Genomic DNA, 143063 nt, shown 5'->3' on the forward strand with positions numbered 1-143063 from the left:
CTTATGTTAAACAGATTAATTAAGGTTTAAGTTTTGTAATGATCTCTAATCCTGTTTAAGAAAATGCTTTAGAACCTTCTGAGGTTTTTAACAAACTTTCCCCCAAATACAAATTCTAAATGAAGTCTTTTTGACTAGTTAGGCTTATTTGGTTTGTTAAGTTACATGGGAAGTATTGTCAAACAAATGATGATAAACCGTCTTAGGTTATATCATGTGGGTAAATGCTGTTGCATTATATAAAATTCCTAAAGTTAAAAAAAATTTGTTTATGTTTTTATTTTATTTTTGAGAGAGAGACGGAGTGTGAGCTGGGGAGGGGCAGAGAGAGAGGGAAATGGAATCTGAAGCAGGCTCCAGGCTCTGAGCTGTCAGTGTAGAGCCGGATGCGGGGCTTGAACTCAGACTGAGCTCATGACCTGAGCTGAAGTTGGATGCCCAACCGACTAAGCCACCTAAAATTCCTAAAGTTTTACTATGTCCTGGTATAATGTCATCATTTGATATTTTACTGATTTAAATGTTGTGTGTCACAAAAATAACCACATTTCCTTGTCAACTACATTTTAGGGCACTGTTGTCAGACTTTTAACCATGGCCATTTTTTGAGTCTTTTGTCATTGCAGTTATGCTCTTGCAAATGTGTTTTAGCTTCAAGGAGATTCACAAAAAGGACTTTTGATGAGCACAGGATTCCGATATCTTTAAGATCATAAAACTAAACTGGGTAAGAATTTTCAGAACTAATGGAAAAACTGCATTCAGACAGAACAAGAATTAATAACATGAGACAAAGTGAATTGAAAAAGATGATTATAGTTTTTATGACTCTTGTTTAAAATACTCTCTAATGTTCTCTAATGTTTGCTCTTCCAGATTTAGGAAAACCTTTTCTCTTAAGATCTATGGCTTAATAGAATTTGATAAAATATTCCTTTGTAAGCAAATAGAAACATTTATCTTTTCTCCCTATCTGAACCCTCCAGAATTCAGAAACTCTAAATGAGTATTCTTTCTCACTTGGCAATTATAGTCATTTACATACATCCAATGAGAATCTGTTTTCCTTGTAACAGGACACCACTGAAAACATTGGCTACAGTACCAAGTCTTTAACTAGAATGTCATATTTGAGAGACACCTGCATAGATTCAGATATGACCAGACAGGTTTAAGGAACTAAGATTAACTTTATGAAGCCAGTAAAGTCCCTTGGAAATGTTAGCCTGATATCCTGGTTATAGAGTTCCCAAGAGCCTTACCAGGTAAGTAAAGAATATCACTTCAGGTGCAGGAACCTCAGGATATTTTGGGGACTGCAGGAGAAGAGAAATTCACCCAAATCTACAGGTATTGCAGGTGAGTCTGATGGCAAGTATTTGGCTGGGCTTCTGGCCTTAAGAGGCTATTAAAAGTTAAAAGTGCTGCAGCCGCTCTGGAAAACAGTGTGGAAGTTCCTCAAAAAATTAAAAATAGATCTACCCTGTGACCCAGCAATAGCACTGCTAGGAATTTACCCAAGGGATACAGGAGTGCTGATGCATAGGGGCACTTGCACCCCAATTTTATGGCAGCACTTTCAACAATAGCCAAATTATGGGAAGAGTCTAAATGTCCATCAATTGACGAATGGATAAAGAAGATGTGGTTTACATACACAATGGAATACTACTGGGCAATGAGAAAGAATGAAATCTGGCCCTTTGTAGCAATGTGGATGGAACTGGAGAGTGTCATGCTAAGTGAAATAAGTCATACCGAGAAAGACAGATACCATTTGTCTTCACTCTTATGTGGATCCTGAGAAACTTAACAGAAGACCATGGGGGAGGGGAAGGGGGAAAAAAGAAGTTACAGAGAGGGAGGGAGGCAAACCATAAGAGACTTAAATACTGAGAACAAACTGAGGGTGGATGGAGGGTGGGGGAGAGGGGAAAGTGGGTGATGGGCATTGAGGAGGGAACCTGTTGGGATGAGCACTGGGTGTTGTATGGAAACCAATCTGACAGTAAATTATATTTAATATAGAAAAGTAAAAGTTCAATGTGAAATTCCTTATAAAAACTTTGAGCAAAGCACATTTTTAAAAACAGATGGTCAATCACTATTCTTGCTATGTTTATGAAAATAAATAGGACAAATTTGTTAAAAAATGGACTTATTTTACAAATGAATTAATTTTAATTTTGCTACCTTCGACAGAAATGAGGGTGCTTTTAGGGACAAAAATTAAGTTTCAACAACACACCTTTCATAGATGTTAGATTCTAGTTCTGAATCTGAATGTTTGTTTGCCTATAAAATCAGGCTGGATCCTGAATTCTTCTGGTTTCCTCAAGTGCCTGGCTATGACTCTCCAAATGAAGGTTTCCAGTTTTCTCCCATTCTCTTGACCTGGAATCACTGAGAACTAAAACTGCCCCTTTTTCTGAAGCCCTGCAGACTGAAACTAGACAACTTGAGGTAAACTTCAGAGAAATTTCTTTCTTTCCTTTTTATTTTATACATTTTTTATTGTTTATTTATATTTGAGAGAGAGAGGGGGGAGCGGGAGCAGTAGAGAGAGACGGAGACAGAATCTGAAGCAGGCTCCAGGCTCCCAGCTGTCAGCACAGAGCCTGATGCAGGGCTTGAACCCATGAGCCGTGAGATCATGACCTGAGTGGAAGTTGGATGCTTAACCAACTGAGCCACCCAGGCGCCCCCAGAGAAATTTCTACAATAGCTCATGTGTAGATGCTCTTCATGCCTGTTGCTCTATGGGCCACTCAAAAGAATGAATTATTATTTTCTTGTTTTTTTTCCCCAATATATGAAATTTATTGTCAAATTGGTTTCCATACAACACCCAGTGCTCATCCCAAAAGGTGTTCTCCTCAATACCCATCACCCACCCTCCCCTTCCCCCCACCCCCCATCAACCCTCAGTTTGTTCTCAGTTTTTAAGTCTCTTATACTTTGGCTCTCTCCCACTCTAACCTCTTTTTTTTTTTTTTCCTTCCCCTCCCCCATGGGTTTCTGTTAAGTTTCTCAGTATCCACATAACAGTGAAACCATATGGTATCTGTCTTTCTCTGTATGACTTATTTCACTTAGCATAACACTCTCCAGTTCCATCCACGTTGCTACAAAGGGCCATATTTCATTCTTTCTCATCGCCACGTAGTACTCCATTGTGTATATAAACCATAATTTCTTTATCCATTCATCAGTTGATGGACATTTCGGCTCTTACCATAATTTGGCTATTGTTGAGAGTGCTGCTATAAACATTGGGGTACAAGTGCCCCTATGCATCAGTACTCCTGTATCCCTTGGATAAATTCCTAGCAGTGCTACTGCTGGGTCATAGGGTAGATCTATTTTTAATTTTTTGAGGAACCTCCACACTGTTTTCCAGAGTGGCTGCACCAATTTGCATTCCCACCAACAGTGTAAGAGGGTTCCCATTTCTCCACATCCTCTCCAGCATCTATAGTCTCCTGATTTGTTCATTTTGGCCACTCTGACTGGCGTGAGGTGATATCTGAGTGTGGTTTTGATTTGTATTTCCCTGATGAGGAGCGACATTGAGCATCTTTTCATGTGCCTGTTGGCCATCTGGATGTCTTCTTTAGAGAAGTGTCTATTCATGTTTTCTTCCCATTTCTTCACTGGATTATTTGTTTTTTGGGTGTGGAGTTTGGTGAACTCTTTATAGATTTTGGATACTAGCCCTTTGTCTGATATGTCATTTGCAAATATCTTTTCCCATTCCGTTGGTTGCCTTTTAGTTTTGTTGGTTGTTTCCTTTGCTGTGCAGAAGCTTTTTATCTTCATGAGGTCCCAGTAGTTCATTTTTGCTTTTAATTCCCTTGCCTTTGGGGATGCGTCAAGTAAGAAATTGCTACGGCTGAGGTCAGAGAGGTCTTTTCCTGCTTTCTCCTCTAAGGTTTTGATGGTTTCCTGTCCCACATTCAGGTCCTTTATCCATTTTGAGTTTATTTTTGTGAATGGTGTGAGAAAGTGGTCTAGTTTCAACCTTCTGCATGTTGCTGTCCAGTTCTCCCAGCACCATTTGTTAAAGAGACTGTCTTTTTTCCATTGGATATTCTTTCCTGCTTTGTCAAAGATTAGTTGGCCATACTTTTGTGAGTCTAGTTCTGGGGTTTCTATTCTATTCCATTGGTCTATGTGTCTATTTTTGTGCCAATACCATGCTGTCTTGATGATCATAGCTTTGTAGTGGAGGCTAAAGTCTGGGATTGTGATGCCTCCTGCTTTGGTCTTCTTCTTCAAAATTACTTTGGCTATTCGGGGCCTTTTGTGGTTCCATATGAATTTTAGGATTGCTTGTTCTAGTTTCGAGAAGAATGCTGGTGCAATTTTGATTGGGATTGCATTGAATGTGTAGATAGCTTTGGGTAGTATTGATATTTTGACAATATTTATTCTTCCGATCCATGAGCATGGAATGTTTTTCCATTCCTTATATCTTCTTCAATTTCCTTCATAAGCTTTCTATAGTTTTCAACATACAGATCTTTTACATCTTTGGTTAGATTTATCCCTAGGGATTTTATGCTTCTTGGTGCAATTGTGAATGGGATCAGTTTCTTTATTTGTCTTTCTGTTGCTTCATTATTAGTGTATAAGAATGCAACTGATTTCTGTACATTGATTTTGTATCCTGCAACTTTGCTAAATTCATGCATCAGTTGTAGCAGACTTTTGGTGGAGTCTATCAGATTTTCCATGTATAATATCATCTGCAAAAGTGTCATCTGCAAAAAGTGAAAGCTTAACTTCATCTTTGCCGATTTTGATGCCTTTGATTTCCTTTTGTTGTCTGATTGTTGATGCTAGCACTTCCCACACTATGTTAAACAACAGCGGTGAGAGTGGACATCCCTGTCGTGTTCCTGATCTCAGGGAAAAAGCTCTCAGTTTTTCCCCATTGAGGATGATGTTAGCTGTGGGCTTTTCATAAATGGCTTTTATGATGTTTAAGTATGTTCCTTCTATCCCGACTTTCTCGAGGGTTTTTATTAAGAAAGATGCTGAATTTTGTCAAATGCTTTTTCTGCATCGATTGACAGGATCATATGGTTCTTATCTTTTCTTTTATTAATGTGATGTATCACGTTGATGGATTTGTGAATGTTGAGCCAGCCCTGCAGCCCAGGAATGAATCCCACTTGATCATGGTGAATAATTCTTTTTATATGCTGTTGAATTCGATTTGCTAGTATCTTATTGAGAATTTTTGCATCCATATTCATCAGGGATATTGGCCTTTTTTTACTGGGTCTCTGTCTGGTTTAGGAAGCAAAGTAATGCTGGCTTTATAGAATGAGTCTGGAAGTTTTCCTTCCCTTTCTATTTTTTGGAATAGCTTGAGAAGGATAGGTATTATCTCTGCTTTAAACGTCTGGTAGAACTCCCCTGGGAAGCCATCTGGTCTTGGACTTTTATTTGTTGGGAGATTTTTGATAACTGACTCAATTTCTTCACTGGTTATGGGTCTGTTCAAGCTTCCTATTTCCTCCTGATTGAGTTTTGGATGTGTGTGGTTGTTTAGGAATTTGTCCATTTCTTCCAGGTTGTCCAGTTTGTTGGCATATAATTGTTCATAATATTCCCTGATAATTGCTTGTATCTCTGAGGGATTGGTTGTAATAATTCCATTTTCATTCATGATTTTATCTATTTGGGTCATCTCCCTTTTCTTTTTGAGAAGCCTGGCTAGAGGTTTGTCAATTTTGTTTATTTTTTCAAAAAACCAACTCTTGGTTTCATTGATCTGCTCTACAGTTTTTTTAGATTCTATATTGTTTATTTCTGGTCTGATCTTTATTATTTCTCTTCTTCTGCTGGGTTTAGGCTGTCTTTGCTGTTCTGCTTCTATTTCCTTTAGGTGTGCTGTTAGATCTTGTATTTGGGATTTTTCTTGTTTCTTGAGATAGGCCTAGATTGCAATGTATTTTCCTCTCAGGACTGCCTTCGCTGCATCCCAAAGCGTTTGGATTGTTGTATTTTCATTTTCGTTTGTTTCCATATATTTTTAAATTTCTTCTCTAATTGCCTGGTTGACCCATTCATTCTTTAGTAGGGTGTTCCTTAACCTCCATGCTTTTGGAGGTTTTCCAGACTTTTTCCTATGGTTGATTTCAAGCTTCATAGCATTGTGGTCTGAAAGTATGCATGGTATTATCTCAATTTTTGTATACTTATGAAGGGCTGTTTTGTGACCCAGTATGTGATCTATCTTGGAGAATGTTCCATGTGCACTCGAGAAGAAAGTATATTCTGTTGCTTTGGGATGCAGAGTTCTAAATATATCTGTCAAGTCCATCTGATCCAATGTATCATTCAGGGCCCTTGTTTCTTTATTGACCGTGTGTCTAGATGATCTATCCATTTCTGTAAGTGGAGTGTTAAAGTTCTCTGCAATTACCACATTCTTATCAATAAGGTTGCTTATGTCTGTGAGTAATTGTTTTCTATATTTGGGGGCTCCCGTATTCAGCGCATAGACATTTATAATTGTTAGCTCTTCCTGATGGATAGACCCTGTAATTATTATATAATGCCCTTCCTCATCTCTTGTTACAATCTTTAATTTAAAGTCTAGTTTGTCTGATACAAGTATGGCTACTCTAGCTTTCTTTTGACTTCCAGTAGCATGATAAATAGTACTCCATCCCCTCAATTTCAATCTGAAGGTGTCCTCAGGTCTAAAATGAATCTATTGTAGACAGCAAATAGATGGGTCTTGTTTTTTTATCCATTCTGATACTCTATGTCTTTTGGTTGGCACATTTAGTCCATTTACATTCAGTGTTATTATAGAAAGATATGGGTTTAGAGTCACTGTGATGTCCGTAGGTTTCATGCTTGTAGCGATGTCTCTGGTACTTTGTCTCACAGGATCCCCCTTAGGATCTCTTGTAGGGCTGGTTTAGTGGTGACGAATTCCTTCAGTTTTTGTTTGTTTGGGAAGACCTTTATCTCTCCTTCTATTCGAAATGACAGACTTGTTGGATAAAGGATTCTCGGCTGCATATTTTTTCTGTTCATCACATTGAAGATTTCCTGCCATTGCTTTCTGGCCTGCCAAGTTTCAGTAGAGAGATTGGTCACGAGTCTTATCGGTCTCCCTTCATATGTTAGAGCACGTTTATCCCTAGCTGCTTGCAGAATTTTCTCTTTATCCTTGTATTTTTCCAGTTTCACTATGATATGTCGTGCAGAAGATCGATTCAAGTTACGTCTGAAGGGAGTTCTCTGTGCCTCTTGGATTTCAGTGCCCTTTTCCTTCCCCAGATCAGGGAAGTTCTCAGCTATTATTTCTTCAAGTATACCTTCAGCACCTTTCCCTCTCTCTTCCTCCTCTGGAATACCAATTATGCGTAGATTATTTCTCTTTAGTGCATCACTTAGTTCTCTAATTTTCCCCTCATACTCCTGGATTTTTTTTATCTCTCTTTTTCTCAGCTTCCTCTTTTTCCATAATTTTATCTTCTAGTTCACCTATTCTCTCCTCTGCATCTTCAATCCGAGCCGTGGTTGTCTCCATTTTATTTTGCAGTTCATTTATAGCATTTTTTAACTCCTCCTGACTGTTCCTTAGTCCCTTGATCTCTGTAGCAATAGATTCTCTCCTGTCTTCTATACTGTTTTCAAGCCCAGCGATTAATTCTATGACTATTATTCTAAATTCACTTTCTGTTATATTGTTTAAATCCTTTTTGATCAGTTCGTTAGCTGTCGTTATTTCCTGGAAGTTTTTTTGAGGGGAATTCTTCCGTTTGGTCATTTTGGATAGTCCTTGGAGTGGTGCGGAACTGCAAGGCACTTCCCCTGTGCTGTCTTGAATAACTTGCATTGGTGGGCGGGGCTGCAGTCAGACCTCATGTCTGCCCCCAGCCTACCGCTGGGGCCACAGTCAGACTGGTGTGTACCTTCTCTTCCCCTCTCCTAGGGGCGGGTTTCACTGTGGGGTGGCGTGGCCCGTCTGGGCTACTTGCACACTGCCAGGCTCGTGGTGCTGGGATCTGGCATATTAGCTGGGGTGAATTGGCAAAGTGCACAGGGGCGGGAGGGGCAGGCTCAGCTCGCTTTTCCTTCGGTGATCCACTTTGGGAGGGGCCCTGCAGCACCGGGAGGGAGTCAGACCCGCCGCCGGAGGGATGGATCCGCAGAAGCACAGTGCTGGGTGTTTGCGTGGTGCAAGCAAGTTCCTTGGCAGGAACTGGTTCCCTGTGGGATTTTGGCTGGGGGATGGGCGAGGGAGATGGCGCTGGCGAGCACCTTTGTTCCCCGCCAAGCTGAGCTCTGTCGTCTAGGCCTCAACAACTCTCTCTCCCGTTGCCCTCCAGCCTTCCCACTCTCCGAGCAGAGCTGTTAACTTATAACCTTCCAGATGTTAAGTCCTGCTTGCTGTCAGAACACACTCCGTCCGGCCCCTCTGCTTTTGCCAGCCAGACTCGGGGGCTCTGCTTGGCTGGCGGGCTGCCCCTCCCCCCCCCCCCCCCCCCCCCCCCCCGCTGGTCTGTGTAGCACGCACCGCCTCTCCGTCCTTCCTACCCTCTTCTGTGGACCTCTCGTCTACGCTTGGCTCCAGAGAATCTGTTCTGCTAGTCTTCTGGCGGTTTTCTGGGTTATTTAGGCAGGTGTAAGTGGAATGTAAGTGATCAGCAGGGCGGTGAGCTCAGCGTCCTCCTACGCCGCCATCTTCCCACCTGTATCTACCTTATTTTCCTGTTCGAATCGTCCTCAAATTCCTCCAATAAACCCTAGTGACTGCATTTTTCTCGTTAATATTATTGTACCTGATTTGATCATATTTCATTGAGGATTTAAACAATCAAAACTTAGAAGTGATATTCATGCATCATTTTCTTATGTGCTCTCTTGATCAGGTTTGGAGAATGTATTTTTGTAATTAGCCGTGTTGATTTAAAGGAGCAGGTGGGAGAGAGGAGTAGACATGCTGAAGGAGCTCCAGTTCTTCCTGTCGGCCATCCTGCTGCTTGCCTGTGTCTTCTTCTACCAGCTCAGCCTGAAGTCCAGCTGTCTCTTCTCTTGCCTTCCTCCTCAAAAGGCCCAGCAAGACCTGGAAGCCCTCCTGGGCCATGGGCATGGCATTGTGTTCATAGAGACCTCAGAGAGAATGGAGCCAACGCCTCTGGTCTCTTGTGCTGTGGAATCTGCTGCCAAGACTTACCCAGAGAAGCCCGTGGTGTTCTTCATGAAGGGTCTCAACACCACCACACGGCTGCCCTCAAACTCCACTTATCCAGCCTTTTCCCTCCTCTCAGCCATAGACAATGTTTTCCTCTTCCCTTTGGATATGAAAAGGCTGTTTGAAGACACACCATTGCGTTCATGGTACACTCATGTAAGTGTTCAGAGAATCTTAGAATGTCAGTGTTGGGAGGTACCACAAAAAATGAGTCCAATCTCCTCATATTTTGAATAGGTAAACTGAGCATAAGGACTCAGTGTCAGAGATGGGACCAGAACCCAGACCCTGGTCTTCTTTGTACAGGGTTGAGTCCTGATTCAAACAAGCAGGAGAGACTTCAGTTAGCTTTATCTCTAGCCTGGTGTCTTTTGCTTCCAGCCTTATTTCTTAGGAACTATGCTTCTCTTGAGACCATTCTTAATGAATGAGTTTTGGTAACTTTTATGGGAGTATAATCACTTATTTTTCACTTATTTAAACCCATCTGTGTTAAACTATTTTTTTGCATTTGAATGGGAAATGAGGCAATATTTAAGTTGAAGATGATGTAAATAGTGAACTCATGAAAAATCAGATGGGGTGCTGCTATATGAGATTGGGTTATATTGAGATACAACCAAGACATGCCAGGAGCTCTTGGGAATTTTGTAATCTTCATCTTAGCAACATAGTATAATAAGGAAATAACATTCCAATTAAATATTTCTCTCACAGAGGACCCACAATCAGATAATGCTTAAGGAAATTATAGTACAACCACTCAATGATTCCACTATGCAGGCTTTAGCCGTGACATCTTATGAAGACTACAACACAATATGGAATAAATACACTTGTATTAGAATGTAATTGTAATGATTTACCTATGTACCACCGTTCCCCCCAACCACATGGAAGAAAAAATCCTGAAGAAAATACACAACACACAGTAATAATAGGTGTGTTAGTGTGATTGGATTGGGGGAGTGCATTTAGTGATGAGAATAAGTTAATTTTATAAATACAATTATTATTATTATTATTTTTTAATATATGAAATTTACTGTCAAATTGGTTTCCATACAACACCCAATGCTCATCCCAACAGGTGCCCTCCTCAAAGCCCATCACCCACCCTCCCCTCCCTCCCACCCCCCATCAGCCCTCAGTTTGTTCTCAGTTTTTAAGAGTCTCTTATGCTTTGGCTCTCTCCCGCTCTAACCTCTCTCTCTCTTTTTTTTTTTTTCCTTCCCCTCCCCCATGGGTTCCTGTTAAGTTTCTCAGGATCCACATAAGAGTGAACACATATGGTATCTGTCTTTCTCTGTATAGCTTTAATTATTTTAAAAACAAAAAAGTAATTTAAAAGTTGGCATCAAAATTATACCATTTGCTTATCCTGTAAAGTCCTTTCTAAGTTCTAATCATAGGCTAGACCAAATGTCAGATGGTAAATACTTTGTAAAGGGGACAGACGGTGAATACTTAAGGCTTTGCAGGCCAAGAGGCAATATTGAGGCCATTATGGCGGTACTTGTGTTAGTTTCCTATGGCTGCTGTATCAAATGACCACAAACTTGGTGACCTAAACCAACAGAGATTTGTTCTTTTTTGGTGATGGAGGCCAAAAGTGCCAAATCCATTTCACCGAATGGAAATCAGGTGCTGGCAGGGCCCCAGTTCCCAAGGAAGCTCTTAGGAAAAACCCTTCCAGTGGAGATCTGCACATGTCCTTTTCCTCTGTGTGTGTGAACTTTCCCTCTACATTTTCTTTCTTTCTTTCTTTCTTTCTTTCTTTCTTTCTTTCTTTCTTTCTTTCTTTCTTTCTTCCTTTCACCACTTTAGTGACGAATGACTGACATATAAAAGCTGGACATATGTAATGTGCACAACTTGGTGAGTTTAAGATGTGGCTGTTTTTTTGTTTTGTTTTGTTTTCTTAATTTTTTTATTTTTACATCTGTCTTTAAAGGATACTTGTGATAGCATTTAGGGCCCAAATCAGGACAACCCAGGATAATCTCCCCATCTCAAGATCCTTTATGTGATCACATCTGCAAAGACCCTTTTCTCAAATGCGTTAACATTTACAGGTTCTGGGATGTAGGACCTGGGGTCTTTGAGTGGCCATTATTCAGTCCACTACAGTATTTATATATAAAAAATGAAAACTCCTGTCATGCCCTGCCTCATTCACCTGGGGACTGAGTGTGTGCTTTCCTGGGTGGAGGACACATTTGAGCCTACTTACTGTCATCTGGAGACATTTACTGGACTAAGCAACAGGCATGTGGGGGAAGTGGCCAGTTTTACTTTTGGCTCCATGTGACTTCCATAACCAGGGTGCCCATCTCTTGTCCTGAAGAGCCTGCAAGTCTCAAATTAAGACTCATCAGGAGGCGATGAATCAGCTCATCAGACTGAGATTTTACCGGCAGCTGCCAGCACAGGGGTCCCAACAAATAGTTGATGACAAGCGCAGGCCCCTCGGAAGAAGCAGGACAGGCCACAGGCTGGGAAGGCAGGCCGTGGCAGCAGAGAGGGTCCCTGGAGGGGACATGCTGGCTAGGTCCCTGTCGCTCTCAGGGCTAGCCTGCTAGAGGGTGTTCCAGGAGATCTAAACAAGAACAGCAGTCTGTTGGCCTACTTTCCCCACAGCTGGGCTAGACTAACATTACCTAAACTGTGTTACGCTCCTTACACAAATAAATTTCTACTCAAATTGTTTTGGAAGGTGAGATGCTGCATTATACACTGTAAAAAAATTTTTCCCTCACGGACTAATCACGTACATGAAGAGATTAAAGCCTCTGTACTTCTGAACTAAAGAAACAGTAATTTGATTCAACCAGAATCTTCCAAACTTATTTGAGCATGAACACCTCTTTCAGTAGGACATAAATGTTTTCTTAGAGCTGATGTTTCATAGAGCACAGCCTGGGTCTTCTGAGCTGTACCTCAATTTTACAAGGTTGAATTTTAGGAACAAGGTGGGCCCTGGGACACAGAACCCTTAAGAGTCTGCCCCATCTGAGCCCGCAGGGTACTGCACTAAGCCATGCATCTGCAGTGATCACACCATGATAATTTTGGGGTGCTGGTCTGTGGCATGTTCTGCTCCATTGGGGATGACCTAATGTGCCATCACTTGCTGGTTTGCTGCACTGATTTGGCAACTGTAGCCTTTAAAGATGTCTGGGGTTGCGTACTGTGGGGTAGGAAGGGGATGAGCAGTCAGAATCCTAATCCCCTTCCTGGAGCTCACCCCTGTGGGAGCTTTTGTGTTTTAGGTAGATTTAGTCCAATGCCCACAAAAAGGCAGGCTTCTTCCTCCTGTGATTTCGTGTGGCTTTTGATATCCTATGTATCTGTTCACTAACACTCACCAATTTACCAAATGATCAATTTTACTTATTTTTACCAAAACCTTATTTTTTTTTTTTTGAATGAGTGGATCTCTGGAGCCAGACTGGCTGGGTTCAAATTCAGCCTCTGCCTCTCTCACCTTGGACAAATTACTGAATTTCTTGTTTCTTTTATCTCTTAACTTGAAAAATGGGAATAATCATAATATCAGTCTTTGAGCATTTGTGTAGATTATAAAGAGCTTGGAACAGTTTTTGATAAATTTTGGCTGTTATTATTTATGAGGTTTTCAGCAATTGTATACAATTTTGTGATGTTAACAATTTGTGTAAAGATTCCTGCAAAGTATTAATTATCTTGCCTTCATTTGGCTTTATAGCAATGATTTTTTTTAAATAAAAAATTTTTTTTGTTTAATGTTTATTTTTGAGAGAGAGAGAGAGAGGGAGACAGAGTGTGAGTGGGGAAGGGACAGAGACAGAGAGGGAGACACAGAATCTGAAGCAGGCTCCAGGCTCTGAGCTGTCAGCACAGAGCTGGATGTGGGGCTCAAACTCATGAACTGTGAGATCATGACCTGAGCCAAAGTCAGATGCTTAACCAAATGAGCCACCCATAGCAAAGTTTTTTTTTTAAGTGTTTTTTTTTTAAATGTTTATTTATTTTTGAGAGAGAGAGAGAGAGATAGAGTATGAGTGGGGTGGGGCAGACACACACACACACACACACACACACACACACACACAGAATCTGAAGCAGGCTCTAGGCCCTGAGCTGTCAGCACAGAGCCTGACTCGGGGCTCAAACTCACCAACTGTGAGATCATGACCTGAGTCGAAGTTGGATGCTTAACCAATGAGCAATCCAGGTGCCTCCCTTTAGCAGAGTTTTAAAGAATGTTTATTAAAAAATAAATAAGTAGATAAATAAATAAATAAATAATAAATAAATAAATAAATAAATAATGTTTATTTTGTCAGGGCACCTGGGTGACTCAGTTAAGCGTCTGACTCCTGTTTTCGGCTCAGGTCATAATCTCCTGGTTCATGCCCACGTTGGGCTCTGTCCTGACAGTGTAGTGCGAAGCCTGCTTGAGATTCTCTCTCTTTCCCTCTCTCTATGCCCCTTACCCAGGCACACTCTCTCCTTCTCTTTCTAAATAAATAAATAAACTTAAAAAAAATGAATGTTTACCTTGTCAAATGCCAAATGTTTATGTTCAATCTTTCTTTACTTTTAATTCATTTATTGGGGCGCCTGGGTGGCTTAGTCAGTTGAGCGTCTGACTTCAGCTTAGGTCATGATCTGATGGTTCATTGGTTTGAGCCCCACATGGTGCTCACTGCTGTCAGCATGGAGCCCACTTTAGATCCTCTGTCCCCCTCTCTCCCTGCCCTTCCCTTGCTAGTGTTTCTCTTTCTCTCTCAAAATTCATTTAAAAAAATTATTTATTTATTTATTTATTTATTTATTTATTTATTTAAGTAGGCTCCATGCCCTGTGTGGAGCCCAGCGTGGGGCTTGAACTCACAACCCTGAGATGAAGACTTGAGCTGAGATCAAGTGTTAGGGTCATCCAGTTGTCTCTATTTCAATCTTTTAATCAATATGTTTCAATCCAGAAAAATCTATTTTGTTTTCTCTATTCAAACTTTTAGCATTCCATTTGAGAAGGTTGCTGTCTATAGTGATTAGTTTTTATTGCCATTTATAATGATTGTTTTTTATTCTTTTTAGAGTCACTTTCTGCTTTGCTCCCTTTTTTAGCATTTGCAGTCATCCTCGACTCCTCTCTCCCCCTCCACATCCAATCCATCCACACCCTGACCCTCTTCATCTTTACCGTGTGCCTAGGATCTGACCATTTCATCTGCCCCCCTAACCTGCCTCTGTGTTTCTGCCCTTGCTGCCTCCCAAGCCCTGCCCCTGTCTGTTTTCCACAGAGGACCCTTTCAAGACTGAGTCAGGTCACATCACTCCTTTCTTCTAAACCTTCAAGTAATTTCAGTCTTCAGATAACTCCAGTCTACGTGATCCATCCTCCCTCTCCACCCACCCCTCTCTGCTCTCATCTCCTACCCGTCCTTCACTGCCCTGCTTTGGCCACACTACTCTGCTCTCTGTTTCTGCACACAGTGATTGTATTCCTACCTCAGGGCCCTTGAGCTTGCTGAAACCCAAGGTAAGATAGTGTTCCACCCTGCTCCTTTCATATCCTCTTCACCCAGCTGTTTTTCCTTCATAGTCCTTGTGAACACCTAAGATATTATATATTGATTTATTTATCGTCTATCTCCTCCAGGTAGGGATTTTTTGTCTGTCTGTTCATTGCTCTCTCCCTAGCAGCTATAACAGAGCTTGGCACATTGAAAGTAGGCCCTCAATGGGGTGCCTGGGTGGCTCAATGGGTTAAGTGTCTGACTTCGGCCCAGGTCATGATCTCACACTTCGTGGGCCTGAGCCCCACGTCGGGCTCTGTGCTGACAGCTCAGAGCCTGGAGCCTGCTTCCAATTTTGGCTCTCTCTCTCTCTCTGCCCCTCCCCCACTTGTGCTCTCTCTCTGGCTCTCAAAAATAACTAAATGTTAAAAAAAAATTTTTTTTAAAGGAAATAAGGGCCTCAATGAATATCATTAAAGGAAATAATTAGTGAAAGAAGGCATGCATGCATTTTAAGATTCTTTTACCAATTTCTCAAGAAGCATACATATTGATCTATTCTATAGTTTCCTAGTTTACTTTTTCTTTATTAGTTTTTAGCATTTCTAGGACTCAAAAAATTCCTGCTTCACAGTTTCATATTTGTGGTTAAACTACACCCTGCTGAAAATGGCTCATATGGTTTATTGTGAAATCCCTTCAGGGTTTCTTCTTTACCATTCTACTGCTTTAATTAAAAACAAACAAAAACCAAATTCATGAATTCTTTAAAAGCTTGCAAAGTCTTCCCATTGACACTGGTTGCTGTAAACTTTTCACTTACAGGCAAATTTTGGGGTGGAGGTAAGTTTGGTCAATTTGTAAAATTGGGCTTTTGTAAGCAGATTTTCGAGAAGCTGGCTTGCTTCCTTGTCCTCAGCTACCGTGGGCTGGCCTCACGTTGTGACACCCTTCCTTTTTCTCCTGCTGCTGTGGCTGATTTGCACGTGTTCCTGCAGATCAATGCCAGTGTGGAGAGCAACTGGCTCCACGTCAGCTCAGATGCGTCCCGCCTGGCCATCATCTGGAAATATGGCGGCATCTACATGGACACCGATGTCATCTCCATCCGGCCCATCCCTGAGGAGAACTTTCTGGCTGCACAGTCTTCTCAGTACTCTAGTAACGGGGTGTTTGGATTCCTCCCCCACCACCCCTTCCTGTGGGAGTGCATGGAAAACTTTGTCGAACACTACAATTCAGACATTTGGGGCAACCAGGGTCCCAGTTTGATGACGAGGATGTTGAGACTGTGGTGCAAACTTAGAGACTTCCAGGAGGTGAGTGATTTCAGGTGTTTGAACCTGTCCTTCCTACACCCTCAGAGATTTTACCCCATCTCCTATCCAGAGTGGAGGCGCTACTATGAAGTCTGGGACAAAGACCTGAGCTTCAATGACTCCTACGCCCTGCATCTGTGGAACTACATGAACAACGAAGGAAGGACTGTGGTTAGAGGGAGCAACACGCTGGTGGAAAATCTCTGCCGTAAGCACTGTCCCAGGACTTACAGGGACCTGATTCAAAGCCCAGAGGGATCAGTGACTGGGGAGGTGGGTCCAGGTAACAAATAGAGCCCACACTGGCTCTATGTTATAGAACTGGTTCCTGGAGTGCCAGCGTGCAGCTCATGTCCACGTTCCCCAGGGGTGGGGGGGTTTACTCACGTATCGCTTAAGCTCAGCTTTCTCTGTCTATAATACAAAAATCCCAAAGACCATTGGTGTATAAAATATAAAAGCTTAGGGGCGCCTGGGTGGCGCAGTCGGTTGGGCGTCCGACTTCAGCCAGGTCTCGATCTCGCGGTCTGTGGGTTCGAGCCCCGCGTCAGGCTCTGGGCTGATGGCTCGGAGCCTGGAGCCTGTTTCCGATTCTGTGTCTCCCTCTCTCTCTGCCCCTCCCCCGTTCATGCTCTGTCTCTCTCTGTCCCCCCCCCAAAAAAAAAAAAAAAAAAATATATATATATATATATATATATATATATATATATAAGCTTATTTCTCTCTCATGTAAAAGAAGTCTGAAGGCAGGCAATTCAGAGGCAGGGGTGTGGTCACTGTGGTCACTGGGGACCCAGGTTTCTTGCATCTCTCTTGTTTGTTATCCTTAGCGTCCATAGCCCCTGGTCTATATGGCTGCTTGGTATCCAGCCCATTATGTCTGCATTTCAGGCAGCAGGATGAAGGAAGGAGGAACGTACCCCTCCTTTATTTTATGAAAACTTCCTATAAGTACTGTGTAACACTTGCCTTTACATCTCACTCACTCACTGCAAGAGATGCTGAAAGATTTAAGGAGGAAGAGAAGAAAATGGGTGTTAGGAGAGGCAGCTAACAGTTTTGCTACCTGTTAAATTTACTTCTGTTAGATTAATTTCAGCAGAATGGACCAGGGACAAAGAGTCTTGATTTCTGATCTTGGGCCAAAGAGTCTTGATATCCTGACTTTGATATTCATTAGTGAATTCAGTCAATGAATATTAACCAAGCCCCTTCTGTGTGCCAAGCACTGATTTAGTTGCTGAAAATACTGCTGGATCAAGCAGACATGGTTCTGTCTTAGTCAGTTTGGGCTGCAGTAACAAAGTACCACTGACTGGGTGGTTTATAAACGACAGAAATTTATTTTTCACAGTTCTGGAGGCTGGTAGTCCAAGATTAGGGTGCCAGCACAGTCAGGTTCTAGTAAGGATCTTCTTCTGGTGGCAGAGGGCACTTTAATTGTAGAATTCTCGTATAGGGGAAGAGGTCAAGGGAGCTCTCTGGGGTCCTTTTTATAGAGAAACTAATCCCACTCATGAGGGCTTCACCCTCATGACCTAATTACCTCCCAAAGGCCCCACTTTCTACTATTATCACATTGAGGGTTAGGATTTCAACATATGAATGTTTTTTAACATTTATTCATTTTTGAGAGAGAGAGAGAGAGAGAGAGAGACAGAGAGAGAGAGACAGAGAAAGAGACAGAGAGAGAATGAGTGGGGGAGGGAGACACATAATCTGAAGCAAGCTCCAGGCTTTGAGCTGTCAGCACAGAGCCCAACATTGGGCTCAAACCCACGAAGCGGAAGATCAGGACCTGAGCTGAAGTCGGATGCTTAACCAACTGAACCATCCAGGCGCCCCAATCTATTTATTTTTGAGAGAGAGAGAGAGGTGGGGGAGGAGCAGAGAGAGAGGGAGACACAGAATCTGAAGCAGACTCCAGACTCTGAGCTGTCAGCACAGAGTCCGACCTGGGGCTCAAACCCACGAACTGTGAGATCATGATCTGAGCCAAAGTTGGACGCTTAACCTACTGAGCCACCCAGGCACCCCTTTCTATTTCTTATTGATTTATAACCACCCTTTGTATATTAAGGACACAAACATTTTATTATTTTAGTGTAATTTTTTTCAGTTTCTCCCAGCTTGCCATGCCTTGGGTTTGTTTCTAGACGCACAGAGGGTCCTGGTTAGACTGATGCTGCATTTTTCATTTTGCAGGAAAGAACAATTTTTTTTTTCCTGAGAAAGGAGATCTCTTTTGTAAGTGCATCTATGGCCTTTAAGGTGATTTTTTCAGGGAATGTGCTAGAGTATAGTTTGTGCCCAAGGAAGAGGTTTGAAGCCCGAGCTTCAGCCAGTTCTTGACATGTCAGAGTGCAGGCCACTTGTTGCAAGGTCCTCAGATTTTTCAAGAGAAATCAGCAAACCAGATTTTTATGTAAAATCTCATTTTGACTATATACCTGTCAATCCATCCATCACCACTGTGAAAACCCAACAACATATTTTTGACCTACAATTACCTCAGTTACCATTTGCGGCCAGCATCCGGGCATTGGGAGATCTGTCCCATACACCTCAGATGCCCTTCTGGAAGCTAGAGCTGGCTCTGGAGCTGGCTTCTGAGGTGTGATGCCAACAGTTGACAGCAGAGAGCACTCCCATGGTGGGCTGCCTAGGGTCTAAAGTCCACCTTCAGTCAGCAGTCGGTCCCACTGCCTCCTGTCACATCCCTAAGTGTAGGAAGGAGACCAGTTGTGATGGTGTCTGCACTGAGTCAGAGAGCGGGTGTCTGTCACTGGCCTGAGGAAGGGGTGAGAGGCTATGGGGCCAGATGAGAACCGCAGGTATTCAGAACCCACCCTCTTGGTATTCTTCGGAACCTAAAATAGAGCACATAGGAGGCACTCACTAATTCTTGGCTGTATCGAATGTTGAAATGTGGCCCAGTAGGGGAAGGATGTGAAGGTTCCATGCATGGGAAGTCTTGGTCAGCCGAAGACAGTTTTAGCTTTTGGAATTACTGACAAGGTAGATGAGGCTGTATGTCAAGTTCACTTTCTCACAACAACCCTGCAAAGGAGGGTACCCCAGTTACACAAAGGGGAATTGAGGCTGGTGTAAATGACACATACAAATACACAGGGTACTGCCAGAGCTCCTTTCTGCATACTTCAGGGATCCAGTGGGAACAGAACTGAGAAACAAATTTTCCAAGCCCCCACAGATTTCACATTTGTATGAACTCTAGAGGGCACATCACTGACTGCAAGGCCCTGGGCTAAGCCTAGAGATGGCTTAGCTAATTTGGTTCTCATAATGACTCTGCTAGACAGAGTTTATTTTTCCCATTTTACAGAAGGGTAAAGTGACTTTTCCAGGGTTACATAGTTTGGGAATGTGGAAATGTAAATGCATCATTTAAAATGTTTAATTCCAGTATAGTTAACACACAATGTTATATTAGTTTCAGGTGTACAATATAGTGATCCAAAAATTCCATACATCGCCCAGTGCTCATCACAAGTGCATTCCCTAATCCCCATCACCTATTTCACCCATCCCCCATCCTCTCCTCTCTGGTAACCATCAGTTTGTTCTATATAGTTAACAGCCTGTTTCTGGGTTTGCCTTTCTCTCTCTCTCTCTTTTTTCCTTTGCTTATTTGTTTTGTTTCTCATTTTTTACAGGGTGTCCTATGCTTATCTTTTTAATATTTCTTTCTTTTTTTTGAGAAAGAGAGAGAGAGAGAGAGAGCATGAGCAGGAGGAAGGGCAGAGAGAGGGGGGGACAGAGGATCCAAAGCAGGCTCCATGCTGATAGCAGCGAGCCTGACATGGGGCTCGAACTCACGAACTGTGAGATCATGACCTGAGATGAAGTTAGAAGTATGACGCTTAACCAAGAGACACCCAGGTGCCCCAGTTTGTTTTGTTTCTTAAATTCCACATATGAGTGAAATCATATGGTATTTTTCTTTTTCTGACTTATTTTGCTTGTCATTATTCTCCCTAGCTCCATCCTTGTTGTTGTAAAAGGCAAGATTTCATTCTTTTTTAATGGCTGAGTGATATTCCATTGCGTGTGTGTGTGTGTGTGTGTATTTGTGTGTGTCCGCCACCTCTTCTTTATCCATTCATCTGTTGATGGCATTTGGGCTGCTTCCATAATTTGGCTATTGTAAATAATGCTGCAATAAACACAGAGGTGCATAAATCCCTTTGAATTAGTGTTTGTGTATTTTTTGGGGGTAAATACCCAGTAGTGTGATTACTGGATCATAGGGTATTTCTACTTTTAACTTTTTGAAGAAACTCCATACGGTTTTCCAGAGTGGCTGTACCAGTTTGCATTCCCACCAACAGTGCACAAGGGTTCCTTTTTTCTCCATTTCCTCGCCAACACTTGTTTCTTGTGTGTTTGATTTTAGCCATTTGGACAGGTGTGAAATGGTATCTCTTTGTAGTTTTGCTTTGCATTTCCCTGATGGTAAGTGACATTGAGCATCTTTTGATATGTCTGTTGGCTATCTGTATGTCTTCTTTGGAGAAATGTCTGCTGATATTTTTGCCCATTTTTTAAAAGAATTGTTATGCCACCTGTTGGTTTTTATATTTTTATGATTTTTAAAAAATTTTTAAACGTTTATTTATTTTTGAGAGAGAGAGACAACGCGGGCAAGGGGCAGAGAGAGAGGGAGACAGAGGATCTAAAGTGGGCTGTGCACTGGCAGCGGAGAGCTGGATGCAGGGCTTGAACTCACGAACCGTGAGATCATGACCTGAGCCAAAGTTGGACACTCAACAGACTGAGCCACCCAGTTGTCCCCTGCCCATTTTTTAATTGGATGATTTACTTGTGTGTTGAGTTTTATCAGTTCTTTATATATTGTGGATACTAACTCTTTATTGAATACATCATTTGCAAATATCTTCTATTCGGTAGGTTGCCTTTTAGTTTTGTTGATTGTTTCTCTCACTGTGAAGATTTTTATTTTGACATAGTCCCAATAGTTTATTTTTTCTTTTGTTTCCCTTGCCACAGGAGACATACCTAGAAAATGCTGCTACAGCTGATGTCAGAGAAATTATTGCCTGTGCTTTCTTCTAGGATGTTGTTGTGTTTTTGACCCTAAAGCCTGTGTCTTTGTCTCACCTCTAGTAGGTGGCAGGAACTCCTGGAGTGAAAAGTGTGCCCTGGCCAAGAGGAAGAGGAGGAACAAGACTCCCCATCAGAGTAGATGGCTTACAGACATCCCTACTTGGCCTTGGTCCTGGCCAGCCAGTTCTTTTTTTTCCATTTAAAAAATTGTGGTAAAATATATATATGCCATAAAATCTACCCTTTTAACCATTTTCAAATGTACAATTCAGTGGCATTAAGTACATTCAACCAACCCCACTATCCATCTCTAGAACTTCTCCATCATTCCAAATTGAAACTGTACCCATTAAACAACAACTCCCTATTCCCTACAACCCCCGCCCCAGCCCCTGGTAACCACTATTCTACTTTCTGGAATAGCTCCATGAATTTGACTATTCTAGTTATCTTGTGTAAGTGGAATTATATAACATTTCTCCTTTTGCATCTGGTTTATCTCACCTAGCGTAGTATTTACAAGGTTTATTCAGAGTGGGGCATGTATCAGTCCTTCATTATGTTTTAAGACTGAATAACAGTTCATCGTATGTATGTACTACATTTTGTTTATCCATTTATATGTTAACGGACCCTTGAGTTGTTTACACCTTTCGGCTGTTGTGAATAATGCTGTTATGAACAGGAACGTACAAGTATCTGTTTTAGTCCCTGTTTTAATTCTTTTGAGTATTTACCCAGAAATGGAATCGTCAGATCATATGCTAATTTTATTTTCAATTCTTTGAGGACTCACCATTCTCTTTTTCACAGCAGCTGTACCATTTTATATTCCCACCAGCAATGAAAGGAGGGGTAGGGGCTCCAATTTCTCACATCCTTGCCAACACTTGTTGCCATACACGTTTGCAGATTGAGACTGGAACGGGAGGAAGACCTTTAAAAAAAAAAAGCCAGAAATCTGAGTCTCAGTAAAGCAATGACTGGCTAGGGATGGGGGACCATATCAGGGGAGAAAGAGTTCTTGGGTCCTGGGTTTCAGAGGCAGATCCACAGGACAAGCTAGAAGGTTGGGGGTTGTGGGTTGCTCGCCATATGGACTAGCTCTGCAACTGCTCCGGCTTTTCAGCAGAACAGCCTTTGTTGTTGTTGTTGTTGTTGTTGTTCGTGGTGGTGGTGGTGGTGGTGGTGGCGTGGGTGGGTGGCTGTGTAGACCGGAGCACGTCCAGCCTCCCTGGGCTCCACGCGGCCGCCCTCTCAGTAAGGCCTGGGAGCCATTCTCTTGGATCCTGGATTTTCGCAACGGATTAAACGTGGCATTCCCTCCTTCCCTTCTCCGTAACAACCTAAAAATAGCTCGTCCCGGGGGGAGGGGGATGGGAGAAGCTCCACCCCCGTCTGGGTGGGGTGGGGAGGCAGTCTCGAGAGCGCGAGGCGTCGGAGACCCGGGGGCCTCCGGCTGCTGGTACAGAAGGCTCTGTCGCCCGCGGGCCCGCAGGTCGGCTGCACGGGGGTGGGCGGCCGGTTCTGTGCCCGCCGGGGAGGGCGTCCGGGCTCCACGACGCTGGGGGAGCATCCCCGGCCGCGCGGCGGCGAGCGTTCCGGGAACGGCCCCCGGGAGGTCGGGGCGGTGGAGCGAGCCGGGAGGCGGGGCCGGGGCTGGGGCCGAGCTGGGGAGCCCGCACCTCCGGAGCTCTGCCGGCTCCGGCGGCCCCCAGGAGAGCGGGGCCGCGTGGGAAAACTATGGCAGGAATTCGGCTCGGGAGGGGTGCGGGTGGGGAGCGCCCTCGCCGTCCGAGCTGTGGATGCCGCGGGCTGCCGGAGGTTAAACATTAGCGACGCCCCGCAGGGGACCAGCCGGCGGAGCTGGGGCTCTGGACCGCCGCTTCCTGCGCCCCGCGTGGGCCCCCAAATCCAGCTCTCTCGGCCTGCCCTGGACCGAGGTACCCCGGGAGGGAAGCAGGAGTGACTGCACCCCCAGGACTGGGCTTCCCTGGGTGGACAGACTTGGATGCTTACTTTTTGAAAAAAGTAAAATGGTTTGGGGGGGCTTGATGCTCTGAGTTCTGCAGGTAAAGGGGGATCTTTTGATAATGAGGTGATTTAAAAACAAACACATTGGCATCTTGGTTTGTCCCTCTTGTGCTCTGGAGCTGGAGTTTAGCAGGAGGCAGCACAATGGTATTTTCCTTTTGAAGTCGATGCAGGTAAAGTCCAGGGGAGACTTGCTTTGTACAGGACGGAGCGAGGATCCAGAAGGGGGTCTGGAGGGCTTGGACAGGGGCTAGCCTTCACCCAGCACCCCTAAGGGCCCGGCCCCTACCTGCCCCTCCATTGTTCATGGAATTTGATTTCTAACAGCACAGCACTTGGAAGAGAAGCCTGGTGAGTGAGGTGCTTTCACTGTGGCCTCTCACACTTTTCATCTGCAGACAGAGTGGGTGGTCTCCCTCCTCTGTCAGGGTCCCTCATCACTTCCTTCTGTCCCCCTGGAGCTGAGGACTGGCCAGTGAGAACAACCCCACTTACAGAAGGCCAGTCCTACAGTCAAGTGGTTGATAAACAGTCTTTTTTTTTCCTGTCTCTGTCAGCACCAGGGGTCTAGAGACATCTTCCTCATGTGGAGATACTTTTGGATACTGTCCAACTTGATAAAATGGTCCCACAGAGGTGTATATGCTTCAGGTTGGGAACAGAAGCCTGAATTCCTTTGTGGAATGTAACTGGCTTCTGCCACAGAGCTGGGGTTTGGTCAAAAGGCCTGTGGCTCAGTGGACACTGACAGGAGCAGGGAAGGGGGCAACTTGGTGGGCTGTTCCGAACCCTCTGGCAGGCCCCTTTTGTAAAGGGCCAGTCCTGGTTAGCAGGGTTGACTACCTGCAATGCCAGCTGTACCTAGGCCTTGCGCCTCTAGGGGGGTTTCTGTGGGGGCTCCATGGGAAAGAAAGCGTCAGTATATTCTGAACTGGTATTCTTTTAGATGTGAAAAGCAGTAGTGAGTTTTGACAATTCTGTACCTAGGAAGATAGGTCATGTCGGTTTGTAGTCTTCCTCCCTAAAATACTCCTAAGCAAGGCCAGTCAAAGCCCTTCCCCCAATTTTCATTTTATTAAAATTTTTTTCATGTTTATTTATTTGAGAGAGAGAGAGCGAGAGAGCGGGGTAGAGGCAGAGAGAAAGGGAGACACGGAGTCCAAAGCAGGCTCCAGGCTCTGAGCTGTCAGCAGAGAGCCTGATGCGGGGCTGGAACTCATGAACCTCGAGATCATGACCTGAGCCTAAGTCTGACAATTAAGTGACTGAGCCACCCAGGCGCCCCTCCCAATTTTTGTTTTAAAGAAAATGCTGCTGTGGTAAAAACCTAAGAGAGGTTTTTGACAAAACTATTGGTGCCGTTTTTAAAAAATGCCTCCTTAGAGGGAAATACAGGCTTCCAGTTACGGAGTAAGTCAACAGAATAAAAAGCAGAGCATAAGGGATACAGTCAGTGATACTGTAGTAGCGATGGAATGGGACAGGTAGTAGCTACTATGTTTGTATGTAGCTACTGTGTATGCTATGTTTGTGAACATAGCATAATGGATAAACTTGTCAAATCGCTAGGTTGTACACCTGAAACTAATGTAACATTGTGTGTCAACTACACTAAAGAATAAAGATAGAAAACTACCTCCTTAAAGTTCCTGGGAATGGAAGCCAGCTGTAAGGGAGAGAGCGGTTCGCTACTTGCTGGTTCTGGGAGTGGGTGCAGACCCCAGGAAGGGCAAGAGGGAGTGGGAAAGGTACACCTTTCTTTAGAAAACAACAGAATCAGGGAATAAGGCTAAGATCTGTAATGATAGTGTTCCAGAAGAGCTCTTGAGTCACTCTCATCTCCTTTGGGATCCCCAGGGCTCTCTCGTCTTTGGTGTGAGCATAGCTTGTTTGCAAACTGTGTGAGGGTTTCCTTGGCAGCCATAACAGTGAGCGCTAATGACATGTCTGGGCTTCCCAGGGCGTGTACTGCTGAAGGTGGCTCAGGAGCCAGGGCACCTTGACTCTAACAGCTGCTCTTGGCTGTGTTCTTGAAGGAGCAGAAGAGACAGTAAGGTGGCAGCAGCAGTGGTATAGTCTAGCTGTCAATTTGTATTAGAATCAGCCATTTGATTGATTTTGTGCAAGTTATCTTTGACAGATTATAGGTGGGCAGGTTTCAGAAGAACCGTAAAGTCTTCAGGAGTTGTTCCTCCGTGGGATGGCTGCCTCGTGAAGTGGTGAGCACCTCATCACGGTGGGTGTGCAAGGCAAGAAAGCTTTCTTTCTTGGCTGTGGGATTGCCCCAGGTAGAAACCATCTCTTCAGTAATGAAGCAACCTTGGAATGTTAGCATAAATAGCATTCTTTGGGGTCCACTAATGCATGGCATTGATCTAGGATTGGAAGTTTCCTGGGATCCCATCAAAACATCTAGAGACGGTTAACATGGCTTCAGATTTCGTAATGACAGCAAGTCATTTCTGCCTTGTGTTTCTATTTCCAGATGTGGGGAAAGCTGTCTGCTGATAACTCAGTCTGGAGAAAGGACTGTGTTCCTGCCTGTCAGGGGTGTGTGGTTTCCAGGTAACCCACAGCACTCTTATTTGGCTTTGTCTCCTGCCATCCCAATCTGGATGCAAGCTGTGGAGTTGAGTCGTGTTCAGCTACTCTCGGTGGAGATACAGAGAAAATTTCGAGCCTCCGGCACTGATCCTCTTGTGATTTCCTGTAAAATCTTTCTGTTCTCGGAGATTGGACAAGAGATCTCAGGTACTGTCATTTCCATGATGGGAAGTAATCTATGTGCCATCATCATCATCGTCATTGGGAGGTAGTTTGGCATAACTCCAAAGCTTTGGAGTCAGAATCTGATTCAAATTTTGGCTTCAAATTTAACAGTTGAGTGAGTTGGGGCAGGTCTCTTAGCTTTTCTGAGCCTCAGTTTCTACATTTGTCAGATGAGGCAGATCAGAGCTACGTACAAGGTTGTATGATGGGTAGAAATAGCAAGGCTGGCACAGTGCCTGGTACACAGAAACTTTGACAGTTCTGTTCAGGTGAATAGCAAGCTGGAGTACAAGTAATATGCTAGGGGTTAGAATACAACAGATATGAATAAGCCCTGGGGGACCTTATAGCTGGGGGAGAAGGGGGGGAGAAGGGAGACAGGAATGTCCTGGTATGGCCTCTCCTTGGTACACCCACTGCACCCTGTCCTAGCTCCTACCCTGACACTTACCAGTCTGTAGGGTAATTTTTGTGTATTTTTCTGTCATTCTAGAGAACTCTGGAGGCAGACACTGTCATTTTCTAGTTGTATGAGTGTGGGAAAGTCGTTTGCCCTCTTGGGTCACCTCTAAGTTTCTTCATTTGTACCCTGGGTTGTAGTGAGAACTAAGTGGGATAGTGCATGGCGAGCCTTATAACTGTGTGGAGCACACACTTCCAGAACTGCTAACTGGTTTCATTAACAACGGAGGGACTGTTGCCTGGGTCGCCATCAATTCTGAGTGCCAGTCATGGTGCCTGGCACTTAATAGGGGCTCAGGAGTCATTTGTTGATGACAGATTTGCACAGCCACACCAGTACAGACCGGAGCATGGCCAGGTGCCCAAAGGAGTGTACACCCTGCTCTGGGAGCCCAGGGGAGGGGCAGGGAGTTCTGACTGTGAGCCTGGGAGGGATTTATGGTGGCTGTCAGGTGTGAGGAAAGCCTTGAAGCATGCGTTCATTCACGGGCAGTGGGAGCAGGAGGATGTGGTGCAGGTCCATCTCTACCAATAGGCAGCATGATAGTGGCTAAGAGGTCAGACTCCGTAACCAGGCTGCATAGGTCTGGATCTTGCCTCTTGCGTCTGGGGCAAACTTCTTTACTTCTTTGTGGTTTGGATAATATTAGTACCCCCTTGAGGGCTTGTCCTGAGGATTACAGGGGTTATTCTTTTATATTTTCTTTTATTTTTTTAATGTTTATTTATTTTTGAGACAGAGAGAGACAGAGCATGAATGGGGAAGGGTCAGAGAGAGAGGGAGACACAGAATCTGAAACAGGATCCAGGCTCTGAGGCGTCAGCACAGAGCCCGACGCGGGGCTCGAACTCACGGACCGTGAGATCATGACCTGAGGCGAAGTCGGACGCTTAACCGACTGAGCCACCCAGGCACCCCTACAGGGGTTATCCTTTTTTAAATGCTTGTTTATTTATTTTGAGAGAGTGAGAGCGCACATATGCAAGCACAGGCAGGGGAGGGGCAGGGAGAGAGGGAGAGAGAATGCCAAGCAGGCTCTGCGTTGTTAGCACAGAGCCTGTCGTGGGGCTCGATCTCACGAACTGTGAAATCATGACCTGAGCCAAAATTAAGAGCCGGATGCTTAACCAGCTGAGCCACCCAGGCACCCCTACATGAGTTATTCTTTATAAAGCGCTTAAAAACAGGGCCTATAAATAAATATGCCAGAGATATGAATGTGTGCACAGTAAGTAATATTGTAAGTGGGAGATGCAGCTAGAAAGCTGGTTTGAAAACAGTTCATAAAGGTCTTTGAATATCTTTTTAGGTACTAGAATTTAGAATTAGCCAATGAGGGACACATAAAATCCATTCCCATATGGCTGAAGCCCAGTGATGACTGCCCCTTTTAAGATTTTATTTTATTATTATTTTTTATTTTAGAGAGAGAGAGAGCACAAGTGGGGATGGGGGGTAGAGAGACAGAGAGAGAGAGAGAGAGAGAGAGAGAGAGAATCTCAAACAGGCTCCATGCTCAGCATAGAGCTTGATGTGGGGCTCAATCCGATGACCTTGGGATCATGGCCTGAGCTGAAATCAAGAGTTGGTCGCTCACCCCACTGAACCACCAGGCGAGCTGCCCCTTTTAAACAGGGTGTGCACTCCCCATTTTGCCACAGTCCCCAACACTTCCTAGTACAGTTGTTCTGAATCAATAAATCTGGGGGTTTGCATTTCTAACAAGTTCCCAGCTGCTGCTGCTGTTGCTAGTAGGGACCAGTTTGAGAACCACTGCCTAATTGTATCTTGGACACTTGAGTAGGGAATCATTTGTCATATTTCCTGCATTTAATGCTACCTTCCTGGCCCTAGGGGAGTTTGGATTTGCAATTTCTGGTATATCAGTATTAGAAGGCTGGATCTAAAGGTCCCAAGAGAGAGATGGGCCAGCGAGAAAGAGATTTGGGAGTGGCTGAGGCTCAGCCTAAAGCAGGCCTTCGGTAGCTGACGCTGTGGGTATGTGTGAGCTCATCTTCTGGGTGAGTGTGCAAGAAAGGATGGGTTGTGAATGAACCACTGAGTATCACAAGGGCATTGCCCACCCACAACTCTTCCCCACGTTAAAGGAAGGGGAAAAAGATAGCAGCTGTTCCAGGAAGAGGCTGGAAGAAACATTCAAAAAGGTGGGAGAAGTGAGAGAGTTGCTGGTGGAGCATTCTTGGCCTTAATCTTAGAGAGAGGACTGTGGGCAAACCTCTGAGGCTAAAGCTTAAATAGTTAAATGGTGAGCTCTAGGTGAGCTCTCAGTCTGGGGAAGGATAGGAAGCAGGTGTCCAGTTACCCCACGGCATGCCTGGTAACCTGCTGTTGCTCTGAGGCATAGCTTGTTGTGGTAATTGTCTCTGGGGCTGCAGTGACACAGTGGCAGCTTGGAGCTGAGCATGGTAAGTATCATGTCTCCTGTCTCCCTTTTTTTTTTTTTTAATTTTAAGTAGTGCAACATGTGAAGTAGAAATGAGCTGATCTTCTTCTCATGGCCATGATGGGGGTGCACGTAGCTGGATAGTTTTGGTTTTGGAGTATATTTGGGGGAGGGGTATCTGAGAAAGGGAAGCATGGGAGTTAAAGTGGAAAAGGTGGGTGAGTGGCAGCCTGTGAGCAGTCTTCAAGGCTGGGCTGAGGGGTTTGGACATTGTACTGTGGCAACATGGGGCCATGCTGAGATCCTGTGTGGAGGGCGGATGTGTAGTTAATATGCCTCGGTAACCCCAGTGCTGGGCACCAGGCCTGGCACCACTAGGCATGCTGTGCATGAGGGAGGGTGGTGAGTGAATGAATGAAGGAGTTTGAGGCATAAGGGGTCATGATCTGATCAAAGCGAAGTTTTAGGACAAACAGCTTTAAGAATCAGTGTTCAGAGTCCACTTTGGAGCCAGATGCACCTCCAACCGTACTTCAGCTCTGGCCCCCTAACCTGGGACAACACTCGTAACTTCTCCAGACGTCAGTTTCCTGTCTGTAAAATGGGAACAGTGATACCTGTTTGTAAATTTGTAGGTAGAGGTTGTGTGTGGCACAGAGGCTGGCACTCGATACTCCGGGGCCGGAACATTACTGAGTGCCTTCGCCTTGCACCTTCTCCAGTTCTCAAGGACCCTATGGGGAGGTAGGGCAGGCCATTACGCCTGTCCCTGTCTTTCTCAGATGAAGGCTCAGGAGGCCAGGGGTCTTTCCTGGAGGCCTTCCCCACCTTGCAAGCCTAGCCCCACCATTCCTTCAAGGCCTTCCTCCTTCGTGAGGTCAGTGACCTCTCTTCTGACTTTCTCTTGTGCTGAAAAGTCTCATCTAGAAAGAACTTGATTAAATAGGGTCACCTGTACTTCTTGTTGCCCCTGTCAGATTCAAAGTTCAAGGGCAGAAATTGTATTTTTTTAAGTTTTTTTTTTTATGGTTTATTTATTTTTGAGGAAGAGAGAGAGAGAGAGAGACAGAATGTGAGCAGGGGAGGGGCAGAGAGAGAGGGAGACACAGAATCCGAAGCAGGCTCCAGGCTCTGAGCTGTCAGCACAGAGCCCGATGCGGGGCTTGAACTCACAAACGGTGAGATCCTGACCTGAGCCGAAGTCAGACGCCCAACCAACTGAGCCACCCAGGCGACCCAGAAATTGTATTTTCTAAATAAAAATTATAAAAGTAATAGATGATGATAGTAAAGAACTTTGAATAGTATGGAAAGGTGGAAAGTGGAAAATCAGTCTTCAGCTTCCATTCCCACTCCCACAGGCAACCGTTGCTCACAGCTTGTTTATTTTTACAGAAATACCATAGTCTATGCTTACAAAATGTTGGAGATAATGAATCATATATAGGAATCATAAATTAGTATATTTTATTTAATTATTATTATATATGAGTAACAACTTTGAATCATTCATATATGTGTATGTACATGCATATATATTATTTATGTACCATTGCCATTATTGGTCTGTATAAGGCTTCCCTGTCTATCCATTTCCTATTGTTGCATTTTCCATCTATTTATTTATTTATCCCTGTTTCACACCCCATTTCCTTCCTCCTTTATAGGCAACCACTCTAATGTGGGATATATCTATACCTGTATATTCTATGTATAGAATATATATATAGAATATACATATTAGAATACATATATAGAATATACATATCTTTATTTTTGCATATTATTATTAGATATGATTATATTAATTATCATTCAAGCAGATAGGGATATATCTCTGTGTGTGTATACATACACACACACTCATTCTGTATCAGTGCATGAATAGTAGCCTTATTCTTTTTTTTTTTAAATGTTTATTTATTTATTTTGAGAGAGAGAATGTGCATGTGAGCAGGGGAGGGGCAGAAAGAGAGGGAGACAGAATTCCAAACAGGCTCTGCACTGTCAGTGCAGAACCCAACATGGGCCTTGATTTCACGAGCTGTGAGATCACAATCTGAGCCGACATCAAGAGTCCGATGCTTAACCGACTGAGCCACCCAATAGTTGCCTTATTCTTATCAATACCTGCATAGTATTTCATTGTATAGAGATACCATTTGTATCCCCTCTTGTACTTTGTGCTTCACTTTCTTATATTTTTTCTTGTACTTTGCTGTTACAAACAACACAACAATGATGGTTTTTGCACAGGCACCATTGCACACTTGTATAAGTTTATCTTATACAAGTATAATTCTTAGTAGTGGAATTTTCCTTTTAAAACCCCCTTGCTACTGTCAGTTTACTCCTTAAAGAGAGAGAACAGTTTCTGTGACTACCTAGAGAGTGCAGAGGAGAATCTGAGTCTTTTGACAACAAATTGGGCCTCTTTTCTCAACCAGTAGGTTTGAAAAAAAGACCATGATGGATTGAGCACAATCTGTGTGCAGAGACATGGCTGCCACATCAAGCATCCCCATCATTTTGCTCATATCCCACCAGAGAGCATAGTTGTAAGGGTCACCCTTTGCAGCTGGGGCCACTGGGAGACGTAATGCACTCCTGTTCCGCTACAATCTTGCAGTTACAGGAGGGAGGATGGGATGTGGGGGAAGTTAGGCGGCTCTGTCTCTCACGGCAAGTTATTGAACTTTATCCTGAAATCACTTTGGGTTGTAGAAGGACCACTTAGACATTTGATGGCTCCCTTTGACAAAGACCTCCGGCAGGCACTCTTGCAGTGGACTTGGGTATGGGGCACGGCGGAGGGGGCACTCCATGCCTCATTCCTAACCACAAGCCTGCAAAGTAGGCCCCCTGCTCCCCAGTGGACACAGAAGGCTTCAGGATGTGAACCTGTGATCTGAATCCACATCTGTGTGATTATAAGGCCCACACCCTGGCCTTACACCTCTCTCGCCATGCCCGAGCATGCAGGCATACTACAGCTGTTGCACACGTCCCTCACCTCACCCCACTTAGGCTCTTGCTGGCCACGTGTGTAGCACGCGCGGCCACATGCATCTTGCCTAACTTGGACTCTTTTCTCATTTTCCAGGCCCTCTCTCAGCTCCTCTGCCTGCTGCCGTGGCCTTGGTGGCACCCTCCCTCAGTGGTCAGCCCGGGGCTTCCTCAGCCCATGCAGTCCCCTGCTACCACTGCTGAGGGCCTCAGTGGCCCTCCCTTTGGGGCCTACCCACTCCCTACCTTCAAGTTCCAGCCTCGCTCTGAGAGTGTGGACTGGAGGCGCATCAGCGCCCTGGATGTGGACCGCGTGGCACGGGAGCTGGATGTGGCCACCCTGCAGGAGAACATCACAGGTGTCACCTTCTGCAATTTGGACCGGGAGGCGTGCAGCCGCTGCGGGCAGCCCGTGGACCCGGTGCTGCTCAAGGTGCTGCGCTTGGCTCAGCTCACCATTGAGTACCTGCTGCACTGCCAGGATTGCCTGAGCGCCGGCGTTGCCCAGCTCGAGGCCCGGCTGCAGGCCAGCCTGGGGCAGCAGCAGCGAGGCCAGCAGGAGCTGGGTCGCCAGGCCGACGAGCTCAAGGGCGTGCGGGAGGAGAGCCGCCGGCGTCGCAAGATGATCGGCACCTTGCAGCAGCTGCTCCTGCAGACAGGGGCCCATGGCTACCACACGGTGAGGAGTCTTTTCAGGGTGGGAGATAGGAGGTCGCCCGGCCACTTGGGCAGTACCGCCGCCCTGGGCCCCGGGGTTGCTGGGGGCCATGCTTACTGAGGTTAGAAGCAGATGTTAGAGATGTCTCATCAAGTTCTACACAGTGTGTGTGTGTGTGTGTGTGTGTGTGTGTGTGTAGATTGCATATGTGTGGCAGGTGTGTATATGAAGGATGTGTGTGCATATGTGTGCTTGTGGAGAGGGTGCATGTGCAGGATGTGCATGTGTGAATGTATATGTAGGATGTGTGAGTGAATATGTGTGTCTTAACGTGTGAATGTTTGGAGCATACATCTGTGCATGATATGTGTGTGTATGTATATAGAGTATGTGGTGTGTAACGTGCTTGTGTGTGAAAGTGTGTGTATAAAGATGTATTTATGGTGTGTGTGAATGAATGAAAGATGTATATGTGTGCAAAGGTGTATGTATTTATGGAGGGCAGGAGCGTATGTTTGAAGGGTTTGTGTGTGCATGTAGCAGTGTGATATGAAAGGTGTGTGTAAGAGGGGTGTGTGTGTGTGTGTGTGTGTGTGTGTGTAGAATTGGTGTGTAGCAAGGGACTGGTATTGCCAGGCCCATTCCGACATGTTCAGCCAAGTGACAGTTCATTACCCAGAGTGGCATTTGAACATTTGCAGCTGCATGGAAAGTGTAGACTGGGGACAGTTGCAGTTTGGTGAATTGTCATGGTGGCCAGGCCCTGTGCCGAGTTCTGAGAGTGCAGGCACAAGTCATGTTCATTCAGGTTTTCAAGAAATTCATAGTTTAGGGGTGGGTGGTGGGATAGAAGGAATATATGGTACAATATTAATTGATTGAATGGTAATTGATATAACTGATATAATGTCAATTATGATAAAGAGGGTCAGAATCTTTTAGTAGTAAGTGACAAAACAGCAGTCTAAGTTGGCTTAGGTCAATAAGGAATTTATTGGTTAATTTAACTGAAAAATCCAGAGCCATGGTGGGACTCAGGTATGGCTTGTCCTTGGAATCAGACAGTGGCACTAGAATTTAGTTTGTCTGTGGCTCTTGGTGACTCTTCCTCAGTGTGGGTTCCGTTCTTAGAAAGCTGCTGTCTGTGTGGTAGCAAGTTGGGCCACCACAATGCTAGCATCTGATTTTCCCAGATTCAAGGCTGGCATGATAGAGGGCCTACTTTGGTCCCAGAAACCTGACTAGTATTTCACTGTCTCCTGTATCTGGCTGTGTTTGGGTCTCCTACCCATCTCGGTTGGTGAGCTCAGGGTTGGGAATTCAGGGCTGTAACTGGCTGGTCTAAGTCACATGTCCCACCATGGAGCTGGGGATTGACCAAAGTCCATGGCTGGAGAGTAAAGGACAGGGTAATTCCCCAGAAGAAAACGGGGGTTCTGTTGTCAGAGGAAGAAGGAGTGGCTAGTGTCCTATCATGACTTTTTGACGACACCTTCTAGAAGTTGCATCTGTCACTTCTGCTTACATGTCATTGGCCAGAATGTAGTCACATGGCCATACCTGGTTGCAAGGGAGGCTGGAACTTATAGTGTTTATTCTCATTAACCTCATGACCAGCTAAAAATCAGGGTTTCTAAAACTAAGAAAAAGGGGGCAATAGGTATCAGGGGACAGCTGACAGTTTCCGTCACATTTGTGTAAAGATAGACCCTCTTAGTCTGATTGAGTAGGATTGGCCGCCTGCAAAGTTGTGTTGGAAAAATTTTGAAGTTTTACAGTGAAAAGATGATGTGAAAGATTGGTAGGGTCTGAAATGCTTGAGGAGAGTGAAGCAGAATTAGAGATACTGTTATTTGCTGTCCTATGCTCTGGTGGTTCTCAGCCCTGGGGTGGGACCTGGATATTGTTTTTGTTTTTTCTTAACTTTTTACTGTGAAAAAATGTAAACATGTACAAAAGAGGGAGTATGGTAATGAGCCTTTATTTGTGCACTACCCAGCCCACTCATTATCAACCCTGGCCAATGCTTTTTCGTATGCTCCCCTACCCACTTCCCCCGGCCCTGCATTACATTTGGCTGTATTAGGCATATGGTGTTATCTCTAACTATTTCAGTATGGATCTTTAAAAGGTGAGGACTCCCACTTTTAAACATAGACATAAGACCATCATCACGCCTTTGAAAAACCAACAAAAACTCCTCAGTATCATCAAATACCCAGTCAGCACTCACAGCTCCCCAGGGTACTGGTCGTGTTCAAATCGGATCCTTCATTTCTGAAGCAGCCCACGGGTCCCAAAGAGATGGGAATTTTGATCTCGGGAGAGCCCCAGGCTGAGCTAGGTAATCTGATACCACACTTCCCACTCTTTGCCTTCCATGCAGTGCCACCTGTGTGACAAGACGTTCATGAATGCCACCTTTCTCCGGGGCCATATCCAGCGCAGGCATGCGGGCGTGGCAGAAGGTGGTGAGTCCAGGTGGCCCTCCTGGGACCGTGGAAGGGCCTGGGCTGGTCTTCAGTGGGTGTGGGGCACATACACCACCACAGCTGCTCTCAGGCCTCATCTTCCAGTAGAGGAGGATGTGATCCCATCGTCCACACTGGGGAGATCCATCCAACATGGGCCTGGGAGGGTTTCTGACAATGTGTGTAGAGAAAAAGGGAGTCAGACAGTGGGTTCCAGTGTTAGCTTTATCCCTTTCTACCATGTGACCACGGTCATTGCCCCTCCCTCTGAGTCTCAGTGGCCTTTGCTGTGAATTGGGCAGTCAGATGGGGTGACTTGGAAGGGTCCTTACCTCCCAACCTTCTGTGAATCTGCTCTTCTTTGATGCTAACTATGAATGAGCTTAAAAGGGGTTAATAAGCAGTTAGACTGGTTCTTTAACTCTGTCTGTACATGAGCTTATTATGACTTAATCGCTTTAATTTCATCATTTCAAATTCCAAAAGGAGTAGCAAGGCTGTATGTTTCCCCATCGAGAGATTTGCATACTTTATATCCATTTTTAATGGATGTTAATATTTTAATATGTGACATAACAAATAGCTGCTAACAAATAAAATAAATACAGATATGAAAATATAAATCATACAATATAAATCTAAAAATTCCATTAAGTAAAACCTTTTTCTTATTTTTCTTCATTTTAATTTCCTTTCCAAAGAGCAGACTTAGAGTTTTTTTTTTTTTTTAACATTTATTTATTTTTTGAGAGACAGAGAGTGAGTGGGGGAGGGGCAGGAAGAGAGGGAGACACAGAATCCGAGCAGGCTCCAGGCTCTGAGCTGTCAGCACAGAGCCCGACACGGGGCTTGAACTCACAAACCACGAGATCATGACCTGTGCCGAAGTCGGACGCTTAACCAACTGAGCTGCCCAGGCGCCCCATAGAGTTTTAAAACAGCACCATTTATCTAGTTGTGATGCATTTATTAGATATCTAATTATTTTTGATTCTACTTTGGAGGCTGCTAAAGGAAAACAGATTTTCTACTTCTTAAATGAATTTTTCTGATGAGATCTTTGAAGTTCTTTGAAGAGATATCTGTATACTGAGGTACATGGCAGCATTATTCACAGTAGCTAAGATGTGGAAGCACCTAACTGTCCACAGACAGATGAATAGAGAAGGAAAATGTGGTCTATGCAAGCAACGGAATATTATTCAGCCTTGAGAGGAAAGGAAATTCTGTAACATGTTACAACAGGAATGAACCTTGAGGATATTATGCTAAGTGAAGTAAGTCAGCCACAAAAGGACAAATACTGTATGATTCTACTTATGTGATATCTAGAGTAGTCAAATTTGTACAAACAGACAGTAGAATGGTGGTTGCCAGGGGCTGCGGGGAGGGAGACCATGGGAAGTTATTTAAAGCATACAGAATTTTTGTTTTACAAGAAGAAAAGAGTTATGGAAGTGGATGGTCGTGATGGTTACACAACATTATGAATGTACTAATACCTCTGAGCTGTACCTTTAAAAAGGGTTAAGATGTGGGGCTCCTGGGTGGCTCAGTTGTTGAGTTTCCAACTCTTGATTTCAGCTCGGGATGATCCCAGGGCCGTGTGCTGAGCATGGAGCCTGCTTGAGATTCTATCTCTCTGTCCTTCTGCCTCTCTCCCCTGCTCGTGCATGTTCTCTCTCTCTCTCTAAATAAAATTTTAAAAATGGCTAAGATGCTACATTTTATGTTATGTGTATTTTACCACAATAAAAAAATTGGAAAAATGCCTTTGACCTGGAAAATTTAAATACAGAAAAGTAGAAAAGAGAAAATAAAAACCATCGACAATATCACCTACTTAATATTTTGGTGTGTTTTCTGTTATTATTTTCCTGTGTACATATGTAATCATACAGCATGTGGTTGTGACTATTGCTTTTAAAAAAAATTTTTTTTTAACGTTTATTTATTTTTGAGAAGAGAGAGACAGAGCATGAGCGGGGGAGGAGAGAGAAAGAGGGAGACACAGAATCTGAAACAGGCTCCAGGCTCTGAGCTGTCAGCACAGAGCCTGACTCGGGGCTCAAACTCACAGACCACAAGATCATGACCTGAGCTAAAGTCAGATGCTTAACCGACTGAGCCACCCAGTCTCCCCTATTGCTTATTTTTAATTAAAAATATATCACATTTTCCAGTGTCATTCAGGCATCTTGGAAAACATGATTTTTAATGGCTGAATAATATCCCATCATGCAGCTATCATAATTTATTTCATGATTAAATTATTACATACTTTATAGGGGTTACTCATAAATTTCCTTCTTATAAATCACTTAATCAACATTCTTATACGTAAGTCTTTGGGCATATTCCTTATTATTTTCTTAAGGTTAAGCGCTGAAGGAGAGGGAAAATATGTTCTTAAGGCAACTTTTGCTAAATTAATATTCATGACCTTTTTATTCTCAGGCAGATATGGCTCTTCAGATATCTCCACTCTCCTATTTCATATCATCCTAAATCATTCTGTTAACCCAAATTAATTTCTACTGTGTCTAAAATTGCTTCTTTCCAAAAAGTACAGTCTGAGAAAAACCATCTCTCTTTTCAAAGAAAGACTTAGAGTTTTAGTAACAGTACCATCTATCTAATAGTCACTAAAGGTACTTTGAAAAGTAACACATGTGGGTGCCTGGGTGCCTCAGTCCCTTAGGCATCTGACTTCAGCTCAGGTCATGATCTCATGGTTGGTGAGCTCGAGCCCACATCCTGTGAACACGAGCCCTGCTTCTCTGTCTCCCTCTCTCTCTCTCTTTCCCCATCCTTGCTCACTTGTGCCCTCTCTCTCTCAAAAAAAAAAAAAAAAAATTATAACAATTGTGCAAGTACAATTGTCTTTTTCATTGGTTTATCTGTATGTGGTTTAGTTAGAATGTTCTTTTATAATTCATTCTTTTTTAAAAAAATTTTTTTAATGTTTATTTATTTCTGAGACAGAGAGAGACAGAGCATAAGTGGGGGAGGGGCAAAGAGAGAGAGGGAACAGAATCCGAAGCAGGCTCCAGGCCCCGACATGGGGCTCGAACTCACAGACCGCGAGATCATGACTTGAGCCGAAGCCGGACGCTCAGCCGACTGAGCCACCCAGGCGCCCCAATAATTCATTCTTTTATTATTTAATCTCAGAAAGTTTGAAGTATACACTTAAAAAACTTTGGCTGAAAGTTTCCTTCATAATGCATACTGGTTTTTTTTTTCACTTGAAACTTACTACTATACGTATTTCTGAAAAAAAGGGAACTTAAAACTACAATTATTTTCACTACTTTAAACTCCTCTCTGATGGCTGTGAGGATGCATAGATATGTTCTTTGTATTGATAATCACCGTGTACATGCTATTTGGTATTCTGCTTCTGTTACTCTATCAATTTTGCTTTTACATTTGCATGTGTTAGTACTGTCAAAATAGTTACTTTAAATGACAATAATAGTTCACATTTATTGAGCGGTCATGCCAAGCACTTTGCACTGTCACATTTCATCCTCATGACAACCCTCTGAGTTAGGTGCTGTTATTATCTCCTCTTTCCAATTTGGGGAAACTGAGAGTCAGGGAGGTTATGTCAATTTGCCTGTGGTCAGTATCCAATGGGAGTGGCAAACTGGTCTCAGACTGAGGTGTGACTGATTGCATAGGCGACGAACTGCACTCCACTAACTTTTTGACTTAACCTGGTCACCCTGTCTTTGCGTGGAGCCCACAGGGAAGCAGAAGCAGCAGGAACAGCCAGTGGAGGAGATACTGGAGGAGCTTCGGGCCAAACTAAAATGGACCCAAGGGGAACTGGAAGCCCAGAGAGAGGCCGAAAGGCACCGGCAGCTCCAGGTGGGCACGGAGAGGAAACACCAGGGAGACTTGCTCGAGTCTCATGCAGGAGACCCATGATGCACGGGTGTCCCACAGGACCAGAAGTCTCGCTGATTTCCTGGAGCTGGGAGTCAGAGCTAGGATGGCATCTTCTTGGTTGTGGCAAATGATCTTAGGTTATCTGCAAAGGAAAATCCATTTGTTTTCCCAGATCTGTATGGCCAAAAGTAGGAGAGAGAATTGCTGTTTTCTGCCCTATTCAGCATCCTCTGAAGGCATTTGAACCTGAATGTTAACTTCTTACACTACAATGCTACTTGGCTTTTTGAAAGCCAAGACTGGATAAACTCCAAAGTCCAGTCTCGAGGACATACTTAGTAGATACTTGTAGAATGAAAATATGTAATCTTGCCTTACTCATTCCTTCATTTCTTTATTCTTCATTCATTTCTTCAGCATCCATTTATTGAGCACCAACTATGCCAGGAACATAAAGAGAGAGAAAAAGATCTCTATTGTCAAGGGACTTTACAGTTCAGAGAAGACTTGTCTCACTCCATGTCCAAACAATAGGAACAGTAGGACGAATCTTCTTTGGTCTCTAGAGTGACTTGCACAGACAAGGGGCCCTAGCAGTTTCTCAGTAAATATTTGCCATGATGTAGAATTAGTGATTCTGTTGTTCCTGTTTTTCTTTCCAGGAAGCAGAGATTGCTCGTCAGAAGGAGATAGAAGCTAAGAAAGAATTTGATGAATGGAAAGAAAAAGAGCGGGCCACGCTATATGAGGAAATAGACAAGCTAAAAAAATTATTTTGGGATGAATTTAAAAGTGTTGCCAACCATAACTCAACTCTAGAAGAGGTACCCAACACAAAGTCTTTCAGTGTTCTTTTGCTGAAAATATGTTTATTTGTTCTCAAAATTCATTTCTTCATTTGTACTCGTTTTATTTCATCTGCCATTGGGAGCTAATATACTGTGAGGCTGGATATCAGAGGCCAGTGCCAGGGATTGAATCCCTGCTCTATCACATATTGGCTGTGTGACCTTAGGCGAGTTACTTAACTTTCCTGTGCCTCAGTTTCTCTTCTGTACGACAGGTTGCTGAAATGGTTAAATTAACACAGCACTTAACATTGTCTGGTATATAGTAGAAACTCCCTAGACATTATCTTTATTTTTGCAAAGGGCTTTCTTTTGTCACTGGATGAGCTATGAGGCAAAGTTTGAATGAATGCATTTTTCTCTTAACGGGTATTTGCTGAGTACTGGCTATATGCTAGGCACCCTGTTGGGGTCTGTGGAGATCAAGCATAATAGTAAGATTTACTGAGTGTATTAACTGGTTTCTAGCCCCTGTACAGTACATTTTATATACATTAACTTTTAATTCTCATAACAACAAAACAACCATAACATTCTCAAAGTAGGCACATTATTAGTTCATAATTTCTTTTCTATTTTCTTTTAATGTTTATTTCTTTTTGAGAGACAGAGACAGAGTGCAAGTGGTGGAGGGGCAGGGAGAGAGGGAGACGCAGAATCCAAAGCAGGCTCCAGGCTCTGAGCTGTCAGCACAGAGCCCGACGTGGGGCTCGAACCCACGAAGCGTGAGATCATGATCTGAGCCGAAGTTGGATGATCAACCGACTGAGCCACCCGGGTGCCCCTGGTTTATAATTTATTTTTAAAAGTTTTTTTTTTTTTTTTTTTTTTAAAACAACACTATTATCATTCCTCCTTTACAGGTGAAGACACTGGGGTTCACATAACGTGCTCAAGGTCACACAGCTACTAAGAGGTAGACCTGGGATTTGAACTTAACTTTTTAAACTTGTAAGCCTCTGCTCTTCTAATGGATATGCTGTTAAGTTCATTCAGGAAAACATTCTTAAAGATTATCCCTAGACTGTATCTTCCTATATAAACCCGTATGACTAAAACCATATCAGGGAAAAAGTTTTGAGGAGAAATATTTTCAGAATGTATTGAGCTCTTATTGGTCCTTCTAACATCAAGGAGAATCATTTCTTGTTTTTGAAAATGAACTATGCATTTCTCACAGTCATTCCATGTTTTGCTAAAGGAATACCTTGACAACTTTTCCAGAAGGGGCTTGTCATAGGATATGCTTGGAGTCTTGGGTGGTCCATCATCTCAATCTGAGATGGGAAGCCAAGGATAGGGATGGCTGTGGGGTTGAGATGAGAGCTGTGTGTGTGTGTGTCTGTTGTGGCTTAAGCCCTTCCTGCAGTGTGGTCAGGAATGATTTGTGGGAGATAAGATGCTCCCCCACCTTATGGACCTCATGGTCCTACCCCCCCAGCTCCACACCCATCTTCCCTGAGCTGGCATGCGCCCTGCTGACTCTCATCCCCTGACACGGCACTAGCTGACTGGATGTTTGATAGATAGGTATTGATTTGAATTTGGAGTTACTGTTCAGAAACCACCCCATCAAAGGTCAGAGGGTTACTTTTGGCTAGGAAATTCTAAGCTTTGTTGAGTGAGGACATAATTACCATCCATGGTTTCTTTTTAACTTGGATCACATTTCCCTAAACTGGAACATCATTTTTCTGTTTTTTATTTTTTATTTGTCTTTTCTCTGTAGGATTGCATATGCTTTGTTTTTGTGTTTGTGTGTCTCTCCCTGTCCCCTCTCATGTGAAATTTCATTATTTTACTTTTATTATGGGAACAAAACTGGAGACCCAAATTCTCACTGTATTTGGATAATTACTTTGTTATTTTTTTTTCTAATTCTGGGGAGAAAAAGAGAAGATTTCGGTTAGAGTGAGTGTGAATAACACTGTAAGACAGTCTACCTCATAACACAACAAAAGATTTCCCTTGCTGTCCGGAGGGCCAATGAGAGGGAAATACTTAAAAAAAATTTTTTTTTAATCTTTATTTATTTTTGAGAGAGAGACAGAGTGTGAGCAGGGGAGGAGCAGAGAGAGGGAGACACAGAATCCGAAGCAGGCTCCAGGTCCTGAGCTGTCAGCACAGAGCCTGATGTGGGGCTCGAACCCACGAACCGTGAGATAATGACCTGAGCTGAAGTCGGACGCTCAACTGACTGAGCCACCCAGGAGCCCCATTGGGTAGAGGGAAATACTTTTTGAAGATGTTTCTCCTCAAAATATCCCCCCTGGTACAGAAGTCTGTGAGCTTACTTTGGCTGAGTTACCTGACTGAAGAGAGATAAGATGAAGGGTAAATCCAATGGCCAAAGGAGTACCCATTTGAATGGAAATCACCATGCCGGTTTGTCATATGCCGAGAGAGCCAGCTCTCTGGGCATCATAAATATTGGGGTGAAGGCAGAGATGACACGCGAGAAGCCGAGGGTTGTGCATACACTTGATAAAGCATTTGACTCTATGAAAATACTCAAGGGGTTTAGAAATGGTTAACATTTGGACCAGATATTGCTTTAGCAGTAGAGAAGAGTTAAAGATTATCGAGAATGGTATCAGGTTAAACTCAGGGACTTGCAGTTCTTGAAAGCTTTAATGGGTCTTACGAGTTTTGTATGTAATAATAGAGATGGAGATAATTTAATTTTGTGAATACAGCAGTGATATATTTAAAAATATAGCCATAGGTGGAAAGGCCTCTTCTCTCGGATCCACTTTCCTGTGTCTTTTCCTTCAGATTACATGCAGCTAGCTGAGGAATCATTAGGTATGGGTGATACCACTCCAAGCCACACAAAACCAGGTCTGGTTGGTGACAACCAGGATTTTTTTGTGGGAGGTGGGACAGGAGTCCTCAGGGAATGGTCCAGAGTACCTGAGACCCTCCCAAAGGCCATAGGAGTCTGATTCTCTTCAGCCTGTTTGAGACTGAAGAGGAAAGGGGGCATCTGTCTAGTGAGCTCCGGATTTTGAATGCAGCAGAATGCTAGTGCTATTGAAATTATGTTCTCAAATTCTGTTCTTCCACGGGAACTTGCTTCTCCTGTGTAAGCACTGAGCTCTCAACCCTGGGCAAGGGGAATGCTCACTTGTGGGTGTGTTTGCAGGCATGTAGATATCTGGTGAGGACAGCTTGGACTTTGTGGTTGGGAAAGGTGTGCCTTTTTGACATTGTTCAAGGTGTAAAAGACAACATCAAGACTAGATCTTCATCTAAATAAAACTGTGTCCCGGCCTTTTCAGAAACTGCAGGCATTGCAGTCCCACAATATGATGGAGTCCAACCTCGGGTCACTACGGGACGAGGAGTCTGAGGAGCGACTCAGGCAGACTCAGGAACTCCGGGCCCTGAAGGAGATGATGGAAATGCAGGTGAGCTAACGTCTCATGCTTTTCCTCCGCCGCCAGCCAGGTTGTCTTCCAACAAAGTTTCTTAGTTTTGCCCTATGGTGTTACGGAAGCTGAAAGACATCAAATTCTACATTTTCAGACCTTCTGCCAATACATGGAATCATGGAATAGGATTCTTAGGCTTGGGGCTGGGGCTTAAGGTGGGGCTGGTGATACAGATGAGTACAGTATCAGGTTTGCTTGGGATCTTTTCAAAACACATACAGTTATGTCTCTTATTGGGCACCTTTACTCTCATTTTGATTCCAACCCAGTTGGAAACAAATCTTCTGGATTTGAAGGTATTTGGGATGGATCTAGTGATGTGATGATAAATATTTAACAATGGCTGTCTGCTTTAATAGGTAGCAGTTGCCATTTTCCATGGTGTAGAATTTCCCGTCATCTCTGATTTCATGCTACCACCGTGAGGTCCCTGGGTATGGCATTGGAGAGGCTGGTGCACAGTCTGCTCTCATGAGCTGGCAGGAGGTGGCTCTGGCCACCCCTGGATGAATCGTGCAAGGATGCAGCGAGATAGGGTCTAAATCACTGATAATCCCACGGCAAGGAAGGGCAATGGGGATCGTTACTAAATCAGGTTGTGCTTCTGTTTCTGCTTCTCTAAGATTGTGAAGAAAGAGCTTAAAGTCTAACTAACAGCAGTAAAATATTTCTACTGCTTGATGTTTCCTTTCACAAGTTTCCTGGTAAGGGAAGCTAATTTTTTTCTATGACCTCTGTTCACATCCTTTTGCCTAATTTTCCTTCCCGGTTTGTGAGTTTGTATAACATATGGAAGTGAACCCAGCCCTCTGTTATTCTTATACTTATTTTTCCCAAAACACTGGTCTTTCAATTTTCTTTATTGTGGTTTGGGTCATACGAAATTAATAATGTTTATGTGGTCAAAATGATCAAATCATCAATTTGTTTATGGCCACTCTGACGTTTAAAAAGAAAATATTTTTGTGTTTTCTTGTAGTGCTTTTATGGCCTTATTTATTCATTCATACATACCACTTTACTGAGATATGATTGGCATGTGAAAAATTGTACATGCTTGATGTATACAACTCAGTGAGTTTGGGGATAATAACTCACCCTTGAAACCCTCACCACCATCAGGCCACAGTCATATCCATCACCTCCCAAAGTTTCCTTCCACTCTTTATTTTATTTTCTTTGTGTGTATGGCAGTAACACTTAACATCAGATCTACTTTCTTAGCAAAGTATACAATACAGTATATATATCTTGCATAACAAACTTTGTACCCTTCGACCATAACTTCCCCATTTTCTCCCTGTTTTAACTTCTAGTGATCACCATTCTCTCTCTGTTTCTGTAAGTTTGACTATTTCGGATTCCACACGTAACTGAGATCATACAGTATTTGTCTTTCTTGCCTGACTTATTTCACTTAGCATGATACCTTCTAGGTTCATTCATGTTGATGCAGGATTTCCTTCTTTTTTAAGGTTGAATAGTATTCCACTGTATGTATGTTCCACGTTTGCTTTATCCACTCATCTACCAATGGATTATTAGGTTTCCCTATTTTGGCTACTGTTCATAATGCTGCATTGAACATGGGAGTGTATCTCTTTGAGATCCTGATTTCAGTTTTTTTGGATCAATATCAAGAAGTGGGATTGTTGGATTATATGGTAGTCCTATTTTTAATTTTTTTCTTTTAACAACAGGAAAAGCAATCAAGTTTATTAACAAGTATACCTCATGTACACCTGGAGATAACCCGGGGGAAATGAGTAACTCTATTTTTAATTTTTTGAGGCACTTCCAATCTGTTTTTCATAATAACTGTGTCAATATACATTCCCACCAACAGTGTATGAGGGTTCCCTTTTCTTCACATCCTCACCAACGCTTATCTTTTTTTTTTTTTTAATAACAGCCATCTTGACAGGTGTGAGGTGATATCTCATTGTGGTTTTATTTACATTTCTCTGCTGATTAATGATGTTATAGGCCTTTTGGGGGGAAATGTCTATTCGGGTCTTTTGTCCATTTAATTTTTTTCCCTGCTATTGAGTTAAGTTCCTTATATTTTGGATATTAACCCCTTAGCAGATAATATGGTTTGCAGAATATTTTATCCCATTCTATAGGTTGTTCTCCTTTTGGGTAGAATGTTCTTTTTTTTTTTTTTTTTTAATTTTTTTTTTTTAACGTTTATTTATTTTTGAGACAGAGAGAGACAGAGCATGAACAGGGGAGGGTCACAGAGAGAGGGAGACACAGGATCTGAAGCAGGCTCCAGGCTCTGAGCTGTCAGCACAGATCCCGACGCGGGGCTCGAACCCACGGACCGTGAGATCATGACCTGAGCCGAAGTCGGACGCTTAACCGACCGAGCCACCCAGGCGCCCCTAGAATGTTCTGTATATGTCTGTTTGGTCCATTTGGTCTGGCGTGCAGTTCAAGTCTAGTGTTCCCTTATTGATTTTCTGTCTGGATCTCTCCATTTTTGAAAGTGGGCTATTGAGGCCCAATGCTCTTGCTGTACTGCCATTTTTCCCTTTGGTTGTATTAATATTCACTTTATATATTTAGGTGCTCTGACGTTGAATGCATATATATTTACATTGTTATATTCTGTTGATGAATGGACCCCTTTATCATTATGTGATGATCTTCTTTGTCTCTTGTAATCGTTTTTTACTTAAAGTCTTTTTTGCCTGACAGCAGTGAAGCTACCCCTATTCTCTTGGTTACCGTTTGTGTGAAATATCTTTTTCCATCCATTCGGTTGCAAGTGTGCCCTTAACGTAAGTCTCTTGTAGGCAGCACACAGCTGGATCTTATTTTTTTAGTCCATTCAGTCACTCTTTGTCTTTTGACTGGTGAATTTAATCCATTTAAATTTAAAGTAATTATTCATAAGTAAGGACTAACTATTGCCATTTTATTAATTGTTTTCAGATTTTTGTAGTTACTTTGTTCCTTTCCTCCTCTCTTGCTGCCATTCTTTTTTTTTTTTTTTTGAATTTTTTTTAACATTTATTTTTGAGACAGAGACAGAGCACGAAGAGGCAGAGAGAGAGGGAGACACAGAGAGAGAGCACGAAGAGGCAGAGAGAGAGGGGAAGAGGCAGAGAGAGAGGGAGACACAGAATCTGAAGTAGGCTTCAGGCTCTGAACTGGCAGCACAGAGCTCGACGTGGGGCTCGAACTCACGAACTGCGAGATTGGGACCTGAGCCGAAGTCGGACACTCAACCCACTGAACCACCCAGAGGCCCCAGCTGCCATCCTTTTTGATTTGATGGTTTTATTTTGTAGTGGTATGCTCTGACTGCTTTATCTTTTGCATATCTGCTGTAGGTTTTTTGTGATTAGTATGAAACTTACATAAAACATCTAGGACAGCGGTCTGTTTTAAGCTGATAACAACTTAATATCAATCGCATATAACTACTCTGTACATTTACTTCTCACTTACACCAGCTGGTGTCCAGTTGGATCTGTGGCTGGTTGTTGAGATCTGTGTGCCAGCGCCACAAGCTGAGTCAGCTGTGCTCTTTCCCTCAGTTCTGACAGGGGTGGGACAGAAGCGGGCCTCCCGGGCAGCATCCTGCAAGGCTGGGGCAGTGGGTGCTCACTCTCTGTCCCCTTCCCCCGTGGGAAAAATTGTGGGCTGAGGAGGTCTCCCTTGGCACTGAGCTGTGCCACCTTGAGGGAGAGCTGATGCAGGTAAAGTGAAACTTCTCTGGAATGCATCTATTCTCAGGTGTTTTTGCTCCATTGAGGTGCTGGAAGCTCTCAGCTGGGTTTGTGGGCTCCCATAAAGGAATTCTCATCTGTGGAGGGTTTGAGAGCTGGAACTTCTTATTGTACGGTCTTGCTGATGTAACTTCCATTTTTTAAGTTTAAATCTTTGACCCACCTAAAATTTATTTTGGTTTAAGATATGAAATAAAGATTCAAGTTCATTTTTTTTTTTTCTAGGCAGTTTAACTACCTCTTGAACTCCATTTGTCAATAATCTATCTTTCTCCAGACTAAGCTTCCATTTTTCTCCCCCATCTTTGTCTGGGCTTTCTATTCTTTTCACTACTCTGCCTAATATGAGCCAGTACTTTTTAATTCCTGTAGCTTTATACTATATTTTATTTAATTAATTTATTTTTTAAAGTTTATTTATTTGAGAGAGAGTGAGCATGAGCAGGGTAGGGGCAGAGACAGAGGGAGAGAGAGAATCCCAAGCAGGCTCAGCACTGTCAGCATGGAGCCCGATGCAGGGCTCGAACCCACGAACCGTGAGATCGTGACCTGAGCTGAAGTCAGATGCTTAACTAACTGAGCCACCCAGGTGCCCCCCGTACTATATTTTAACATCTAGGGGCCCATTTGACAAACTTTTATCTTTTCCAGAAAACAGAATGGAAGAGAAAAATGAAGGAACTGCAGGGAGAGCACGCAGCTCAGAAGCGAGAGGTAGCCCTCCTTGGGTGGTCTGGGGGAGCTTGGTTTCCTGTGACCTCCTCTCATCCTATGGCACCCCCATTCTTCACCCCTACTCCTCTCGAACTGGTTGGCAGGTATTTTGTTGCTGACACGGTTCCTGGCAGCTGACTCCCCTCCATACAGAGAAGACCTTGGTCCGCTGCCTAGACAGCAGCCTCCCAGGCCAGGAGTAGGGCCCCCTGGCCTTTTCTTCTGAACCCAACACCTGCTTTACACTGTGGTCCTCTCTGCAGGGACCCCTTCAGGCTCTGCGAGGAGGGTTGTGCTGATAACCTCTGATGAATTGCCTGGTCCTTTCATGTTTGGGCCCTTCTTTGAAACCCCACCCAGGAGAGAAGCAGGTGGCTGTGGACCTCAGCTGTAGTTCAGAGGGAGCCTAAATGGAAGGGCTCAGGTACTGAGACCAGGGAACAGAGAGCAGCAGGCCTCAGGCCGAGAAAACAACTTCTATGAAAACGCCCCTGAGAAGAAAGCAAATTGAGGAGGAAGCCAATTAACAAGAGCCCTATGTTCTGCTTGTAGAAAGCTCGGAAGTTAAAAGTCTCAGATCAGAGGCTGGCACGTGATAGACACCCCCAATTCCTGTAATTTCCATCTTGGTGGTTTTATTTTATTTAAAATGTTTTAAAATGGGCAATACACTTAAATTTATTTAAAAAGCAAAAGAAATATGTTAAGGTACCCTCAGTAAAGTGTGCTGAGATATATTAAGGTTCACTTCCTCCCCATCTCCGTCTACCTGCCCCCAAAACCCACCCCACAGCTGACTTTTATTGCTTTCTAGTGTAGTTTTCTAAAGTTTCTTTATGCAAACATAAGTAATATCATCTTCTGTCTGCTCTTACAACAGCATGTGACCATATTTCCTTCACCTTTTGTTTTTACCTAAAAACACAATTTGAGGACTTTTGAATGGCCTCAGGTTATCTGACTGTGCTTCAGTGGGCAGTCACACTGGACAGAGAGCCTTTTTGCCCTGATCTTAGGGGCCTGAGTTCAATTCTTATTTTCCCTTGAGTGAAGCGTGGACTGTAGTCAATCTTGTTAGAAAGCCACCTGTCCAGGTCTGGCAGCCCCCTCCCCTGCTTCAGGTGAAACTCAATAATTTAAGTAGTTCACATGTCTCCATGGGGCCGGCAGCAAATGTCTTTCTCCAGGCCTGCTCCTCCCTTTCTCCTTCCACCCAAGTCCTCAGGGGAGGCTTCCCTGTATATCTGAGGTTTCAGTGGTGCACAGAGGTATGTTCTGCACACAGGGAAGCACAGCTGTGGTTTCCTTACCAAGTCTATTGTCGAGCTGTAGCTTTCCTCTCCTGGGGCAATAAAACTTGAGGCTTAGTCTCAGATGTGGAGGACTGTGGGGACCTGTTCTAAGGGGTTAATTAAATGCACCAGTTTAATATTTGTGAAAATAGTGTGCCTGTTATTCCTTGACAGGAATATCTCAGCGTGGCCAAGGTCGCCGCTCATTCAGGTATACACAGATATCTGAAAGCTTTGAGAAATGTACCATATGATAATTATAGCATTAATTTCAGAGAGCCATCTCATGTTCCTGAGAAGCTATTTGTCTAGCCAGTATTTGCCTACAGGTGCAGGCCCTGCAGATCCTGGGCAGCCATAGGTCCCTGCAGACATGTGACTGACTCTCCTGTGCCCACCAGCTGCAGGAGCAGAATGAGAGGCTCCAGGCCTCCCTGTCTCAGGATCAGAGGAAAGCAGCCGCCCAGGCCCAGCGCCAGATCAGTGCTCTCCGTGCCCAGCTCCAGGAACAAGCCAGGCTCATCACCTCCCAGGAAGAGATGGTAGGTCTGTCCCCCTTCCCAGCCAGGTCTCAGTGCCCCTCGACCTCTGCGAGGATCTCCTTCCCTTCTCTGGGACTCACTACTGGCACTGGTCTCATTAGTCAGGCTCATTAAGGAGAGAGAAAGGTCCTCAGGCTTCAGGGGTACAGAATGGTGAGGATGCAGCCTGTCTTTTTCCAGGCCGAAGATGTGCCTGCTGTCCTTAGGGGCTGTGTTACTGGGTTCACACTAACATCAGAGACCATCTAAGGACAGGCACCTGGTGGATACTTGGCTTAGTACTTCATTTAAACCTCACTCTTCAAGGCAGATATTGCTGCCTCCTCATTGTCACTTGACAGATGATGCAACCGGCTGGAGAAGTCAAGTGCCTGTCTTGCATCCACATCGGACACCCTGTAAGAGCCAGGGGAGGATTCAGCCCTGGCCAGGCAGTGGAATACACAGCCTGTGTTCTTTTCACTGTGTCCACAGACATAATTTCCTACCCAATACCCTTTTCATAAGTGAACACCCTCTGGTGAGGTCGTCAGATAAACTGGTATGATGAGAAGTCACTTACTCACGAATGCCTCTCTCTTAAAACTGGCCCCAAGACTCTGCACCTGTTGCTCAGGCTCAGCTCCCCCTTCTGAGTTCCAGGTCAGCAGAGAAGTGTATCTGTCCTCAGAGGGGCCCCTCTGTGGCCTCAGGTCCTTGCCATGGTTCTGATACCCCCCTCCACACAGATTCTCTAGGCACAGCACTTCCTGTCACTATCTAGTTCAGTGTTCTTGTTCCTGCACGCTGGCTATTTGTGCTCTTCTGTTTTCCCAGCCATATTTCAGCCAGGTGTCTAACCCCGTCCCTTGCTGCTTTTCTTTTTACTGCACAGCCCCTCCTCCCACCTCTGCAAACACTTAGCTTCACTGCTGTGGCCACCTCAGGACCAGTCTGGACATCTCTTCCTTCTGTTATCCAGAACTCTTGTTTGCAAATATTTCACTTAGGAGCTCATTGGTTAAACATGGATTTAGAATAGGTTAATAGGGGGTTATTTTTATTGTAAAAGAGGTGACAGTTGATGGCCTTGGTTTAGCAGCAAAATTATGCCATTGGAAATCCAGGCTGTTTTTCTTTTTACCATCTTCAGTGTGTTGACTTCTGTTCTCATGCTTGACTCTCACAATTGCAAGATGGCTGCCATAGCTCCAACCATCACAACCATATTCAATAGAAGAAGTGGATGAAAAGGCCCCTTTATAAGACTTTTGCTTATGTTTTATCAATCAAAGCTGAATTACATGGGCAACTACAGCTGCAAAGAAGGTTAGAAAGCAAGTAATTAGTTTTACAGTCTCTAGAATAGAGGTAGACAAGGGAGGAAACATTTGGAAATGGACATTGGATGTGTCATTCATTGGTAGATAATAAAAAACAACTCAAGCTTAAGCAGAAGAGGGAATTTGTCATTAGGGTAGACAGGGTGTCTCACAGAGTTCATGGCAGGAGAGCAGCTGAGCCTGGGAATAAACTGGAACCAGATACATGAATGTGGTCAGGGGTTTTCCTTTGCTGTGTACCTCTGTTCTGTATATCTGCTTCAATTTTTTTCTTTTATTCTGAAGATCACCTTTCACTTCATATCTGTCCCATGTGGCAAAACAAACAAGCAAACAAGTAAACAAAACCCAAACCAAAACCAGTTGGCTGCCACTGGCTCTTGACTTCACATGTTATCAGTTCAGAGTTCTCCTCCCAAACCTAGACAGTCAGCTCTGTGGGGGGTGGGGGGGGGTCACATACTCATAAGCAGCTGTCCCATGTGCAGCTATGTGGAAGGAGGATGAAGAGGAGGGGGGCCGTGCAGACAGTTTAGTGACCGTCCACATCACTCCTCCTTCCTCCCAGGAGGCACTCAGCTCAGATGCCCCCATCGTGGGAGGGAGCCTACCTTGCCCTGGTCGTCCACCAATTGTACCAAAAGTATTGATTGTGTCCCTGTCCCCCTCAGCTTGCATGGGGCTCCTGCCCTTCAAATCACAGTCCCTCTCTGAAGGAGGGGTCTTTCCCACCAGGGGAAAAGGCAGCACGATGCCATGCTGGTTGCTGCCATCCAGCCTTGGTGCCACCCCCCTCCCCCCACTTATGGAGATGCTGTTGGGCAGTGTACTTTGAGCTCCTCGCTCCCAGGGGGAGGCACAGAAACAGTGGCTGTCCCTTCTTTATGGTGCTAGGCAGAGGCACTGCTCAGAGTAGAGTCCCCTGCTGGCTGTAACCTGCTCTCTTCCATATCTTTGTAGATCCAGACCATGTCTCTGAGGAAGGAGGAGGGTAAGCCTGCATGGGGTATTTTGTCTTGTCCTCTTCTCTCTCCTGTTCCCCACCAGTCAATTTGGAGAATGAGGGTGGTGGTGGTGGTGACAGCAGCTCAGGGGACATGTGCTGTCAGGCTCTTTGGCTGGGTGAGGGAGGGCAGGAAGATATTTTCTTCTGGGACATATAGGGCTCCAGCCTGCAGTGGATTCTTACCTGGCCTGCTCTTCTCTGTAGGGTGGTGGAGATATGGGGAAGGGTGAGGATCCTGGGGGCAGTGATGGATGGAGCAGGGTTTGGGAAAAGGTTCTTTCTAACTCATCACGTCTGCGGTTTGGACCATCAACTTTTACCTTGCTCCCAGGGGGTAGCACGTTGTCCCCAAATCAGTGTGAATGTGGCCGGTTTAGGGAGTATGCTGTCTTCCTCTGCTGTGCTTGTGTGCAGGAGTGCACGTGCTGGCCTCTAAAGGGAGACAGTAACCGGCAGGGCACTGCCCCTGCCTGGACGGCCCTGGTCAGCCCCTTATGAAACCTGGCCCTTCCTGCTCCATCCCACTTCTTCTGTCCTAGCTCTTTAGCCTCCCTTCTGCCTTTTCTTGAAAATCCACACATCTCTTCCCATCCCTGCCTCTAGGTCAGACGTTTCTTTCCCAGCTTTGCAAGCAGTTCAGAGAAGCACTGTCCCTGCAGCCCCAACCTTCCCAAGGGCTTCGCTGAGCACTTTGGATTCATGGTCTCATTACACTGTCCCCACAATTTAATGTGGGCTGGGAATTATCATCCTCATTTTCTAGATGAGGAGACTGAGGCTTGGCGAGGTTCTGGGACTCCCTGTGTTGTGCACAGCTGGTTGGGCAGGGCTGGACTGTGTGAACTCTGGTCTTTCTGGCTCCCGGTGTCAGTGTTTGTGACCATGGCTCCATCCCGGGTAAAGAAACAACTGGAGGGCTTACCCCTTCTTGCCGACACTCACGTGTCCCATGCTTTCCTCTGGGTCAGGGATGGGGTCCAGGGCATTGAGGCCACACTAACTGTTCCTGCTCTTCTCAGGGATCCACAAGGGCCCGAAGGCTACGGACACAGAGGAGGACTCTTCCGAGGAAGGTGAGGTCTTAGTTTCCTTCCCTGGTGTCTAATGCAGGACACAGATTTGTCCTCTTCATTGTTTAGTTTGTGTCTACTTCACTATATCTGGCTACTGAAGCTGGGGGGGAGGAGAAGTAGGGACAAGGAAATAAGTATTTCTGAAGCCCCTTGTGTGTGCCGGGCACGTTACACACAGGCACTAACATGCGATCTAAATGGTCCACCGATGGGTCAGCGACTTGCCCAGAGTCACAGAGCCAGCAGGTGTGTGGAGGCAGGATTTGGAATGGCGTCTGATGCGTAGCCTGACCCGTGTGCCTGTCTCACCTCCTCTCACCTTGGTCATTGTCTTGCGCTGCAGAGTTAGAGGACTCCGGAGACGGACAGCAGAAGGTGCTGGCAGCGCTGAGGCGAAACCCCACCCTGCTGATGCAGTTCAGGCCAATCCTGGAGGACACCTTGGAAGAGAAGCTGGAAAGCATGGGGATAAAGAGAGTAAGCTCCCGGGCTACTGATGTGAGGGCTGCTGTCTATCATTTAGACACACGATGTTCTTAACCTGACAGATGCTTGATTGCTCTTTACAGTGTAGGCTTATTCGTCTTATTTGTTCCAACTGGGGTGCCTTTCATACCCAGGAACATGAGCCCACACAGCTTCCCCTCACCGCACGGCAGCAATGTGGTCTCTCTTCTCTGTTTCCAGTGGTTTCTTGGGGTGTCGCCCTGCATCCTGACCTTTCTGTGCTCTCCGCTCATCTGTGTCTATTTCTGACAGAGGGAATTTAATTGGTTCAGTCTGCCCTCTGAAAGGGTCCCTTGGGTGAAGTGTCCATCATCAGTGGCACACGTGGCCACGACACTCAGCAAGTGGCTGTGGGTGAGGCAGGCAGTGAAAGCTATGTCTGGGACCCTCATGCCCGTGTTTAACCAGAGCATGCATTTTATCATTAAAGGCATCAATGACATATTTTATTAAATAAAAACACTAACCTTTGACTGTTTTCAACTACTGTTCCATCTAACTTTGGCCCTATGATCAGATTTGATTAAAACATTTCTTTCTGGGGTGCCTGGGTGGCTCAGTCGGTTAAGCACCCGACTTCGGCTCAGGTCATGATCTCACGGCTCATGGGTTCGAGCCCCGCGTTGGACTCTGGGCTGACAGCTCAGAGCCTGGAGCCTGTTTCAGATTCTGTGTCTCCTTCTCTTTCTGCCCCTCCCCTGCTTGTACTCTGTCTCCCTCTGTCTCAAAAGTAAACAAACATTTAAAAAAAATTTTTAAAAACCCATTTATTTCTTTTTTTAAACTTTTTTTAAATGTTTATTTTTGAGAGAGAGAGATAGAGAGAGAGAGAGTGCAAGCAGGGGAAAGAGAGAGAAAGACATGGAATCCAAAGCAGGCTCTAGGTTCTGAGCTGTCAGCACAGAGCCCAATGTGGCGCTCGAACTCACGAACTGTGAGATCATGACCTGAGCCGAAGTCAGATTCTTAACTGACTGAGCCACCCAGGTGCCCCCTAAAACATTTCTTTCTAACCTTGAATGAATCCTTATGGACTCTGGGTGGGTGTCAAAAGCCCAAGCAACTTCCAGTAGGTCTTGGAAGAAAAATGTTTATTCATTTTTAAGACAGAGAGAGAGAGAGAGAGAGAGAGAGAGAGAGAGAGAGAGAGAGAGAATGAGTGGGGGAGGGGCAGACAGAGAGGGAGACACAGAATCTGAAGCAGGCTCTGGGCTCTGACCTATCAGCACAGAGCCTGATGCAGGGCTTGAACCCACGAATCATGAGATCCTGACCTGAGCCGAAGTCAGATGCTTAACCGACTGAGCCACCAGGCGTCCCTGCAGTTCATTTTTCACACATTGTTAGGCACAGAGGACAACCTATCTGGCATAATGATGGTTATGAGGTACAAATGAAGTACAAAAGGAGCAAGCTCTGGTCTCTGTCCTCAGATGAGTGGGGTGGCAGAAGGGCATGTCCCACCTGAGCCCCAGAAGCTGTGATGACGATGGAGTTGTGCGTAGCCCCATTGCATCATCTTGCCATGCATGTTTGGATGCAGCTCCCAGACCCTAAACCATTACACTTCCTGCAGCGTGTGCAACCGCTGCCCACCCTGCTCTGACGCTCACCCCATCCTCTTCCAGAAAGCACTGGGTGCTGGGCACAGCGACTCCCAGGCCAGCAGCAGGTGCGAGAGGCTTAGGGGAAGGAGTAGGGGAACTTCTGTCTCCAAAGGGGGAACTTCTGTCTCTTCTAGGATGCAAAGGGAATCCCCTTGCAAACTCTCAGACACCTCGAGTCCCTCCTGAGAGCCCACCGGGAGCAGAAGGCACGGAGGTTTTCTGAATTTCTGAGTCTGAGGGAAAAGCTTGTCAAGGAAGTCACCAGCAGAGTGAAGCAGAGACAGAGACACATGGCCCCGGCATCCCAGTTGGACAGCGGGGCTCCAGGTGAACTGGTCAGAGGGCTTGCTTGGGGGCTGGGGCTGACAGGGTCCAGGCTTGTTTGCACACGAGGAGGGTGTACTTTCTGCCTCCAGCAGGGCATTGCTTGAAAGAGTGAGATGGCCGCGTCTTTGCAGGTGACTGAGTCCAAAAGTCCTCTTTTGGGGGAAACAGGGTCAAGGAGTGGGCCCCAGGGTCACCCAGGGAAGCTGGAGGAGAGCCGGCATTAGAGCCTGTGGTTAGCCCTGAGCTTGCTGCCCCTACTTTGCGGGTTTACTTGCTTTGACCGCAAGTTGAACTTTGCTCCAACAGAGAAGAACACACACAGTTTCTGGCTCTGAAGCCAGGGATGTCAGTGCTGGGAGAGGGCCCAAGGCCTGAGAGCACTGGGGCTGCAGGCAGGGGCAAAAGGGATCAAATGCAAAGTCTGCATGGGAGCTGTGGGAGGCTGGGTGAGCTCTGCCTGCTGACACACCCTCAGAGCTCAGACTTGGTTCCCTGGGCTGGGTCACAGCCACTGCTTCGCCCCTGGGGGTTGTGACAAGGAAAGGCCGGGACGGGGTGGGGGGGGAGGGGGGAGGTTCTTGGGGAGGATTCAAGTGTGTGAGTGGTGGCCCTCCAGTCTCTGTCCTTGGGGAACTGAGGAAGCAAGGGAACTTGTGTTCCTAGGTTCGAGAGCCCCCTGTTTCTAGAGGATTTCCAGATCCACCGAGCTGCTGAAATTAGGGGCCCAGGGGAGGGCTTCAGGGGGTCTGAGGCTGTTTGTGCAGTGTGGTGCTGCAGCTCCTTTTCCTCATGAGTATATACCAGGGGGCTATTGATTGTCTTATCGCCTTGTGTCCAGGCAGACCCAGCCTGAACTCGTCATCCTAAGGAATTTCCCAGAGTGTGGACCACATTCTCTGGGGACGTGAGAGATGATTTTAGTTGGTACGTGGACCAATAATTGTAGAATTTACTAAGGCCGATCCGTGCCAAGCACAAATCCTCTGCTGGGAAACCGGCCCAGACTTGGTGATGATGGGGCCAAGCACAGGGGTGGTGGGTGTGCGGCAGAGAGAGGGGACCGGGAGGCACGGCAGAAGAAGGAAAGCATCCTCTTAGGACAGGCTTCCAGAAGAGGAAAGGTATCTTGCTCCTCCAGGCACCCCCTCCCCTCCAGCCCTTGCTCCTGTGGTCAGAAAACCAGAGTGAGAACCACCCCCTTGCCTATCTCCCCTTCCCTGGTCCTGGGGCCCTGCCATCTCCAGGGTATGTCACAGAGGTGTGACGTGAGCACTGTGTTTCCACAGCATTTTGCAGACCTCTCTTTCCAGCTGGATGCCCACATGCTCGTTTTCTAGGTCCCACGAGTGCTGCATAAATGCTCACCTCTGATCTCCACTTAGATTGTGCCTCTTTGGTTTTGGGGCAGAGCTGTGGGATGTAGCAAGGCTGTGAGTGGCAAGAGCCCTGGATTTGGGGTGGCTGATGACCTGGGTTTGCAGGTACCGCTGACTTGCGTGGAGCTGTGGGCCCTGAGTCCCTGGATCTCTTGCAGCCCCTGTAAAGTAGGGAAAACGACACTCTCCTAAGGCATCTGGGGCCAGGTGGGTGCTGTGGGTAAAGTGCTTATCTTGGTGTCTGTGTGCAGTAACTGTAGCTATTCTTGTTACTTTCCGTCAGCGAGTCTGTCTGCTTTCCCCTTCTCTCCAGTCTGTTCTTAGAAGGTCCACTTCTGTGTAAATGCATTCTCTGAGAGCGGTGTATTTCCAGCGTTTTTGATCTTGAACTGCAGTAAGAAACACAGTTTACCTATGACAGTCCACACACGTAAGAGTTTTGTGGGAAAGTACTCTGATACTCTGCGATGCCCTTCTCTTCGCTTTCCATAAAAAAAAAAAAAAAAAAAAAAATGCTGATCCTGGTTACCCCGCTGGGGAATTCGGAAAAGGGAGGGGCTGGGTCTGAGTGCTTGCCTTTATTTTTTTTATATTTTTATTTTTTATTTTTATTTTTTATTTATTTTTTCAATATATGAAATTTATCGTCAAATTGGTTTCCATACAACACCCAGTGCTCATCCCAAAAGGTGCCCTCCTCAACACCCATCACTCACCCTCCCCTCCCTCCCACCCCCCATCAACCCTCAGTTTGTTCTCAGTTTTTAAGAGTCTCTTATGCTTTGGCTCTCTTCCACTCTAACCTCTTTTTTTTTTTCCTTCCCCTCCCCCATGGGTTTCTGTTAAGTTTCTCAGGATCCACATAAGAGTGAAAACATATGGTATCTGTCTTTCTCTGTATGGCTTCTTTCACTTAGCATCACACTCTCCAGTTCCATCCATGTTGCTACAAAGGGCCATATTTCGTTCTTTCTCATTGCCATGTAGTACTCCACTGTGTATATAAACCACAATTTCTTTATCCATTCATCAGTTGATGGACATTTAGGCTCTTTCCATAATTTGGCTATTGTTGAGAGTGCTGCTATAAACATTGGGGTACAAGTGCCCCTATGCATCAGTACTCCTGTATCCCTTGGGTAAATTCCTAGCAGTGCTATTGCTGGGTCATAGGGTAGGTCTATTTTTAATTTTCTAAGGAACCTGAGTGCTTGCCTTTAAAGGACTGAGTTCCGGGAGGATTTAGTGGGTCTGGGTGGCCCATGTGGTCCTGTTGCGACCTCTGGTGGCAGCACGGTCTCCCTGCAATGTTGTCTGCACTCCAGCGGCTGCAGCCTGGGTGGGTAGAGAGGATGTGTGCTCTTGGCGAGGTCAGCCCCTAGCACTACACGGGGAGGGTTAAGCTGCTGACAAGCTGGGCCCCTCTTCATTTTTTTGGTTAAGTTTCTTTATTTGTTTTGAGACAGAGAAAGAGAGTGCAAGAGCAGGGGAGGGGCAGAGAGAGAGAGGAGAGAGTGAGAATCCCAAGGAGGCTCTGTGCTGCCAGCACGGAGCCCGATGTGGGGCTTGAACCCACGAACCATTAGATCATGACCTGACTGAAGTTGGATGCTCAACTCACTGAGCCACCCAGGTACCCCACGGGCCCCACTTCAGACCTGCCAACTCCTGTGGGACTCGTGGAATGATGGCATGACCCTGGAAGACCAGCTGCTCTCCCGGTCTGTGCTAGAACTGTGGGTCCCAGCCCTGAGTCTGGCCAGCAGCAGGACTCCTGCGGTGGGGGCAGTGGTCATATTTGCGCTGGTTATCATGGTACGCTGCGACAGACTGATTTGTCCATTTCTAGTGTGCTGGAGCCTGTCTCTACGTCCTCTTCGGGCTTGAAGCCCCAGATGCTCATGCCTTGGAACTTATTCCTATCTGTGTTTCTAGTCAAAAGCCAGCAGAACCCACTGGCCATCAAAGAGGCCCAGCCAAAGTCCAGGACGCTGCATGTGGCATTGCCATCTAAGCCAGCAGAGCCACCCATGACAACTCTTCAGAGCCGCAGCAGCCACGGTCCTGGCCTGGCTCCCATGCCTACCCCTACTCCGCGCCCCAGAGCACGTGGACCCTCCGGCACCTCTGCTTCCTCAGGGCCTGGGCCGAGGTGAGCCCCGGACTCCGCACTCCCCCTGGGTCTTGGCAGTGGCTCCCAGCCTCAGGCAGCCCTGATCTGGGCTTCCCGCAGGCTTCTGCAGACAGGTGAGGGGCAGAGACAGATGTGAACAGGAGAAGCCTCAGTTGGGATCCATCCTGAGACCTCACGAAGAGACTGGGGTCCTTTGCTCCTGGCCAGGACAAATCCACCCCTACCTTCCCCATCTCTTCCTTAAAAGCCTTAGTTGCCACGCCGGAAAGGCTGGGTCCTCATCTTCTAACAGAGTTGCTGGTGTGTCTGCTATGCTCCAGAGTGACTCCTGGCTATCATCTGGGCCCAAGGAAGGAGGAGGGCTGACTTGGGGCAAATCAGACATGCTTGCAAGTGGTGAGGTTTGGCTTCCAAAGCTTTTCTGGCCCACGTAGCCCTCATTTCTTCTTGTCCATGACAGTACACCCCCATTCAGTTCTGAAGAGGACTCAGAGGGAAATTCCGTGCAGCGGACATCTCTCCAGCCCCCACGAGGTCCTTCCAGGATGGGGCCCCGGCCAGAGGACAACTGGGACTGGTCTGACACAGAGACGTCGGAGGGGAGTGCCCAGCCCCCTGAAAAAGGCTCAGGTGGGCTGGCTTCCTCAGGTGAGTGATCTGGGACCACTGAGGTAGCCCTTCTCCAGCCCAGATTTCTCTAGTCCCGGAAACACTCTTTTTCTTTGGGTTCTCTGATTTGGCAACTCATTGTGACTTGGAGAGAATGACTGTCCCTCCCATCAGGTATTTTCCTGTGGTCGCAGAAACAGTAGAAGAAGGATAGAATCTGAGTGAGTTTTATTTTGCCCCTTGTTTTGTCATTGAATTGCCTAACTGTTGGAGGTTGGAGGAGCTCACTCCTTTTGTCCTCCACATCCTTACCGTTAGAGAATGAACGTGGTGGCCAGACAAATGGAGATTAAAGTGTTGTTCTATTACTGGAGACAGTGCCTAGTAATGCTAAGGCATAGGCTTCCTCTCAGAGCCTGATTGGCTCCTGAGGCCAATGTGGGGACCCCCTCCAGCCTCCCCAACCCAGATTCTCACCGTACTTGTGGCTATATGGGGTGGGGTCAGCAAAACCGCAGAGAGGGCTGAAGTATGCCGCTGTGGGGACAGTCCAGCTGGCCTCCAAACGTAGTCACAGGTGCAGGGAGCATATCAGAAAAAGAAAGATGGCCCAGGGGATGTTGCAGTCCCTCTGCTTGGCTACTCCAGTGGATAGGAGAGGTAAGAAAGTGTGGGGGGCGCTGAGAGGGTGTCCATGCTCTGCTTGCCCAACCTGGTAGAGGAGGAACACCTTCATACCACGCATGAGGTGACGTGTGCCACACACATTGTCACTGATGTCCAAACTAAGTCTCTGACACCTTATGTTACTTGTTCAAGGTCCCAGAACTAATAACGTGAAAAACAGATTCTGTATTATGTTTTTGATGTTAATGTGTTGGTGGCATTTTTTTTTTTTACTTGAAAAATAAATTTTTCCCAGAAAGAACTGCCTTTAGCCATTCTCCTAATTTTGAGAATATCCACACAGTCTTTTATGCTTCTTGAGTTCATTAGTACCAGATCAAGGGGTTGTGGTTACCCAGTCAACTATCACTGCAGTAAAAGTAGCCTCCAGGGCAAACCAAGGTTACAATGAACATTTTGAGAGATATAGTTGGTTGTAACACATGCAGTCTCACACAAAGAAAGTTTTTGTAACAAAAGAGTAATGAAAAGTGTGGTTTTCCAGCTAACCTTAAGATGGAGGGTGACAGCTTCAGAAGGTCACAGTGAACCTTCACAGCAGGCTGACTCGTTGCCACCAATGGTCTTAGGGACATAGTGGCATTTTTACAGGAAAGTTCTTTGTCCTTTTCAGCAAAGAGATTTAGCAATTTCACTTGATGAAAAGACATCATAGAAATTTGAGTTAAATGTTATGATTAACTGGAATGAATATATCCATTAAACTTGTCACTTTAAGATTTTTTTTTAAATATTTTTTAATGTTTATTTATTTTGACAGAGAGAGAGAGAGAGACAGAGCATGAGTGGGGGAGGGGCAGAGAGAGGGAGACACAGAATCTGAAGCAGGCTCCAGGCTCCAAGCTGTCAGCACAGAGCCCGATGCGGGGCTCGAACCCATGGACCGCAAGATCATGACCTGAGCCAAAGTCAGACGCTCAACCGACTGAGCTACCCAGGCACCCCGTCACTTTAAGATTTTAAAAAAATATTTATTTATTTTTGAGAGAGAGAGAGAGAGAGAGAGAGAGAGAGAGAGAGAGAGAGAATGTGAGCAGGGGAGGGGCAGAGAGAGAGGGAGACACAGAATCTGAAGCAGACTCCAGGCTCTGAGCTGTCAGCACAGAGCCCCGCGACATGGGGCTTGAACTCACGAACCGTGAGATCATGACCTGAGCCGAAGTCAATTGCTTTAACTGACTGAGCCACCCAGGCGTCCCGAAACCTGTCACTTTCTATCTAACAGTGTACTACAATAACTAATTGAGCATTTTTCTTCTGAAACAACTAAGTCAACTCCCATTCTTTCAAGATTTTCTTTTATTTTTTTCTTTTTATGTTTTTTAAATTTATTTTTGAGAGAGAGAGAGAGAGAGAGACAGAGGATCCGAAGTGGGCTTTGCATTGACAGCAACGAGCCCAATGTGGGGTTTGAACTCATGAATCGTGAGATCATGACCTGATCCAAAGTCGGATGGTCAACTGACTGAGCCACCAGGCACCCCTCTTTTAAGATTTTCTTATAAAACTGTTAATGGAAAGGCCTGCAGCTTCTGGCTTCAGTTGAATTTTCTTTTTCTTAATTTTTTTTTTAATGTTTATTCATTTTTGGGAGAGAGAGAGACAGAGTGTGAGCAGGTGAGGGGCAGAGAGAGGGAGACGCAGAATCCCGGAGCAGGCTCCAGGTTCTGAGCTGTCGGCACAGACCGTGATGTGGGGCTCGAACTTGTGAACCACAAGATCATGACCTGAGCCAAAGTCGGATGTTTAACCGACTGAGCCACCCAGGCACCCCTTCAGGTGCATTTTCTAGCCAAGGCTTAAAGAACATGGAAATGAAGAGTTTTGTCTTTTCAAAGTCATCAAGTGGAAACTTTGGAATATAAACCCATATCTGAACAACCTGTAAATTCCATGCTCTTAATGGATTCTACAGAACTTTATCTTGTCCATAGCATATTCCAAGCCTGCCAGTCCATCAGAATCCACCAGAAGTAAATCTTTGGAGAAGCACCGATGGCCACCAGGTGGGGCAATAAGATGGAAAGGTGTTAGAAGTGGGAGTCAGGAGTCCTCTGATAGTTTGGGTGCTGTCACTTGTTACCCGCTTGTGTGAGGGGTTTTGGTTTCTTTTCTATAAAATGAGGTATCAAGACAAGACAATGAGAAGTGAGGAACACAGTGCCTCGTACATAGTGGCCCTTAACAAACATTTCTTGAGGGGCGCCTGGGTGGCTCAGTCTGTTAAGCGTCCAGCTTCAGCTCAGGTCATGATCTCACCACTCGTGGATTCAAGCCCCGCATTGGTCTCTGTCCTGATGACAGCTCAGAACCTGGAGTCTGCTTTGGGTTTTGTCTCTCTCTCTCTCTCTGCCCCTCCCCTGCTTTTGTTCCATCTCTTTTTCTCTCTCTCAAACATAAATAAACATAAAGGAATTTAGAAAACAAACATTTCTCCAATGAGTCATTGAACCAAGGGCTGTTGGAGCCCCAGACGGCTGCTCAGAGCCTCAGACGGTTGAATCCTACAAGGCCATGGTTAGCTCCCTGCTTCCTGGCCATTCTTGAGATCTGGCCATCCGCCATGGTTTACCATGTCACCAGGAGTCTGTTGATAGTCTTTGTGCCTTGCTTAGCCCCCCTTCCTGCATGGACTTTGCAGAAAGCCTGTCTGGCCCTCAGTCCTTCTGTGATGATTTATATTTATGATATTTCTTCTCATCTCAGTGCAGATGTTGAAGGAAGCTGTGTCTGCACGTTAGTCTTGCTTTTCATGTACCAAGTGAGCAGAGGTTCTGCCTCTGCCTCCCATTTGGAGAGAAGAACAGCTTTCTAAGCCTCTGTCTGCAGCCATGTTGTTAAGTGCAGTTATATTTTTAGGATGGTCAAAGCCTTCTTTTTCTGGCACCCATTGGCCTGGGCCTTCTCTCTATCTTCGCCCCTCTTCTTTGTGGTTACCCTTTCTTCTTCCTCCTGACCCTTCTCTACACTCCCTCTGTCCACTCCAGAGCCTGGTTATGACCTACAAGGATGAGGCATTCATTCTCTGGAGTTTTCCCTCTGGTTGCCTTCCAGGAACCCTGGTGCAGTCGCTGGTCAAAAACCTTGAGAAACAGCTGGAGGCTCCAGTGAAGAAGCCTGCTGGAGGGGTCAATCTGTTCTTAATGCCCAGTGCCAGCCCACAGAAGGCTGCCGTGCCAGGAAGGAAGCCCCAGGTAGGGTGCAGGACTCTTGGAGGTTGCCCTGCCATTTCCCACAGAGCCAGCTCTGAGTTTGGGGGCCTGAGGTGGGGTCTAGTGAGTGTCAGCCTTGGCCCTAGTGGGACATCACAGGTGACCTCACTGTCTCCTCTGTCCCTGCCCAGGTGGAGGGGTGGCCACTTTCAAATGCTTTTTTTTTTTTTTTTTTGTATCTCTGTTGACGTTAAAAAGCCTTTTGGTTCATTATACAAGCAACTGCTTATATAGGTCACTTCTCCTGGTCACTCACGCTCCCATTTCCTGCCTCTGACACAGCCTGGACCTGACTCTGTGCCCAGCTGCTGGTAGTAGCTGCTCTCCTGGCTCTGGTTCACCCCACCACGGGCTTCGCCCCCTTCCTTCACTCAGCCGAGGCCCCCAACACCAGGCTGAGTGCGGAGCAGACTTCTCCTCAAGGGCAGGCATTGGAGTGGGCGACAACATATAATGGGAATATTTAGATATTTCATTCTCAATATTCCAGGCCATTCCTCATCACTAAGAATGCCTTGGTGGCCTTGCCTCTCTGAGGCTCTAGCTGCTGTCAGACTTAGAGCTCAGATGCTCAGACTCCCCAACATTACCGTTCAGACGCCCTCCTCACTGCCTCCGGTCAGGGAGTAACTCCCATGTGCCAGTTACTTTCTGGGGCAGAAACATTTAGAGCTCTCGCTACTTCACATTCCTGTATCACCTTTTTCAGTCAAAAAGGTGCCTCCTGGGATGACCAGAGCTATTGCCCTAACGGTCTGAAGTAGTGGGCAATCACTTTCTTAGGAGACCATGTTCTTATTACATAATGTGCTTGGTTTATTATGCAGCCCATGTGCATTGGTGAGTATCTAGTCCAGGTGATTAAAATAAATTTGCCCCTTTTCCCCTGGGGAAAGAGGGTCAATATCCAACAGCAGGCTTAGCCTGCTGCCCTGGGCCCGGGGTGGTTCTGATTGCTTGGCTTTACGTTCTGGGAGAAAATGCACAGGATGTTCCTATCAAAACCCAGGTAGCCCTCAGTGCCAGGGGGTGGGGCACTGAGAGCTCTGAGGGGTGACTGTGGCTCAGGGGTATCCCCGGGCTCTTGCGTTGGCTGCAGCCCAGACCCTTTCCAGGCTGACGGTTCCTGGTCCCCAAGAGCTATCCTCCTGCTCCTTTGGTCAGGGTATTAACCAGCCCCGCAGAAGCCATCTGAGGGCAGGTGGGGAGGGACTTTAGCCCCTGCTGCATTCAGGAAAGTCAAGGCTCTGGGCGTTCAGCTCCATCTATGTGGGGGATTGAAAAATCTAGACAAAGTTTAGATGATAAGAGCAGCCTGGTTTGCTGTAAGCCTTTCCAAGGAGCTTGCCTTGGTTTGGCCAGTGGAACTTCAGGAGCGTTTGAAATCACTCTGACCCCAGGTCTCTGAAGCAGGTTTTCAGACAGGGAAACATGAAAAAGCAGGAGAAGGAATGTCTCCCAACTGCTTCTTCCAAACCTGCATTTTGTCCCTGTGTCTGTCCAGCATTTTCATCCTCCCTTGTCAGAATGCATTTTCTTCTCCCCCCTTACTTCCCTGCAGCTTTCAGATGATGAGACTGACTTGGAGATCTCTTCCTTGGAAGATCTCCCCCAGGACCTGGGCCAGAGAGAAGAACTGAAGCCCCTGTCTTGCTCAAAGCCGCCGGAGAAGTTTGGCACCAGCCCTTGGAGCCCTGGCCGACCCAGGGTCCCTGGCTGGTGATCCCACCCCAGAACCTGGCTGGGGCCAGCTCAGGGTGCCCTCCACCCTCCCCCCCCCCCCCAACACAAGAGGCTACTAGGCCGCTCTTGTCTTCACCAGTAACTGAGAGGTCTTCTCTGGAAGAGAAGGTCTCTCTGGAGATAAACAGAGCAGAAGGGGGATATAATTTCTCCTCTCTTGCCTGTGAGGAGGGGTCCTGTTTCAGAGCTCCAGGGGCACCTGGCTGGGTGCTCCCAGTCCTATGGTTTGAGAAAGGGTTATAATGAGCCCTTTCCTCCCCCCACCTCCATGTTCACTCCAGACTGAAGGAGCCACTTGATCTTTGTGACGTATTGTCAGTCTGTGGGAATGCTGTGGAGAGGAGCCTTACTTGGTGTCCTTCTAGGGACACATATGTCTCAGTCAGTCATTCAGTGATTGATCCAAAGTCATTTACTGAGTGCTTGCTCTGGGCCAGGTCCTCCAGGCTCTCCCTACCTTGCTGGGGTGCTGGCAGAGGTGAGTGGGGCAGAAGTACTGGGTAGTAGTCTAGTGACAGAGATTAGGGTGTCATGGGAGCATAGTGAGGGCCACCCAGTGCAGGCTTGGGAGATCTTGGAGAGACTCCCAGAGCTGAAGTCTGGCTGTGCTTGCTTATGGGTGGGAGAGAGGGAGGGAGAGAGGGAGGGAGGGAGGGCGGGCCGCCTGGCTGGGGCCTCATGCCCAAAGGACCACAAATTTAATCTTTGACATTATTTCTAAAATTAGGTTATATATGTAACCACTGTATTTTTTTTTTATGTAAAAGGTGTTAATTTATCATATGGAAACATTTAAATATAGTACAATGGTTATAACTTGCTTGCAATCATTATTTTTGGAGCTTCAGCAGGGGCACAGGGGGGCGAAGGCACCTGCACCTGTGTTGTGGCAGGTGAGGTCCATTGGGATGTGGTTGCCAACGTGGGGTAAGGAGGGCCAGAGCTTTGCTGGGCTGAAGTGGGAGGAAGCAGGATTGGCAGGGAGAGCCCTCCGAAAGCAATGCAGGTCCCATCACCGTGAGAGCAGAGGGAGCAGGAGGCAGGAGCAGGCGGGGAGTGGGGGGCGCCCAGACTGCCGCTTGGGGCTGACATCTCCACCAGCCCAGTGGGAGCTGCCGAGCAGGGAGTCCCTGTTGGGCAGAAACGGCCAGGCCCTGGAGTCCTCACCCTCTCGGCCTACTTCATTGCTCGTAGTTGAACAGCAGTGTTTTGCCTGAAGGGAGACCCATACCTGTACCTCCAAGAGGACTCCAAGTTCATCCGCCCACCTAGCAGAGATGATGATCAAGACTTCGAGCATGCAGCAAAGGAAGGGTTTAGCGAGCGGCAGCCAAACAGGGAGACGGAAGGACAAGCCAGAAACCCCTCTCTGAAGGAGGAGAGTCAGGGCAATTTAAAGACAGACTATAATGGGGCGCCTGGGTGGCTCAGTCGGTTAAGCGTCCGACTTCGGCTCAGGTCATGATCTTGTGGTTTGTGGGTTCGAGCCCCGTGTTGGGCTCCGTGCTGACAGCTTGGAGCCTGGAACCTGCTTCGAATTCTGTGTCTGCCTCTCCCCTGCTCATGCTCTGTCTCTGTCTCTCAGTAATAAATGTTAAAAAAATAAATAAAGACAAACTACAAGAGGGCTGGGTAAAAAGTTGCAGCTGTACTTACTAGTCTACAGCTGTGATGGGTCGCCTAGGGTTACAGGTTTCAGGAATAGTGTCCCCAAAGTCCACGTCCCCAACACCCAGCCTCGACCGCTATCAGCTCAACTCATGGGCAGTCTTGCTCCATCCATCTCTTCCCCTGCCTTGGGTCCCTTGCCCTTCCCTGCCCTCCATCCAGTCTATGTTTAGCCTCTGGGTAGAGGTGCTGCTACCTGGCCAGGCCTGAAGTTCTGGTGGGAGGAACCAGGGGAAACGAAGGAGGAAAGGCTTTGCAGAGGGCAAAGGGCATCTGGGGGCGGGGTGGGCTTGGGGGCTTGTGGTACCAGGCTGCTCAGCGAGGCCAGAGCACAGCTTGTGAAGGGCCTTATGTGGGACTCGGGGCCAGTGCAGCCCTGGCCAGCTGGAGGGTGAACTCCCTTTGTGTAACTCACACCTTTGAGCAGCTGAGGACGTGTGCAGTGGATGATCCCAGTGAGTGCGTGAGGGGGAAAGGGGCACTGAGTGGGAAGTGCGGTGGGTTCACCCCCCTCCCAGGATTCTCCCAACAAAGTCGTGTTTTCCTAGTCACTGGGTTTGGGCAAGGGACGTGTAAAATTATGGTGCTCCCCACCACCTCCTGGTTTCCCCCCACCACCTCCTGGTCTCCCTCCCCACCAAGTCTTGGTCTCCTGCAGCCCCGACATATGTCTGATGTCAGCCCCTACATCACACATGCACCTTGGGGGGTCTCTGCTTTTTGGCCTCAGGGTGGTCTCTGATGCTGTGGGAGGTCGCATAGTCTTTGCAGGTGCAACCCTGAAGTGCGGGAAAGCTGACACCAGGGCAGCCCACGACCAAGGTGGGAGGGTAGTTGTTGAGTAATCGTTCCAGCCTTCCCATGCAGGGGTGGGACAATTCCAAGGTTTCTTCCATGGTTTCTCAGCCCCGATGGGACTGAATCCCAGTTGCTTGTAGCCGTTACTACTTATTAGTGCACCTTTTATTGGCCTTTCTCCCTGCCGTCTCATTTTTTTTTCACTCTCTCACTTCTTCGTCTTCAGAGCACCTCTGAAATAAATTAACCTGTTCCCAAGTCCTTGCCTCAGGCTCTGCTTTCAGGGGCAAGTCCCAGTGAAATAGATGTATGTGCATATGTGTTTGCATGTGCACATGCACACTAGTGATAATTACCAATGGGAATGACTTTGTTCCTGAATGTTCACTATTAAGTTCTCTGTTTCCAAATGTGTTTTTCTATCTACTTTGGAGGGTAACATATTGGTTTTGTATTTCTATGCTGTTTATTCCTCCCCACTTGCAGATACATTTTAGAATGTTTGGCAAGATTTATAAGAACTTTAGAACATATGTGTATTAACCAGTGTTCTCCAGAGAAACAGAGGCAATAGGGTATGGGTATAGATACAGATATAAAAAGGGGATTTATGATAGTAATTGGCTCCTGTGGTTATGGAGCCCGAGGAGTCCCATGGTCTGCCATCTCAGGCTGGAGAACAACGAAAGCTGCTGGTGTCAGTCCTGGAGTCCGAAGGCCCCCAAACCAGAAGCTCTGATGTTCAAGGGCAGGAGAAGATAGATGTTCCAGCTCAAGAAGAGAGAGCTGACTCATCCTTCCTCTGCCATTTTGTTCTCTTTGAGTCCTTAGTGGTTTGGAAGATGCCCACCCATATTGGTGAGGATGGGTGTTCTTTACCCAGTCTATTGATTTAAATGCTAATCTTTTCCAGAAACATCCTGAGAGACACACCCAGAAAGACTATTTTATCAGCTATTCGAGCATCCTTTAGCTCAGTCAAATTGACTGAGATTAACCATCACGATATGTAACATATTAAATTATTTTAAAATTATGCAAACAATAAGATTGATCTAGAAAAATGGGAAGACACAGATAATCAAAAAAAGAAAAATAAATTTGAATAACCCCCAAATCCAGAGGCAACCACCGTTGACATCTAGATATATATGCACTGATTAAAAAAATACATATGTCTGCTTCCTAGGGTTCCACTATATTTATTCTTCTTTAGCTTGATTTCCCTTCTCGAAAATAGATTATAAATGTCCTCACATCAGTACGTACATATCAACATAATTATAATAATGGTCACATAGTATTATAAGGTAAAGATGGCAAAAATTTATTTAACCAGCCATTTCCACTTTTGGCCTTTGATAAATCATGAAATGATAAGCAAATGTGTATATACATCTTTGTGCACTTAATTAAGATTTCCTTAGGATAAATACTTCGAAGTGAGGTTGCTGGACCAACATAATAATGAAAGCTGTGTTATATGCCAGGCACTGGTCCAAGGTGCTTATGAATATTCACTGGTCGAGCCTCACAGCAGTCAGGTGCAACTATTACAGTCATTGTACAATGAGTACATTGTAGAGCAGGTCTTCACAGAACTTTAAGTCCTGTTGCCAGCAAGGGTACGCTAGGGATCTGACCCAGGCCGGCTAGCCTTGGACCCCGGCTTCTGACCGTGTGTTTTTGGGGATTTTTGTTACCAGTGGTCAAATGCTCTCCAGAAAACCTGAGCCAGTGTAGCTTAATGTTTGCAGGGTTTGCTCATTTGCACATTCCCTTGCCACCAGGGGGAATCGTTCCTCTTTAAATGTTGTGGACAATGGAATGAGTGAGAAATGAAAGCTCACTTCATAGAAATTGACATTTCTTAATGTCCTATTAGGATTCTTTTTCATTTTCACATCAGTTATTTCTATTTCTGTTTTTACAAATGGCCTGATCCTGGGACAACTGGGTGGCTCAGTCTGTTAAACATCCTACTTCGGCTCAGGTCATGATCTCACGGTTCATGGATTCTGTGCTGACAGCTCAGAGTCTGGAGGCTGCTTCAGATTCTGTGTCTCCCTCTCTCTCCCCCTCTTCTACTTGCACTCTGTCTCTCTCTTGCTCAAAAATAAAATAAACTTAAAAAAAAAACTCCAACCCCCCCCCCCCATTTTCTGATCCTATTCTTAGCCCTCCCCCCACTCCAGGTGATGTGATTAACTTGTTGATGTATAACCACAGAAACTAAGAAACTACTTGGACCTTAATTGGGGTATGTTATGAATACTTCTAAGCAGAATGTCTCATTCCTCACAATTCTTCCTGTTCTGGATTCTCATCAGGCTTTTTTTTTTTTTTTTTTTTTTTTTAATAAAGTGGGAGTATAAACCCCTGGTAGTGATCCAAGGTTCCCAACTTATATTTTGCCAAGTAAGAACATGAAAGTATGCAACAGTTGGCATGCACTAGCACACTATTATTTTATAAAAGACATCTTAAATACTACAAGAGTCAGATTTGAGTTAATCTTAGAGTAAAAGACAGAACTTCCCAAGAACAGATCATTGGCCTCTCACAAAGACACCCCCCCCCCTCATTTTTCTCATTTCACCTTGGACAAACGAAAACCTGGTTGTGGACTGAAACTGGTCCACAGCCTGGCACTTGGGAATCCCTGCACTGATTTGTATCTGCGGACTACACCAGCTTGTACATTCTATGATTGCATGATTCAATATGAAAAAATTAAATTTAATTTGTCGTATCTTCTAAAGTAACTTCAAAAATGAGTTTAACTTAGGGGCGCCTGGCTGGCTCAGTTGGAAGAGCATGTGACTTTTGATCTCGAGGTCATGATGTGGTGCCCCATGTTGGGCGTTGAGCTTACTTAAAAAAAAATGAGTCCACTTAAACATATAGGGATGACATTGATTGGAAGTTAGTAATAAGTTTACGGTTACAACATGAAACCAATAAAAATATAAACCCACAGTTTAGGGAGTAGAAGACGCTTTGGTCTCATGGCTGGAACCTGGTAGTAGTATATAGCTGAGATGAAAATTAAGACCATTTTTCAACTTTGGAAAATCTAATATGAAATAACATATCATAAGTTGATCTACAAACTATAATCAAACTCTAAGTTGATAGGGAATTCAAATAAACCAACCTCTAAAGCCAACAGAACCTCCAGTGGGATCCTAGCCTTCCTCCCAACCCCCACCCCCGCCCCGCCCCACTTCTCAGCCGGTTTCTGAGGGGTATTTCAAAGACGCATCAAGTGTGCTCTAGATTTAGGAGGAAGAATGTGGAAGGAATCCTCCTGCACCCACATGGCCTGCTCTCCATCTGTTTTCATGCCTGTGGCTGTTACAAATGGCTACAAGTCTGCCTTCCTGCAGGAGACAATGCTGCAGGCTCTACCTTTAGAAGAACAGGCAGAAAAGGGAGCTGCCAGGCGCTAATATTTGCTAAGTGCTGGAGGGAGGAGGGTGCGTTGCTGACCCTTGTATCACTCGAATGTGCACAGAGCAGACACTTGCCATCCCATACGCTGAACTGGGCCGGTTCCAAGTCAGTTTCTGTGCCAGGAGTGTCTTCATACATTGTTCTACCTAATGACAAGACAGTAGAACTAAGCAAGGAACCAGAAAGAAAAATATTTCCAAGGGGTAGAGGGGACTTAAAATAAAGATGAAAGCGTGGCGAGTGGAAAGACCTGATCCAGAGCGAGATAATGATCTGGACTGTCCTGCCACTTCCAATAGCTGGTCATCGCTAGGCTCTTGTGAAAGCTGAAGGTGCATTTCATTTCATCAGCGGACTGGATAAGATGGGTGATCTGAAGGAGCAGAGAGCTACCGCCCACTGCTCATTGATTTCACGATTCTGATCAGTCACACCTTACAGAGGAGATGGGTGAGAACTTGAGCCCGAGAGCTGGTCACTTAGTTCTTTTGCACCCTAAGACTCAACAGCCTTTTTTCGGCATTGGTTCAGCTCAGCAGCCATACAGAGGAAACTGCTTAGGGTTCCCTGATCAGAAGTGACAAGCTGGGTAAGGCTGCTACTGCTTTGGTTAGATTTTATGCAGGATCAGCCAACCAGCGCCCACCACACGGTGGCGCTGTGGGCCACAAAGCGGATGGCCACACACAGACTAAGGATGTGTGGATTTTGCAAGAGATACCCAGGGTTCTAGCCTGTACCACCTGTCCAGGACAGGTGGGCAGGACTTGGCAAACTGTCTCATTCAGCCAGGCAACTCCCCTGTGATTAAAACACAAAAACCAAAAAGCAAAACCTTTAAAGATAGGGTGTAGAGCAGGGACTTTTCTTGCTTTCCTGCTTACCGTTATGTTGGCAAAGCCTACCCGAGAGACTTGCATGGAAAGAATAGTCAACAGATAATTAATGGGTTTCCACACTGTGTGCTCTCAAGGAGTCTCACTGTTAGGAGGCGTTGCTCGTCCTGGGAACAGCCAATGCGCATGGCGATCCCACACTGCAAAACCCTCATGACCTTGTTGCTTCCTCAGTGGCTGTACTATTTCTCTCATTTTGTTTATGGATACATCGAATTGATTTGTCTATACCTGCTTCATCCTGTTCCTCAGTCCATCAATTTCTTAGGTGCACCCCATTGTGACTGTTTCTCAGCTTTGGCCCACATGCCCTTGGGTTGCCCTTGAACTGTCCCCTACTCCTCAGCACATATACATACTGCCAGCACCATTGGCTCCTCCACCACCATCACCTCCACTCCCATCCACAAGCAACACCACCATGTATTTGTTCATATAATTCTGGGGATTGCTGCCCCTTTGTGAACACACCTACCATACGCTTGAGGGGAAAGAACCTGAAGAAGGGAGTCAGGAGCCCCGATTAGAATCCCGACAGCCACAAACATGTTTGGGGGCCTTGGGAAAGTCATGGCACCTTTTGTTTTCTCACCTGTGAAGTCAGGAGGTTGGCAGAGGCGATCTCCCACACTTACAGTGTTGTAGAATTCCATGAACGCCTTAGGCTTTAGAAATTCACTTTTACCTTTAAAAAGGTTAGTCAATTTACTAATTATAACCTGAAAGTCCTTTTGATATTTAAAAAATCCTCTTGCTTTCTCTTTGTTCTTTGAAAATTTAGAGCTGCCTCATTTCATAATGCCTAAAGCCTATATTTATAATCAGCATCTATTTCATGGTTCTGAGCCGTTTTTCACATAATTGTCTTTTTTTTTTTTTTTTTTTTTTTGCTTTAGAATTAGTTCTCTTGTGGTTAATGTATAGCAGAAACAAAATGACTTTTGAAAAAGCCCTTTAGGAATTATGGGTTCAGGGCTGCATCACTAGGGGCCCACACAGCTCTGGGAAAGAACTGGGTCTCAGGAGGGAAGACAGCCCCGTTCTGGGGAGAAAGAGGCTGCCCAGGTCAGAGGCAGTTCTGCACTGGTGAGACAGTTTCAGGGTAGCTTGGAGGAAGCCAGAAAATGGTAGTCTGGGCTCCGTAGGGAAGGGGATGAGGCTCACCTGTGAGACTGGCAGGGATGGCAGGGCACAGGGAGGGTATGAGCTGAGGGAGGGTACAGGTAGAAGTGCTGTTTTCATGTGGGGCCTTCTGGCCACCCCAGGAAGGAGCATGACCTTACTTAGGACCCACAGGTGAGCAGATCTAGGTTCATTTGCATTTTGCATATAAATTCTGAGAGATCTGAAAAGGTTAGGGAGGGTACTGTGACAAAAGATGGAATTTTTATTAAATTAGAAGTTTTATTTATTTATTTATTTTGAGAAAGAGAGCACAAGCAGGGGAAGAGCAGAGAGAGAGAGGGAGAGAGAGAACCCCAAGCAGGCTCTGCACTGTCAGTGCAGAGCCCGATGTGGGGCTTGAACTCACAAACCGTGAGATCATGACCTGAGCCAAAACCAGAAGTCGGGCACTTAACTGAATGAGCCACCCAGGTGTCCCCAAAGATGGAACTTTCTATTACTCAAAGTTATAGGGGCTTGGAGCCTCAATAGTTGGAATGTGGCTGTATATGAATGATCACATAATTTCTACTCATCAGCCACTACAGCCTAGGTGGCAAATATACTTGGGTTTAATACCCCATTAACTTGTATGTTTTCCTCTTTTTGGAGTGTGGATTCAGGCATTCTCAATACATTCTTTACTCACATAGGTGGTTGCCAGTTTCCATATTGAAGGGGTTTCGTGGTGACAGTCTGACTAGAGGATAAGGCACGTGAAAAACTGTCTTATAGTTGCACACATTTAGGGATGCTGTATGCTTTTACTTGAATTGTGTGCCATTAGACTAAGTGAAAATAGAAAATAAGACGATTTCACTCTCATTTTTTAAAAGATAGACTATTTAGGTATGGAATACTAGGATGATAATTGCTTTCCATCTTTACATTAAGACATGATTCCTCTGTGTTCTGGAAAAGTCTGTCATTACTCCAAATGCTGTTGCTTTGTAGTCAATCTTTACCTTGATTAAGTTTAAGGTATTCTTTTTATCTCTGTAGTTTTACAAAAAACACAGTGTTTGTAGGTATGAATTGATTTTTGTCTATCCTTACTAGGATAGAGTGTGATTTTAAAATGGAGAATTCATATCCTTTTAAAAACACCTTTAAAAAATTGAAGTTCGCTAAATATAAACATAAATGGGATAATTATCTGGATTTTATAGAAGCAGATCTGGGATATTTTTTTTTCTGTATATGGTTGACGTGTTCCCTCTACAAACAAATAATAGTAGTTTACACTGAGCATTTATTGTATGAATAGTATATAACTGAGAGGTACTTATTATACAAATGGCATGTCAGTGGGAGTTACTATTATTCCCCCATTTTGGAGAGCAGAGTACTGAGGCTCAGACAGGTTCAAGGTCACATGACTATAAATGATAGAGGTGGGATTTGAATCCAGGGAAATTGGCTTTGGAAGCAACTGTTTGTTTGTTTGTTTATTTACTTATTTTTATTTTTTTAAACTTACATCCAAATTAGTTAGCGTAGAGTGCAACAATGATTTCAAGGGTAGATTCCTTAATGCTCCTTACCCATTTAGCCCATCCCCCCTCCCACAACCCCTCCAGTAACCCTCTGTTTGTTCTCCATACTTAAGAGTTCCTTATGTTTTGTCCCCCTCCCTGTTTTTATATTATTTTTGTTTCCCTTCCCTTGTGTTCATCTGTTCTGTGTCTTAAAGTCGTCCTATGAGTGAAGTCATATGATATTTGTCTTTCTCTGACTGACTAATTTCACTTAGCATAATACCTTCCAGTTCCATCCATGTAGTTGCAAATGGCAAGATTTCATTCTTTTTGATTGCCGAGTAATACTCCATTGTATATACATACCACATCTTTATCCATTCATCCATTGATGGACATTTGGGCTCTTTCCATACTTTGGCTATTGTTGATAGTGCTGCTATAAACATGGGGGTGCATGTGTCCCTTTGAAACAGCACACCTGTATCCTTTGGATAAATGCCTAGTACTGCAATTGCTGGGTCGTAGGGTAGTTCTATTTTTAATTTTTGAGGAACCTCTATACTGTTTTCCAGAGTGCCTATACCATTTTGCATTCCCACCAGCAGTGCAAAAGGGATCTTCTTTCTCCTCATCCTCACCAACATCTGTAGTTGCCTGAGTTGTTAATGTTAGGCATTCTGACAGGTATCTCGTGGTGGTTTTGATCTGTATTTCCCTGATGATGAGTGATGTTAAGCATTTTTTCATGTGTTGATTGGCCATCTGGATGTCTTCTTTGGAGAAGTGTCTATTCATGTCTTTTGCCCATTTCTTCACTGGATTATTTGTTTTTTGGGTGTTGAGTTTGATAAGTTCTATATAGCTTTTGGATACTAACCTTTTATCTGAGATGTCATTTGCAAATATCTTCTCCCATTCTGTCGGTTGCCTTTTAGTTTTGCTGACTGTTTCCTTTGCTGTGCAGAAGTTTTTATTTTGATGAGGTCCCAATAGTTCATTTTTGCTTTTGTTTCCCTTGCCTCCAGAGACGTGCTGAGTAAGAAGTTGCTGTGGCCAAGATCAAAGAGGTTATTGCCTGCTTTCTCCTTGAGGATTTTGATGGCTTCCTGTCTTACATTTAGGTCTTTCATCCATTTTGAGTTTGTTTTTGTGTGTGGTGTGAGAAAGTGGTCCAGATGCATTCTTCTGCATGTCACTATCCAGTTTTCCCAGCACCACTTGCTGAAGAGACTGTCTATTCCATTGGATATTCCTTTCCTGCTTTGTCAAAGATTAGTTGGCCATAGGTTTGTGGGTCCATTTCTGGGTTCTCTATTCTGTGCCATTGGTCTGAGTGTGTGTTCTTGTGCCAGTACCATAAGTCTTGATGATTACAGCTTTGTAGTATAACTTGAAGTCCGGGATTGTGATGCCTCCTGCTTTGGTTTTCTTTTTCAAGATTGCTTTGGCTATTCGGGATCTTTTCTGGTTCCATACAAATTTTAGGATTATTTGTTCTAGCTCTGTGAAGAATGCTGGTGTTATTTTGATAGGGATTGCATTGAATATGTAGATTGCTTTGGGTAGTATCAACATTTTAACAATATTTGTTCTTCCTATCCAGGAGCATGGAATCTTTTTCCATTTTTTTTGTGTCTTCTTCAATTTCTTTCATAAGCTTTCTATAGTTTTCAGTGTATAGATTTTTCACCTCTTTGGTTAGATTTATTCCTAGGTATTTTATCGTTTTTGTGCAACCCTAAATGGGATCAATTCCTTTATTTCTCTTTCTGCTGCTTTATTGTTGGTGTATAGGAATGCAACCTATTTCTGTGCGTTGATTTTATATCCTGCAACTTTGCTGAATTCATGAATCAGTTCTAGCAGTTTTTTGGTGGAATCTTTAGGGTTTTCCATATAGAATATCATGTCATCTGTGAAGAGTGAAAGTTTGACCTCCTCCTGGCCGATTTGGATGCCTTTTATTCCTTTGTGTTGTCTGATTGCAGAGGCTAAGACTTCCAATACTATGTTGAATAACAGTGACGAGAGTGGACATCCCTGTCTTGTTCCTGACCTTAGGGGGAAAGCTCTCAGTTTTTCCCCATTGAGGATGATATTAGCGCTGGGTCATTCATATATGGCTTTTATGATCTCGAGGTATGATTCCTTCTATCCCTACTTTCTTGAGGGTTTTTTTTTTTTATCAAGAAAGGATACTGTATTTTGTCACATGGTTTCTCTGCATCTATTGAGAGGATCATATGGTTCCTGTCCTTTCTTTTACTGATGTGATGAATCACACTGATTGTTTTGCGGGTATTGAACCACCCCTGCATCCCATGTATAAATCCCACTTGGTTGTGGTGAATAATTTTTTTAATGTATTGTTGGATCTGGTTGGCTAATATCTTGTTGAGGATTTTTGCATCCATGTTCATCAGGGAAATTGGTCTATAGTTCTCCTTTTTAGTGGGGTCTCTGTCTGGTTTTGGAATCAAGGTAATGTTAACTTCATAGAATGAGTTTGGAAGTTTTCCTCCATTTCTATTTTTTGGAATAGCTTCAAGAGAATAGGTATTAAGTCTTCCTTAAATGTTTGGTTGAATTCCCTTGGAAAGCCATCTGGCCCTGGACTCTTGTTCTTTGGCAGATTTTTGATTACTAATTTGATTTCCTTACTGGTTATGGGTGTGTTCAAAATTTCTGTTTCTTTCTGTTTCAGTTTTGGTAGTGTATGTGTTTCTATGAATTTGTCCATTTCTTCCAGATTGTCCATTTTATTGGCATATAATTGCTCATAATATTCTCTTATTATTGTTTGTATTTCTGCTGTGTTGGTTTTGATCTCTCCTCTTTCATTCTTGATTTTATTTATTTGGGTCCTTTTATTTTTCTTCTTGATCAAACTGCCAAATTGGTTTACCAATTTTGTTAATTCTTTCAAAGAACCAGCTTCTGGTTTCATTGATCTGTTCTACTTTTTTTTTTGGTTTTGATAGCAATAATTTCTGAATTTCTGCTCTAATCTTTATTATTTCCTGTCTTCTGCTGGTGTTGGGTTTTATTTGCTGTTCTTTTTCCAGCTCTTTAAGGCATAAGGTTAAGTTGTGTATCTGAGATCTTTCTTTCCTGTTTAAGAAGGCCTGGATTGCTATATACTTTCCTCTTATGACCACCTTTGCTGCGTCCCAGAGGTTTTGGGTTGTGGTGTTATCATTTTCATTGGCTTCCATATACTTTTTAATTTCCTCTTTAACTGCTTGGTTAGCCCATTCATTCTTTAGTAGGATGTTCTTCAGTCTCCAAGTATTTGTTACCTTTCCAAATTTTTTCTTGTGGTTGATTTCGAGTTTCATAGCGTTGTGGTCTGAAAATATGCACGGTAGGATCTCGATCTTTTTGTACTTGCTGAGGGCTGTTTTGTGTCCCAGTATGTGGTCTATTCTGGAGAACATTCCATGTGCACTAGAGAATGTATATTCTGCTGCTTTAGAATGAAATTTTTTGAATATATCTGTTAAGTCCATCTGGTCCAGTGTGTCATTCAAAGCCATTGTTTCCTTGTTGAGATTTTGATTAGATGATGTGTCCATTGCTGTGAGTGGGGTGTTGAAGTCTCCTACTAGTATGGTATTACTATCAATGAGTTTCTTTATGTTTGTGATTAATTGATTTATATATTTGGGTGGTACCACTTTGGAGCATAAATGTTTACAATTGTTAGGTCCTCTTGGTGGGTAGACACCTTAATTATGATATAATTCCCTTCTTCATCTCTTGATACAGTCTTTATTTTAAAGTCTAGATTGTCTGACATAAGTATGGCTACTCCGGCTTTCTTTTGTTGACCATTAGCATGATAGATGGTTCTCCATCCCCTTACTTTCAATCTGAAGGTGTTTTTAGGTCTAAAGTGGGTCTCTTGTAAACAACATATAGATGGATCTTGTTTTCTTATCCATTCTGTTACCCTAGGTCATTTGATTGGAGTATTGAGTCCATTGATGTTTAGAGTAAGTACTGAAAGACATGAATTTATTGCCATTATTTTGCTTGTAGAGAGTTGGAGATTCTGATGGTGTTCTCTGGTCCTTTCTAATCTTTGTTGATTTTGGTATTTATTTATTTATTTATTTATTCATCTTTTCTCCCCTGAGAGAGTCCCCCTTAAAATTTCTTGCAGGGCGGGTTTAGTGGTCACAAACTCCTTTAATTTTTGTTTGGGAAACTTTTTATCTCTTCTTCTATTTTGAATGACAGCCTTGCTGGATAAAGAATTCTTGGTTGCATATTTTTCTGATTCAGCACACTGAATATATCCTGTCCCTCTTTTCTGGCCTGTCAAGTGTCTGTGCATAGGTCTGCTGCAAACCTGATCTGTCTTTCCTTGTAGGTTAAGGACTTTTTTTTCCTTGCTACTTTCATGATTTTCTCCTTGCCTGAGTGTTTTGTTAATTTGACTATGATATGCCTTGTTTATGGTTGGTTTTTATTGAATCTAATGGGAGTCCTCTGTGCTTGCTGGATTTTTTTCTTTTTTTTATTTAATAAAGGTCTTTTTTTCCTTTTTTTTTAATATGAAATTTATTGTCAGATTGGTTTCCTTACAACACCCAGTGCTCATCCCAACAGGTGCCCTCCTCAATACCCATCACCTCCCCTCCCCTCCCTCCTACCCACCATCAACCCTCAGTTTGTTCTCAGTTTTTAAGAGTCTCTTATGTTTTGGCTCCCTCCTTTTCTAACCTCTTTGTTTTTTTCCCCTCCCCCTCCCTCCCCCATGGGTTTCTGTTAAGTTTCTCAGGATCCACATAGGAGTGAAAACATATGGTATCTGTCTTTCTCTGAAGCCAACAGAAAGACAAATAAAGAAACTGATCCCATTCACAATGTGCTTCCTGGATATTGATGTCTGTGTCTTTTCCCAGGTTAGGAAAGTTTTCCGCTATGATTCGCTGACATAACCCTTCTACCCTTATTTCTCTCTCTTCTTCTTCTGGGACCCCTATGATTCTGATGTTCTTTTTTTTTTTATACATTTTTTTAATGTTTAGTCATTTTTGAGAGAGAGTGACAGAGTGTGAGTGGGACGGAGGTGGAGAGAGATATAGACACAGAACCCGAAGCAGGCTTCAGGCTCTGAGCTGTTAGCACAGAGCCTGACACAGGGCTCAAACTCAGGAATCATGAGATCATGACGTGAGCTGAAGTCAGAGGCTTAACTGACTGAGCCACCCAGGCACCCCTGATGTTGTTCCTTTTTGATGAGTCACTGATTTCTCTAATTCTTAAATCATGCTCTTTTGCCTTAATCTCCCTCTTTTATTCTGCTTCATTATTCTCCATAAGTTTGTCTTCTATATCACTGATTCTCTGTTCTGCCTCATCCATCCTTGCCGCCACGGCATCCATCCATGATTGCAGCTCAGTTATAGGATTTTTTATTTAATCCTGACTAGTTTTTACTTCTTTTATCTCCACAGAAAGGGATTCTAATCTATTTTCAACTCCAGCTAGTATTCTTATTATCATGATTCTAAGTTTTGGTTCAGACATTTTGCTTGTATCTGTGTTGGTTAAGTCCCTGGCTGTTGTTTCTTCCTGCTCTTTCTTTGGGGTGAATTCCTTCATTTCATCATTTTGAAGGGAGAAAGGAATTAATGAGGTAGAAAAAATTAAAATTAAAAAATATTAAAAATAAAAAATATTAAAATTAAAAACACACACACACAAAATCGAATAGATGATGCTAGATCCTAGGTGTGTTTTGGTCTGGGTGTTGAAAGTGGCTTGAGGGGCGCCTGGGTGGCTTGGTCAGTTAAGCGTCTGACTTCAGCTCAGGTCATGATCTCACGGTCCATGAGTTCGAGCCCCGTGTTGGGCTCTGTGCTGACAGCTCAGAGCCTGGAGCCTGTTTCAGATTCTGTGTCTCCCTCTCTCTCTGCCCCTCCCCTGTTCATGCTCTGTCTCTCTCTGTCTCAAAAATAAATAAACGTTAAAAAAAATTAAAAAAAAAGAAAGTGGCTTGATACATTAGAGAAAAAAAAGGGAAAGAAGAAAAAAAAGGGAAATCATTTGAAAATTTTAAAAAATGAAGTAGACTAAAGTACACTGAAGTAGACTGAAATGAAATGATGGAAGTAAACTAGAATTTGAAAAAATTTACACAAAAGTAAAAAATATGGTAAAAAAATTAAAGAAAAATATTTTAATGGAAATTAAAAATAAAAATGAATTTTTTCTCTTTCTGTATTCAAGAAAAAGAAATGAAAGAAAAAAAGAAGAAAGAAAGAAAGAAAGAAAGAAAGAAAATTGAATAGATGGACCTGCTAACAGACTGAAATATGACTGAAATTACTTCATTTTCCCCTAGAAGTCAGACTATGAAGTGCTTTATACTCCATAAACTAAACAGGCTGTGAGACTTCTGTTCTTGAAGAGGAAGGTTGGCCCAGTTGGGCAGGGCTTAGTGTAATGGCTCCACTTTCCATTAGATGGCACTGCTAGCCTACTGGTGTGGGTTGTTTGGACGCTCATTGGTGCATATGCGCATGTGCAGGAGTGGTGAAAATGGCGCCACCCAGATACCCAGTCTCTAGTATTGGAACTCTGTTCTCCCCAATCAGCAATCGTGCACCCGTCCTTGTCTTCAGGTTTCATCCACTCCCTGCTTTTGCACTGTCCATGACCAAGCCCCAGGTAGTACCTCTCTCCTGAGTTTTGTCTCAGATGCAGATGTTTTCCCTGGCCCCTTACTTCTGAGGGACTGCGGATTTGACCTGTTCTGCCCCTCTGCGGAGGGTCTACCTGAGCAATGGCCGAATGTTGGCCCTACCCAGGAATGTTCTCGGGATCATGATGTTGCCAAAGCCCAGAGACTGTGGTCAGGTGCCAGCCTGTCCCAGAAAAAGTTGAGAGATAGTGTAGCAGCAGCATTTCAGGGATTGTGGAAAATCACAACACACATCTGGCACCAAGCTCCACCCTTAATGACCTTGTTCCAGCACCAGAGAATGTGGCCATTCTCTGGGGTCTGCTGGGCCCAGGCTGCCTCACAGTCTCTACCAAATGTCATTCCAACAGTGGAACTGCTTTTCCTCGTGTAGCCTAAGAACCTCCCAGACCCCACTCTGCTCCTGGGGATTCGCCCTTCCCACCAGAGCACCGCCAGTTATCAAGCTGCGGAGTTGCAGACTGTGCTCCCCTTGTTTACAGTCTTAATGGAATTTAAACCCTCTCCTTTCTCCTTTCTCCCTTTTTAGTTTAGTCCCTGCGGCTGTTTCCAATTTTCTACTTTCTCTCCAGATGCTTCTGGGGAGGGGTGATTTTCCCATATCCCCTCCCCCTTGTCTCCATCCTTTCCACCCAAAAAACAGCTCCCTGCCCACTGCGGCTTCTTGCTTCTCAAGTTCACCTTTCTGTGCCGTGTGCCTGCTGAATTCTGTGTTTCAGGTTGTGCAGATTGTTTTGTAATCCTCAAATCAGTTTTCTAGGTGTGCAGGATGGTTTAGTGTTGATCTGGGTGTGTTTCATGGATGTGAGACACACAAAAAACTTCCATGCTGTACCACCATCTGGCTCCCCTGAAAGCTACTGTTCTTAACCACTCTGCTATACTTCCTTTTGACATTAACCTCAAGTGTTCAAACCTTTATTTTTACCCAATTTTCTTTTTTACAATTTATTTTTTTATATTGGGGGAGGCTTTGGGGAGGCTGATAAAGATTATTTGAAAGATACAAAAGCCTCCCCTCATAACCAAGTTCTCCTGTCCTCATATTTTTTCTTAAAAAATTTTTTAAATGTTTTTATTTATTTTTGAGAGAGAGAGAGATACAGAGTGTGAGCGGGGGAGGGGCAGAGAGAGAGGGAGACACAGAATCCCAAATGGGCTCCAGGCTCTGAGCTGTCAGCACAGAGACTGACGTGGGGTTTGAACTCGTGGACCATGAGATCATGAGCTGAAGTTGGACACTTATCAGACTGAGCTACCCAGGTGCCCAGGTTTGAGTGCACTTTCCCAAGCAAGCTTCTGCCCAGCTCTTCACCACAAATCCCATTCCCTTGCCTCAGAAAGACACCCCTGCCCAGGGAAACTCCAGGGTGTGCAGGGCCTTGGGCAAGTATTTTTCATGGGGCTCTCTACATAAACAATTTTATTAAAACAAAGAATTACAAAACTCATGGGCTCATGTGTGATATAGTGATTTATCCAGGGCAACACAGACAAATCGGTGGAGAACAGGGACTTTTGGATTTATTTATTGTCTAGTCAGTGCATGTGAAGACCCTTGGTAGTGTCCTGGCACTATCTCATCCTGTTCAGGTCCAGGAACCATCTCTTCATGTTCTTTATTGTCAAATGCCCCATTCCCCACTAATTTCATCTCCCTCATCATGAGGAAAAGGTAGCAACACTGTTATTACTCCCAAAGCTGTTGGCTGTGTGTATTGAAGCAATATAGATCTACTTGTCTCTGCAATTCCCTGATATCTGTTATTCAATGCTGGTTATGTCGTTGCTTACAATGCCACATTTGCATCTTGCAACCTGTGAATACCTCTTCCAACGACTCTTTCAAATATTTTTGCAGTGCTTTGTTGTTGATGAGCATAAATATAAATCTTGCCCAGAGTATATGGGAAAATGAGGGTGGTAATTTTTTGGTCTTGTTAAATCTAGAATTTAACAAATTATATACTTTATAGATCATATAAATATATATGATATATCAATATATCATATATATTGTATATATATACATATACAAATTATGTATATTGTATATTATAACAAATTTATAAAATTTAGAATTTTATAACATAAATATAGAGTAACACATCTTCCGTTCATGTCTTCTCTTGAAATTTTTATTAAAAATTTTTTTTTCAACGTTTATTTATTTTTAAGAGACAGAGACAGACAGAGCATGAGCAGGGGAGGGGCAGAGAGAGAGGGAGACACAGAATCTCCAGCAGGCTCCAGGCTCTGAGCTGTCAGCACAGAGTCTGATGCAGGGCTTGAACCCACAGACCGCGAGTCCATGACCTGAGCTGAAGCCAGATGTCCAACTGACTGGACCACCCAGGCCCCCTTCTCTTGAAATTTTTAGACTTTAGTTGCTGCATTTCTAGTATGTGATCCCTTTCCATGTTGACCATACTCTTGCTTTCCACAGAGAGATTCCTGTAGTGAGGATGGGTGGAGGGGCTGTGGGTGGGGAAGAACAAGGTATGTCCATTAAGTAAAGTATGTCCATATGTTCTTGACCATGGCTTAAGACTGACTCAGGAGAGCAAGATGCCACCACATCAATTGGAGGCAAGAGAGGACATCAATTGGAAGAACTCATTTGTGTTGCATAATGATAGTCTCAAAACACTTCAGGGGGTATAGAAGGGACCACCCCCAGAGGACTGCTGGACACATGGCATGGAGGGCTTGGAGGACTGCCCTGGGTGCCAGCCATGAGGGACACACAGGATAAATGACACCTGCTGCTATCCAACGGTGTCATTCTGAGGTGGTACTGAGGATGGAAGGGTGAGAGTTAATGCATGGCCCATACATGTGGCAGTGGACTTTGGGTAGCTCAGAACCCCAAACTTATTCTTAAGAAATATGTCACTCCAAATCAGCTTGTTAATACCATTTTAGGGGCCAGTTTTGCATGATCCCTCAGAGAAACAACGCACTGACTAGTAAGAGTGAAGTGCTTGCCTGGCTGCCACAAGTCCCAGAATCCCTTTGGGCATCTGATTGATCGCTCATTTAGGGTAGAGAATCATAGAGCACTGAGAAGGGGAGAAACAGGGACTGAGTTCTCTGTGCCCTTCTCTGGGCTTAAGGAGCCCTATCAGATGGTACTGCTGCCCTGGCTAGTCCAGGCCCTGGAGGGGACTTTGAAAATCCTAATGGGGCCATGTGAAAGAGCAGAGGCCCTTGAGGCCTGCGCCCCTTGCCTGCCTGTGTCAAAGTGTTATACTGCTCCTGCCCTTCTCCTCATTAAGATGACCATAACACCATTAGCAGAGGCAGAGGAGAGTCCTAGGCCTGTGCACACTGGGCACAGGAGGTGAGGCTGTGGTGAGTTTCGGCTTGATGGGTGTGAGAAATAAGCCCACTGACCCAATCAAAGGAGGGATGCAGAGACTTGGAGCACAGTGAAGCAAGGCTTTAATCAATGTTCTTGCAAGAGTGGGTGTCTGATGGACAGGCACACTTGGGGCAGTTACAGCAGACAATTTATCTTCTAGAAGTGGGAAGTCCCTCCCCTGATTCCTCATTGGTTGAGTACCACAGAGGTTACAGCCTTACCTGGAAGTCACCTATGTCCATGTAACGCAAAAAGTAGTCTGATTGGAACAAATGTACCTTCCTTGAGGTGACGCAGAGACTTCACTTCTTTGGGGCATGCTCATTGCAAAGCCAGTGAAAAATAAGCTCTTGAAAAATAAGCTCAAGAAAAGGAGAGGGGAAGAAGAACCAGGAAGTGAAGTGTCTAACCGTTTGGGACTCCATTGTTGCCCGGGGCGGGAGGAGGGGGGCGGTGCTGTACATATTTCTTTTCTTTTTTTTTAATTTTTTAAAAATTTTTATTATTATTATTATTATTTTAATATATGAAATTTATTGTCAAATTGGTTTCCATACAACACCCAGTGCTCATCCCAAAAGGTGCCCTCCTCAATACCCATCACCCACCCTCCCCTCCCTCCCACCCAAGATAATTCTGTCACACACAACTCCCAGGGATTTGTTCGTAAAAAAAATAAGGTTAACATGGATGAGAGTTAGCTATTCCCCCACAACCTTGACTACAGGATACAATCAAAGTCTTAGATAATTCTGCCAATCATAGACATTAGTTATGCATCTGTTATAGGTAAGCATAAAACTGTTCATTTACCTTGTTTTCTAAACATAGTGAAGTTCTAGGTCTATCGTTTTGGGTGATTTGATCATACGTTGCATGAAAGGTTCACTTGTACCAGATGTGATAATATTTCTTCAAATGGACCACCAACAAGAAATTCTTTTTTTTTTTAACTATATGAAATTTATTGTCAAATTGGTTTCCATACAACACCCAGTGCTCATCCCAAAAGGTGCCCTCCTCAATACCCATCACCCACCCTCCCCTCCCTCCCACCCCCCATCAACCCTCAGTTTGTTCTCAATTTTTAACAGTCTCTTATGTTTTGGCTCTCTCCCACTCTAACCTCTTTTTTTTTTTTTTCCTTCCCTTCCCCGATGGGTTTCTGTTAAGTTTCTTAGGATCCACATAAGAGTGAAATCATATGGTATCTGTCTTTCTCTGTATGGCTTATTTCACTTAGCATCACACTCTCCAGTTCCATCCACATTGCTACAAAAGGCCATATTTCATTCTTTCTCATTGCCACGTAGTATTCCATTGTGTATATAAACCACAATTTCTTTATCCATTCATCAGTTGATGGACATTTAGGCTCTTTCCATAATTTGGCTATTGTTGAGAGTGCTGCTATAAACATTGGGGTACAAGTGCCCCTATGCATCAGTACTCCTGTATCCCTTGGGTAAATTCCTAGCAGTGCTATTGCTGGGTCATAGGGTAGGTCTATTTTTCATTTTCCGAGGAACTTCCACACTGCTTTCCAGAGCGGCTGCACCAATTTGCATTCCCACCAACAGTGCAAGAGGGTTCCCGTTTCTCCACATCCTCTCCAGCATCTATAGTCTCCTGATTTGTTCAACATAGTGCTGGAAGTTCTAGCATCAGCAATCAGACAACAAAAGGAAATCAAAGGCATCAAAATTGGCAAAGTCAAGCTTTCGCTTTTTGCAGATGACATGATATTATACATGGAAAATCCGATAGACTCCACCAAAAGTCTGCTAGAACTGATACATGAATTCAGCAAAGTTGCAGGATACAAAATCAATGTACAGAAATCAGTTGCATTCTTATACACTAACAATGAAGCAACAGAAAGACAAATAAAGAAACTGATCCCATTCACAATTGCACCAAGAAGCATAAAATACCTAGGAATAAATCTAACCAAAGATGTAAAAGATCTGTATGCTGAAAACTATAGAAAGCTTATGAAGGTAATTGAAGAAGATATAAGGAAATGGAAAGACATTCCCTGCTCATGGATTGGAAGAATAAATATTGTCAAAATGTCAATACTACCCAAAGCTATCTACACATTCAATGCAATCCCAATCAAAATTGCGCCAGCATTCTTCTTGAAACTAGAACAAGCAATCCTAAAATTCATATGGAACCACAAAAAGCCCCGAATAGCCAAAGTAATTTTGAAGAAGACCAAAGCAGGAGGCATCACAATCCCAGACTTTAGCCTCTACTACAAAGCTGTAATCATCAAGACAGCATGGTATTGGCTGTACATATTTCTAATAGTTTGTAAACTTATTGTTAACTAGACACCACAGCTTTTATTTGGTGTTTCTGGAAATGAATCATCTCACTTCTTACAATGGGCGATGATGTATGTGAGTCCTCCAAGTTTAGTCTCCTGTTTGATACTCTTTTACCAATTGATCTCTTAAAGTAAGTACTGTCCTGAAGACATTCATTTTGTTCTTAACCATACAGTCAGAACCCATAATGAGGAAAAGACATTTCTTCCATCTGCAGAAGTCTGTCCTAACCTTGGCCTTAAGGAATCTCTATGACTGGGGGGAGGAGCTTTTCTTTCTGGCTTCACCTGGAAACCTTTCATGAAATGTTTGTGGGTTTTTGTTTGTTTGTTTGCTTGTTTGTTCTTTGCTTACCTCAGGTCTTCAGACTTGGACAAGCTCTTTCACATCGGGAAATAACCCCTAGTGAGTAAGAATGTCTGTATATGTGGTGTTTGGGAGCTGTTGTAGTTATTGTTTTGTTTTTTTGCCAATTATTCCTGTGAAATAAAGCACATTTTTGTTTGAGTATGCCTCATATTGCAGTAGGTACTGGATTCCTGATTTAACAGAGGAGGAAGTGGATGCTCTTAGTGGTCTGAGCATACCAGGGTCTCACAGCAAGGGTCCGTACCCTGGCACTCACACCCTGGGGTTCATACGCTGGGATCACCCTATTGAATCTTCACCCTGTCACTCACACCCTGGGATACCATACTGAGACCACACCTTGGGACTCACACCTTGAGATTACACTGAAGAGGTGCAGGATGAGACACCCCAAAATGTGCCACTTTGGCATAAAGATTATTTAGAGTTAGAAGTAATAAAAACCCAGCAGATGCATGAAAGATGCTCTGCTTCCCCCATAACCGCCTAAATTTACATCGGAAAGGAGAGCCTGCAACAGGAAAAGTATTCACAGAAGCCCCCTTTACAGAAGGAGCTCATCTGCATAATAGAACAACCTTGTTTTTCCAAACATCCTCTTTCACCTTCTTGCTAATGAGTTTTCTCCCCTTTTTGTCTTCAGGCCTTACCCTTCTCCTTAGCTCACGTAAACTTCTTGTTGCTTCATTGTCTTGAGATTTTATGTCTGTGTGGATTCTCCCTCTGTACACTATTAAAGTTGATTTTCTCCTGTTAATTAGTTTCATGTCAATTTGATTCTAAGTCCAGCTAGGAATATAGGGCAGAGGAAGGTCTTCCTCCCTGACAATACTATAGTATCACACCAAGGGATCCACACCTTCAGATCATACCTTGGGATCACATCCTGGGACCCATGCCTTGGGATCATACCCTTGGATCACACCCTAGAATCCACACCCTGGGATCACACCCCGGTAAGCCTGGTTCTCCTTTCATGCTTCTCCAGCCCACAAGTGAGTGGTGCTGCCACGAGGTTCTGAAACCTCCAGGAAATTAAGGCGCATCTTCCTGGGATTTCAATTTTATTTGAAAATGAGGGGATGAAAGGTAAACATTTTATTTGGCAAATAACTTTAAAAGAAGCCCAAATTGCCGTCGTTTGCCCCCTACAACAGCAAACCAAGACTTAATTACAGTTTCAACCTATCCCAGGAATGTGATCTTTTAAAAGTCAATCTGAAATATACTGATTAGCACTAGTGAAATAACCTATATGATAAAAACCCTGCAGCCCTGCCTTCCCCACCAAAAAAAGAAAAAGTCCTGGCCCAAAACAATCCTTTCTTTTCTTTTGTTTATTACTTTTGCCCATCCCCCTTCCATTTTGTATAGCTCTTAGGAGCATTTCTCTACTTTCAACTCATGAATCGCTTAATAAAACCAATTAGGTTTTCAAATTTACTTGCTTGAATTTTGTTTTTTAACACCCTTCAAATACCAAAGCACGCAGAGGTATTCTATGGTGCAGAAAGCAACAAGCACAAGAGAGACCCTACTTGAGTCCAGGCCCTTCAGGCCTCACAAGGACAAGTTTCCCAAGGCTATTTCCCTTGCTTTTGTTTTGTTTTAATGTGTTTTTTTAATTCATGTAGTATAAATGTTACCACTTTAAAATGCACAATTCAGTAATTTATAGTATGTTCACAATGTTGTACAGCCACCCCCACCCTTACTCTGTTTTTAAGGGGTTTTTTGGTGAAAAAGTTTGGGAAGTGCTCTTTGCCACTTCTCCAAAGTAGAATTTGCAGCATCAGTGACAGGAGGTAGGAAAACAATTTTATTTGGTGGTGGTTGGGGGGGTGCTTTGGGTATCATGGGGATGCATCTTCAGTTCCTCTCAAGTCCTTCCACTCAGGCAACTGCCCTTCTCTATTTGGGAGGCAGCCCGTTCCTTGAGTGTTCATGCTGCATTATGGATGGATTATCTCTAGAAGAAACAAGGATGGATTCTTCCTGCCGTAGAAATTACTGAATCACAAAGGACTAAGCAGCTTAGAACCTGTGGAGACTCCTGAGAGAATCGAAGAGGTTGGATTTGCTTCCGATCAGGTTTCAATGCAGAGACAGGTGTCCTGTCAATTCCCTCATTCAAGGACACATTTGTCGTGGCATTAACAAACAAAGTCAGCCTCCCCCCACAGACCATCAAAAGCCTGATCCAGTGTGAATTTGTGCCTTTCTATAATGATTTGCCTGGGATTCCAGACAGTTTAGATAATGGCCTTCCTCTCACTGTAGATGCCGTAGCTATTCCAGGGGGCCAGACTTGGTGGTTATGTCGCTTATCACTTGTCATGCAAATTCACAGGCAGACTCAACAATGGTGAGTCCCCTTGTCATTCCTGGCCGGTAGTTCGGCTGAAGGAGGACTTGGGAGTAGGAAAGCAGTCTTTGAACTTGCCTCTGATTTGGGATTTTCTCTTCTTGCCGACTCTCCTGAGATTCTTGAGTCAACTATATACTTTCTAAAAGTCATATAACAAAATCTTGTTAACTTTGGTCCTAGATTTCATGATTTGTACCCAATGCAAACTCTGAGAATTCAGTGTGTAGGAAAATGGCTCCTGCCTCTTTGAGAAATGGTGATTTACAAGGATAGGAATAACAGTAGCTATTCTTTATAGACTGCCATGTGGTAGGTGCTTTACACATATCATCTTTATTCCTTGCAACTACCTTGCAAGGTAGGAATTACCCCATGTTGACTGGGCTGCTGAGGCTAGGGGTGGTTAGTAACTGGCCCACTTTCACACAATTCGCTAGGAAGTGCTCTGACTGCAAATTTCCCAGGACCCCTCCTTCCACTTTCCTATGAACCATACTTCTAATTTGGTCTTTGTCATTGTGCAGTGAAACACCATGGGCTTTGAGTTAGACAGACAGGATTCAAATCTCAGCTCCAGTAATCACTCAATGCATGAGTCTGCAAGTCAAGTAACCTCCATGAGCCTCAGTTTCCTCAGCTGTGTTTGTGATAATGATGCTTTCGGAGGTTGTTATGGAAATGAAATGAGCTGAAACACTTCAACCTCCCCAACGTGGTATTGGTACATTGCATAGCACAGCAGGGTCTCAACAAATGATACTTTATCTTTCTTCTTTATTCATCTGTGTACCTGCCATGGCCCCTGATACAGAGTAGGTACTCAAGACATATTTATGAAAGTAAATTCAAAGGATTTTGCATGGCCTTGCTTCACAGGGACATTATGAAGTTGGACCCTCTCCAAAAGCTCCCTGAAAGAACAAAAGAAGTTTTGAAGCATGTCAAATGTACGCATGTTTAAAATCTTTAGCACGAAGCAGGAAGACAAGAATAATCCTAAAAATAACAATAGTACTACGATTCTGAAGTGAAATTCACTAGGTGGAGTGCTGTTGCTTTTTAAGAAATAGCAATAGTTGAGGATTGTTAAGTGCTCTGAAGCATAAGGGACAATAAATGTGATGAGAATGCCTCTTGGGTTTGTCGGATTGTTCAACAATGACTAGATTGGTTGGAGACAGTGCACTTTTATAAGTGTATCCTTGCTTAAGAGTAGATAAAAAATAAATACAAGATTTTTGAACGCATAACATGGGATGTTGAAAGAAGCGCATCCTCAGTGTAATACGGGGAATGGTTGGCTGACTTCATCTTGGAGGGATTCAGGGAGGTGAGTGTATGGCAAGTGTACTACCATTCCCCAGCCGGTTCCATGACAGACATTGCTCATTGATCACGACATTCTCTCATACCTGAGTCCTAACAACAGTTAATTGGAATCTGTCCGAGTTGGCATTTAAGATCCAGCCATTTGTTGTCCCTGGCTCCAAACAAGGAGACTTTATGTCAGTTTAGTACCCAAGATTCGAAGACCACTCCTCCTCCCCGGGAAACGTCAGTTGCATCTACTTATCAGCCGGGTTGTGGTACTAAAGCTACTAGTACCTCTCAAAGTATGTCATGGAGATTTTAGTGAAGCAGTTGTTAATATTTTTCACTTCTTTTTGTAGTGAGCTTGCCCTAGAATTCAGATACAAGTCAATCTGCAGTAGATTAGAGGACAATCAAAATGAAACCATGACTCTGTATCCAGAATCATCCCTGCTCATCCTTGAAGTAAACTTGTTCTTTCCCACTTTTCTTCTCTTGGGATGGGATGTCCTAGGACATTCAGTTTTCATGTTTGTCATATTCACCAAACCCATGTAGCACAGTGGAAATTTCTGGAAGAGCTGTATTCATCCATGGTCCTTGATGAAAACCTGGCATGGTTGTCCAAGTTTGTTTTTATTAGCTATTCTCATGCATTGGCTTTAACTAACAGTAAAATTGAGAGGGAGAGAGAGAGAGAGAGAGAGAGAGAGAGAGAGAGAGAGAGAGACTCCCAAGCAGGCTCCATGCTGTCAGCACAGATCCCAGTGCAGAGATATATCTCACAAACTGTGAGATTGTGACCTTAGCTGAAATTAACAGTTGGACACTCAAACGACTGAGCCACCCAGGCACCCCAAATGTTGTATTTTAATAGCAAAATATCTTTATGTTGCTGTAAAATAGACATTAAAAACATACTTATTCAGTAAGTGAATACAGTGAGTCTTGAAAATATATTATGTGCATGAAACTCAATTTGGAAAACAGTGAAGTAAGTGCCAATCTTCGTGTTCAGAAAAAGGAAAGCCAGCCTCCACGTAAGAAAGAGGATGTGAAAGGATTGCACGTAAGTGGAGAAGCCTCACATTCAGCCTCTTTTTAGGGTTTCCACTCTACTGCAGCTTGAATCAGAGCAGAGGAAGGGAACTGGAGGGAAGGCAGCTGTGGGGTTCACAGTTGCATCTTTACTCCTTGTCTGTGCTGCCCTACTCTGCAAACCACACTCCTCAGCAGCTCTCTGAAGTTAAGCTGTCCACTGCAGAAGCCATGATCGTTCCCTTGAGACAGTCTGGCCCAAAGACTGCTGCTTTGGAAAGGCTTTTCCTCCACATCCAGGAGGGGAAATATGCTTAAAGAGAGGGGAGAGTTGAACTATTTGCCACTAACAATAATGACTAATTGACACTATGTAATCCTTCTGTGAATAGTTTCCAGCACTATTGATTAAAAGCAGAGTGGACTTAGTTTTATTTCTTTTAAAATCGTATCTTCCCCACAGCTTTCATACATACACACAATTCCCCCACTATCACCCTAATGTGGAGAAGTTATTTTAGCAAGTAGTTTCAATCAATTCAGTGTGCTAGGCATAAATTCCCTTTGTTTGTTTGTTTTTCTGCTGTTATTCTTTCAGAAGCTGAGAAATCTTCCTTTCTAGAGAGGTCTAACAAATTGATAGCTTGGTGAGAAATATGAAATAAAAAAATATATATTTTTTTAAAGCTGACACTACTTCCTACTGTGGGCCAAGACACGCAGAGAATGACCATTATTTTGTTGTCTTTTGTACTGGCTTTGCTGATCATATTAAGACCTATTAGGAGATGCCTTTGAGATATGAGGCTCATGAGGAAATTTGCCTCCTGGAAACTTCATTTCTATATCAAGTGTCTGCAGAGTAACATTTGCACAATTGTTCTTTCAGTTCAGTTGGTTCCCAAAGTTAAGAATTTCCTGGTTTAGTATTGTGTTTAGAGACTGCCAAGATTTGCCCATTACTATTATTCACAAACAGTTATTTGCTTCTTAATGTGGCTCAATTGATACTCCCAGTTATGTGGGGGAGTGTGGAATATTGACAGCCGCCCAGAATTGCTGTGGTGGTTATGGGGAAGGCTAGATACTGTGCACTGACTCTCAGATTCTCAGGCTTTGAACCTTGCATTATACCTAGCGACATACAATGTTCTATTTAATAAGATCTTCATTTCTTCTTGAAGATCCTTGTTTCCATGTGGCATCATTTCCCTTCAGTTTGAAGAACTTTCTTTAGCATTTTTTTTTTTTGTAGTCAGATCTGCTGGAAATAAATACATGGTTTCCTTTTCTTGGAAAACTATATTTTGCCTTCATTTTTGAAGGATATTTGAGCTGGGTATAGACTTTTAGGTTGAGAGTTTTTCTTTCAGACCTTAGTATCATACCAATGTCTTCTGGTCTCCCTTGTTTCTTTTCTTTTTTTTTAATTTTTTAAAAAAATGTTTGTTTATTATAATTTTTTTTTTGAGAGAGAGAGAGACAGACAGAGTGTGAATGGGGGAGGGGCAGTGAGAGAGAGGGACACACAGAATCTGAAGCAGGCTCCAGGCTCTGAGCTGTCAGCACAGAGCCCAATGCAGGGCTTGAACTCATGAACTGAGAGATCATAACCCGAGCCTAAGTCGGACACTTAACCGACTGAGCCACCCAGGTGCCACCCAGGTCTCCCTTGTTTCTTTTTGATATTATACTATAAGTCCCTGAGGTTTTGTTTTTGTTCAAACTTCTTTTTCTCTGTTCTTGGATAATTTCTATTGATCTGTCTTCAAGTTAACTGAGGATTTCCTGTCCTCTCCATTTTGCTTTTAAGTTCATATATTACATTTTTATAAATTTCAGAAATCATATTTTCAGTTCTAGAGTTTCTGTTCTAAAAAAATAGTTTCTACTTCTCTGCTGAGATTTCTTATCTTTTCATTCATTATAAGCACATTTTCTTTTGTGTGTTTGACCATAGTTACAATAGCTGCTTTAAAATCCTTATCTGCTATTCTATCGCTGGAGTTATTTTGAAGTTAGTCTCCCTGATTACCTTCTCTATGAATAATGGGTTATGTCCTCTACATGTTAAATAATTTTTATTCTATCCTGTGTGTTGTGAATGTTATATTTTAGAGACGGGGTTCTATTATGTTCTTCCAAATAGTGCTGATTTTGTTTGTTTATTTGTTTGTGTAAACAATCAACTTGCTTGTACTCTTACCACAAACTCTGTGTCTTGAGGGCATCTCAAATCTCCATTTAGTTTTTTATCCTAAGCCAGATGTTTACAAGTCAGCCCTGTACTTGTATAGTTCAGGGTTGAATCAGAGAGTTAGGGAAAAGTTTACATACAAAATTTGGACATTACTCCTCTCAGTCTGTTTATTCCAAGATTCCCTTCTCATTTTATGGTGGCTCTGGTTTCCCTAAACTCTGTTCTTTCATTCTTCAGGCCATAAAGAATGCAGGTTTTCTCACTGAGTTTTAGCTGCTCCATGCTGCTTGACTTTGACCTTCATTTGGGCCAGAAGCCACTAGAATGGTTTTATGCCTTTCCTTTCTTCCAAGTGTCATCTATCCTCAGAATATCCCTCTCTTTTTTTGCTCTCCAGTGGCTTCAGGTGGCTGTTTTTTATAGTTTTTTAGAGTTTATATTTGTTATCTGCAGGAGGGTTAGTCTGGCAGGAACTTTCTAAGTCATACTAGAAGTTGAGTTCCTCCAGACTAGTTTTGGTAATAATTTCTGTGCTATGCAAGAGCTCCAAGCCAGGAAAAACTGGTAGAAGCACTGCTTGTAGACCATGAAGTCTTATATACAGCATGGAACATGGGTTCATTTTCCTCACAGGTGATTTCTTTCCCATACCTAGTGCACAATCAGTAGCACATTTCTGTTCAGTGTTTGTCGGCTAGTGAAGGCAGTGTTTCCATTTTTCTTTATGTAGTGAGCTCAGTTCAAATATCTACATGCATGGGGTCTGATGCTTCTCAAAGGAGGTTAAAATATAAACCCATGATGCATGTCTAGTGGAAATCCCCTGTGGGCCATGTGGCATCAACTTCCACTCATCACTCTGGCTTTAAGTTCTTTCTTCATTTCCAGCACTTGTGGTTGCCATGCTCTAGTTTGGCTAAAGATTTTTTAAAAAAAGTTTATTCAGTTTTATCCAGCATTCCTATGTGTTTGAACTGACCATGGGGTGGGGGTAGGGTTCCCATGTCAGCTCAGCTTGCTGCCTTGATTGGGAGGCAACTGCTTAAGCTCCTGATGATTCAGGGTCCCATTTGCCTAGCTGTCTTCTCTCTGAGGTTGGGAGGAGGGGAGGCTCTCATCCAAGAGGAATACCACCCATCCAGTTCCAGACTCTGCCCAAAATCTTGGCATATGCTTCCAGGGGCTGAGACGGGGTAGCTGAGAAATGCCATCCTGTGTTTGATTTTAAAATGTTCTATACCAGATCTGCTGAACCAGTGTTCTAGGACCACACTGGGGCACCTTGCTTCTCTCCTGCTTCAGAGTGACTTTCTTCTCTCCAAGTATAGACCTCCCCCTTCTAATTTTGGAAGCAGACTTTGTTCTCTCTTATTGCTAAAGCCTTAACCTGTGTGTCATGATCCAAGCGTCAGTTGCACAGACATCTGCAATCTTTCTTCCAGATCTTCCTGCAAACAGATCTCCCTCATGGTGGTGTGCTCTGCTGTGTGACAATTCCCAAGGAGGGCATATAGTCTCCACTTCTCCCACCCTCTCCTCCCTGCTCCCTGTCCCTTCATTTCCCCCAAGGTCCTATTTTTTTCTCTATACACACAAAATGTGGTAATTAATTTTTTCCCTTCAAAGCTGTCTGAAATTTTCTTCCCTAAAGAGATTGCTGTGGGATCAGCACATTTGCTGTAGCAAGAAGGTTAACAGAAGGAATTTAATTTGCTCCTTTTCCCATGTCTTCTGGCTGGTCGGTGGAGTCATCACCTGGGATAGGCATGCCAATGGGAAGAGAGCTGAGAGCGGTCCCAGCCCTGGCCCGGGAAGAGTAGGGGTGGGGAGAAAAAGCCAGCTGATTACATAGGCAGGACATCTTGCTGGTTGTTCACCACAGCCTTAGTACAACCTTGCCTCTCTGCTCTGTCTTCCTCAACAGTCCCACTTTTTTTTTTAAAAATATAATTTATTATCAAGTTAGCTAACATACAGTGAATACAGTGTGCTCTTGGTTTTGGGGGTAGATTCCCATAATTCATTGCTTATATACAACCCCCAGTGTTCATCCCAACAAGTAACACGTGGTTTTTTTTTTGTTTGTTTGTTTTGTTTTTACCAGCAAAAGAGAAACCAAAAGAGTAAGAGAGAGAGAGAGAGAGAACTGCTTTAAACACTTAACTCCAGCTATTTCTTGCAGACAGGGCTTCTCAAATTTCAATGAGCACACAAATTACTTGAGGATCTTGTTAAAATTCAGATTCTGATTCAATAGGTCTGGGATGGCATTTCTAAAAAGCTCCCTGGTAATACCAAACATGCTGGTCCTTCCTTTGTCCCCGTCTGTCAGTACCAAAGTCCTACAGTTTAGAGGTATAGCCAGGAACTAACATCAAGGGGAGGGAGTCTGGGCCCTGGGGCAGAATGCCATCTGAGATTTTTCCAATACTTCATGGTCTCTGCCACAGTGGGACAATACCAGTGGAGGCAAAGAAGGAATGAGAGGGCATGACATCTTAAATTTGGGGTCTCTATCTTGGCAACAAAACTGTACTTTTATATACTTCATAAATCTGGTTTTTGCTCGGGTCTGATTTCAAAAGGGGGAGAAGTCCACACTGAGAAACAGAAATCTCTATGTGACCAGCATGTGCTATGGAACTTTACCAGTTTTAAACTCCTGTATGTACACACTTAGGCCAGTCTTAAGAAACAATTGCATCAGTTGGGAATACATCCAACTTCCAGTTACAGAAAATCTAGTGACAGTGGGGTTGACTGGTTCCACGTAATGAGAAGTCTGAATCATTGGGGATTGGGGTGTCATCTCTGACCTCTCTTTCTGTATTCCTCCAGAAGTTGGTTCTCAACCCCAGCCAGACCACTTGGGGAGCTTTTAAAAATCCCTATGCCCAGGTGACTGCCTAGAACAATTAAGTCAGAATTTCCAGGATTAGGACCTGGGCATCAATATTTACAAAACCTGCCCACGTGATTGTAATGGTTGAGAACCTCTTCTCTTGGCCTTGCTGCCACACAGCTTCCTCCAATGCTTTTCATCAGGGTCTTAACAACCTGAACTGCTTCCATTGGCTCAGTGCCTGATGGTGTTACCACCAGCATCTCCGTGATTCTCTTGGCCTTTTCAGCTTTGGTTCCCAGATGGCTGCCATGGCCTCACTCGCTCACTGTGTCTGCATTCTAGGCAGTAAGAGGGAGAAAGGGCAGAGACAGGGCTCAGACTTCCACTCACATCTCACAGCTGGAAATGTGCCATGTGGCTTCTGCTAGGACAAATGTGGCTGGATAAGTGACTATTCCAGCCTCTACAGCAGAAGCAGGCAAGAGCAAAGAGAGCTGGGAACGCTATGAGGTAAGAGAACATGTGTAGGTCTTTAAAAATGAGTGCTGTTATTGCAAACATAAAAACTACATGCTCCATACAGAAAATTTAGAAAAACAGAATAGAAGAAAATAAACTTACCCAAGTCTCGGCACTTACACTTGAGAACTGTTAATAGTGTGATGCATTTCCTTTCAGATTGTCTGTTTTCCCCATGATTCGGGTCATAGTATATTTACAATGATGAATTTTGCCCTTTCTTATAACATGAAAGGATGAGAATTTCTCCACTGGCGTGATGATTTTCTTTTTCTTTTTTTTTAAATTTTTTAATGTTTATTTATTATTGAGAAAGAGAGAGAGAGACAGAGCATGAGCATGGGAGGGGCAGAGAGAGGAGGAAACACAGAATCTGAAGCAGGCTCCAGGCTCTGAGCTGTCAGCACAGAGTTTGATGCGGGGCTTGAACTCACAAACCATGAGATTATGACCTGAATTGAAGTCGGCTGCTTAACCGCTTAACCGACAGAGCCACCCAGGTGCCCCTGCTGTGATGATTTCTTTCTTTTTTTTTTTTTAATGTTTATTTATTTATTTATTTATTTAATATATGAAATTTACTGTCAAATTGGTTTCCATACAACACCCAGTGCTCATCCCAAAAGGTGCCCTCCTCAATACCCATCACCCACCCTATCCTCCCTCCCACCCCCCATCAACCCTCAGTTTGTTCTCAGTTTTTAACAGTCTCTTATGCTTTGGCTCTCTCCCACTCTAACCTCTTTTTTTTTTTTTTTTCCCCTTCCCCTCCCCCATGGGTTTCTGTTAAGTTTCTCAGGATCCACGTAAGAGTGAAACCATATGGTATCTGTCTTTCTCTGTAGGGCTTATTTCACTTAGCATGTGATGATTTCTTAAACATAATTTTATCTTCTGCATTGTATTTCATTATGCTACTGTGCTATAGTTTAACTTCTTTCCTGCTGTTAGGATTAAGAAGGGTTTTTTCCCCCTTTTTCTGATGTTACAGAATTAAAAACAGCCCTGCATGGAACTTCTTTGTGCCTTCCGTCTTTTGCCCCTTTGTTCTATGTATTTCTTTTCTTTCTTGGGGAGGAGGGAGGGGAGAAGGTAAAAAAAAAAAAGTTTGGTGTTTGCTTCAAAGAGCTTTTCCAAAGAGTGGTGATCCATTTGTATTACATATCATCATGGATGACCACTGTGCTCTGGGCTTTCATGACAGTTTGAATTCAAGGTAACGTGTATAATATGTTTTTCTGAAATCTGTGTTCATTTGCACCTATGCGGGGTGTTCTGTGTGCCCTTGTTCTCAGATGAAAGGTATTGGTGTTTTGGTTCCAAGAAATACAGTCTGTTTGATTTGGGTCCAGACTAATTACTAAGGACCCATTCAGCAATAATAGTCTCAAGTATTTAAATACTTAGTGAAACTGCAATGAATTGAGGGACTATTGGTTCTAAGAACTAGGCAACCAACAGGGACTGAGAGAAGAATTTTAAGTTGGACACCAAGTTCAGAGCCAAATGTCAATAATCTCACTTGTGCAATACTTATAAAGTAGAGGATAATAAGAATGATCTGAATAAGGTTAAGTAAGAAGTACATACAGAACAGGGACATCTTATTTTCCATTAAATTTGCCACCTATTCCACTTCAATAAAATGCTTGTAAGGAAAATAACAGTTCAAGGTGGAAGACTCTATTGCTGTTGTTCAGAAACTTCCTGAGAGTGAAAGAATGAACACTGATCAACTTCCCTGGTTTAAACTTAACTATTTGTTTTACAACATGCTATTTTGTAACTTGAACATCTATGTTATGCCTTCAAAAGTCCAAGAAGAAAGTAAAATCTTATAGAAAGACAGAAACGTCACCAATATATCTAGACAGACGTTTTCTGGTAGTTTTTCGTGTCTAAAACCTATTTTCCCCACATCATACGAATGCTCTTTTTGTAGGCACAGCCCTGCCAGGAATGAGAACCTGGGTAGTGCAGAGAACTTTTACAAATTCTCCAAGTGGAGAACTCATTCTTTCTATGTGACTGATTTCTTGCTTTTTTGAAGTCAAGGCTTTATTTTTGTTCAGCCTCTTTTTACCACTTTCTGTAGTATGTGGATGTGCTTGTGTATTTGGATGTGCAAAGACACGTGTCTGGAGTGACAGCAGTATCAAGTTTCTTTTCACATTTTCTGTACACCATTCTTCTGTCGAGGACTCCCTTAGTGGCAGGACCATGGTCAGGACGATTTCCTTTGAGCAGATTCCCAGGAATGGAACTACTGGGTCTCAGAGAACGAGCCAGGTAGAGTCTTGCTGTATGTTGCCAGGGAAGCTGTCAGGGTCATTGTGATGCCAACTCTCCATGAACCTTTATCGGGTTCTCTGTGTTCTATCAGCTGTGCCCCTCTGCAGGTAGATGGGACGGTCTGTCTGCAAGAAAGCCACTGGAGGGAGGGCTCTGCCAGTCCTTGTGACAAGACAGTCACATGCACTCACTGCTGATGTTCAAAATATCTCCATCCATATTCTGACCTCCCACCCCTCAAAATGTTTGTTTACAACTGGACGTTTTTGTTTCTCTCTCTCTCTCTCTCTCTCTCTCTCTCTCTCTCTGTCTGTCTCAATTATGACTTAACTCCTAAGACTTGGGCAAACACTCCCAGTATCATAAGAGGCTGGCTGGCTGGCTGGGCAGCCTGTGCCCCATAAAGGTATTTTATTCACCCTCCAGTCTCACTCCATCATTCTTATCAGAGCCATTGCTATGGCAACTGTCCTCCTTCGACCATTAAGTATAGGTAGCAAAGTCCTACGTGCCTAATATGTTTGATATTTCACCTTTCAAAAAATACTTTGGGGAAATTCAAGTTGGCTTGTCAAGTAAAACAAATAAGCTTTATTATCGTCAACAAGGACTAAGGGTGGCAGCTTTGATAAGAGGGGAAGACTGGACTGGTCACAAACCTAAGACCAGTCATATCCAGCTCCACTTGAGACAAGAAAGGAATGGGAAGCCTCTCAAAGGTTGGTGGAGACTGACTCAGACCCCAGTGTTGGGGGCCCCAACCTAAGATTAGTGGTAAGTTGACATGGGCCTTGGCCCAAACCCAATCTTGGGGACCTTCAGCTGCTACCACTGGAGGATTTTTACCTGCAGACAGCACTTTGGGGGCCCTGGGGTTTTCCCTGCCTTTCAGGTGGCATCACACCACAGTCCTCTCTGGACCTAGAACCCTTAAAATTTTGTACACACATGTTGCCTAGCACCCTGAGAGCTTAGCTGAGGTGAATGCGACAGCTCAGAAGGGACTTAATGTTCTCTTCCATTCCTACCATCTGTCCACCACTTACAATAGATTTGCTCTTGTTTGACATTTTTTTTAACTTGAGAATTAAAAATTGAATTTGCAGGAGTACCTTGGGTGGCTCAGTTGGTTAAGTGTCCAATTCATGATTTCAGCTCAGGTCATGATCTCACAGTTGGTGAGATTTTGCCCCCGTGTCAGGCTCTGTGCTGATAGCACAGAACCTGCTTGGGATTCTCTCTTTCCCTCTTTCTGCCTCTCTCTCATGCTTACTCTTTCTCAAATTAATTAATTAATTAATTAAAAAAATAGAATTTGCTATGTGCTGTTTTAAGCATTATGCTTGTTGGATTCATAGGCAAATATTTTTTTCTTTAAAGTTGATTTGCTCTTCCCTCCTGCCTCTTCCTTCCTTCCTTCCTTTCTTCCTTCCTTCCTTCCATTTTTCCTTCTTTCCTTTGTATGTATTTTACCTGTTTAGTGAGATTCAGTCCAGCATAGTAGAAAGAGAGTGAGATGTGGAGCCATGCTTTTCTGTTAGCTATGTAGCCTTGACATAGGGTGACCAGCCGTCCTGGTTTGCTGGGAGCTGAGGTGTTCCTGGAAATGCAGGACTTTCAGTCTAAACTGAGGACAATCTTGGACAAACCAGGACAGTTGATCATCACTTGGGCAAGATTCAGCCTCACCGAGCTTTGATTTCTTTATCTGTGAAACAGGCATAATAATACTTGTCTCATGGATTATTTTGAGGATTGGAGCCAGTGTACAGAAAGTGCCTGAACCTATCTCTGAGATCTGCTAGATCTAAACAGATGATAATGATAGTAATATTAACATTTATAATTATCTGTATTTTTTTAAAGGTTCAAAATGGTGTTTCTCTAGCAGTCATTTCTGCCATCAATGCTTTCTTCTTCATTCTTAATGTCTGCTCAGGAAGTGGTAGTTTATTTTGGGTATAAAATGAAAATATTGTTGAAAATTTTTGAAAAGTCTGAAAAATATAAAGAAAAAGTATTATTATATCCCTAACCAGAAGCAACCACTTTAAAAAAATTCTTTGGATCCAGGTTTACTATTCTAAACAAATGATATATATTTTTAGGCATAAATATTTATGATCATTTCCTTAGAGGAAATTTGAGAAAGGGAGATTGCTGGATTAAAGGACAAATACTTTTAGCCTTATTTTATATTAGATATAACATTATCTTTATATTCATCCAAAAATATAGGTTGACAGAACAAAGTATGTTATTTTCTATGGAAGGGACCTGTATGTTCCTTGTTTCCACACAGGACCCAGTTTTCCTTGGAAGGCTCTCTAAGGAAGAAGTCTGGTTTCTTTTAGCAACCCCTATGGTAGGGGTGGCTAAGAGATTTCATTTTATTTGGTTATTAGGTAGTAGTTGCTTTTACTATGGAGTATTATGGTGGTATGCACACTAAGCGATCACTGTTAGAACTTTTTTTTTTGGTATCTAAATTAAATACTTTAGTGACATTTTGTCCCCATGATATAGTATCTGGCACTCAATATTAAACAAAAGGTTTATCTTCAACTCCTAATGCTTATTTTAATGCTTATTTCATATTAATTTGAGCTATTATAAATTTTTTTTTTAACGTTTATTTATTTTTGAGACAGGGAGAGACAGCATGAACGGGGGAGGGTCACAGAGAGAGGGAAACACAGAATCTGAAACAGGCTCCAGGCTCTGAGCTGTCAGCACAGAGCCTGACGCGGGGCTCAAACTCACGGACCGCGATTTCATGACCTGAGCTGAGGTCGGACGCCTAACCGACTGAGCCACCCAGGTGCCCCATAATTTGAGCTATTATAAAGAGAATAATCTCTTTCCTTTCTAACTGTGGATTGGTAAGTAGGAAAAATCAGCCAGGCTTCAGCTCAAGGAATGGAATAGTTCAAAAGCAGTTCTGAGGCACCTGTAAATGCCTAAGAGTTGAAAAAAATCAGATAAATTAGGGACCCTGCCGAGGATCCAGAAACATAACCAGGCGTTTGAGTGTGTGTATCTGTGAGTGTTCATTTGTGTGTGTGAGTGTGTGTGTGTGGTTGCTGACCCGTGTCTGGGAGCTTTGGGCCCCTCACTCAGACTGGTCACAGGTTGGAGGCTAGTGAGATCAAGACTGTTGGAGGGGTAGAGATGAAGCATGTAAAAGTATTAAATGCAGTACTGATGAACACAAAGAATCAATGCAAAATTAATGAAAGCATGTTGTGAATTCTTGTCGTCGATCCTTCAAGTTCACACTGCTGTTTGGCCTTGGAGTCAGGACAAGTTCGAGTTTCTGATTCCAAGCTCAGTGTTCTGTCCAGTGGAAAGTGTTGGCTCTGAAATGCCAGGTGCTTTGGCAAAAACTGCGGTCATTGCAATGGTTGACCCTGTGTAATGTTCTGTGGAGGCGGGATGGGGCTGAGTATTACCCTAGAAAAAGGTGAAAGAATTGGCCATCCCATGGAGACATTGATTATACCTCCTTCCTTTTGGGCCTCAAGGTGATGACAGAGGAATACTCAGCAGTCCATAGCTTGGGATTCGCCAGGGAATTTTATGGATAACGATAGTGAGTCACATTTTGAACATGTATGTTATGATTTGATTCCTTCATTTATGTCTTTGCATGAGAGTCTTCAAAATGTCCCTAATCTTAGGAAATCTAAACTCGAATAGGTCAAAATTATATAACTGAGGACAGTTTTCTACTAACCAGTTTTGTAATTCCATTGGTTTAAAGTTGAATGTTACATTTTTGCCATTTTTCTGTTTTAATTATCCATTTTCTGTGAGAACCAGAGTAATCTCTCAGATCCTCCCTCTGTGCTATAAATATGCTGTTTGGTAACTGGTCAGAAAGGTTCAGACGCTGTGCCTCTGAAACTTTTCTTGGAGTTCAGATTCAACCAAAGGTGTAAAAAAATGAGGCAAAGCAATGAGTTTGCCTGATTTCTAAGGACTCTCGGTCCTTAATGGCATATAACAAGTCTCTACATTTTGACTGTGGGGCCCAGGCTAGGCTAAGCTAAATACCACTGCTCTGGTTATATGAAGATATTTAGGGGTGGCTACATGACTCAAATAGTCCAATAAGTTTTATCAGGATTTTTTTTTCTGCTACAGATATCAGAGAGGAGATACATCCTTTTGGCAAGGCACCCTAGCTGAAAGATGGCATAGGCTGAGAAATATGAGCAGCCATCACTACTATCCTGTGGGGACAACCTGTTCCAGAAGCAAACCAACAGAGAGGAAAGCAGAATTGAAGTATGGGCAGGAAAATGTAGAATCTTGGTCATATTCCTTGATCCAGCTGTGTCTGAAGCCAACGCTGGCCTCAGGTATCCTAGTTACCTTAGTCAATACCCAGCTTGTCTTAAAGTTATGCAAGTTGAGTGTTTATACCTGCATTATTCCATTATGCTTATCATCCCCATTCCATAGAAACCCACCCTCAGAGAGATTAAGTCCTTTGCTCAACCTAATACAAGTGGTGTGGCCTGGATTTGAGGTTGGGCTGTTCTGACTCTATAGCTCGTGTTGCTTCCAAAGCTTGATTCAGCCTCAGTGAGTACAGCTAACTGAGAGGACAGGCATTGGCTCTCTTGTTTTACTAGCTCATGGGGAGGCCAATGACATTAGACGCTTCAGGCTGGTGCACTAAGGGTCAAACAGGCTAAATGTGGTTCTTGGATCCCATGCCACATGCCTGGCTGCTCAGGAAATCCCTTTTTATTCAGGCTTCTCAACTTTCAGAAACCACTAACTGGGCTGGATCAAATCTAGTTGGCCTCCAGGCAGCCAGGCTACAGCTGAGCAGACAGATTCTGCAATGAGAAACACTCCAGGAAGATACCCTCAGCTTTGAGGTGCTGAGACTTCCATCTCCACTTCCTGAAGCTCAGGACAAAAGAGCAGCAGTTGTTCAAATGTGAGATCATAGTATTTTTAATAGTTAACAAAACATGCAGGTCAATAGTCAATGCATATACAATAGGACAGAGCAACAACAACAACAAAATTACAAGGCACAGTCTAACTCCATAGAGGCTTTCAAATGACGTGTTGGATAGAGAATGTGCTAATTAAAAACCCAGATGAGACACACCTCAGTGCCTCAGACCTGACCACAGCTTTCTGGTGGTAGGAAGGAGAGCTCATCGTGCCCATGGCTTTCAAGTCAAATACTGAGAACTCTTTACAATCTCCATGCTCTAGGTTGTTAAGTTTTGTCTTCCCCATCCCTGTTTTTTTGTTTGTTTGTTTCTTGATTTATCTATTCATCCTTTATCCCATCTCAGACAATGAGTTCCATGAATACTCTATCTGAGATAGCCTCGAACCATTGGTGTCTCAGTGAGCAGGGTCTCTGAGTTTGTTTTGGCTGTTGGTGAACAAAATTCCTTTCTGTTGAATGGGCTGTGATCTGCATTTCCCCATACAGAATCTGTCCAGCCTGAAGCCCCCTATGAATATTCACCATCTCCTTAGAGGCCACTTTTATATGCACTATTGATGTGAGGACTTTTTCCCCCAAATAATAACCCAGTGGTGAGATTCCCCCATTGCCTGCTGCTCCCTGATTAGGTAATTTGAGAGATTTCCCCCCCCCCCCCCCCCCAATCTTAATTCCCAGGGTGACTATTCTGGCTCTGGTGTCGGGATAGAATTCTGGTAACCTGGAAGGATTGTAGGCTTCCTACAGCAGTGATGTGAACACCAGGAAGGCGTGCGGCTGCAAAGAGCTTTTGGTTCTTGAACATCCAATGTGGCAACGATTGTAGGTAAATTTAGTGAAGGGAAGAGCTCTCACAGTAACAAAGGTAACCACAATGCCAAGTATGTGACCTCTGGCCATGCAAGTGTGGGCATGTGTCATTTGGAAATGTAACATTACATTCAGGGTCATCACTGTTTTCTTGTTTTTCAAAAGAACTTGTTTCAACTCACTCCCTAGGTTTCATCCTTTGGTTTTTACAGGGTTACACTGTATTTATCGTGTATCGTCACAGTCCTGGAGAGCTCAAAGGGAAACAATTCGGATGAGTGAGCATTTCATGGAATTCAAACTTAAGTGCGATTTTACAAAGTCCATATTGACAATATCAAAAGCAATTATTTTTTCTTTTTCTTCAAGTGCAGGGGTGAGGCTAATTCACAGAGACAGTGTATCATTTCGCTAATATATAATTTATTCTAATTATATTTAGAATACCAAATATACTCAGATTACCCACAAGTATCCTTTCCTCACTCTTCTAGGGACACTTTCTGGCCTGCGACAGAAAGATGCCCTGCAGTGGAGAGGTCAGGAGACCCCTGGGGGGTGTCTTGCCGGAATTAGCAGATGCCAACAAAAGCAGAAAGCTTTCTTCAAACTGAAATCACTTTGGTCCAGGTAATGTTCAAGATCACAGTGTAAGAAAACTCAGATAATGAGCTGGAGACATTACATATCTCTTTCCCCATCACTTCTTCTTCAATCAGTGTTTATTAGTAGCCAGGTTGGTGGGGGAGGTTAAAATCAAATAGCAGAAAATGATGTCTTTTGATCGACTCTCCTTTTTTCCTTTCAGAATTGTTCTGGGGGATGAGTTGGGAAATAGATCATTGATGGGCTATTGTCTGATAGGAATTCAAACCACATTCTATCATCAGATGAGGAAGGTTAAATAAAAAAAAAAATAGAGGATTGGAAACTGTGAACTATAGCCTCTAATTCATATCTGATAACTCGGCTGTTTTTGTGATGGAGCATTAGAGACAGAGACATGTGGCCCAGACCATCTAGCCTCTTCACGGATGAAATCAAGGTTTTTCTAACTTCCAACTGTGAGTCAAAAGCAATCAGGAGTCAAGGTAAAATCTCCTTGTTTTTCGAGTGCACTCTAATTGGTGGGGGAGTTCTTCTGCCCATGCCGAGGTGTCTTGGAGTTATACATAGTCGTACTTGGAAGGATGAGACTGTACCTCGTCCTCTGTGCGGGCACCCCCATCGTATATCTTCTTGTTTTTGCTGTTGGGCCCAAAGCCAGTGCTGGCCTTGAAGCCTCCCGGCTTGTAGCCGACATTGTGGCCCGAGGCATGATAAGACACGGCTTTGTAGCTGAGAGAAAAAGAAACATTTCGTGACCACAGATGTATTTGATAAGACGGAAAGCCACTCCATTTCCCCTGGAATGTCTCTGTTTTAGCCCTGAAAGTGTCCCAGGAAACCCTTAGCCCTGGGCAAACTGAGACAGGTGGTCACCCCCAGGCTTTGAGACACCAGCTTTTCTGCCTCTGCATTGGAGCAGAATTTCTTGCCTTGTATTAAGCCAGTCATTAGTGACCAGTGAGTTACCGCTGTTAATTAAAATGAAGCTGAGCCAGGGGCGCCTGGGTGGCTCGGTCGGTTAAGCGTCCGACTTCGGCTCAGGTCATGATCTCACAGTCTGTGAGTTCGAGCCCCGCGTCAGGCTCTGTGCTGACAGCTCAGAGCCTGGAGCCTGTTTCAGATTCTGTGTCTCCCTCTCTCTCTGCCCCTCCCCTGTTCACGCTCTGTCTCTCTCTGTCTTGAAAATAAATAAACGTTAAAAAAAAAAAAATTAAAAAAAAAAAAAATGAAGCTGAGCCAGAAACAATGTCCAGGGGAACGTGGTTAGGCCAAAAAAAAAAAAAAATCCAAGAATTTGTGAGTGCAAAGGTACATACATGGAGCCCATCTCTTCTAATCTGCACAGTTTATGGGTAAGCTGACAGAGGCCCAGAGAAGGCAAATGACTTGTTAGAACTCACAGGACTAGTTAGCACAGAACTGGACTAGGACTGAGGTCTCCCAGCTCCGAGCCCCTTTATGGGGTTACAGTGGGGTTTCTCTGCAGCAGTACTTTGGCATTTTGGAACAGATGCCTCTTTGTTGTGAGCGCCTGACCTGTGCATCGGGCAAGGGTTAGCAACATCCCTGGGCCCCACCCACTAGATGCCAGGATCACCCCCACCCCACCCCAAAGCTGCAACAATCAAGAGTGTTCAGTTGTTGCCAAATACCTCGTGGAGGGCAGAATTGTTTTCAGCTGAGAACCACAGTTACAGAATACTGGAGTCTGAAGGAACCTGGAGGGATACTTTTCTCTCTCAAACAGGATTATTCCTAAATCTGCTCAGCTGAAATGTTCCTATTCTGTTCTTTAGGTCCCCCATAAAAGAGAAGGCTCAGGATCCTTCAGTTAATAAAGTTCTTCAAAAACCCAGACTGATCCTTCTGGCTGCAAATTATACTTTAAAATGGACTCGGATGAAATGTCTGATTGCATTGGGATGGGGAGACTCACGTGGTTTCCTCAGGCACCAGGCCCCGGCAGGCAATGCACATCATCACACCCCCAATTAGCGTCAGGCCTCCAGCGACCCAGCCCACGAACAGGGCCGAACCAAAGGTGTACCTGAGGGGGGAAGTGAGGCCATGAGTATGGGTGACTCCACTCTCAGACTCTACCCGCTGTGCCTGGCCATGCCCATCCTCTCTGTCAGCCCTTCTGGGGGTTCCACACCTACCCCTGACCATGCTGCTGAATGCTTATTTGGGTCACAGCCGACTGAAAAAGGGACCCTGGAGAACAGAAGTGGGACTGAAGCTAGTCAGTAAAACGGCTGTGGGATTTTCGGGCCCCTGGCATCACTCAGGCATGGAATTAATTATAAGTCTCTACTCTCAGAGAAACATCATTGGAAATCCCCCTTCCTCCCTATTGGCATTGGGTGGGGGGTGTCTTCAAGGTTTGGCAAGAGAAGTTTGAGAGATATGGAAGCAGTCTGAAGTTATTATTTCTGAAGGAATTTTGGCCCCTCGAGTTCTTACTGTGGGCCAGTAAGCTCTCATCTTACCTAACTCAAGTAGCCCTGGCAGCCGTCCACACAGGTAGGAGCATTATCGTCAGGAAGAACTAATGTGAAGTGACCATTCATTCTTTCATTTGTTTACTCATTTGTTCAGCAAGTATTTCTTGAGCTCCTGCCGTGTGCCTGGCACTGCCCTGGCACTGGGATGCAGGGGTGACCAAGCCCTCACTTTCATGGTGCTTCTACTCCAGCTCACGCTGGAACTCAAACCTGTGGCGGTCTGATTCCAGTGCTGGTGCCCTTCCCTCCCAGGGGAACTCAGTCCCTCCATGGGACTCAGTTAGATCTGACTGGGATTGTCCAAGAACCAAGTCTCCTGAGAATAGAATAATTCTGATTCCACACGGACCTCTGTGGACAGTGGGGAGAGTGGCCAAAAACTTTTAGGATGTCACTGGGTATTTCCGTTGGTTAGAAAGTTACCAACTTTCCCTTTATCTCCAAGAGCCCCACAGAAAAGGACAGCTCAGCATGGCGGATACCTGCCCTTGGAGGTTTTCCCCTCATGTCCACCAACGAGCATGGGGCTGTCTGTGGAACACCATGAATCACTAGTATGTTTAAAAGTCACCAACTAAGAACATTATACCAGTAGCTGGAAGACAGCAATGTGTGTGCAGACCTCCATAACCTAAGAAAATAAGATCCTTTAGATGTGCTTTAAAAGTACACACATTTTAGCAGGATCAAAGTAAGCAATATAAGCCTGATGACCAAGCGTAATGTAAAGGGAAAAGCTGGCAGACTGAGCTCAGGGCTTGAAAAAGTTCTGGAAGAACATTTATCTGCAGGCAGTTTTTACTTCCTTTGGACTTGGAAGTGACAGACATTTGTTTTGAAAGCTGTTGGCTTGGAATGAAGAACCCCATCCCACCCTGTTGGCCCTCCCCAGCATGGCTAGGGGCTTAACACCTAACCTTTTCCTGGGCGTCCTCCTGAGAGGCCCCTGCATAAATCTCCTGGGGGCAGTCTTGGTCCCTCAGCCCTGGCGCAGACAGAACCCCTCTCCTTGATACCTCTAAAGATGGTCGAGTGACCACATAATGTTAATGATGACAACCATCACTAGCATTTATTGAGCCCTTACTGACACTGTGATGGGCACCTTTATCACAATCTCATTTAATTCTTCCAACAGCCTCATTTTGCAGGATTTCTCACTCCCATTTTACAGAGGAGGGGATTGAGGTTTAGAGAGGCTAAGTAACTTTTCCAAAGACCCAGGAAGGACACAAGAGCTACTGAAATTCAAATGCAGATCCTTCTGCCTCCAAAGCCTTCATTGTTCATCATTAAGCTAATACTATCTTCTGGGCAAGGGGAACATGGGGACTGAGGTCTCCTTCTTTCACTCAGATCCTCTTGGTCAAGGTTAGCAAACTTAAATACCTAACTAGGACAGCTAAGAAATTTAAATGAGTGAAGTGGGGAAAAACCCCACAAGCATAATGATAAATGGCCTCAGCGTTGGGACATTTGAGAGTGGTGGGATAAACTGGAGAGGGTGAGCTCTTGCTAAGAGGGCAACTATTTTGCAGCTGCAGAGATTGTTGCCATAGAAAGTGAGGGCCCAGTACTGCCGGATCTGATGTTTTTCTTTTACAAGGAGCTGGAAAAACGGATTGCATACGTGTGTGTGTGTGCGTGTTTGTGTGTGTGGTGTGAAATATCCTTGTAGTAAACACTAATGGTGCTTTGCCCATGTCCCTTATGTCCCTTTCACCATTTCTGTGTTTCTTCTTCAGCTCCTGTGGTCTTTGCCTTTGCCTGCTGGCCCCCATGTTTTCCTTTGGAGGTCAGGTTTTGATTTAGCCACTGGAGCCATTTTGCCCATGTGCACAGAGGCTGATTGGTGCTGAAGTATGAAAGTTTGGGAGTCAAGACAACTCTGAGGTATGTTTCATGCCCCACAGCTCCCCAGGATTGGGCTGAGTCCCAGAATTCATTGCAATTACCCTCTTCTCTGTCCTGGGTGCCTCACTCCCTACCCGGTCTCCCCTTCCTTAATATATCACTTGCACATGAAACCTCAGAATCTGTTTTTCAGGCTCTGTGTTTGAGTAACCCAACATATGACACTTCTAATTTTTAAAAAGTAGTGAATAATTCAGGTTATAAAATGAAGTGTTTAGGCTAATACAAAACACCTCACAAGCTCTGAATAGCATGAAAGCAGGCACTTTGTAGCTTGGGTACCCTTAACACGGTGTTGGCAGAGGATGGGATGCTGGGACCAAATGGGGTACCAGAAAGCCCATCAGTTCACTGTCAAGACCTTTCTTAGCAGCCATGTTGTCTTGTGTGACTTCTGGGTAGAGAGGATGAGAAAACAGAAAGAAGGGAAAACCTGCTGCCCATCTATGGAGGAAGGCACTCAGTGAACATTCTAGAATCCTATAGTCTCAATCTCAGGACTGAAGTTGCCTGACCGAGGGATGGTGCAGGTTGTAGGGAGATGGTGTGAGAGGATGATGTGGGTATTAGCACTGTGTGCCAGTGGGGTGGGTGACTCCTCTTGGCAGGGGCAGTGACACAGGTGCCCAGATACTCTGGGTAAGGTAGGCTCTTCTAAGTAGGCTGACCAACCATCCTGACTTGCCCATGAGGGAGGAGTTTCCCAGGACGTGGGACTTTTAGTGCTAAAACTGGTAAAGTCCCAGGAAAACATGGTCAGCGTACTTCTAAGTTGCCCTTATAACCAAAAGACCATGGGAAGATCACAGAAGAGGATGAGGGGAGCTTATGGGAATCACTTCCTTCTCATTCTTAAAACAAAGCAGGAACATGGATGGGGACTGGAGTTCCTGGGAGCCAGAAAGTAATGGATTTATACAACCTCACCCCCTGTCTGTATCCCACGATGGTGTGGCTGGAGAAATACCAAGTGTATCCACTCCAGAGATGATGGGTCACTTAGATATGATATTTACATCACTGTCTCAGAAGAAGGTTTTTTTCTCCATCAAGAATTTACTGCTGCTTCTTGCTTTGAAATATGTCCCTTTGAAGTGACTAAATGAATATAGGTGTTAGAGTTGCTCTTCCAGCGTTTAAAAGTTCTACCCTCCTTCAGACACCAAATTATAGTGGGGTTTCGTCTCCCTCAGCTAGACTGTAACCTCCATGAGGATGGGGAACTTGTCTTATCCCCAGCTTTCAGAACAGCTCCTGGCTCACATCAGGTGCTCTATACATTTGTAGAATGAATGAATGAATGAATGAATGAGAAGAAGAGGCAGCTGTACAAGGAAGAAACATAACATTACTCTTCTCACCTATACTGCACCTTTCTCAGTTCTACTCAAGCTTTCACCTGTCCCTAGTCAGGTTCCCGTCATGGTCTGGGGATGTGGGTTGATGCTCATTTACATGCCTGGGCTAATAGTGCCTGTTTCATTGCCACCACAACGGGGCCTGTGTAAGCATGTTAGATAAATACTGTGAACTGTCGCTGTATTTCAATGCAAATGTCAGCTCAGCCTCAAGTCATAGCACCAAGGATATTTCACTGAAATGAAGTTTATGAATTTACAGATCATTGTTGATTTACGATATGGCATGGTTGCCTCTGATAAATTTTTGCTATTTCAGGCACTGACAGTCACATTAGGCATATGTGTTTAATAGGATTTTTATAACAATATTCACCACAGGATACTAAGACTAGATTGGAAGCTTACCTGGTCTGAACAGTCTGCACCATCCCACCCATCCCAGTGTACATGTTCGCTGTAGACATCCAGAAGTTAGTAACCAGCATGTTGGCAAACACAGATACTCCAGCAATTGCACAGAGACCTGCGGGCAAAATACAAGAAAGCGCCAGAGTCAGCTTTAAAGGGATCACAGCGTTTCTGAGGCAATGTATGCTGAAATGAGTTTAGATGAGCAGGCTGCGAACATTCCATTCATATAACAGAATAGCTAATCCAAGCATTGATTATTGAATTCCCACTATGTGCTAGACATTATGTTAGACTCTCTTAGAGTGCTTGGATTCTCTTATCTCTCTAACTGTTGGAGGGATTTGTATGTGTGCAGAAAGAGATTTTTCCATGCATCTTGAGACAAAGGATTAGTAATACAAATATTTTGGGTCTGGTCCTTCGATGGTGTCAAGTGCTCTTTCCTTAAAATCATTTTCAAGAATCTTGCCAAAATAATGTCTTTAGGGACTGACTCACATGGCTACCTCAGGACTGAGAATTTCTTATAATAATCAGATGGCAGCTAAGGGGGACTTTAACATTCATGATCATTCTGTAGAGCATAATTGGGCTCTAGTCTCAGATCTTGAATCCCAGTGTGTAAAGTTCTGATCCATGTTCAAACTGTGTTCATTAGGGAGAAACCATGTTTCCTCTGCCAGAATAATTTTATTTTGACATTCCCAGAAAAGCATTTGAGAGAGGGAACCCTGGCTGCTTGTTTACCTGAGATGATGAACATGATCCCAGAGGTCAGTGTCATGTTGGCTTTGGCAGAGTCCTCCATGCTGCCTATGCGGATGCACTTTAGGGCGAAGATGGACACCAGCAGGCCAATGGCACCCAGGACAATGCCCACGATCATCAGGGCTCGCACTGCCTGCAGCATGGCTGTGGGGCAAGAGGCAAGACACAAGCAGACAGATGAGACCACTTCTGCATGACCACCAGGCTTTAGTTTAATAAAATAAAGCAACCACAATCAGCCAGCATCCAATTCCTGAGAAATAGCAAGTCCATAAAATGTGAACCTTGTCATTGCCAGGGGATGTGGAATTGTGAGAAATGCAAAACCACCACATACAATCCTCTGATTGTTGAAGGACCTGCATGTACACAATTGTCTGTAGAATGACAAAATCATGAACTGTTGGGAGTACGGACAACCAATGGATAGCTATTTCATTTCCTCATTTTAAAGCCTGATAAGCTGGGGTCTAGAAAGAGGAAATAGCTTGATTAAGGTGACATGAAAAATTACTGATAGAGCTTATAGTAAAACTGCGTGACTTTGGCTTCTATCCCAAACGTCGTTCTCCTCTAGTCTTTTCATATGGGCTCAATGCTTCATATTGTTGCGTCCGCTTTAGAAAAACCCGATATTCATTCATAGCATGTGATGAAGAAAGGTTACTAGGTGATATACTAAGGGCACCATGTTTTTGCTTGTTTCCAAAGGGACTACTATAGTCAGGGTAAGCTGTAGGTTTTGGGTATATATAACAGACTGCTATATCATTCACAGGCCTTTCAACATGACCAGCTGATCAGCAGTTCCCTTCTCAGGAAGCAATGGGAGCTGTAGATCCTGCTGGGACTTTCCCCCAGTGCCTCCCCTCCAGATAAATCCAAAGTGGTTTCTAGTGTGTCCTTAATGTGCACTGACTCATATCAACAGTTTTTTTCTGAGCCCCTATGACTAGGCACAGGGATGACAGTAATTAATAGGTCAGCCATGGTCTCTCCGCTCACGGATCTTATGTCGAAGTGGAGAAAGACAGTCATTAAACATGCCCGCTACAAGCATAATGCATTTACAAAAGAAAGACAAATGAGTCTTGGTGTTTTCCAGAGGGAAAGGCCCCAAGTGTGGGTATTTCTGGTGGAGCAGAACTGAAGAATTGTGTGAAGCAAAGCAGAAAGCTCTGTCTTACCCTAGTTATCAGAGCCAATTGCAACTTTTGATTGAAAGCTGTAAGTCGCTTTTCAGACATGAACAAATCCAGTCCACATTAAAAAACCCCTGCAATGTCGGTGATATGATTACCTTCATTTTATAATTGAAGAAATTGAGACAGAGAGGTTCAGGAACTTGCCCGAGGACATATTTTGAGGGACAAGCAAGAGCTGGGGATCAAACCCAGAACTATCTCCAAATTGTTTTTCCCATCACAGTACATTCCTTTGAGGTACCTAATCCTGGAAAAACAGGCTGCCATCAGGGTACAGGGATCTGTAAGCACCTAAGAGAATGTATCCTCCAAACTCGGAGACTCGGCCATGAAATATCAACCTCTAAAATGGATGCTAAAAATGTATAAAGAAATATTATCTAAAAATCATCTCAGGGAATAACATGTCCTAGGAGATTTTATTTGTGAATGTGGCTCTCAAGACAAGGACGTCCTGGGAGGAATTTCTCTCTAATCTCTCCAGGAAGATTTTCATCTCAAATATGGCCAATATCAATGGAGCTGCCAGCTTATTCACTCTAAGGTGTGTATCACAAAGCAACTTGTCATGATGGAAGAATTGGGAATCAATGAAGTATACTGAAAAAGGAGAAGCAGATCATTCAGAATTCGTTAAAGAGCCTTTGGCATTGTCTGAGGAATGGAGGCCCTGTCAACTTTCTCTCCGTGGAGGTGATGGCATCCAGCCACTCTAGTTCTATGCCGCTTGATTCTGATTCTCTTCCCCTGAAGCAACTTCTGATTTGAACTTTGCTTCTCTGCTGAGAAGAGAATTCTACAAGCAGCTATGTAATCAGTCTTGGTCCTATTAGCAACTATATTTGCAGGATAAATATATTGGTTTATGGTGTGGATCAATCCTCCAGGATCTGACCATTCATCCCTGGAAGAATTGAATTGATTAACATTGGCATCTTGAGATTACAGCTGAGTTCTGATGCTAGAGCTGTGGTGACCCCAGTTGGGCAAAGAGAACCAATGAGGGCCTTGGAGTTGCCCTTGGATCCACTCTTAATGTAGGAGGGCTCTAGAGGGCCACCTTTGTTCTCTAAAGCCTTGCTCAATGGTTTTGCTGGCCCCACAGGATACCGGGAACAAACATTCTGTTCATTCCCTTATTAACAAATGCAAGCGTGTGTCATGTACTTGTGTATTCATTTATATTTTTGTGTTTTCACTCAGCACATGTTGGTATGTGCTCATAGTCATATGTTACATAATCATATAACTCATCCATGAATTCATTCATTCATTCATCAAGTATTTTTAAGCTCAAATTCTCTACAAAACCCTATGTCAGATGTTGTAGAAGATATAAAGTTTCATGAAAAATAGTCACTGCCTTCAGGCACTTTACAATCTGGGAAGATCATATTTTTACTGGAAATCTTGAACCTCAAATTTCTTTTCACTTTGAGAGTATCTATTCTCATAGTTGCTTATGATGTGGTTCTAGTTCTCTTTAACACATACAATTATACTACTACAAGCCTGGTTCAGGACAGGTATGGACAGGACATTTGCTGGGCAGCCCCAGGCTTCAGGAAATATCCTCCAGGCTATACTGATGTGAATGTTACTACCAGAAAACTGGACATATGGAAAGAGGAAGGTGCTTGACTTTCTCTTCATCTTGTCCTCATGGGCCTCTTGTGAACTTCAAATCCACCCAGAAACTTGCTGGAGATTTTAAAATCTGCTCTTGTTCTGACATTTTAAGCCTTAAGCTATTCAGAAAACAAAATCATTTATCCCTTTTGAGAAACACCTGGCAAGGCATCTGGTTAAAACAACCAAAACCAACCAACCAACCAACCAACCAACCAACTAACCAACCAATCAAAACCAACCAACCAACCAAACAAACTAACAAAAACCAAATAAACGATATTAACTAAGTAGGATAAAGGATGTCCTTTCCTCATTCTATAACAAATTAACATTTCTCCTGGACTCTCAGCAAGGGTGGGGCCATTAACTCTTTAGACTGAGTAGTTTTAATGTTTGTTCTTGAAAACACATCATGAGGTGGCCGTGGCTGAGGCACATGGTCTTGCCTGTCATTGCTGGATTAGAAGGGCTGTGAGATTGGCAAGTGGGAGGTGAAATCACTGTGGACTTGCCTGGTATGGAGAGTTGCTGTTGCTATGCCACAGGAGCCCTTGGGCACTGGAGCCTGGGCCAGCCTGTCCTGCTCAGCCTTTGCCTCAGGCTGTCAGATGCCCTCTTGTCTTTGCTGAGTCAGGTATGCATGGCAAGGCCTCATTTCCTTCCTGCTATCTCTTGACCTCTGGATTTCTGATGAACCCTGGCACCTGCTTTGAATCAGGGGTCTACCCTCACCCTGAGCACATTTCTCTTAGCCCGTGGTTGGAAAAGACACAACATTGTTTTATAACTTGTGGGACCACTGTCAGAGTCACAATCCTGGGCCTGGATGCATAGACCAAGTTCTTCCTTGCTTCGGAGATCCCTCGAGGGGTGCTTCTGAGAGAGGGAGCTGTGATGGGGGCAGGTTCCAGGAAGTAGGAGGAAATGTTCTCTACCACTCATTGCTAGAACCACCCCCCCCCCCATGTCTAGTAATGACCATGGAGATGCATGGGGGTGACCTGAACTTCCTTTCCAGCTGGAAGAATCTACCATCTGGGATTCTAATCTTCCATAGATAGGTACCCAGAGAAACTGCTCCCAAAGGGGGTAGGTTTCTCTTTTAGCCACACTGTCTCTTATTTGCTATTCTGAGCAAGAGGCACATAAGCTTATCAGCTGATAACAGGTGAGTCAACGGCTCTATAGACTGATTCCCTGCACCAAAGGTGTGACTACGGCATTCTTTCCAATGAACAATGAGGCATTATCAGACTTGAAGGGTGGGCAGGATTCAGAGCTGACAGAAGCAAACAGAAAAATGGGAACTCAATGTTCCCTCCCTGTTGCAAAATATCTTATTCCCCCAAACTAGCTATGGACTGACAGGCAAGGTGCCTTTGGGTGTGGTTCCCAACCCTGGTTGTACTTTAGCATCTCTTGGGGGAGCTTTTAAAGAAATATTAATGTTTTGCCTCCACCCCTAGAGACTTTCATTGAATTGTTCAATAACATAAAATTTCAAGGAATAATTTGGGAAAACAACCCTCAAGAGGCTCAGGAGGAGGTGCTCAGAGCAGGGAGTTGAGAGGAAAGAGTTCTCAGGGGCTGGCATCCCTGAACTAGCTGGGGTGTGGGTGTGAGGCTTATGAGACAGCAAATCACCAGGAGCCAAAGGCCTGGACCTGAGGCTTTTGTTGGTGGTGGTTAGAGAGGACCCATACCTCAGGCACAGCTTGGCTTCAGATTGGAGGCAGGGGAGGCTGATGGAGGAGTCCAAAGGAGGAGAGCCCAGAGAAGGGAAATCTGAGGCCAGGCCTCAGAGAAAAGGCCCTTCAGAACAAGGGTGAGAGGGCCTAGCTCCTCCTGACATCTCAGGGAACCAATATGGAAGTCCTTTGTGTCCCATGAAATCCTACAGAACGGTGTGATGCCAGGTAGGTGGCATTCGGCAAATCTTTTAACCTCACTGAAGCTGAATTTCCTCAACCCTGGAGCTGGATAGAGATATCTCTTGCACAAAGATGTTGTGAGGGCCAGCTGCTGCTTGGCACCAGCATAAAACTAAGCCAGCCTCAACCAATGTCGGTTTCCTCCCCTTCCCTAAAGAGAAGTTCTCTTTCTTCAACCCCACATGGCTTTGGCTGGTACTAACTGTATAAACGTGAATCCTCTCATATGGTGATAGAATATGGTTGAGGATTTGAAAAAGCCATGCATGAGGGAGGATGAGGGGTGAGAGGGGAAGCAGATTGGAGAAGAGTAGGAAGCATAAGTCCTGGGCCAAGGCAGAGAGAAGATCAGGAAAAATGGACTTAAGATCTGGCTGGCAACGAGGAGGAGGGGCAGGTGAGACAGTGAGGGGTGAGGCGCCGTCTTCATTGTCCTTCCTTTTTGATTCTAAGGTGGGGTCCAGCTATGTGACTCTGGCCATGTGTGTCTCCACCAAGAAATGGAGACCCCCCCCCCCACCGACTAGTCCACGCTAGGGCCTGATGCTTTGCGTGTGACTGCCCTGCTGTCAATGCAACCGCCACCACAATCACAAGCTGAGGACGTGTTCTGATTCCTGCATCTGCATAGGGCAAGCGGTCACAGTTTACGCCTCAGGTACAGGTCCTCTCCGGCTTTGCAGATGTGTCCTCAGTTCTCTGTGGGATCTTCGGATGTACGTTAGTGGGGACACATTTGGATGTCTGTCCACATATTTAAAAAGGTATGTTTGGGCCAAAATAGATTTCTTTCTTGAAGAAAGGGGAAAGCAGCTTGACCAAAAACCAAGGGGCTCCCTCCGATTTCATTTCAAGTTTATCACTAACTTATAACCCCTTTACCTCTTAGGGCCAGTTTCTTCCACCAGACATCGGGGAAAGACAAGCTGGTTTCACAGGATCAGGAACACTGGACTTAATGTCAAATAGCCAATCGTAAGAAGAAACACACCAGGTGGCTCCTTTAGAAAGGGTACTGGAAAGCAGTTTGGTATTTTTTTTTTTTTCCTTTATGGATTTGTGCTTTAGATTTTGTAGAATTGTTTCCTGGGTTAAATGTGGTTTCACTAAAACCGCCCATTCCTGGGTGTGTAAATATGATTGGCAGGTTGATGGGACACTCTTTAGGTCTTCAGTGGCTGTTGGTTTTTCACATTGCTAGAGAAAGGGGGCCAATGTGGCCAGTTGTATGAAAGAAAACTCAAGACCTTTAGTGCCTGCAAAGAGGCTGGGAATCAGTGATGTGCCAGAACACAGGTAGCATGGGGGTACTGAAAGAAGAAAAAGAGTACCCTAAATAATATTTGGTTTGGGTGTTTGGATTCATAAAAGACACTTGATTTTGGAGAAGAAAAAAAACCTGGAAGATCAAATGTCCTGTTTGAGAGATTTGGGTGGTGTAGACAGGGCAGTAATGACTGACTGACACCAAGAACCAGATCTGCTAAATGGATTGCAAAGCCCTTTCACACAAATACCTTATTGTGAGGCATTTCACAGATGGGGAGAGCAAGGTTGAGAGACCTAGCTGGCCAAGCTAGCCCTTGATCCCAGTTCATCTGCCTTTAACTGTAAGGCCCTGCCATGGCACCAAATTCAATCCAAATATTTGCAAACACATTAGAAAAAATATCACTTGCCTATAATGTCATCATGGGACCAGGGACATGAATTTGCCAGGTCTCTGCCTCCTCTTCACCCTGTTCATTGACAGCCTTCTGCTCTCCTCCCCCCACTGTCTCCAGGGCAGGGGGTGGGTGGGTGGGAAGGAAATGACACACAAGTCATCCACTCTTTAAACTTGGTACTCCTAATTGTGCATTGTGACGATATGGCTATAAATGGGTCAAGGTGCAGATGTACCCTCTACTCTTAGCGTGCTCAAGCGCAGGCCAATCTCTTCAATTCTAAAGGCAGCTCCTTGTATCTGGAATGTAGAAGCAGGGCCTGAGCATGGGCAGGGCTAAAGACACAGACTTGGAAGCGTTTCAGCCTTGTGTTCATTTCCTGCATCTGATATCTCCTGTCCATGGGAGCTTGGGCACCTTACCTTGTCTCCATATCTGAGCCTCAGTTTCCACTTTTGTAAAAACAAAGCTGATACACATTACCCTGTATTGCTGTGAAGGTTCAACTGGTAGGTCTATGTGCAGTTCAAGAAATGGTCGGTTTTTATTTCTGGGCACTGTCCTTGGAGAATGACATGCTGCTCTGACTGTTTGGAATACAATGAGAGGGCGTCTTGGGCTATAAATTATACAGAGCTGGTCATATATAGGTAAATAGTCCTGCTACTACAACCATTAACCTCATTAATCTATCTGTAGGTTACATAATATAGCTAGTCGAATGGAATTAAATTATTCTATGGCTGTAAGTTCCAACTAAACGTGATACATTTTTATCAGATGAATGAAGGGTATGTGAGATTTTGCAAGAAAAGAGCTTATCCTTAGGAAGAATTGAATAATTGGCAGTGATTATTATGACTGTTAACTGAAGTATTACAATGGTATCTGTCTCATGCTTTTATAGTAACTTTAAAGCTTAATTCTCTGCTGCAGGCTGGTACTCCCCTGAGCTCTAGGTCAAAATTAAACTTTCAACCTTCCATTTCTGTCTCTGGATGTTTCACCCAGCTCCTCTGCTTCAGTCTCTCTTCCCTCGGCCCCTTGTCATGCTCAAGAAAATGTTCTCAGCAGCTGTTTCAGTGCCCTCTAGGTGCCAGGTCCTGAGTAGTTAATGTTACCCCTTTCAGCTTCCTCCGGAGCCCTACAAGTGTCTCTGGGCCACCCTCTGGCCTTCTCTCTGGCTGCTCCATCTCCTTATGTTCCTGCCTTCAGGTTTTGAGGGTCTTTTTAGCCTATTCCTTCTGGCAATCTTCCCACCCATCTCCTACATTAGTCAGCCAAATCTTAAGTCACCAAACAAATATTTGAATTTTGGGATGCCAATTTACATTGTAGTCACTTTTGCTGCACAAAAGCCTCGCTATTCTTTTTTTTTTTTTAATTTTTTAAAATATTTATTTATTATTGAGAGAGACAGAGCACGAGCAGGGGAGGGACAGAGAGAGGGAAGACACAGAATCTGAAGCAGGCTCCAGGCTCTGAGCTGTCAGCAAAGAGCCTGACACGGGGCTCGAACTCACACACTGCGAGATCATGACCTGAGACAAAGTCGGACGCTTAACCGACTAAGCCACCCAAGCACCCCGAAGCCTTGCTATTCTTAAATCCACGCTGTTCTCCATGGCCATACATTAACAGTGATTTCAAGTATCTCCGTTTATGCATATTCAGGCCCAAGAAATGTTTTTCCTGGCTTTTGGTGGAATCCTGTTCCCCTGACTCAGACAGGCAGGACTGGGATATGACTCTGTGATGGCTGCCTGGAGCTTTTCAGCTCTTCCAACTTGCAAGCAGTGTCATGAGGGTGGATGTGCCCAATGTTATTAGAGTGCCTGGGTCTGGTACAGAGATCTGGGGGATCCTATTCAATTTAGGGATGTGAGGAGGCTTCACAAAGGAGGTCATATTTGGGCTGGACCCTGCATATGAGAAGATTCATGGAGATGGCAGTGGAGTGGTGGAGGGGGTACTTGGCAGTGGGAGAAATGGGTATCCAAGATCAAGCCCAGGGTAGAGTAAATAGACAGGGAGAAGCAGAGGCTGGGGGGCAGAGGAATTGTAAGAGATAAGTCAGGCAAGATGAGGGAGATAGGAGGGCATGGGTGTCAGGCAGTCATGTCTACACCTAATTAAGCTGCAAATGGGGGAACCATGGGAGGGTTTGGCTTTTAAAATGCCCGAGAGATGAGAACTGAGAACTGGCAGTCGGTGATTGGAAGATTCTACCCGATCTGCCATAGTCAAAGGAGCAAACACTCTAGAGAGATGAAGGATAGAAACCGGACTGAGAAAGACGAAGAGCAACAGGTGATAGTAAAATGTATTCTTTTCATTTGGTTGTCAGTGACCCAGGGAGAGACAGAACTTGACAATGATCAGAATCATGAGATCTTGTAGGAAAGGAGGATATAAGCCTAAGTGAGGAGGAGAGATGACAAGAAGAATAGGGGCTGATCAGACAGGATGGTGTGGGGCCCCATGTGTGGAAAGAAACAGAATGAGCAAGAGATTGGTAATGTGTGGTTTGGCCCTGAGCTGAGGTTATTGAGCATGAAGTTATGGGATGTCATGCCTCAATTTTGAATATGAGGTCAATCTTTTTCCTTCATTAAAACAATTTTTTTTAACATTTATGTATGTTTGAGAGAAAGAGAGCACAAGCTGGGGAGGGGCAGAGAGAGAGAGGGAGACACAGAATCTGAAGCAGGCTCCAGGCTCTGAGCTATCAGCACAGAGCCCGACACGGGGCTCGAACCCATGAACTGCGAGATCATGACCTGAGCCGAAGTTGGATGCTAAACCGACTGAGCCACCCAGGCGCCCCTTTTATCTTCTTTTAATAGTTATAATGAGGTGTGACTCGACAGTCTATGGTCTTGCACCTCCTCTCTTCTGACCTCTCCCTTCACAGGAGAGCATGATCCCTCCTCTGCGCTGTCTTCCTGTGGCCAGGTCCCACCTGCCTTGCTTCCCTAAGCAGGTCTCAGTTAGTGATCCTGCTGGTCCTGCAATAGGAATGGCTTCCAAAATGCAGTAAAAACCCCAGTTCTGCTCTGTCACCCATCTTCTTTTTCTTTCCAAAAATGAAGACAAATTAGTTGAATTGCTTTTCATCATTCAATTTCAAGTGCTTCAAAGACTCTTAACAGTTTCATGCAAGTTTATTTCCATCTACCTGTTCATAAGGTGTTAGTTTCAGAGTGGCAAATCAAACACTGTTCGCTTCCTCACCAAACTCCTATCTTGGCCACTCCTTGGAGCCACTGATTAGACTGACCTTTTATTTTCTTTTTGCCCACCCTCTTTCTTTAAATACGAGTCGCTTTCATAATATCTAGAATGCAAAGTTCCTATGTGCATGTTTGAAATAATTATCTGTATTAAAAGCAGGGGTTTAACTTCATCTTCAGGGGTGAGAAGATGTCACATTTATAATTATATTTATATTATGAAATTACTATAATATAATTATAACTTATTCTGGCATGCACTGTTTCTTAGGAGTGCACACTAGAACCTCTTAACGCAAAGCAAAAAAAGGATATTTATAATTTAATGGCAATATGCATTTCTGACACTTTCAGAGACTCCAGCTTTTCAAAGCAAAATTGAATTGAATTGAAAATGAAATGAAATTAGTTCTCCATAAGCGTTTTGGGCTAGAAGAAAATAATTCACCAACCTACTTCCTTGCTCCCACGTATGTGCAGGCAAGAGCAAGTCACATGCACACACATGCACACAATTTTCTCCTTTGAGGACCATTAGTCTATTCTAGTATCATGAGCATGCTTGCCCTTACAACAAATCCCATTCTTTTCACCACCCGCAATTCCTTTGACTTGAGTATGAATTCTCCGATTTTCTCCAGGACGACTATAGCCCCCTTTGTCATGGGGCCAACTTCTCTTATTCACACCTTTTATTCTGAGCTGCAAGGGTCATACCCAGAGGTGGGGAGCGAGGCTCAGTCCCTGGTGTGATTTCTGAGGTCCCTCCTGGCTGCAGGGAGCGCAGACACCCCTCCCCAGCCCTCACCTGCTCGGGCCCCCTGTGCTGCCGGGCCTACCTGGAAGGCCCAGGATGGTGAAGTAGGGCCTGCACTCGGTGAACCCTGAGCTCTGCCTCACGCAGCTCCGCCAGAGCCCCTCGTACTGGAACACGGAGGTGACGGGGTTATCGTACAGGTCCTGGGTGCTCCACATGTCCATCCCCGTGGCGGCGATGCACCCCGCCAGGCCCAGGAGGGACAGGAGGAAGCCCACCACTTGGCACGTGGTGGTGGACATGGCCTCGGCCCCGCGCGCCCTCCACCCGCCGCCCGAGGTCTAGTTGCACCTTCCTCCTGTGCAGGGTGTGCGTGGGCCAGTTGTGCTCCTGAGCGGAGCTGCCCTAATCAGATGGTTTCCCTCAGCTCTTGGTATTTGCTCACTGTGTTTTCCTTAGATAGTTCAGTTTCACTCTTGGTTCAAGGGCATTATGTTTTCATTTGTTAGGGAAGCGGCCCCAAGAGGCACTTGTCGGCCGAGCTGCGCAGGCCCAGCTGGTGTGGGAGCAGAGTGGTTGGAGTGGACACCCTTTCTGAAGGCCTTGCCAGCCTCCCTTGTCCGTGGCTCTGGCTGTGACACGAGCACGCCGGCCACCGCCTGGGTAGAAAGGTGACGAGTCCAGCGCCGCGGGCAGCCCCCACAGCCTTCTCCTCTAGGCTCTGCTCGGCAGAGAGTAATGTCGCTTAGGCTGACATCACTTAAAACAAAGGCCCCAGGAGTCTCCATCTTCAACCAGACTTTCACATTTCCTCCTCCACAGCTCATAAACTACTTTTCCTGCACGTCTTTCCATTGCACTCTTACAGGAATGGGTGGAGTACGTATTATTATCCCACACCCATATATTTTGAGTGAAGTGAGGCACAATAGATTAAGGAACTTGTCTAAGGGCCTTGAACCACAGATGCTTTAAAGTCAGTAAAGGCGGAGCTCCAGTGCCCACTCCCAGTCTGGTGCTCTTTCTCTATTTCCATGTGGAGAGGCAGGGGCAGGCATGGTTGTCCCCACGTTTGGGAACAGGAAGTCAAATCCAAGAGATAATGCTTTCATTTTACAGGTGTTGGAAATAGGATGAGAGGAAGCCAGACATCCTGCCGACCTCCACTTTACCTTTTCACTCATGCCACAAGAACCACGTGAAGGTCACGTGGCAGACACAGAAGCTTCTAGAAAGGCCAAAGAAGGGATTAGGACTAGCTGGGCCAAAAGCCCTGATTTGGTTACAGAGAGACCTGGGATCTGCTCCTTACCCTGTTACTAATTCGCTTTGTGCTGGGTGATTTGGGGCAAACTGCTCAGCCCCTACAGGTTACAGTTACTTTATCTGTTCCATTTGCAGACTAAATAGAATACTTCAGAGCCCTCCCGGATCTCATACACTGTCTTCCACACTTGGCAGAAAAGTTTTCACTACAGTTGGTCAAAATATCAAGAATTATATAATCCTGAAAAAGAGAGACTTGGCTAGAAATTAGCCATTGCATTTTGACTACCCAATTCGATTTTGTTCGAGAATTGATTAACCTGCCACTTCCTGGGGGGTCATGTGTATCAGGTGTCTGAATTCGGAACCATTTTAATTCTGGCTTCCCCAACTCTGGGTTTCCAGGCTGGGAAACACACTCACCCACCAATGTCTAACCTGTACAGGTTCTCCAGGAAACAAGCCTGTGCATCTGGACATTTCAATGTTATCTTGAGTGCGTCCAGCCACTGCTCCCACAGCTTTTTACCCAGCAAACACAGAAAGCAAATATGGAAGGTCTCCCCCTAGTATGAATGGAGGCAATACTCCCCTCAAGTGCATCCCTTGCTTTAGGTTCTGTGATCAGTGTAGAGAGTGAATCATGAGCCAGAAAACTCAAAAGAAGAGAGTAAGCAAGAGTTACATCACTTAGGGTGAAACAGTGTTGGTGTGTCTGTTTTCCCTAAGCCAAGTTACAAGGCCAAGTCCAAAAGGTGGGGAGGGAACAACCAGAAAAAGTGATTCTGATCTTTGCTGCTGGAGGGGGATTAGATCGGAAAATATTGGAATAGTTCTGGAATGATTCTGCCACAGTTTCTGTGGACAGAGTCCATTTTGCTCTTATTTCAACCAAGAGGCCAGCTTTTTATTCATAAAGAGATCTGTAGATGTTTGGTTTCCAACATTTATGTTGGAACATTTATGTTCATTTTATGACATTTGTCTAACACCCACCCCATACCTTGACTATGGTACCACTGAAATAGTAGATTGAAAATGGAAAAATAAAAAAAAAAAATAGGTTTTTACAAGTTATCTACTCTCACATGGCAGTTTTTCCTCTCCCCTTCCCTATGGAAATATTTTTATGCGAGATTTCAAGACAGGGAAAAAAAGTTATTCTGTAATAATGAATTAGCTTTCTTTCCTGTTTGGAATGGTGACAGTGATTTTATTTTTGGGGGGAAGAAAGGGTCAATTTTATTTTTTTTAATTAGAAAAATTTTATTTTACATTTATTTATTTTTGAGAGAGAGAGAAAGAGAGAGATGAGCATGAGTGGGGGAGGGGCAGAGAGAGACGGAGACACAGAATCTGAAGCGGGCTCCAGGCTCTGAGCTGTCAGCACAGAGTCCAACACATGGTTTGAAATCATGACCTGAGCCCAAGTCAGACCTTAACCAGGCGCCCCAAGAAAAGTTAATTTTAAAGGATAAACTGAAGGTGTTTCTACCTAGTAGAATACTGAATGAGTAGAGAGAAAATGTAAGTCTACATACTTTTTAAATGTGAAATAAATATTGCTAGGTTTAAAAACATTTGGAAGATGTAATTTGTCATTTTCTGGTGGGTTTTCTGTGCTATAAAGTGGACCACTGCTTTAAAAAAATTTTTTTTAACGTTTATTTATTTTTGAGACAGAGAGAGACAGAGCATGAACGGGGGAGGGGCAGAGAGAGAGGGAGACACAGAATCGGAAGCAGGCTCCAGGCTCTGAGCCATCAGCCCAGAGCCTGATGCGGGGCTCAAACTCACGGACCGTGAGATCGTGACCTGAGCTGAAATCGGATGCTTAACCGACTGAGCCACCCAGGCGCTCCTGGACCACTGCTTTTTAAGTGTCACTGCCAAAGAGTGAATGGGGGGTCCACAGAGGAAAATCTGGCTTCTTCGTTCATGTAAGAGGCTTTGTCAAAATACATTAAATGTGTCTCTAATAATAATAATAATAATAATTTATGGTCTGACTATAACAATATATAATAATACTTATTATTTTTATTATAATTATAATTATAATCATATCATTATATAACTATTTATAATAATCATTATTGTTATTCATGGTCTGATTTTGTTTAACAATAATGGGGTTGATATAGCTTTGTTTAAAACCGTTAAAGTGGAGCAAAATGTTTTGCTGGTTTCTTTGGGGAAATCATCCTTATGTTCACATTTAAATATGGTTCTGGCAGTACCATTTCAGGTTATAAATGTTTAGAAGCTTATATTATTTTACTGATATTGGAGAAAAAATTTTCTCACCTTTTCTTTACACCTTTTTAGGAACATTAATATGTATAAAACCTTCTATGGTAATTAGGCAAAAATGGTGGTCAAATAGCAATAAAATGAGTAGGCTAGTGAGACAAATAATTGATACATCTATTAATTTCTTTCTCTCAAAGTATTACCACACTGTATGTCCCTAATTTCTGATTCCTCCTTTTGGTACTCATAATAGAAAATTTGGAGGTACAAGGGCACCAGGGTGGCTCAGTCGGTTGAGCGACCCACTTTGGCTCAGGTCATGATCTCACCATCTGTGAGTTCGAGCCCCGCACGGGACTCTGTGCTGACAGCACAGCGCCTGAAGCCTGCTTCGGATTCTGTGTCTCCCTCTCTCTCTCTGCCCCACCCCTGCTTATGCTCTCTGTCTCTCAAAAATGAATAAACATTAAAACAAATTTAAAAAAGAGAAAATTTGGAGGTAGAGAAAATTTTAACAAATCACGCATAACTTCAAATCCTAGACAAAATATTTGGTATATTTCCTTTTTATCCTTTCTTTGTATATATATTTTCACATGATTAAGAGATTATATAACTTGATGTTTTGCACTTTTTACTTAATTGCATACATAATTAAATCTCCTTGTAAACATCATTTAATATATTTAATATTAAACATTTAATTTGTTATGAGAAAATTAGTAGTTTAATGCTAGCATATTAGTATTCAATTACATAAAGGTTCACCTAAACAGCATCTATTCTTATAAATTTGGATCATACCCTTCCCCCAGTTGTGTGTGTGTGTGTGTGTGTGTGTGTGTGTGAGTGTGTGAAAAACAACGGTATGGTGAAGATTTTTTGTATAACTATTTGCCGGCATTTCTGTTAACTCAGGATAGATTCCTAAGAGTAGAATTAAGATGTCAAAGGGTGTGAGGTTTTAAAAAATCTTTTTTTATATAGAACTGGACTTTTCCCCCCATGAATATTATTCTAGCAGCAATATTTGAAAGATCTTGTTTCACTGCACCCTTATCTAGTTATTGAATTTGGTAAGTTATATATGATCATTTGTTTTAATTTGCATTGCTTTGATTACTAATGAGTTTGAAACTTTTTTTAAAAAGAAAATATTTATGAGGGCGCCTGGGTGGCTCAGTCGGTTAAGCGTCCGACTTCGACTCAGGTCATGATCTCACGGTTGGAGCCTGCTTCGAATTCTGTGTCTCCCTCTCTTTTCTGCCCCCCTGCTCATGCTCTGTCTCCCTGTGTCTCAAATATGGATAATAAAACATTAAAAGGTTTTTTAAAAATAAAAAACAAATACTTATGAAGCATTTGTTTTTTTCCTTTTCCTGAATTGTCAGTTTGTACTTCTTCCTCATTTATGTACTAGAATTTTCGCATTTTGCCTATCAACTTATATAAATAATTTATTTGTTAAATATCTTAATATACTGTTGTTATTACCAAAAATATATTTTCTCATTGATTATTTGCTTTTTAAATTTTTGCATGGTCTTATGTATTCCATTTATGTGCTTCACGTAATTGTATGATGAGCATACCTGGTGCATAATATATGCTTAATAAATGGTTGCTGAATGATGTAGTCAAAAGAGTTTACTTTTGTGTTTCCTCCATCATTTCTATGCTTAGAAATTTATTTTCAAGTTAGGAGATAAAAGCAATGTTAGAATTATTTTAGAATTTTAGAAGACTGAAAAGTATTTTATATATTTTTACATTTAATTAATCTGGAATCTATTTTGATATATATGTTGACTGCTACTATAATTCTTTTTTTCTTTCAAGAAAGCTAATTAATATTATGTGTAGTTTTGGCAATTTCTTATTGAATAATCTTTTCTTTCTCAATGCCTTTGTAAAACCTCCTCTATTTACATTAAATTCACATATATGTCTTTCTAATTTTAGACTTTGTTCCATTGATCTGTCTGTCCATCTTTGGGCCAAAGCACACTTTTAATTACCATAGCTTTGTTTGTTTTATTTAAAAATTTTGTAATGTTTATTTTTGAGAGAGACAGAGACAGAGAGTGAACGGGGGTGGGGCAGAGAGAGAAGGAGACAGAGAATCTGAAGCAGGCTCCAGGTTCCAAGTTGCCAGCACAGAGCCTGACGTGGGGCTCGAACCCACAAACCATGAGATCATGGCCTGAACTGAAGTTGGACGCCCAACTGACTGAGCCACCCAGGTGCCCCTAATTACCATAGCTTTAGAATTTGGTTAAATATCTGGCAGTTAGACCACTATTTTTATTTTATTCTTTTTTCTTTTTTTAAAGTAGGCTCTACCCCCAGTACAGAGCCCAAAGTGGGGCTTGAACTCACGACCCTGAGATCAAGACCTGCGCTGAGATCAAGAGTGGGACACCCAACCAACTAAGCCACCCAGGTATCCCAATTTTTATTTTATTCTTAAAAAAAACTATTAAAAGTTAATTTCATTTGCTGCTTCTTATAGATAAACAACTTTGTCAAATTCCTGAAGGAAAAACTCTCACTGGTATTTTGATTAGAATTTTGGTATGTAGCATAGGTTCTAGAGAAAGTCTGCCTAGGTTTGAATCCCCTGCCTCTTGACTACTATAGTGTCCTTAGGCAAATTCTTTAATCTTTCTGTGCTTCAGTTTCCTCATCTACAAAATGGAGATAATACTACTACTTACCTCATAAAGTCATTGTGAAAATTAAAGTACGCATAGGTAATTTATGTAAATGAATATATAATTATATAAATTATACATATTATTATATGTTAATTTATTAAACTAATACCTAGCACATAGTAAAATCTCAATAAATTTTATTAGTAATAATTATAATAAAAATAATTAAATCATGTTTATTATTATACATTAATTAGGGACAAATTCACATCTTCATAAATTCCCATCTTTATAAGATTACTGTCTAGGAATCTGTATTATATATTTCCACTTAGGACAACTTTTTCTTAGTAAAGCTTCTTTTTCATTTTGATTCTTGCAAAATATTTAAAATTTAAAAAATTTTAATCTTTGTTTTTGAGAGAGAAAGAGAAAGAGAACACGAGCAGGGGAGGGGCAGAGAGAGAGAGAGAGGGAGACACAGAATCCAAAGCAGGCTCCAGGCTGTGAGCTGTCAGCACAGAGCCCGTTGCTGGGGCCCTAACCCATGAACCGTGACATCATGACCTGAGCCAAAGTGGGACACTTAGCCAACTGAGCCACCCAGGCACCCTGATTGTTGCCAAATATTTAAAGATATTATTCCTAAGTGTTTAATGCATATCATTGTACTGTATTGCCCCCTCTTCAGCACATATCACACAAAACAAAACTAAGGTACTTTATTTCTCTTAACACGCTATGCTCTCTCATGCCACTGTGTCTTTTCTGTATGATGTTCTCTCTTTCTGGAATACCCTTTAGCTCTTTGTCTTCTTGGGTAACTCATACATGTCCTTAGTAGCTCAGCCCAGCTCTCATTTCCTTTAGGAAGCCTTGGTTCTGATTTTGCCCTCACATGAAATAGGGCAATGTCTGGAGACATGTTTGTCCTGACTGGGGTAGGAAAGGGTGCTGCCACTCCCTTTGGTTGGTGGAGACTAGAAATGCTGCTACCTATCCTATCATGCATAGAACAGTACCCTACAAAAAAGAATTATATGGCCCAGAATGTCAATAATGCTGAGGCCGAGAAATGTTGCATGGCATTGGTCTGTTTGCTCTTTGTCTCTTTCTAGATTTGTGATAACTATGTTCCCCATGTGCAGATAGCCTGGGACATAGTAGGTGCTCAACAAGCGTTTGTTGAATAAATAAGTGTTCCTTCGAATACCACAATTGCTGTGTTATTTATTTTCCTATTATTTCCGGGTGTGGGAGAGGACCAAAGACCTTTTTTTTGAGGGGACCTTGTCCAAACTGGGTCAGCCCAGGACAGGTTGCGCCTAGTGAAATGATTTTATCTAGGAAGGCTGACTGCCAGCCCTATGCCTAGACTTTCTGTGGAGGGTTTGATTGTGCCTGACTTTTTCCCTCTGAGCCTGAGAGTCTGTGCTTGGGTTTTTCGGGAGTGTGTATCTTCTCAATGGAAATTTAAAAACTATACTTTCATTTCAATGACAATGGAAGGGAAATTGAAACAAGTGTGGATCAGATCCTCAGGCTGGCCTCTTATGGTTCATGTTTGTGTTGGTGTTAATGATCATGTTTATACTAGAGGACAGTGAAGTCATATTCTCAACTGCTATATGAACAAAGGGTTCATTCTTGCTCAAACAGAAAACGAGGTCAGGGGAATTTCTTTCCACTTGGTGGTACTGACACTCCAAGCTAAGGCACCTGTACCTTGGGGTCAACACCACTTGACCTTCACCAGCAAGCATTGCACTGTCTTGTCTTTACACATACCTGATTGCAACAGTTAGTGGCAGTAAGTATACAGCAGAGAACGTTCTCTCCCCAATTCCAGAAACAATAGGGTTGATAACCTTATAGCTACATTTCAGTACAACCTTACCTCAAACGAACAAGACCACTGCAAAGAGCTATCAAGCCACAGAAACCTCCTTACCACAGACATGGCAGAGTTGTGGCTCGGTGTTAGATGTGAGTACCTCAAACTTATTAATACCATTTTGTAAAACAAACCTATGCAAGTAGAGAATCTGTGTTAATAATATTGAAGTCAAAACACCAAAAGAGGTAAAATGCAAAACTGGGCTTGAGGCTGTATCTCTGTCTGTTAGTAAGTACAATTTAAATCAACATTGATGGTCTATAAGAGGTTTTTTTCCTTTAAAAGGGATTCCTACAAAATTCTTTTTAAAAAATACTTCTCCAAACTATCTAGTGACAGGATTTACACACACACACACACACACACACACACAACACTACAAACGTTCTGAGAGAAAGCTTAACAGTTTTAGTCTGGCACAATTTGAACTCTGTGAGCTTGGGCGAGTTGCTCTGCCCCTCTGAGTCTCCGTCTATAAAATAAGTGTGGGTTATGTTGACAGCTGTTGTTAGTCCAGGACATCCCCCCACCCCCACCCCAAGAAGAAGTCTGTGTGGGGCTGGGGCACCAGACTTAGGTAAGAGGTGAGGCTAAGAAGGGCCCTCTGCACTGGGGATTTCTGCTTTGGGTCAGGAGAGATTTCTGTTTCGAGTCCGAGAGTCTCAGGGCTCCACATTAGAGCAATGAGCTAGGGCTTAGGTGAAGGCAGGACAGGGCATGAGCCCTGACTCCATGTGTATGTGACTTTGGGCAAGTTACTCAATCTTACTTTCCTGGTTTCTAAAAAGGTGATAATAAGAGCACCAAGCTCACAGGCGGTTTGCAGATGTTACACAAAATGTTGCAAGCCAATTGTTTAGTCAAGTTCTAGTGTAGGATCCACCATGTTATCCACCCTTTGTGAAGCAGCATGAACTCCTCAGATGTCACAAGGGTCCTCTGTGTGGCCAGAGGTCAGCTCTAGGCTGATTCCTTCCATCAAGTCCTCTAGCTCTGCATGGGCCCAGGTCCTAGCCTCTGGAGAGATGTTGAGCTTTTGCATTGAGGTGAAGGAGAATCCCAAGGGCAGATGGTTAGACTAAGGTTGAGTCAGCAGGATACAGGGACATGGGAGTGGCTGGCTCATCTTTCCTCCAGTCTCTAGTGGAGGGAGATGCCACTGAATCCGCAGCTGGTCACCCACTGAACTGGCTCATGTCCTTGTTTACACCCAGTCCCTACCTCTCAAAGGTTGGCATTCATTGCCCTTCACAACCGTGCCCACACAAACCCTCTCCTCCAGCCAAGGTCACTCTTTGATTTTCCCAAGGAGGACTCATGCTTTTGCTCATGCTGTTTTTTGTTCTGTGTTGCTGCCCTTTTCCAAACCCTACCTGATATTCAAAGGTCATTTATGGTTTTTCCTTCTTGGTGGAGCCTTTCCCAAGCAGTTCCATCCTCATCTCACCTCTGCAGCACTGGCCCTCTGGCCTCACTTGGTGTCCTGTCCTACTCAGCCTGGGGTGCACTTGCATAGTTTTTAGGGTGCTAGCCCCAAGAGCCCTGAGGTTACATGAGCTCCCCATTCTATGTGTGTCTTAAGTCTTCACTTATCACCTTCTCTGTGTGTCTAAGTCTTGGCCCTGCAGTCAGATGGCAAGCTGCTGGAGGGCAAAGCCCCATTTTCTGTTCCTGGTGCTCTCTACAATGCCCATCTTGGATCAATGTCCCTCTCGAGACTTTGATGTATATTTATGGGAAGGAATAAAAAATTACAAAATAAAAATGATAAGTTTATTCATTGTCTTATTCTGCCATGTGAGTGAAAGACACTTTTAACATTTACTCTTTTTTTGATATACTTTTAAAATGTACTCTTGAGACTTGAATTTTTCTTCAAGTTAAAATTATCAATCTACTAGGCAAACAAACGCACAATCCTTGCATGGCTAATACTCCAATCTGGGGAGATGGGCTGTAATGCCCACATACCTCGCCTGCATGGCAGAGCTCACTTGCCCCAAGAGGTCTCTGCAGAGAGCACCCTGAATCTAATTCCATGTAGCCAATATTTTCTGGAGGTCAGGAGTGTAGAGCCACAGAGAAGGGGCCCATCCGACGTACCCCAGAGAAACACAGCACTCAGTTTTTTTTCTTTCCTCTATCTCCTTCCTCTGCCCATTTCTGTTGCTGCTATAGGGCTTAGACTTCCCTGGAAGCTAGACCCAGGCACCAAAGGGCCTGGAGATGAAATTCCGTTTACAAGATTCACAGTCCCCAATTCAGGGAGGGGGAATCTTGGGGCTAAAGGAATAAAGGGGCTAAAGTATGGGCCTCTTTAGTCCTGTCCCTGTATGTAATGGAGTCCCAATGCCATTGCTCACATAAGAGTTATTTAAAAGGTGTAGCCCTTGGGGAAAAGTGGGCACCATCCAGTTGGGAGAACAGGAGCCCTGACCGCTCAAAACCTCTCCCTAAGCTTCCTGAGCTCCTATTCTGACTCTGGTGGTGGTAGCTGTTGCCTCTCATTCCCCAGTGGTCCCTCTGTGGTGCTTCAGCCAGTGGCCTCATTCTCCCTGGCAGGCCGCTGGCACCCAGTCCTACCTGGCAGCCCCAGCAGGGTGAAGTAGCCCCGGCACTCAGTGAAGCCAGAGCTCTCTCGGACACAGGATCGCCACAGCCCTTGGTAGTTGAATACAGCAGTCACCGGGTTGTTGTACAAGTCCTGGGTGCTCCACTGGTCCATGCAGGTGGCAGCGATGATGCCTGCAATCCCAATCAGTGAGACTATGAATCCCAAGCCCTGGCAGGCAGTCACGGCCATGATGGGGTGCAGTGTTGACACAGAGCACCACACGACAGAGGGACACCCCGGTTCTGAGAGTGCAGGATGTAGGGATGGAGTTTTCTCGGAGAGGCTGGTGCACACGTCATGAAAGGGGCATGTAATGGAGGAGGGGACTCAACAGTGCCACCCGAGCTCGCCCTTCTCCTTTATCTACGCAAGTGAGATAATTTCCACAACATGGTACCAAGAACCATTTGTTTTCCACCATATGTACACTCTACTCCCTGTTTACCTTCAGAGGGAGTTTCTTTTTCTGATTAGCCAGGTTCCCCTCTGTAGAGGGTAAAGCAGGTGCAGAGGCAGAGGGCACTGCCTGAAGGGCCTGCGGGTTGGTCATGCCTCAAAAATACTTGGAGATGAAAGGGCTTCATCTGTGAGTCTTTCCCAAAGTATCACTGCTGCTTTAATTCAATAAATTAAGTAGAACTAAAACATAGAAGTGAGAAAATTATGCAACATGTAGACAGAAATAAAGAGATAGAAAACATGAACAACAGTAAGAAACATGGAAGATAGAATGAGAAGCTCTAACATATATGTAATAGGAGTTCCAGAGAAAGAGAAAAAGAGAATGAGAGAAAGACTATATTTGATAAGCTATTGCCTAAGAAGTTTCTAGAGTGGATGAAAAGCATTAATCCCACATGGAGGATGTCCAATAGTTCCACAAAAGGTAAATAAAACAAATCAACATCTGGGTGCATTGTAGTATTGCATAGTACAAAAGATAAAGAGAAAAACCTTTAAAAACCTGAAAGAAAGGAATTACAGTCATTATATCAATTGCAACAATAGAAACCAGAAGATGACAGAATTATATTTTGAAAAATTGAGAATAAAAATAGCGATCAACCTCAAAAACAAGGAGAAGACAAGTCACAGACAGAGCGAAAATATTTGCAAAGGGAAAATACTTGCAAAGAAACGTTTTGTGTCCAAAAAAATACTTGGATAAAGGATTCTTCTCCAAATTACACTAATGCCTCTTAAAATTCAACAATAAGAAAACAAGCAGGCTGATTAAAACATAAGCAAAATATCTGAACAGTACCTCATCAAAGAAAATACACAGATAACTAGCATATGAAAAGACGCTCAACATCTTATGTCACTAAGGAATTAGAAATTAAAACAACAAGTACTACTACATACCCATTAGAATGGCTAAAATCCAAAACACTTGTACCCAGTTCTGATGAGGATGTGGAGCAACAGGAACTCTCATTCGTCGCTGGTGGAAATGCAAATGGTCCAGGCACTTTGGAAGACAGTTTGGCAATTTCTTACAATACATACTCTTAGCATACGATCCAGCAATTGTGCTCCTTGGTATTTACCCAAAGGAGTTGAAAACATGTCCACACAAAACCTACACCACATGTTTATAAAAGCCTTCTTTGTAATTGTCCAAACTTGAAAGTAACCAAGATATTTTTCATTAGGTCAATGGATAAATAAACTGGGATATCCAGACAGTGGAATATTATCCGGTGCTCAAAGAAATGATCGATAAGCCCATGAAAAGACACGGAGCAACCTTAAATGCACATTATTATGTGCAAGAAGCCAATCTGAAAAGATTACATGCTGTATGATTCCAACTATATGAAAAAGGCAAAACTATGGAGGCAGCAAAAAATACCCATTGATTGTAAGGAACTCAGGGCTCTGAGAGGATTAATCGAAGGAGCACAGAAGATTTTAAGGCAGTGAAACTGTCCTGTATGATACTACAATGGGTGGACACATGTCATGATATACTTATGGAAGTCCATAAATGTATAACACCAAGAATGTATGCTAATGTAAATGATGGATTCTGGGCGATAATGATGTGTCAGTGTAGGTTCATTGATGTACCTCTCTGGTGCTGGACGTCGGTAGTGGGGGAGGCTTGGCACGTGTGGTGGCGGGAAGTATGTGGAACTCTCTGTGCTTTCCCTTCCGTATTGTTGTGCACCTAAAACTGCTCTAAAAATTAACGTCTGAGGGCTGAGTTCCATATTTGGGTTGATACTTGAGTGGAGAAGGAAAAACAGCTCTGGAAGGGCAGAGCAGAGGACAAGGCTTCAGTATGGGCAGGGAGTTGAAATCTGAAGAGGGCATGAGAATGTAAGATTATGAGCAATCTTGGAGTGGGAAGTAGACTTACCCAAAGTGGAATGAGGGCTCAAAACAATCTCATTTAGATTTTCAGGGAAAGGCAAACCACCTGGGAGAAATCTCAGTTATACGACTAGCAGAAAAGCAGGGATCGTATCTTGGTGATGTGTTCCATCATGGGAGCACTGAACTCTGGCAGTTGGGCAATTGTGAAGCCTCAACTGGGAAGAGAGAATTTTGATCCAAAATGCTCTTCAGTGACTGTGAATCTTTTCCTTGTAGCTATGCCTCTCTGGCTGTTGGATACCCACCTTAATCCTGCAGTCAAGAGAAAATTCCTTGTATCTAACCTTCTCTCCAGATGGTCAGTGGTCAAGGATTCTTGGAAACTTACGGGATGTTTTTTTTAGTTCAAAGTATTATTTTTATTTTTATTTTTAATTAATTTATTGTTTAACTTACATCCAAGTCAGCATATGGTGCAGCAATGATTTCAGGAGTAGATTCCTTAGTACCCCTTATCCATTTTAGGCCATCCCCCCTCCCACAACTCCTCCAGCAACCCTCTGTTTGTTCTCCATATTTAAGAGTCTCTTATGTTTTGTCCCCCTCCCTGTTTTTATATTATTTTTGCTTCTCTTCCCTTATGTTCATCTGTTTTGTATCTTAAATTCCTCATATGAGTGAAGTCATATGATATTTGTCTTTCTCTGACTGACAATTTCACTTAGAAAAATACCCTCTAGTTCCATCCACGTAGTTGCAAATGGCAAGATTTCATTCTTTTTGACTGCCAAGTAACACTCCATTGTATATATATACCGCATCTTTTTAATTTTTTTAATGTTTATTTATTTTTGACAGAGAGAGACAGACAGAGCATGAATGGGGGAGGGGTAGAGAGAGAGGGAGACACAGAATCTGAAACAGGCTCCAGGCTCTGAGCTGTCAGCACAGAGCCTGATGTGGGGCTTGAACTCATGGACAGCAAGATCATGACCTGAGCTGAAGTCAGATGCTCAACCGACTGAGCCACCCAGGCGCCCCACATACACCACATCTTCTGTATCCATTCATCCGTTGATGGACATTGGGCTCTTTCCAGACTTTGGCTATTGTTGATAGGACTAATATAAACATTGAGGTGCATGTGCCCCTTTGAAACAGCACACCTGTATCCCTTGGATAAATACCTAGTAGTGCAATTGCTAGGTTGTACAGTAGTTCTATTTTTATTTTAAAAAGTTTTTTAAACATTTACTTATTTTTGAGGAGAGAGAGACAGAGTGCTTGCAGGGGAGGGGCAGAGAAAGACAGAGACACAGAATCTGAAGCAAGCTCTAGGTTCTGAACTGTCAGCACAGAACCTGATGCAGGGCTCAAACTCGTGGACCACAAGATCATGACCTGAGCTGAAGTCGGACACTCAACTGACTGACCCACACAGGTGCCCCTATTTTTATTTTTTTGAGGAACCTCCGTACTGTTTTCCAGAGTGGCTGTACCAGTTTGCATTTCCACCAGCAGTGCAAAAGAGATCCTCTTTCTCCGCATCCTCGCCAACATTTGTTGTTGCCTGAGTTGTTAATGTTGGCCATTCTGACAGGTGTGAGGTGGTATCTCATTGTGGTTTGGATTTGTATTTCCCTGATGATGAGTGATGCTGAGTATTTTTTCTGTGTCTGTTTGCCATCTGGATGTCTTCTTTCGAGAAGTGTCTATTCATGTCTTTTGCTCATTTCTTCACTGGATTATTTGTTTTTTGGGTGTTGAGTTTGATAAGTTCTATATAGATTTTGGATACTAACCTTTTATCTGATATGTCATTTGCAAATATCTTCTCCCATTCTGTTGGTTGCCTTTTAGTTTTGCTGATTGTTTCCTTTGCTGTGCAGAAGCTTTTTATTTTGATGAAGTCCCAATAGTTCATTTTTGCTTTTGTTTCCCTTGCCTCCAGCGATGTGCTGAGTAAGAAGTTGCTGCAGCCAAGGTCAAAGAGGTTTTTGCCTGCTTTCTCCTGGAGGATTTTGGTGGCTTACTGTCTTGCATTTAGGTCTTTTACCCATTTTGAGTTTATTTTTGTGTGTGATGTAAGAAAGTGGTCCAGGTGCATTCTTCTGCATGTCACTGTTCAGTTTTCCCAGCACCATTTGCTGAAGAGACTGTCTTTATTCATTTGGATATTCTTTCCTGCTTTGTCAAAGATTAGTTGGTCATACATTTGTGGGTCCATTTCTGGGTTCTCTATGCTGTTCCATTTATCTGAGTGTCTGTTTTTGTGCCAGTACCATACTGTCTTGATGATTACAGCTTTGTAATAAGTCTTGAAGTCTAGGATTGTGATGCCTCCAGCGTCGTGTTTTTTTTTTGTTTTTTTTTTTTTTGTTTTTTTTTTTTAAGATTGCTTTGGCTATTCGGGATCTTTTCTGGTTCCATACAAATTTTAGGATTGTTTGTTCTAGCTCTGTGAAGAATGCTGGTTTAATTTTGATAGGGATTGCATTGAATATGTAGATTGCTTTGGGTAGTATTGATATTTTAACAGTGTTTTTTCTTCCAATCCAGGAGCATGGAATGTTTTTCCATTTTTTTGTGTCTTCTTCAAATTCTGTCTTAAGCTTTCTGTAGTTTTCAGTGTATAGATTTTTCACCTCTTTGGTTATGTTTATTCCTAGGTATTTTATGGTTTTTGGAGCAATTGTAAATGGGATCGATTCCTTGATTTCTCTTTCTGTTGCTTCATTGTTGGTGTATAGGAATGCAACTGATTTCTGTGCATTGATTTTATATCCTGCCACTTTACTGAATTCATGGATAAGTTCTAGCAGTTTTTTGGTGGAATCTTTTGGGTTTTCCATATAGAGTATCATATCATCTGTGAAGAATGGAAGTTTGACCTCCTCCTGGCTGATTTGGATGCCTTTTATTCCTTTGTGTTGTCTGATTGCTGAGGCTAAGACTTCCAATACTATGTTGAATAACAGTGATGAGAGTGGACATCCCTGTCTTGTTCCTGACCTTAGGGGGAAAGCTCTCAGTTTTCCCCACTGAGGATGATGTTAGCAGTGGGTCATTCATATATGGCTTTTATGATCTCGTGGTATGATCCTTCTATCCCTACTTTCATGAGTGTTTTTATCAAGAAAGGATGCTGTATTTTGTCAAATGCTTTTTCTGCATTGATTGAGAGGATCATGTGGTTCTTGTCCTTTCTTTTATTGATGTGATGTATCACATTGATTGTTTCATGGGTATTGACCAGCCCTGCATCCCAGGTATAAATCCCACTTGGTTGTGGTGAATAATTCTTTTAATATATCATTAGATCCAGTTGGCTAGTATCTTGTTGGGGATTTTTGCATCCATGTTCATCAGGGAAATTGTCTATATTTCTCCTTTTTAGTGGGTTCTCTGTCTGGTTTTGGAATCAAGGTAATGCTGGCTTCCTAGAAAGAGTTTGGAAGTTTTCCTTCCGTTTATGTTTTTTGAAACAACTTCAAGAGAACACATGTTAACTCCTCTTTCAATGTTTGGTAGAATTCCCTTGGAAAGCCATCTGGCCCTGGACTCTTTTTTGGGGGGGAGATTTTTGATTACGAATTCTATTTCTTTCCTTGTTATGGGTCAGTTCAAATTTTCTATTTCTTCCTGTTTCAGTTTTGGTAGTTTATATGTTCCTAGGAATTAGTCCATTTCTTCCAGATTGCCCATTGTATTGGCAATAATTGCTCATAATGTTCTCTTATTATTTTTTGTATTTCTGCAGTGTTGGATGCTCTTTCATTCTTGATTTTATTTATTAGGGTCCGTTCCTTCTTCTTTTGATCAAACTGGCTATGGGTTTGACAATTTTGTTAATTCTTTCAAAGAACCAGCTCCATGTTTTACAGATCTGTTCCACTTGTTTTTGTTTTTTGTTTTTTGGTTTCGATAGCATTGATTTCTGCTCTAATCTTTATTATTTCCTGTCTTCTGATGTTATTGGGTTTTATTTGCTGTTCTTTTCTTCCAGCTCTTTGAGATGAAAGGTTAGGTTGTGTATCTGAGAACTTGTTTCCTTCTTTAGAAGGCCTGGATTGCTATATACTATCCTTTTATGACTGCCTTTGCTGTATCCCAGGGTTTTGGGCTGTGTGTTTTCATTTTCATTGGCTTCCATGTACTCTTTAATTTCCTCTTTAATTTCTGGTTAGCCCATTCATTCTTTAGTATGATGGTCTTTAGTCTCCAAGTATTTGTTATTTTTCCACATTTTTTCTTGTGGTTTATTTCGAGTTTCATAGCATTGTGATCTGAAAATATGCACGGTATGATCTTGATCTTTTTGTACTTGTTGAGGGCCGATTTGTGTCCCAGTATGTGACCTATTCTGGAGAATGTATCATGTGCACTCGAGAAGAATGTGTATTCTGCTGCTTTAGGATGAAATGTTCTGAATATATCTGTTAAGTCCATCTGGTCCAGTGTGTCATTCAAAACCATTGTTTCCTTGTTGATTTTCTGTTTAGATTGTCCATTGCTATAAGTGGGGTGTTGAAGTTCCTTCTATTATGGTATTATTATCAATGAGTTTCTTTATGTTTGTGATTAACTGATTTATGTATTTAGGTGCTCATGTTGGAGCATAAATGTTTACAATTGTTAGGTATTCTTGGTGGATAGACCCCATAATTAGGATATAATGCCCTTCTTCATCTCTTGTTACAGTCTTTATTTTAAAATCTAGATGGTCTTATATAAGTATGGCTACTCTGGCTTTCTTTTGGTGACCATTAGCATGATAGATGGTTTTCCATCCCCTTACTTTCAGTCTGAAGGTGTCTTTAGGTCTAAACTGAGTCTCTTGTAAATAGCATATAGATGGATCTTGTTGTCTTATCCATTGTGTTACCCTATGTCTTTTGATTGGAGCATTTAGACTGTTGATGTTTAGAGTGAGTACTGAAAGATATGAATTTATTGCCATTATGTTGCCTGTAAAGTTGGAGTTTCTGGTGGTGTTCTCTGGTCCTTTCTAGTCCTTGTTGCTTTTGGTCTTTTTGGGGGGTAGGTTCATCTTTTCTCCCCTCAGAGAGTCCCTCTTACAATCTCTTGCTGGGCTGGTTTAGTGGTCATGAATCCCTTTAATTTTTGTTTGTCTGGGAAACTTTTTATCTCTCCTTCTATTTTGAATGACAGCCTTGCTGGATATAGAATTCTTGGCTGCATGTTTTACTGATTCAGCATATTGAATATATCCTGCCATTCCTTTCTGGACTGCCGTGTTTCTGTGCATAGGTCTGCTGCAACCCTGATCTGTCTTCCCTTGTAGGTTAAGGACTTTTTTTTCCCCATCTGCTTTCATAATTCTTTCCTTGCCTGAGTATTTTGTGAATTTGACTATGATATGCCTTGTTGATGGTCGGTTTTTATTGAATCTAATGGGAGTCCTCTGTGCTTCCTGGATTTTTATGTATGTATGTTTCCCCAGGTAGGAAAGTTTTCTGCTATGATTTGCTCACATAAATTTTCTACCTTTTTTTGTCTATCTTCCTTTTTTGGGACCCCTATGATTCTGGTGTTGTTCCTTTTTAATGAGTCACTGATTTCTCTAATTCTTAAATTGTGCTCTTCTGTCTTAGTCTCCCTTTTTTTTTTCCTGCTTCGTTATTCTCCATAAGTTTGTCCTCTATATCACTGATTCACTTCTCTGCCTCATCTGTCCTTGCCGCTGTGGCATTTATTTGAGATTGCAGCTCAGTTATAGCATTTTTAATTTCATCCTGAGTAGGTTTTACTTCTTTTATCTCTTCAGAAAGGGATTCTAATCTATTTCCAACCCCAGCTAGTATTCTTATTATCGTGATTCTAAATTCTGGTTCACACATCTTGCTTGTATCTGCTTTGATTAAATCCCTGGCTATCATTTCTTCCTGTTCTTCCTTTTGGGGTGAATTCCTTCATTTTGTCATTTTGAAGGAAGAAAAGGAATTAATAAATTTAAAAAAACCTTAAAATTAAAAAAAATTAATGATAACACAAATAAATCAATTAAAGGGTGCTAGATCCTAGGTGTGCTTTGGTCTGGTTGTTGTATGAGGCTTGATAGATGAGAGGAAAAAGGGAAAGAGAAGAGAAGAAAAAAAGAAAAAAGGGGAAAAAAAGAAAAAAAGAAAACTTTTGAAAATTTGAGAAAGTGAACACAATAAAATAGAATAAAATGAAATGAGGAAAGTAAAATAGAATTAAAAATTTACAAAAAAGTGACAAAATATAGTAGAAAAAATAACAAAAAGTCTTTTTAATAAAAACATAAAGTAAAAATAAATTTTTTCTCTTTCTGTATTTAGGAATAAGAAAAAGAAAAAAAGAATTGAATAAAAGGACCAGCGAACAGAATGAAGTACGATTGAAATTGCATCTGGTTTCCCATAGAAGTCAAGCTGTGAAGCACTTTATAATC

General features: G+C 43.7%; 3 protein-coding genes and 1 pseudogene across 8 annotated transcripts; 2 read left to right on the forward strand and 2 right to left on the reverse strand.

The window, feature by feature from the left end:
- Positions 1-448: 448 nt before the first annotated feature.
- On the forward strand, positions 449-16523 carry A4GNT (alpha-1,4-N-acetylglucosaminyltransferase). Of its 3 annotated transcripts, XM_042956933.1 has the most exons (5): positions 449-727; positions 1289-1359; positions 2308-2463; positions 8904-9382; positions 15732-16523. In XM_042956933.1, exons 4-5 carry the CDS (start codon positions 8972-8974, stop codon positions 16344-16346), a joined length of 1026 nt encoding a protein of 341 aa, XP_042812867.1. In that variant the 5' UTR covers positions 449-727; positions 1289-1359; positions 2308-2463; positions 8904-8971; the 3' UTR covers positions 16347-16523. The 3 variants fall into 3 exon arrangements, with proteins under 3 accessions (XP_042812867.1, XP_042812868.1, XP_007087487.1); XM_042956934.1 differs by lacking the exon at positions 1289-1359; XM_007087425.3 differs by lacking the exons at positions 449-727; positions 1289-1359 and adding an exon at positions 1246-1265.
- An 8201-nt stretch (positions 16524-24724) lies between these two features.
- DZIP1L (DAZ interacting zinc finger protein 1 like) lies at positions 24725-65641 on the forward strand. 4 transcript variants are annotated; one of them, XM_042956802.1, is made up of 17 exons: positions 24725-25393; positions 25660-25925; positions 31914-32495; positions 34861-34945; positions 38700-38821; positions 39505-39666; positions 42972-43100; positions 47516-47578; positions 49272-49412; positions 51695-51725; positions 52760-52813; positions 53157-53290; positions 55062-55254; positions 58566-58782; positions 59225-59412; positions 63115-63254; positions 64834-65641. In XM_042956802.1, the coding sequence occupies exons 3-17, from the start codon at positions 31995-31997 to the stop codon at positions 64993-64995; spliced, it is 2322 nt and encodes a 773-aa protein (XP_042812736.1). In that variant the 5' UTR covers positions 24725-25393; positions 25660-25925; positions 31914-31994; the 3' UTR covers positions 64996-65641. The 4 variants fall into 4 exon arrangements, with proteins under 4 accessions (XP_042812736.1, XP_042812737.1, XP_015395419.2 ...); XM_042956803.1 differs by having other exon boundaries at positions 25660-25739; XM_015539933.2 differs by lacking the exons at positions 24725-25393; positions 25660-25925 and adding an exon at positions 28823-28832.
- Positions 65642-99409: 33768 nt separating this feature from the next.
- On the reverse strand, positions 99410-100060 carry LOC102968586 (annotated as a pseudogene).
- A 4730-nt stretch (positions 100061-104790) lies between these two features.
- Positions 104791-124113, reverse strand: CLDN18 (claudin 18). The gene is made up of 5 exons (XM_007087421.3): positions 123701-124113; positions 113173-113337; positions 112420-112537; positions 108172-108282; positions 104791-106964 (listed from the first exon to the last, which is right to left on the reverse strand). Exons 1-5 carry the CDS (start codon positions 123918-123920, stop codon positions 106793-106795), a joined length of 786 nt encoding a protein of 261 aa, XP_007087483.1. The 5' UTR covers positions 123921-124113; the 3' UTR covers positions 104791-106792.
- Between the last annotated feature and the right edge of the window lie 18950 nt (positions 124114-143063).

Source organism: Panthera tigris, chromosome C2, assembly GCF_018350195.1.
Source record: "Panthera tigris isolate Pti1 chromosome C2, P.tigris_Pti1_mat1.1, whole genome shotgun sequence".
NCBI lineage: Eukaryota > Metazoa > Chordata > Mammalia > Carnivora > Felidae > Panthera > Panthera tigris.

Coding starts and splice junctions, on each gene's coding strand:
- A4GNT (XM_042956933.1), top strand. CDS start 8,972: ATGCTGAAGGAGCTCCAGTTCTTCCTGTCGGCCATCCTGCTGCTTGCC. Junction 9,383..15,731: donor TGCGTTCATGGTACACTCAT/GTAAGTGTTCAG, acceptor GTGTTCCTGCAG/ATCAATGCCAGTGTGGAGAG.
- CLDN18 (XM_007087421.3), bottom strand. CDS start 123,920: ATGTCCACCACCACGTGCCAAGTGGTGGGCTTCCTCCTGTCCCTCCTG. Junction 112,538..113,172: donor GATCATGTTCATCATCTCAG/GTAAACAAGCAG, acceptor TTTTGCCCGCAG/GTCTCTGTGCAATTGCTGGA. Junction 108,283..112,419: donor GTGCAGACTGTTCAGACCAG/GTAAGCTTCCAA, acceptor TTCCCCCCTCAG/GTACACCTTTGGTTCGGCCC.
- DZIP1L (XM_015539933.2), top strand. Junction 47,579..49,271: donor ACGCAGCTCAGAAGCGAGAG/GTAGCCCTCCTT, acceptor TGTGCCCACCAG/CTGCAGGAGCAGAATGAGAG. Junction 51,726..52,759: donor GTCTCTGAGGAAGGAGGAGG/GTAAGCCTGCAT, acceptor TGCTCTTCTCAG/GGATCCACAAGGGCCCGAAG.